At 47.2% G+C, this 123,290-nt stretch overlaps 2 protein-coding genes across 4 annotated transcripts; one reads left to right on the top strand and one right to left on the bottom strand.

Moving 5' to 3' along the window:
* Positions 1 to 24,533: 24,533 nt before the first annotated feature.
* Positions 24,534 to 118,902, top strand: ADAM33 (ADAM metallopeptidase domain 33). Of its 3 annotated transcripts, none has more exons than XM_083571122.1 (24): positions 24,534 to 25,030; positions 35,010 to 35,092; positions 49,043 to 49,119; positions 70,255 to 70,333; positions 73,577 to 73,653; positions 79,443 to 79,632; positions 80,884 to 80,949; positions 82,617 to 82,688; positions 85,397 to 85,563; positions 86,474 to 86,558; positions 88,991 to 89,133; positions 91,367 to 91,544; positions 92,099 to 92,188; positions 92,739 to 92,934; positions 97,138 to 97,246; positions 100,769 to 100,973; positions 101,596 to 101,673; positions 102,228 to 102,336; positions 106,059 to 106,206; positions 108,135 to 108,252; positions 109,590 to 109,841; positions 112,659 to 112,822; positions 113,835 to 113,852; positions 115,033 to 118,902. In XM_083571122.1, exons 1-24 carry the CDS (start codon positions 24,898 to 24,900, stop codon positions 115,082 to 115,084), a joined length of 2,889 nt encoding a protein of 962 aa, XP_083427248.1. In that variant the 5' UTR covers positions 24,534 to 24,897; the 3' UTR covers positions 115,085 to 118,902. The 3 variants fall into 3 exon arrangements, 2 of the variants coding, with proteins under 2 accessions (XP_083427248.1, XP_083427249.1); XR_014538424.1 differs by having other exon boundaries at positions 24,650 to 25,030; positions 108,135 to 108,532; XM_083571123.1 differs by having other exon boundaries at positions 24,654 to 25,030; positions 70,258 to 70,333.
* LOC310742740 (small nuclear ribonucleoprotein E-like) lies at positions 38,186 to 38,769 on the bottom strand (the record flags this gene model as incomplete). Its single annotated transcript, XM_083572159.1, has 1 exon — positions 38,186 to 38,769. One exon carries the CDS (start codon positions 38,767 to 38,769, stop codon positions 38,461 to 38,463), a length of 309 nt encoding a protein of 102 aa, XP_083428285.1. The 3' UTR covers positions 38,186 to 38,460.
* Positions 118,903 to 123,290: the final 4,388 nt, after the last annotated feature.

Genomic DNA, 123,290 nt, shown 5'->3' with positions numbered 1-123,290 from the left:
GGGTTAAGAACTTAATTCGTTCCGGAGGTCCATTCTTAACCTGAAACTGTTCTTAACCTGAAGCACCACTTTAGCTAATGGGGCCTCCCGCTACCGCTGCGCAATTTCTGTTCTCATCCTGAAGCAAAGTCCTTAACCTGAGGTACTATTTCTGGGTTAGCGGAATCTGTAACCTGAAGCGTCTGTAACCCGAGGTACCACTGTAATAATGTTGAATATACCCATGCAAAAAGCTTTGTTTCACTGCTCCTTACTAAAGATATGTCTGTGGTTCCTCACAGCCGCTTCCCTTTTCTTCTTGATTGCATCTTACACTTCCTTCCCTCCGAACTGCGTGGGCTCTCCTTTGGGCAAAGTATCCTCTTTTTTTATAGGGTTGAATCCTGGCCAAAGGCAGCTGTGCATTGTTCCGTGAGTTGCCTGTGCGCACACCGAGGACATTGCAAAAAGCAGGGTGGGGTTCAGCTTGATGGGGATTGGAAGTAGCTGGAGCTATGCAGGGTCAACAGAGAAATGGGCCCTTTTGGGATTGGTTTGAACAAGGGAAAGCAAATTTCCATGGCAGACTGAAGAGAGGTCTGTGCTAGTACACATCAGATTCATCGTGCAAAACTAAGTACATGTTTGATCCACACAGGAAATTTCTATATTCCTGCAAACTATAGGCAGAACTGCATATAAATCTTAATTTAATTGTAAATGCTGACCTTTTATTAGGTTGGCTAAACCAGGTGAGGGTAGCCGATGGGTCTTAAATCCTCAGCGAGTTAGGGACTTGTCTGTCCCCTGCATACAAAGACAGGCTCTGGCAGATTGAGCGGACGAGACTAATAGTGGGTCAAGAAGGCGGTTTCTGCACCTGCTGTAGAAGGAAATGGAGGGGATAAACCCTGAGGAACAATCCATACCCCCCTAAGGCTAAGGAGTTAACCCTGTACAAATCTGGAGTCCCTAAGACGGTTGGATGACGTCTTCTGTTCCTCCTTCCGGCAACTTCTGCAGCCAAACTGGTTCCAAATGTATTTTTTTGTTTTCATTGGGACAACACCAGCAGGGCCCAAAAGGGGGGGGGGAGGATCTTGCTGTCCGGACAGCCCAGGACCTCCAGACACACTGCTCAGGTTTGCACCCTGCAGAAGTCACTTGGGTGCTGCATCCCAAGTCTGCATTTCCAGCATGTTCACACTGTGGGATGTGAAACATAGGAGCAGTCAATTACAACATTCCTAGAGTGTACATGTTTAGACATGGGGGGGGGGATGTTTGTCCAGCCAGCAGGTAAAACTTCCTGGGACAGACTTCCTCCGCATGTGATTAGAGGTGGGTGTGGCCTCACCTGTGCAGGTAATGATAAAAGCACAGGGCAGGGGCAGCCATCTCTCTCTTGCCTCTCTCTCTTCTCTTCCTTTGAAGAAGCAACATCTGCTAAGCTAAAGATGCCCTCTTGGCTCCCAGCCAAGAGAGGAGAAACGGACTATCTTCTTATAAGATAGAATCCAAATGTATATTACTTCACTAAGTTTAAGTCTGCCTTCTGGGATCTGATGTGAACAGAATGTGAGTAAACTCTTTTTATACTTTTGTAAAGGACTGTGTCGTGTCTTCTATTTTAAGAGGGAATAAAGGAGAAATTACCAGAGTGTTTATTACAGAGGCTTAAGCGAGCCTGAGCACACGCTGCCGTTGCAAACTTAAATAAAGGGAAATGTTTTACTCTGCTGATATTGGGAACTTGTTAACACAAGTTGGATAAGGATATAATCAGTCAATATATCCTCTCCTGCATCCCTGAACATTCCCACACACACTCCTCTCTCGGCAATGTCTACACTGGCTTGGTTATGTCCGCAGCATGGAACATGGCAGGATCCCCAAGGAGCGCTCTCTGTGAGGAGCTGGCTTCAGGCACCAAGCCCACTGGCAGATCAACTCTGCATTACAAAGATGTCTGCAAATGTTACATGAAGGCCGGTAACACCAACTCTGCCGTGCGAGAATCCCTTGCCGGTGACCGCAGTGCCTGGAGACAGACAGCAGTGACCAGAGGAGCTCAGAGAGAAGAAAGGCCATGGTGCATCTGCAGCAGCACAACCAGGCACCTTCATCTGCCCCAGCTGCAACAAAACATGTCTCTCCTGTATCAGTCTCTACTCTCCAACAGTTTAGCTTCACCTCCAGAGGCACACTGCATTGTCTCTTGAGAGATGGATGCCAACAGAATCATAAGTCATCCAGACTGTGATATTTTCAGTTCATCCCCTTTTACAGCACAAGTGATCTAGTCTCCTTTTTAAAAAAATGCATTTTATGACTTTAACATAAATCAAACAAACAAAACAAATACAGTAAAGTTCCATAATCTTATACCCACTTGTTTTTTCATCGCTCTGCCAAGCATGGACTTCCCTCCCTCCCTCCAACAGGTTTTCATTTTCCACTTTTCTTTCCGCAGTTTCTTAATAACATCCTATCCACATCATAAGATTTATTTTAATCCTGCTACAGTCTTTAAACTTCTACAATTATTATATACTCCACAAATTTACTCCACTCTCTTCTGAACTTTGTTTCCTCTTGGTTACGAATCCTGTAAGTCAATTTTGCTAATTCCACATATTCTACCATTTTTGTCTGCCACTCCTCCAATGTTGGTAATTTCTGTGTCTTCCATTTTTGGGCTACCAAGATTCTAGCGGCAGTCGTGGCATACATGAATAATCTCTGGTCTACTTTTCCTATTTCTTCACCTATCAAGCAGCAAAAAAGCTTCCAGTTTTTTTTTGGAATGTATATTTAAATAACTTTTTCAGCTCATTATAAATCATATCCCAAAATTGTTTCATTTTCTCACATGTCCACCACATGTGATCTAGTCTTCTAACTGCTTTGCTCTTTCGCAGCAGGAAACTACTGACCTGATTAAACATGACAAAAGTGGAAAGCAAGATACTTGTAGAAAGGCAGGCATTTGCCTTTAACTGAGAAGTCTTTCTGTTTTCTGAACTCAGATATCTGACTCTTATCTAAAGACATCTTGAAAGAGGGAGGAGGATGGAGAAATTGCAATAGGGCTCTCTTTACACCCATATGAAGTTGGAATGCTCGCTTACCCGCAGAGAACGCAGCCTGAATCTGTAAACAGGAAAAACATCCGAAGGCATGTCAGCTGAATTAGCACATGCAACCCGTGAGCGCTCTAGCCTGCCAGATACTTCTGGCCTAAACTCCCTTGAGTTTGCAAGTTGTACTTGTGAGTAATCTTTTAGAGGGGATTTCATCTGTCACACTGAAACCCCTGTTCTCTCGCCCCGGCGATAGGATTTTATGCTGCAAAAGCGGAATTGCATAAAAGAGCGTTGGGAGTTCACCAGCGGTTCAGTAGCACGATCCATGAAGTTTGCTGCCTGCAAAGTCTTCAAAGATGGCAATGCGGTAGTACAGTGGTACCTCGGGTTACAGACGCTTCAGGTTACAGACTCCGCTAACCCAGAAATAGTACCTCGGGTTAAGAACTTTGCTTCAGGAGAGAACAGAAATCGCGTGGCAGCAGCGGGAGGCTCCATTAGCTAAAGTGGTGCTTCAGGTTAAGAACAGTTTCAGGTTAAGAACGGACCTCCGGAACGAATTAAGTTCTTAACCCGAGGTACCACTGTATTAGTTTGAGACACCAGCTTTGAACGATAAAGGCCATCCTCATCTGGTGCAACTGATGTGAGATCTTTCTGCGCTGTCGTTTGGTGGTTTAATTCTAAACCAGAAATTATGTGAACTGTACACTCTTAAGAGCCTTCCAGAGAGGAGGAAGGGGGGGAGAGTATGGACCTAGGATTGTGGTGGTTTGAGACAGGACACACCCCAGAAGAGGAAAGAAACTGGGAAATAATGGATGATGAAGAACCAGGAGCAAGATAGCAGTGAACAGAGGCAGGAGTCAGATGTGTTAGAAACAGCAGCCAAGTGACCTAGTGTCTCTGGAGAGCCCCCTCCTTCCTCTCGTACCAGACGTGCCCTTCGCATCTCGGAGCAGAAAGCCAAATAGAGAAGAAAGATTCTCTTAGCAGCCACCATAGGCCGCAGGAGGCATTTGAGCCCTAGGAAGTAACTGCCAGGGGGGTGGAGCGGCAATCTGAGCAACATCGACTAAAGCATGAGGCTGTAATTCCACATCTTCCTGTGTTTCTGTATAACAACAACAATTTATTTATACCCTGTCCAACTGGCTGGGTTTCCCCAGCCACTCTGGGCGGCTTCCAACAAAAGATTAAAATACAGTGGTCTGTTAAACATTAAAAGCTTCCCTAAACAGGGCTGCCTTCAGATGTCTTCTAAAAGTCAGATAGTTGTTTATCTCTTTGACATCTGGCGGGAGGGTGTTCCACAGGGCGGGTGCCACCACCGAGAAGGCCCTCTGCCTGGTTCCCTGTAACTTGGCTTCTCGCAGGGAGGGAACCGCCAGAAGGCCCTCGGCGCTGGACCTCAGTGTCCTGGTAGAACGAGGGGGGTGGAGACGCTCCTTCAGGTATACTGGACCGAGGCCGTTTAGGGCTTTAAAGGTCAGCACCAATTAACAGTAAACTTATATCAATATCAAGATAAATTTACAGGACAAAAATTTGAAAAGAGGGAAAGGATTTGCTGAAATGGATAACTGAAATGGATAACTGACTTAGAATACAAAAAAGGGAGGTGTGAGGAGGTCAGGGAAATACGCTAATGAAAGAAAACAAATGAGAAGACTTGTATTTTTTCTTGATTTTTCTTTTTGTTTAATGGATTTTAATTCTTTGTTTTTTCTTTTTGATCTTTCTTTTTTTTGTATTTCATCTTTTTTTGTTTAAAAGGATGTTTTTCTTGATGTTTCTTTTTGTACTTTTAAAAACTTTAATAAATATCTTATAAAAAAATAAAATAAAGGTCAGCACCAACACTGTAGATTAAGAGGAGTGAAAAAGCTCTCCCCGAGTCTCTTATTTCACTAGGCAGATAGCCAGTGAGCTCTTGACATCACCTCCTGACATCCTATCAAAGCCCACAATTCTGTTTAAGGGATTCTTCTAATCTAATGATGGGGAACCGGTGGCCCTTCCGGTATTGGACTACAATATTCATCATCCCTGAAACTTCCTGGCTGGGGCAGATGGGAGTTGTAATCCAACAGCGTCTTGAGGGCCACAGAGCCCAACCTGTGCAAAGCACAGCCTGCTCCCAGAATTTCAGGAGAGATTTGCACCTTCCTTCTAAGTGATGCAGTCTTTCAGCTGGGCATGGAATAGATCAAGGGGACAGCAAGCCTGGACTTAATTTTAAGTGATGCCCAGGACCCGGTGCAAGGTGTTAAGTGTTGTCGAATCCGTTGGCAACTGTGACCATAGTGCTATTAAATTACCGTATTTTTTGCTCTATAAGACTCACTTTTTCCCTCCTAAAAAGTAAGGGGAAATGTGTGTGCGTCTTATGGAGCGAATGCAGGCTGTGCAGCTATCCCAGAAGCCAGAACAGCAAGGGGGATTGCTGCTTTCACTGCGCAGCGATCCCTTTTGCTGTTCTGGCTTCTGAGATGCAGAATATTTTTTCTTGTTTTCCTCCTTCAAAAACTAGGTGCGTCTTGTGGTCTGGTGCATCTTATAGAGCGAAAAATACGGTAAATTAAATGGCCAACTGTTGAGAAAATCTAGCATGGTCACGTTTGATTTCAAAACAGGAAACTTCCTCAAAATGGGGATTGGCAGAAAACGGAAGTTGCAAAAGCAAAACCAAGAGAGTCACTCACTCCAAAAATGCTTGAATATTGTTTGAAGCTGCAATATGAGGAGCTCAGTTGGGGGTTTGTACCACAGATCATGGCAGGTACCACCAGGGCCAAGACAATGCTGACATGGTTCAGAAGTGGAATCAAAGGAGCTATTAGATGCAAGAAGGTTTCCTGGGGGAAAAAATGGAAGTCTTGTCCAAATGAGGAATGTAAACATTGGCCAAAGAAATGCAAGCTGACAAAAAGGGATGTAAAAAAAGAATTTGAGGAGCATGTTGCTAAAAACATAAGCACCAACCAGTTCTTTAAATGCGTTAGTAGCAGGAGACTGGCTAGGGACGTGCTTGGACCCTTGGATGACAAGGGAATCAAAGTAGATTTGGAGATTGTGGAGAAGCTGAATGAATTATTTGCATCTGTCTCCACAGCAGAAGATCACGTCAGTGACTGAGCTGGGCTCAGGTGTTCAAGGCTTTGTAAATAATAATAATAATAATAATAATAATAATAATAATAATAATAATAATAATAATAATAATATATTATTCATACCCCGCCCATCTGGCTGGGTTTCCCCAGCCACTCTGGGCGGCTTCCAACAGAACACTAAAATACAATAACCTATTAAACATTAAAAGCTTCCCTAAACAGGGCTGCCTTCAGGTGTCTTCTAAAAGTTTGGTAGTTATTTTTCTCTTTGACATCTGATCGGAGGGCATTCCACAGGGCAGGCGCCACCACCGAGAAGGCCCTCTGCCTGGTTCCCTGTAACTTGGCTTCTCACAGTGAGGGAACCGCCAGAAGGCCCTCGGAGTTGGACCTCAGTGTCCGGGCAGAACGATGGGGGTGGAGACGCTCCTTCAGATATACTGGACCGAGGCCATTTAGGGCTTTAAAGGTCAGCACCAACACTTTGAATTGTGCTCGGAAACGTACAAGGGCCTTGAACCTGTCTCAGGAGTAAGTGGGCACACATTCTCAGCTAACCGCTGAATTCTGCCCCAGCGGGAACGTCCAAACCAGACTTCTCTTTGCATTAGCTCTGCTTGCAGGCATCTGCTACCTGGGGTCCTTCTGTGAATTGCCTGCACCCTAAATGAGTATATAAGGGACAAGGGTGGCGCTGTGGGTTAAACCACAGAGCCTAGGACTTGCTGATCAGAAGGTCGGTGATTCGAATCCCCATGACGGGGTGAGCTCCCGTTGCTCAGTCCCAGCTCCTGCCAACCTAGCAGTTCAAAAGCACGTTAAAGTGCAAGTAGATAAATAGGTACTGCTCCAGCGGGAAGGTAAACAGCATTTCCGTGTGCTGCTCTGGTTCACCAGAAGCGGCTTAGTCCTGCTGGCCACGTGACCCAGAAGCTGTACGCCACCTCCCTCGGCCAGTAAAGCAAGATGAGCGCCGCAACCCCAGAGTCGGCCACGACTGGACCTAATGGTCAGGGGTCCCCTTACCTTACTAAATGAGTCTATAGTTTGCGGTCCTTAATTTATTATAGCATTCCTGGGCCTGCCCAGCAGCATGGAGGAAACCCACCTGTATCATCAAAAGCTTATGCAGCTATTTCAAAACTCAGCCTGCAGATGAAATTGACCTCTTTTCTGGAGATAACCACTTCCCTTCCGGTGGTGATGAGCCACTGACTCACCAATTTCTGAAAATATGTCAGTGTTTCTTCCTTTCATCTGCATCATCCCTCTTTCCGTTCTCTAGCTGCTGCTGTTTTTCATCATACTTGCAGGATGTCCACTTCCGAGGGTGGGGTTGAGAGAAAGCGTGAAAGGGTAACTTCTGCCCTGAGAAGCAACAAAAAATAATTGAATTTTCCATCAGACCTTTCTGTGACCCTTAAAGTGGTGATATAGGAGACTGCACATATCCATCTCTGCTGCTCTTCCCACCTCCTAAAGGTAAAGGTAAAGGTACCCCTGCCCGTACGGGCCAGTCGTGTCCGACTCTAGGGTTGTGTGCCCATCTCACTTAAGAGGCCGGGGGCCAGCGCTGTCCGGAGACACTTCCGGGTCACGTGGCCAGCGTGACGAAGCTGCTCTGGCGAGCCAGCACCAGCACAGCACACGGAAACGCCGTTTACCTTTCTGCTATAAAGCGGTACCTATTTATCTACTTGCACTTAGGGGTGCTTTCGAACTGCTAGGTGGGCAGGAGCTGGGACCGAAAGACGGGAGCTCACCCCGCCGCGGGGATTCGAACCGCCACCCATGCAATCAGCAAGTCCTAGGTTGTGGGTGACACCTGGCTTGAGAGCACTACATGTGAAAAGGATCTAGGAGTCTTGGTTGACCACAAACTTGACATGAGCCAACAGTGTGATGCGGCAGCTAAAAAAGCCAATGCAATTCTGGGCTGCATCAATAGGAGTATAGCATCTAGATCAAGGGAAGTAATAGTGCCACTGTATTCTGCTCTGGTCAGACCTCACCTGGAGTACTGTGTCCAGTTCTGGGCACCACAGTTCAAGAAGGACACTGACAAACTGGAACGTGTCCAGAGGAGGGCAACCAAAATGGTCAAAGGCCTGGAAACGATGCCTTATGAGGAACGGCTAAGGGAGCTGGGCATGTTTATCCTGGAGAAGAGGAGGTTAAGGAGTGATATGATAGCCATGTTCAAATATATAAAAGGATGTCACATAGAGGAGGGAGAAAGGTTGTTTTCTGCTGCTCCAGAGAAGCGGACACGGAGCAATGGATCCAAACTACAAGAAAGAAGATTCCACCTAAACATTAGGAAGAACTTCCTGACAGTAAGAGCTGTTCGACAGTGGAATTTGCTGCCAAGGAGTGTGGTGGAGTCTCCTTCTTTGGAGGTCTTTAAGCAGAGGCTTGACAACCATATGTCAGGAGTGCTCTGATGGTGTTTCCTGCTTGGCAGGGGGTTGGACTCGATGACCCTTGTGGTCTCTTCCAACTCTATGATCCTATGATTCTAGGCACTGAGGTTTTACCCACAGCACCACCCGCGTCCCTTCCCACCTCCTAAATCTCCCCAAATGGCTTATGTGCTACAAAACACATGCATGGGGCTTGGCTTCAGCAAAATTTAGCACCTTGCAGAATCTTTTAAATATTCCTTTTATTCTATTTTTTAAAATATCTGATTTCTAGCTCTTATGGGCAGGGGCCAGGAGATATCTAAGACTGCATCTTAAGTTATCTCCCGCTTGGACTACTGCAATGCGCTCTACGTGGGGCTACCTTTGAAGGTGACTTGGAAACTGCAACTAATCCAGAATGCAGCAGCTAGACTGGTGACTGGGAGTGGCTGCCGAGACCACATAACACCGGTCTTGAAAGACCTACACTGGCTTCCAGTACATTTCCGAGCACAATTCAAAGTGCTGGTGTTGACCTTTAAAGCCCTAAATGGCCTCGGTCCAGTATACCTGAAGGAGCGTCTCCACCCCATCCTTCAACCTGGACCCTAAGGTCCACTGCCGAGGGCCTTCTGGCAGTTCCCTCCTTGCAATAAATGAGGTTACAGGGAACCAGACAGAGGGCCTTCTCGGTAGTGGCGCCTGCCCTGTGGAACGCCCTCCCATCAGATGTCAAGGAAATAAACAACTATCTGACTTTTAGAAGACATCTGAAGGCAGCCCTGTTTAGATAGATAGATAGATAGATAGATAGATAGATAGATTCTTTATTGTCATTACACACGTGCAACATTGCACAAGTGCAACGAAATTGGATGCCATCCCTTAAAAACAACAGAAGCAAAACAACAACAACAACCCACAAACCACATTCCAGCCACACCCACACCCCCACCCATCAATCTCCCAAGTCACACTATCGAGTTACAGCATTCAAAAGGGCCACAGCTCTCGGGTAGAAACTGTTTTTCAGTCTATTTGTCCTTGACTTGATGTTTCTATATCTCCTGCCAGACGGCAGTAGTGCAAACAGACTGTATCCCGGGTGAGATGAATCCTGCAGGATGTTGTTTGCTTTCCTAAGACAACGGGAACCGTACAATTCTTCCAAGGATGGGAGAGGTTGACCAATAATCCTTTGTGCTGTGGTTATGACCTTCTGGAGCACCTTCCTCTCCCTAGCTGTACAACTGGAGAACCAAGCACAAATACAGTATGTAAGAATGCTCTCTATGGAGCCTCGGTAGAAGGACACCAGCAGTCTCTCACTCAGATTGTTCTTCTTTAAAAGTCTGAGGAAATAAATTCTCTGCTGGGCCTTCTTCACCAGAGCAGTGGTATTTGCGCTCCAAGTCATGCCCTGATCGATAGTTACTCCCAAAAACCTGAATTCCGCCACCCTCTCCACCCGTTCCCCATTGATATACAAGGGCTGAATGTCCGCCTTTTTTTTCCTGTAATCCACCACTAATTCCTTGGTCTTAGCCGTATTAAGAGCCAGATTGTTCTCTCCACACCAAACACAGAGCCGCTCCACCTCGTCCCGATAGGCGGACTCATCCCCTCCTGAAATGAGCCCTACCACCGTAGTGTCATCAGCAAACTTGATGATTTTGTTGCTGGAATAGATGGCTGTACAGTCATACGTATAGAGAGCATAGAGCAGGGGACTCAACACACAACCCTGTGGTGAGCCGGTGTTAAGGCTAAGGGCTGTGGACATATGTGACCCTACTCTAACCCTCTGAGAACGTTCTGACAAAAAATCCAAGACCCAGAGACAGGTGGAGTTGGAGAGTCCAATCGCCTCTAGCTTGGACACCAGTCTATGGGGGAGAATAGTGTTAAAAGCTGAGCTAAAATCCACAAACAGCAGCCTCACATAACTCCCCGGCTGCTCCAGATGGGACAGAGCAGCATGGAGAGTGGTGGTGATAGCGTCCTCTGTGGATCTATTTGCCCTGTATGCAAACTGGTAGTTGTCAAAAGTTGATGGAAGACAGGAAATAATATGACGGCGCACCAGTTTCTCAAAACACTTCATGATGATTGGAGTCAGTGCAACTGGTCTGTAGTCGTTCAAACTACTGATTGTGGATTTTTTGGGCAGAGGGACAATAGTTGACGACTTCAGGCAGGGTGGGACAATAGACTGGTGTAAGGACTTGTTGAAGATCTTAGTAAAGACCCTCGCCAGCTGATCCGCACAGCCCTTCAACACCTTTCCAGTGATGCCATCAGGTCCAGCCGCCTTCCTCGGATTCACCATCCTCAATACCTTTCTCACCTCATGCTCCTCTACCGTGAATGAGGGGCCCCTAAGGGCTGGTGGCTGTAATACCGGCGTCTCAGGTGGCTCCTTCTCGAAGCGAGCAAAGAAGAGGTTAAGCTCCTCCGCCAGCAAAGGGTCACCGTCGACAGCACCAAGGTTAGGTTTGTAGTTGGTAATGTGCTGAATCCCCTGCCACATCTGTCTTGTGTTGTTGCTCCTTAAATTATCCTCAATCCTCAGCCTATAATCCCGTTTTGCCTGTCGAATGCCCCTCTTCAAGTTTGCTCTTGCCACACTGTAAAGCTGCACCTCGCCTGACCTGAAAGCCCTGTTCCTTTCCCGCAACAGGCCCTGGACCTCTCTATTCATCCAGGGTTTCTGATTGGGATAAAACCGGATGGATTTGTTTACTGTGACAGTGTCTGTGCAGTGATTGATATAGCACAGAACTGCCGCCGTGTGCTCCTCCAGGTCTGAACGATCGAAAATATCCCAATTAGTTCTCTCAAAACAGTCCTGCAGCTGGTGAATAGCACCTTCAGGCCAGATTTTAACAGATTTTAATATTGTGGGAGCCCGTTTCCTGAGTGGGATATATGCTGGTACCAGGAACAAAGACATATGGTCGGACTGGCCCAAGTGTGGCAGCTGTAAAGCCCTATAGCCGTGATTTACATTCGAATAAACTTTATCTAGTGTCTTGTCCCCTCTTGTGGGACATTTCACATGCTGATAGAGCGTTGGGAGCACTGTTTTAAGTTCTACATGGTTGAAGTCTCCCGCAATGATGTGCACAGCTTCAGGATACTTGTCTTGCTGGCTGCTGATAAGGCTCTGCAGGCGTCCCAAAGCCAAGTTGGCATTGGCATCTGGTGGCACGTACACACCAGTTAACATAACAGCTGTAAACTCCCTAGGGAGATAGGCTGGTCTACATTTAACAGCCACATATTCCAAATCCGGTGAACAGTGACTGCCCACAGTCTTAGAATTATTGGACCAGCATTTGTTCACATATACGCACAGCCCCCCTCCTCTAGTTTTTCCGAAGTCCATGCCTCGGTCATGACGATGTACCACCCAGCCTTCCAACTGAATAGCTGTGTCTGGTATGGACGGTTGAAGCCATGTCTCAATGACAAATAAAACGCAGCAATCTTTTACAAGGCTGTTCTTTGCTGCCTGCAACCTCAATTCATCCATCTTGTTGGCAAGAGATCTCACATTGGCAAGAAATATGCTGGGGAGTGGTGGTTTAGATGGACTCCTCTGTAATCTTACCAGGACGCCAGCTTTAGGGAAGCTTTTAATGTTTAATGCTGTATCATGTTTTTAATATTTGGTTGGAAGCCAACCAGAGTAGCTGGGGAAACCCAGCCAGATGGGTGGGGTATAAATAATAAAGTATTATTATTATTATTATTATTATTATTATTATTATTATTATTATTATTATTTATTAACTTCTTTTCCGTCAGAAAAATCGGGTGGATCGCTTAATGATTTTTCTGTCTCTGGTGGCAATCGTAATGCACGACACTAGATGCTGTGTGCTTTTTAATTGAACAAAGATTAAGCATCTTAATTCTTTAAACTGAAGCCCACGGAGGGACTTTGGGCCAGTTGTTCACTCTCAACCTATCGTACCTCACAAAGTTGTTGTGGGAATGAAAGGAGGAGGGGGGAAACAATGTATGCCATCTTGGAGAAAGAGGGTGAGATACAAATGCCATTATTATTATTATTATTATTATTATTATTATTATTATTACTTAGCCACCCATCTGATGGAGTTACCCCAGCCACTCTGGGCAGCTCCCAGGAAATTAAAACACAGTGCGGCATCGAAAACTTCCCTGTACAGCACTGCCTTCAGGTGTATTTTGAAAGTCAGATAGTTATTTCCTTGACATCTGGCGGGAGGGCGTTCCACAGGGCAGGCACCACTACCGAAAAGGCCCTCTGCCTGGTTCCCTGTAGCTTCACTTCTCGCAGGGAAGGAACTGCCTGAAGGCCTCTGTGAAAATCAAAACAAGGGAGCGACACCAAGAAATGTGCAGATCGATGCAGATGTGAGGCTTGCAAATGGGGCTCTTTCCCAGGTAAACGTGCCTAGGAAACCACTTGGGCTTTGAAGGAGAACCTTCCCACCGGCGGTGTGAAATATCACAGCGGAAACGCCAAACAGAAGAATGTGAGGTTTTGGCGGCTTTCGGGCCTTTGTGAATATTGGCTGGAACTGCACCTGAGAAAAATGAATTGAGCGGAAAACTGGGAGCGTGCGAATGCGCAAGCCCAGCAAATAAATAGATCTGGGAAGGCACACTGTGCAATTCCGTACATCTTGACATTTCTCGCTCTTGGCGAAGCTGCTGGACTTGCTGCCTGCTAATCTCCATTCTCTCCTTGGCAAGGCAAACATGGCTTGATTCCCCCACCAGGAATCACAAGTCTCTCCATCCTTCGGTCCATCAGCTCAGTTAACGGGAAACAAAAATTAGTACAGTTGTACCTCGGAAGTCGAACGGAATCCGTTCCTGAAGTCCATTTGACTTCTGAAACGTTCGGAAACCAAAGCGCGGCTTCTGATTGGCTGCAGGAAGCTCCTGCAGCCAATTGGAAGCCCCGTCAGACATTCGGCTTCCAAAAGAACGTTCGACCGTCCGGTTTTCGATCGTTCAGGAGCTGGAACATTCGACTCCCAAGGTGTTCAGGAGCCAAGGTACAACTGTACATGATTTACCCAGTGCTTTTTTCTGGGGGTACACATACCCCTAAACATTTTGTGAATCTTTGTTGTTGTTGTTTAGTCATTTAGTCGTGTCCGACTCTTCGTGACCCCATGGACCAGAGCACGCCAGGCACTTCTGTCTTCCACTGCCTCCCGCAGTTTGGTCAGACTCATGTTTGTAGCTTCGAGAACACTGTCCCACCATCTTGTCCTCTGTCGTCCCCTTCTCCTTGTGCCCTCCATCTTTCCCAACATCAGGGTCTTTTCCAGGGAGTCTTCTCTTCTCATGAGGTGGCCAAAGTCTTGGAGTCTCAACTTCAGGATCTGTCCTTCCAGTGAGCACTCAGGGCTGATTTCCTTCAGAATGGATTGGTTTGATTTTCTTGCAGTCCATGGGACTCTCAAGAGTCTCCTCCAGCACCATAATTCAAAAGCATCAATTCTTCGGCGATCAGCCTTATTTATGGTCCAGCTCTCACTTCCATACATCACTACTGGGAAAACCATAGCTTTAACTATACGGACCTTTGTTGGCAAGGTGATGTCTCTGCTTTTTAAGATGCTGTCTAGGTTTGTCATTGCTTTTCTCCCAAGAAAAGCAATGATAAACCTAGACAGCATACTTTTGTCCATTTACTGTATTTATTTTTCCCAATATGAACTATAAAATGGTGATTTTTCTCGAATCAAATTGAGAGTACCCTCAAACATTTCTAAAAGAAAAATAGCACTGGATTTACCCATACATGCTGGGGGCAATTTTCCTGCCCTTTCACAATGGGTGGGTGCTTCTGAAGAGCTCTGAGCCAATGGTTGCGGCCTCTTCTCGGCCAGTTAACCAGAGCAGTGTGGTGTTCTTGTTCCTTGTGGCTTTTTTTGTGTGTGCACAAAGGTCTGTTTCTTTGTGCTGATCCCAGATCTGGTGCAGAGAAAGCCGCACGTGTGATGAGCTTCCCAGAGGCATCTGACCCACTGGGTTGGAAACAGGATACTGGGTGGGCCGGGCAGACCAACTGTTTGGGTCTGATCCTGCCCAGTGCTCCATACACTTTTTTTTTTGTACAGTGAGATGAGATCATTGTAACAGCCGCTGAATCACTCTTCTGACCATCAGTGTATCGGCTCAGGAAATGGGTGGGGCTGCGTGGTACGAACTGCCTTTCCATTCTCCATCTCTCAGCAAAAAACGGTAGATAATAACTCAGGCTGCTTGTTTCTACATTAGCACTTTTCCCTTTTTTTGCATTTAAGTTTTTGTGGTGGTGTGTCCGTTTATTTCTGGTCCACTGACTGCAATAAAGAGATGATGATAATGATGGTTTGCGAGGAAGGAAGAATTGCAACCCCGCCTGAGAGGTCGGCTTGCTTGTGGCAAGAAAGGAGCTGGCAAGGGCGATGTGTGTTTTTTGGACGGCACACTTGGAAAGGAAAATAGGGCACTGGTTTAAATGCTTCCTGAAACCTCTTCTAGACGTACACACCCCCTGGCACCAGCTGGGAGAGACACGAAGCAGGACTTTGACCCAGGGTGCAGGAACCACATATTGGGGGGGGGGGTGGAGATGGAGGGGAGTGGCCAGGATGTATTTTAAGCTTCCCTTCCCCTTCTGCAGAAGTACAGCAGCTCTGGCCGCCCCCAGAAATTCTTGCAACTGAAAGAACACAAAGAAGGGAAGAGAATCACAGAGAAAGAGGCAGGCAGGAAGTGATGAAAAAATAGCAGCGAAAGAAGGAAATTCAGGAGATTTTAGGAAAGGAGAAAGACAGCGAAGAAGCAAGAAATAGAGGTGGCTTGAAAAGAATGGGAGAGTAAAGGGTATTCCCTCCCCCCTCCCCAATATTTGTGGGAATAAATTATGTTCTTTCTTTAAAAGAGGATTGGAGATATTGATGGAGGAGAGGGTTTTTGATAGCTACTAGCACTTGGGAGTGGGGGTTAGTCCAAGTGTGGGGAATCTTTGACCCTCCAGATGTTGCTGAACATAGGCAGGGATGAAGGGAGTTGGAGTTTAGCAACATCTGGAGGGTCAAATGTTCCCCACAGCTGATTTAGCCAGTCAAACTGCTGTTGCTGGCACCTATGAACATAACCATTTGTCCATAAAGTACTTCAGCTATTAGGAAGAAGTAGAAAGTTTAGACTGCAATCCTTAAGAAAAGTCTGCTACCCAGCATTGTGGACTTAATTAAAATTACAGGCTTTTGATACCAGCCTTTAGGAAAAAACTGTAATACGTTGTTGCTTTCCTCATTTACCCCCAGTGTACCCCAGGTGTAGCACCCTGCTTGTGGTTAACGCTTAGCTGGAATGAAATATTCAACGCAGCAATAGAGAAATTAAAATAATAATTTATTTGTCAGACAAATAAATGAGAGACACAGTGGTATATGGTTACCAAAGCTCTGCCCACTCCAGCCCTGATGGCCAGCACTTATATTTCCTCAGCCCAGCCCCCTTGCTCCTCCTTTGGCTGCCTCTGTCCAATCAGCCTGGTTGAAATTCCTATTGGCTGTTTGCTAGAACCAATCATAAAAGATACACCCATTTCCTATTACCTTTTATGGGAGACAAAGAGCTATATTTCCTTCTATCTATAAATGGCAAACAAGTAGCCATATATCTTACATTTGCCTCAACAAGGCACCTTAATTACCAGATCACCTTTTGCCCTTATTACCCTATTGCCCTATTGCCCTATTCACTCCAAAATAGATGGCTAAAACAGATGGCTCATTCTGTCTTAAACAGATCTTGGGTTCACATTCTCACACACCATCAATGAAATAAGAATCTAACATTTCTTACTTTCTAAATCCTTTGCATAATTACATTTAAGCCAATATATTTCATACATAACATATATAGATTTTTAGAAGCAAAGGCCTTTTCAAAGTAAAAAGAAACTTAGTAAAAACACTTTCCAAAAGCAACCCCTTAAATTTACACCCCCCTTTCAAGCCAGCTGCTGTTTCTATTAGCTCTTGCCCTTTAACCTTAGGAAAGTGTGGCTAAAGCCTAATGGGAGGCACATGGTATTATTTTCTGTTAAACAACAAATCCTACTATTTACTAACTCTTAATTAGTGTTTTTGCAGCTTGATTGTATTCTGTAATATGTGGGGTCAGTGTAACCTTTTTGCTCCCAGCCTATAATTCCCTTTTACAACTTTGAGAATTTTGGCTCCTGCTATAAATCAGGGGGGCCCTTGTCCAGGAGGATAAACATCTGCCAAAGTCCTTAGCCAGCTGGTCTTCTGCCTGGAATAAAAACATTTGCAAATATATCTTTAAGCCTATTTTAAAATACAGGCCTTGATCATATGCCTCACAGGAACTGCTTTTTCTGAGGGCGCTGAAACCTATTGAGGAACCAGAAGTATCATGTTTCCTTCAGAAAGCAAAACCCCTGGAATTTATGTTTTTGCCCCTTCATAAAACTGTGATGGGGACACGGGTGGGGCTGTGGTCTAAACCACTGAGTCTCTTGGGCTTGCCGATCAGAAGGTTGATGGTTCGAATCCCCACGATGGGGTGAACTCCCGTTGCTCAGGCCCTGCTCCTGCCAACCTTGCAGTTCAAAAGCACCTCAAAGTGCAAGTAGATAAATAGGTACTGCTCCGGCGGGAAGGTAAACAGCGTTTCCGTGCGCTGCTCTAGTTCGCCAGAAGCGGCTTAGTCATGAGGGCCACATGACCCGGAAGCTGTATGCCAACTCCCTCGGCCAATAAAGTGAGATGAGCGCCGCAACCCCAGAGTTGGTCACGACTGGACCTAATGGTCAGGGGTCCCTTTACCTTTTTATACATGGCAATAGGCATATGCAGACCCTTTCTAAGGAGAAATGTAATTTTGTGCATCTATGCCCTGGCCTGCTTTGGAGGGGGAAATGGAAGAATACATGTTCATAACTCCCCCCCCAACCCCCCAATCTTGCACATTTTGTGGCCATTGTTTTCCCCAGCCTGTTGCTACTTAAGGGCAGGGAAGAGCAGATGAGTCCCTGTTGCTGGTGAAACTGAGCTAATTCGTTACAGAATTAGAAATAAGAGTTTATGGGTAAAGATCATGTTAGTGATTTCTAACTCTTATTTCTAATTACAGATAGGTAGCCTTGTTGGTCTGCCATAGTCAAAACAAAAAAATTTTTTTTCCTTCCAGTAGCACCTTAAAGACCAACTACCGGTAAGTTAGTTCTTGGTATGAGCTTTCGTGTGTATCTGAAGAAGTGTGCATGCACACGAAAGCTCATACCAAGAACTAACTTAGTTGGTCTTTAAGGTGCTACTGGAAGGAAAAAAAATTTTTTTGTCTTATTTCTAATTCTGCAACAAATTATTGTGTTATACATATTCTTATGAGTTTGAGCTTGTAATCCCTGTTAGAGTTTGTAATCTCTATTTGAGTTTATAATCCTTGTCAGAATACATACGTTTGAATTGATTAGTTTTTGTCATACCAGTAATTGACTCTTGATTTGCAAGTAGGGACCACTACTGAAACCTACATTGGCCTGAGTTCTTGGTGTGCTTTTTTCTTGGTATGTTTAATAACAAGAACGCCAACTTATTTAATGTGTCTGTGTGCAGGCATGTTTGTAGTGCAGCCACACAGCACCATGGGATTTGTAGTCTTAATGACTGTGGCTGGTACCCATAGAGACTACTAGGGCAGAAGGCTTGGAGGCCAGCAATAAGTAGACCAAGAGCCAGTGATGGGCAGTGCCCTACCCTGGCTGATTTTAGGGAGGAAGACGGGCAGGTGGGGACTGGCTGTGGGCAGACGGGGGGTTGGTAAGGCAGTGCCCCCCTTGCCCCCACGGACCAGTCCCTACTATTGGGTCTTCATCGGCCTGAACACTTGATGTCTTATGCTTTCTGTTCAGGGCTGCAGCAGAGAGAGGGTTAAGACAGCATGAGAAGCAAAAAGGTCTTGCCTCCCGAAGGTTAAATGATCGTGGGAAAAGGAGGCGAATCGGCATGGGAAGGTCCAAAGGATCCACGATGCTCGTTCGCGAAAGCTTCGGAGCTGAAGCACATCATCAGAAAACCCAGTGAACGAGAATGAGGGAGTGAGGGAACACCGAATTTCGGTTTAAATTCTGCTCTACATCTTTTCCGGGGGGGGGGGAGGCCAGTGCTGAGTTCAAAGCTCACACAGTCAAACCTTTCCCCACAACAGAGACAGAGCAAAAAGTGAGGCATTGCAATGTTGTTATTTGGATTCTTACACTTAATAACAACATTATTGTCTTAGTAATAATAAGGCATCCTTAGTAATCATATTTTTACTTCACAATAATATTTATTTAGTTGTAATAATAATAAAGCATTATCTGTAATAATATTAGTAATAATATTTACCTTCTAAACCACTGTTTCAAGGTGATTTGTACATGAGATAATTAAAAACTGTTAAGCACACACACATAAACAAACAAGCAATACACCAGAAGCAAAACTGAAATGTTAAGAAGCAGATATTCGTCATGAAGACCCATTTACCCAACTGGGAAAGTCTGAGAGAACAAAAACATCTTCAACTGTTTCTGGAAAGTTTAATGATTTTATTAGGCTGTGTTTTTTAATTTAAAAATCCTATTGTTTTACCAGTAACCCATCAGGGCCACACTCACTCCAAGCATTTAAAGTCACGGCTTTTTTAAAGAGTCATGGCTTCCCTCAAAGCATCATGGGAATTGTAGTTTGCTAAGGAGGCAGAGCCCCTTCATGGATCACTGCCTTGCCTCTGAGTAACTCAAAGAAGCTATGAACTATGCCGAGCAGGGCACCCAAGATGAACAGGTCATAGTGGAGAGTTTTGACCAAACGTGATCCACCTGGAGGAGGAACCGGCAAGCCACTCCAGTATCCCTGCCAAGAAAACTCCATGGACAAAGACAACAGGCATATAAAAGTTATGACGCTGGAAGATGAGCCCCTCAGGTCGGAAGGCGTCCAACATGCTACTGGGGAAGAGCGGAGGACAAGTACAAGTAGATCCAGAGCTGATGAAGCGGCTGGGCTAAAGCTGAAAGGACGTTCAGTTGCAGATATGCCTGGAAGCGAAAGGAAAGTCCAATGCTGTAAAGAAAAATATTGCATAGGAACCTGGAATGTAAGAACCATGAACCTGGGTAAGTTGGATGTGGTCAAAAATGAGATGGCAAGAATAAATATTGACATCCTGGGCATCAGTGAACTAAAATGGACAGGAATGGGCGAATTCAGTTCGGATGACCATCATATCTACTACTGTGGGCAAGAAACCCGGAAAAGAAATGGAGTGGCCCTCATAGTCAACAAAAGAGTGGCGAAAGCTGTACTGGGATGCAATCTCAAAAATGATAGAATGATCTCGATACGAATCCAAGGCAGACCTTTTAACATAACAGTAATCCAAGTTTATGCACCAACTACTGGTGCTGAAGAAACTGAAATTGACCAATTCTATGAAGACTTACAACACCTTATAGAAGCGACACCAAAGAAGGATGTTCTTCTCATTATAGGGGATTGGAATGCTAAAGTAGGGAATCAAGAGATAAAAGGAACAACGGGCAAGTTTGGCCTTGGAGAGCAAAATGAAGCAGGGCAAAGGCTAATAGAGTTCTGTCAAGAAAACAAGCTGGTCATCACAAACACGCTTTTCCAACAACACAAGAGACGACTCTGCACATGGACATCACCAGATGGGCAGCATCGAAATCAGATTGATTATATTCTCTGCAGCCAAAGATGGAGAAGCTCAATACAGTCAGCAAAAACAAGACCTGGAGCTGACTGTGGCTCGGATCATCAGCTTCTTATAGCAAAATTCAAGCTTAAACTGAAGAAAGTAGGAAAAACCACTGGGCCGGTAAGATACAATCTAAATCAAATCCCTTATGAATACACAGTGGAAGTGAGGAACAGGTTTAAGGATTTAGATTTGCTAGACAGAGTGCCTGAAGAACTATGGATGGAGGCTCGCAACATTATACAGGAGGCAGCAACGAAAACCATCCCAATGAAAAGGAAATGCAAGAAAGCAAAGTGGCTGTCCAATGAGGCCTTACAAATAGCGGGGGAGAGAAGGCAAGCAAAATGCGAGGGAGATAGAGAAAGATACAGGAAATTGAATGCAGATTTCCAAAAAATAGCAAGGAGAGACAAGAAGGCCTTCTTAAACGAGCAATGCAAAGAAATAGAGGAAAACAACAGAATGGGAAGAACCAGAGATCTGTTCAAGAAAATTGGAGATATGAAAGGAACATTTCGTTCAAAGATTGCCATAATAAAGGACAAAAGTGGTAAGGACCTAACAGAAGCAGAAGACATCAAGAAGAGGTGGCAAGAATACACAGAGGAATTATACCAGAAAGAAATGGATGCCTCGTACACCCCAGGTAGTGGGGTTGCTGACCTTGAGCCAGACATCCTGGAGAGTGAAGTCAAATGGGCCTTAGAAAGCACTGCAAATAACAAGGCCAGTGGAAGTGATGGTATTCCAGCTGAACTATTTAAAATTTTAAAAGATGATGCTGTTAAGGTGCTACACTCAATATGCCAGCAAGTTTGGAAAACTCAGCAGTGGCCAGAGGATTGGAGAAGATCAGTCTACATCCCAATCCCAAAGAAGGGCAGTGCTAAAGAATGCTCCAACTACCGCACAATTGCACTCATTTCACACGCTAGCAAGGTTATGCTTAAAATTCTACAAGGAAGGCTCAAGCAGTATGTGGACCGAGAACTCCCAGAAGTGCAAGCTGGATTTAGAAGAGGCAGAGGAACCAGAGACCAAATTGCAAACATGCGCTGGATTATGGAGAAAGCCAGAGAGTTCCAGAAAGACATCTACTTCTGCTTCATTGACTATGCAAAAGCCTTTGACTGTGTTGACCACAGCAAACTATGGCAAGTTCTTAAAGAAATGGGAGTGCCTGATCACCTCATCTGTCTCCTGAGAAATCTCTATGTGGGACAAGAAGCTACAGTTAGAACTGGATATGGAACAACTGATTGGTTCAAAATTGGGAAAGGAGTACGACAAGGCTGTATATTGTCTCCCTGGTTATTTAACTTATATGCAGAATTCATCATGCGAAAGGCTGGGCTGGATGAATCCCTAACCGGAATTAAGATTGCTGGAAGAAATATTAACAACCTCAGATATGCAGATGACACAACCTTGATGGCAGAAAGTGAGGAGGAATTAAAGAACCTTTTATTGAGGGTAAAAGAGGAGAGCGCAAAATATGGTCTGAAGCTCAACATCAAAAAAACGAAGATCATGGCCACTGGTCCCATCACCTCCTGGCAAATAGAAGGAGAAGAAATGGAGGCAGTGAGAGATTTTACTTTCTTGGGTTCCATGATCACTGCAGATGGTGACAGCAGCCACGAAATTAAGAGACGCCTGCTTCTTGGGAGAAAAGCAATGACAAACCTAGACAGCATCTTAAAAAGTAGAGACATCACCTTGCCAACAATAGTAAAAGCTATGGTTTTCCCAGTAGTGATGTATGGAAGTGAGAGCTGGACCATCAAGAAGGCTGGTCACCGAAGAATTGATGCTTTTGAATTTTGGTGCCTGAGGAGACTCTTGAGAGTCCCATGGACTGCAAGAAGATCAAACCTATCCATTCTGAAGGAAATCAGCCCTGAGTGCTCACTGGAAGGACAGATCGTGAAGTTGAGGCTCCAATACTTTGGCCACCTCATGAGAAGAGAAGATTCCCTGGAAAAGACCCTGATGTTGGGAAAGATGGAGGGCACAAGGAGAAGGGGACGACAGAGGACGAGATGGTTGGATAGTGTCTTCGAAGCTACAAACATGAGTCTGAACAAACTGCGGGAGGCAGTGGAAGACAGAAGTGCCTGGCGTGCTCTGGTCCAGGGGGTCACGAAGAGTCAGACACGACTAAACGACTAAACAACAACAACAAGGAGGCAGAGTGTTCTTAGGAGGCCCCTCACACGGCTGCACCATAACAAACTACAGTTCCCATGATGCTTTGAGGGAACACACTTGGGTGTTAAAAGTGGTGTTTAAGACCGCTTGAAATTTATGGTGTGGATGTGGCCTCATGTTTATGAAAAGCAGAATCATGGAATTGTAGAGTTGGAAGGGACCCCGAGGGTCATCTAGTCCAACCCTCGGTAATTCAGGAATTTCAACTAAATCATACAGTTGTACCTTGGATCTCAAAACTCGTAAGTGAGTGTTCCGGTTTTCGAACGATTTTTGGAAGCCGAATGTCCGGCATGGCTTCCAATGGGCTGCTGGATGCTCCTGCAGCCAATCGGAAGCCACACCTTGGTTTTCAAATGGTTCCAGGAGTCGAACGGACTCCCGAAACGCATTCTGTTCGAGAACCAAAGTACAACTGCACGTGACAGTTGGCCATCCGGTCTCTGCTTAAATACCTCCATGGAAGAAGAGCCTCTTGTGGGAGTCCGTATTAGCTTATTAGGTTAAATGTATCAGTTTATTACATCTGGTTTTATAAGTGGCAGTATGGTGTAGCGGTTAATGCTCTAACCCAGGCATAGGCAAACGCGGCCCTCCAGATGTTTTGGGACTACAACTCCCATCATCCCCAGCTAACAGGACCAGTGGTCAGGGATGATGGGAGTTGTAGTCTCAAAACATCTGGAGGGCCGAGTTTGCCTATGCCTGCTCTAACCACTGCCTAGGCTATGGGTAGGCAAACTAAGGCCCGGGGGCCGGATCCAGCCCAATCACCTTCTCAATCCAGCCCATGGACGGTCCAGGAATCAGCGTGTTTTTACATGAGTAGAATGTGTCCTTTTATTTAAAATGCATCTCTGGGTTATTTATGGGGCATAGGAATTTGTTCATTTCCGCCCCTCAAAATATAATCGGGCCCCCCACAAGGTCTGAATTTGTTCATTTCCCCCCCTCAAAATAAAGACCGGCCCCCCACAAGGTCTGAAGGACAGTGGACCGGCCCCCTGCTGAAAAAGTTTGCTGACCCTTGGCCTAGGAGAACAGGTTTCAAATCCCTGCTTGACCATTACGGTAAGTTCACTGGGTGACCATGCAACAGTCAATGTCTCTAATCCTACCCTACTTTACAGGGTTGTTCTGTGGATTAAATGAGGGTGAGGGAGAGAAAACCATGCAAGACACCTTGAGATTATTGGGGAAAAGGTGGGATATACATGCAACAAATAGAGCTAAGCTTGATTTTACTTCCCTTCTTTGTTGCTTAGGGTGGCAAGAAAACCAAACTCATTCAATTGTACCAAGTTATCTCAAGTGCAAACTTTAAATACAAAAAGCAGAATTAGGCAGGCTTAAGCCCATTCAGTCCTAGAGATATTGAATGGAGTTTTGCTTTATATTGAACTGTGTCCAAAATGTAAACTTAGGAATGTGGTTTTTTTGCAGGGGGAGGATGACAAATGCTGGCTTAGTTTATTCCTGAAGCCTTGTCCTTCTGCTAGCTAGGGACCAGACGAGAGAAAATAACTCTGTGGGAGCTCAGAGGGTGGGTTTTTATTATGTTTCGGTTGGTGCTGGCGCTGGATCATGGGCTTTGTAGTGGCAGGGCTGCACAAACAGCCACCCTCACGCGGGCCCCTTACGCCACGCTGCACGAAGGATTTCAAAAACAAAACCGAACAGGAGAAACAAACAGCCTATTGATTTGTTAAATATGTCGGGCCTTGGGGCATGTGTGGGTTCGCGCCCTGAGACCCGGCGTTTCGCAGCTGCTTCTGGGGCTGTGCCAGAGCTCTCTGCGCTTTGCAACAGCTGCCTGTCTATATCCCAGAGCTTTGGCCACCTTCGCTTTGAACTTTTGTCCTGCCAAGATCGCCGGGGCGCGTCGGGCTTCGCGGGGACCAGGGTGTTGCCTGCGTGCGCCTGGACATGCGCGCGTTCTTGGAAAGCGCACGGCTGCGTCTGCAAGGGAGAGAAAGGATCCCGGAGCTGAGATCTCCTTGCAGGGTGGGGTTGTTGGGGCAGGCGAGGAGGAGGAGGAGGAGGAGGGCTCCTCTAAGCGAGGTGGGCTCTTCCCAGCCCATGTGGTTCTCATTAGAGTCGGCAGCCAAGGAACTCCGAGCTGGAGAGACCAAACCAGAGAGCGCGCGCGCGCGAGAGAGAGAGGATTCTGCAGGAGGGGAAGAGGGGAGCGAGAGGGCAGCAGAGAGAGGGATGTGATGATTGAGCGGAGGGAAGGAGAGGAAGAGAGTTGAGAGGGCAGGAGAGGCTCGAAGGAGACGGACCGGGGAGCCGTCTGGCATGGAGACGGGAGCGCAGAGACGGAGCTGGGCGCGCGGGGCGCACCGGGGTCTTTTCAGCGGGGAGCGCTTTCTCTCCACGCTCCCTCTGCTGCTGCTTCTCTCCAGCAACGTTGACATCTCCAAAGTGCAAGGTAAAAAGAACAGCTGGTGGCTGGATTGGGGGGTTAGTATGGGGCTTCCCCCTCTTCCTTCCCCACCCCGGTTAAAGAAAGGGGGGATTTCAGCCGGTTGTCTCCGCGGTAGGAGAAGGTTAGCAGGCGCCGGTGGCTTAAAAGGGCAACGTTTAGCCGAGGCTGGAGGAGAAACGAGAGCAGAGAGATTTCTGGTTGTGGGGGAGCGGGTGCCCCTCACCCTGGCATCTGGGAGGGGGCGAAAGAACGAGCTTCCACGCTGCCGTTGCGCGTTGGGATTATGGATCCGTCATATTAAGATATAATTTTGGGCATGTGGGTTTTTTCCGGGGTGTTGGCTGTGAAGAGTGAGTCTTCCTGGCTGGGCATGGAAACAGGTCTTAGCTCTTGTTTTGTTTCGTTTTGTGGCGGGGGTGGGGTGTGAGGTTGAGGGATATGGGATTTGGGATGAATAGGCACCCCTCACCCCGACATCTGAGTTTGGACGGATATGAGCTCTTTGGGGTGAATGTGAGCACAGGAGGAAGGCTTAACAGGTCTGGTTGTTTTTGGAGAGGGGGGGCAGAGAGACCCCTGGCTTCTGTAGGGACAGTGGCGTAGCGTGGGTTGTCAGCACCCGGGGCAAGGCAAGTAGTTTGCGCCCCCTAACCCGTGGATTTGCGCCCCCTAACCCTAACCCCCAGATGTTGCGCCCGGTGCGGCCGGCCCCCCTGCACCCCCCACGCTACGCCACTGTGTAGGGAGAGTGTTCCTGGCTATTGGGGTGGGGGCCACTCACGTTGATACCTGGTGGGCGAAAGGAGAACCCAAGGTGTGACTCTTAGGAGATGCTGGGTGCAGATAATAATAATTAATAATAATAAATTTTATTTATACCCCACCCTCCCCAGCCAAGACCGGGCTCAGGGCGGCTAACAGCAGATATAAAACAATTGATTGAAATACAACTTAAAAAACAAGATTAGAATACAACGTTAAAATGCAGCCTCCTTTCAGCAGAAACTCAAAAACTTTTTTGGGGATGAAAACGTCAAGTCTTCACCAAGGCTAACTATCCAGATGGACTTGGTGAGGAGCTATTTCTGGGTTTGGAGAGAAAACTTCACTTACTGGAGGCCCTCATCTGGAGAGGCCCCCACCTCTGTATCTGGGCACTACGAACAGCTAGCAGGAAGGAATGACACCCCAAATCACCAGTGTGCAGAATCAGTCCCATTCACCACCTGGCTTCAAGTTTGGGTGCCGTGTTTTAAGAGTTTAGACAAAACTTTGGCAATTCTTGCCGGGAGCCTTGAAATGTACCCACACTCCTATGTACTCATGAATTAGGAGTAGCTCCATGGTTTGGTCTGGTAGGGAGGGTGCAATTTAAGTTTGTCTGGGGAGCCCCTCCACTTGGAGGTGCATTGGAGAATTGGTTGCCTCTCTGTGCCCGTTGGCGGATTGGGCGGCTTGAATGATGGCAGAAGGTGGTGCATAAGAACCAGAGAAAAGCTTGGCTGCTGGATGAGGCCAAAGGGGGCCATTAGTCCAGAACTAACAACAACAACAACAACAACAATTTATTACTTATACCCTGCCCATCTGGCCGGGCCTCCCCAGCCATTCTGGGCAGCTCCCAACAGAATATTAAAAACGTGATAAAACATTAAAAACTTCCCTGTACACGGCTGCCTTCAGATGTGTTCTAAAAGTCAGGTAGTAGTTTATTTCCTTGACATCGGATGGGAGGGTGTTCCACAGGCGGGCGCCACCACCGAGAAGGCCCTCTGCCTGGTTCCCTGTAACCTCACGTCTCACAGGGAGGGAACCACCAGAAGGCCCTTGGAGGGTGGACCTCAGTGTCCGGGCAGATACTCCTTCAGATATACTGGGCCGAGGCCATTTAGGGCTTTAAAGATCAGCACTAACACTTTGAATTGTGCCTGGAAATGTACTATGGGCCAATGTAGGTCTTTTAAGACAGGTGTTATATGGTCTTGGCAGCTACACCCAGTCACCAGTCTAGCTGCCGCATTCTGGATTAGTTGCAGTTTCCGGGTCACCTTCAAAGGTAGCCCCATGTAGAGCGCATTGCAGTAGTCCAAGCGGGAGATAACCAGAACATGCACCACTCTGGCGAGACAGTTTGCAGGCAGGGAGGGTCATCCTGCGTACCAGATGGAGCTGGCAGACAGCTGCCCTGGACACAGTGTTCTTACATTGATCAAGGGGGTGCACAATGGGAAGCCCACAAACAGACCCTGAGTCCAATAAAACTCTCCCCTTCCTTGGGATTTTGGATAGTGGTTCTCCATTTTGTATAAGGATTTGTCAGTGGCACAGCTTGGAGGAAGGATTTGCCCAAAGAGGGAAAACACCAGGGGCACATTCAGTATTAGAAATTCACTGGTCGCATTTTGCACCTGGCTATTAACCTCTTGTGACCAAGTGAAGATGCCTGGGTGTCAGGATGGTACCCGACGTCTCCACCATCTGGAAGCGCATGCCTGGGGATCCTTGGATCTTGACTGTTTTCACACACTAGCAACACATCCTGCAGAATTCTATCCATTATATTTTATCTTCACAATCACAATTAATTTTCGGGAAGCCAAAAGTTGTACTGAAAAATACGACTTTTGAGCCGCCTGGCCCCAAACTGGCAACTGGGCATTCTCTTTTCACAGCTGTAATCCTGGTTTAAAGAGCCACTCAGTGCTTAGCTTATATATCTGAGTTTTCTAACACTTGGCACATTCACACGGTTCATCTAAAGTACAACATTATCACTTTAAGCAGAATCTGGAAGATAGCTATTAGCCATGAGGCAGCGATGCTTCTGAACACCTGGAAATCACAGATTTGCAGAGTGCCCTTGTGGTCGAATCCTGCTTGTGGGTTTCCTGCAGGCAGGTAAGGTAAAAGGGTAATGGGGCTCATCTGCCTGGCCACCATGAGAACAGGATACTGGACTAGAACTAGATGGGCAAACTGGCCTGATCCAGCGACTTCTCTTATGTCCCTTTGGGAGCTGTAGTTTGTTAAGGGTGCCGGTGCCCAGAGTGTTTTAACAATCAACCCCCTTTCCCAGGGAGTTCTGGGAACTCTAGTTCTCTGGGGGGGGGGGTCTCTTATCAACTCTTAGCACCCTTAGGAAACCACAGCTCCCAGTATGCAGAAGTGGGAAACACAACTGTTTAAAGTGGTACCATGCCGCTTTAAGCAAGTGGTGCAAATGTGGTTTGGGCCAGTTCTTACGCGAAGAACATTTGGTGTTCTTGGGGGACGACGACAGGCGCCCATGCGCTGGTGTTCCTTGTTGGCTGTGATGCTGTGCAGCTGCTGATGTTTCAGCTTCTGTAGATGTGTTTCTGGGGGAAATTCCTTTCTTCTGGCTTGAGATTGCCAGAGTTTAGTTACGCTCCATTATGACTCTATATGGTCTAGTCTGGGACAGATTCAGAAGTGTCTGTCCAGCCCAGAGTTTTCCTCTCTGTCTTTGTGATGTTGGACAGGGAAGTCGCTTAGATCAGTGGACAGGCAAAACTGGGCAGGGAACTTTGCTAGAGTTTTATTATTGAGATATTTGTACAATAAATTTGGAAGAAACTCTTCCAACTTTTCTTCTCCTTCTTTTTCTTTTTCTTTTTTCTTTTCTTCCTTTTTTCTTTTTTGTTCTTTTATATATATGTGTGCATATCTGAAATATATATGTACGTATGTATTTGCAATATTTTGTAATAATGTTAAATAAAATTTAAAAAATAAAACAACTTTCCTACCTCTCGCACAATGCCAGAACTCCTGGACACTCAATGAAGCTAAATATTGGAAGATTCAGGACACGTAAAACACATAATAATAATAATAATAATAATAATAATAATAATAAATTTATTATTTGTACCCCACCCATCTGGCTAGGTTTCCCCAGCCACTCTGGGCGGCTGCCAACAGATTAAAAACAGAATAAAACATCACAAATTAAAAACTTCCCTAAACAGGGCTGCCTTCAGATGTCTTCTAAAAGTCAGACAGTTGTTTATTTCAGATGTCTTCTAAAAGTCAGATAGTTGTCTTCTAAAAGTCAGATAGTTGGTGGGAGGGTGTTCCACAGGGCAGGTGCCACCACTAAGAAGGCCCTCTGCCTGGTTCCCTGTAACTTTGCTTCTTGCAATGAGGGAACCGCCAGAATGCCCTTGGAACTGAACCTCCGTGTCCGGGCTGAACGATGGGGGTGGAGACGCCCCTTCAGGTACACTGGGCCGATTTATTCTTGCAGTGTACAGTTAAACGGTGGAACTCCCTGCCACAAGAGGCAGTGTGGCCACCAACCTGGAAGGTTTTCAAAATAGGATGAGACAGATTCATGGAGGAGAGGGCTATTGATTGCCACAGTTAGAGGCAGCAATGTGTCTGAATCCCAGGACTCAGCTAGACTGGTAAAGAAAAAGTGATTTACTGTACTGTCTATGTGTTGTATGTGTGATATAACATCGTGCCACCAGATGGCGACATGGAGTCCCGGTTTTCCTCTACCTGTTTTCCCTGTTATATTTACAATGCTTTAAACGGAAATCCTACTCTGATGTTTCAGCCCCAGTTGCTGAAGACCACAGGAGGGCGGAGGGCTCTTGTGTTCAAATCCTGCTCCTACAGGTGTCTGGCTGGTCCCTGTGAGTCCAACAGACTCTCCTTATGATCTTATAATCTTACTATGAAGCGGTGTCAGCACAATGCAAGGAAATCAAGATGACAGCCAAACAGACGCTCATTGTCATATAAACCTCCCTTGCACAGAAATCGGAACAGATGCTCAGTGAAGGCTGGATATAATGGAACAACTGTATCAGCTTTGTGCCAGCAAAGCAGGATGGATGCTGAATGAACAGGTGTTTCAGAAGAGCCTCCTCTCCCTCTTCTCTTACTTTTTGAACGAGATCTGTTTGTTGTCTTACCCGAGCCTTCAGTATGTGCTCCCTGAGGCTGATGGGAGTTGTAGTCCGAAACTTCTGGAAGAGACCAGACTGGCAAAGGCTGGACTGATCTCTTTTCTCTCCTCCTCTTCCCTGCTTCCCCTTTCCTCTTCCAATCAGCGATTTGTGGGGAGCTGCAGGGAGAGCTTGGTGCCGATAATGAAGTGTGTTGCAATTGCATTTCTTTACCTGGAAATGAATCAGACTAAATGAGCCTGGATAGCTTGGTTGTTGAGAGCTGATCACGCCAAGGTTGCAGGTTTGATCCCCGTCCGGGAAAACTGCATTGCAAGGGGTTGAACCAGATAATAATAATAATAATAATAATAATAATAATAATAATAATTTATTATTTGTACCCCGGCCATCTGGCTGGGTCTCCCCAGATGATTGTCAGGGTCCCTTCCAACTCTACAGTGCTATGATTCTATGATTCTAAATTCTTAATCAATACTAGATACAGTGGATGCTCAGGTTGCAAACGTGATCTGTGCGGGATGCACGTTCGCAACCCGCAGCGGCGTGTTCTGCACATGCACGGGTTGCAATTTGGTGCTTCTGCGCATGCACAAAGCGCGATTTAGCGCTTCTGCGCATGCGCGACCGTCGAAACCCAGAAGTAACCCGTACTTCTGGGTTTCAGTGGTCCATAACCTGAAAAAACACAACCTGAAGCGCCTGTAACCCGAGGTATGACTGTATAGTCACCGCAACCTAAGAAAAGCCATGTAACTGGATCAGGCCAATGGCCACTCTAGTCCAGCATCCTGTTCTCACAGTGGCCAACCAGATACCTGTGTGAAACCCACAAGCAGGATCCGAGCCCAAGAGCCCTCTCCCCTCCTGTGGTTTCCAGAAGGTAAGGTAAAAGGTCAAGGACCCCTGGACGGTTAAGTCCAGTCAAAGGCGACTATGGGGTCTGGCGCTCATCTCATTTTTCAGGCCGAGGGATCTGGTGTTTGTCCACAGACAGCTTTCTGTGTCATGTGGCCAGCAGGACTAAACCGCTTCTGGTGCAATGGAACACTGATGGAAACCAGAGCGCACAGAAACGCCATTTTCCTTCCCGCCAGAGCGGTACCTATTTATCTACTTGCACTGGCGTGCTTTCAAACTGCTAGGTTGGCAGGAGCTGGGACAGAGCAACGGGAGCTCACCCCGTCCCGGGGATTCGAACCGCTGACCTTCCGATCAGCAAGCCCAAGAGGCTCAGTGGTTTAGACCTTTTCTTTTTAAAAACACTGATAGGCCCATCTAGTCCAGGGTCCCGTTCTCACTGTGGCCAATCAGATGCCCATTATGGGAAAGCAGCAAACATGGTCCAAGCCCCAAAGCAACTCTCCGCTCCTGTGATTTCCAGTCCCTGGCATTCAGAAGCATTGCTGTCTTCTCATGCGGGCAGAGCTTCATGGACAGCAGTCACTGTGGGATGTGAAACACAAGAGCAGTCAAGTACAACATTCCTAGAGTGAACATGTTTACACATGGGGAGGAATGTTTGTCCAGCCAGCAGGTAAACTTCCTGTTTCCTTCTGGGCTGGGACAGACTTCCTCTGCATGTAACTAGAGGTGGGTGTGGCCTTGACTGTGCAGGTAACGACAAAAACACAGGGATGGACAGCCATCTCTCTCTCTTTGACTACATGCGTCGAAGAAGCAATATCTGCTTAGCCAAAGATGCTCTCTTGGCCAAGAGAGGACAAAGGGACTGTCTCCTTATGAGATAGTTTCCAGGTATATGTTACTTTTCTAAACTAAGTCTGCCTTCTGGGATCCTATTGTAAACAGAATGACGTGTGAGTAAACCTTTTTATACTTTTATAGAAGGCTGTGTCGTGTCTTTTATCTTTTATGAGGGAATAAGGGGAAAATACCAGAACAGTTATTATAGAGACTTTAGCGAGCCTGAGCAAACGCATCCGCTGCAAGTTTAAAAAGGGGGGAATGTTACTCTGCCAAATTGTGAACTTGTTAACACAAGTTGGAAAGGCTATTATCAGACAATATATCCTCTCCTGCATCCCCGAACATTCCCACAGTCATCAGCAGCTTTTTCTCCTCCATCAATATACCGATATAGATACAGATCTAGTCTAACCACTGCAAGAGCTTTGTGCAAGCAAATCAGGACAAATGCTCAGTAAATGAGTTGTCTGAAGGTAGCAAAAATGGGCCACTTTAAACAAACTTTTAGGAAGAGTGTTGTGGCCCTGTGGGCGAAAGCTGCCTTGGTTGTGTGGCAGGCCATTGCGTACAATATTTGTTATTTCACAGAATCGTAGAATTGTAGAGGTGGAAGGGACCCTGAGGGTCATCTAGTCCAACCCCCTGCAATTTGCAGCTGTCCCATATGCAGGGATCGAACCTGCAACCTTGGCGTTATCGACACCACGCTCAAACCAACTGAGCTGTTAAGCATAAAATTTACACAAGGCTTGAATCTCAGGGGAAGCTCAGTTGGTAGAGCAGGAGTCTCTTAATCCCAGGGTTGTGGGTTCGAATCCCGTATTGGGCAAAAGATCCCTGCATTGCAAGGGGTTGTAGGTGACCTTTGTGGTCCCTTCCAACTCTACAAGTCTATGAGTGTAAAAACAAGCAAACCCTCAAAGCAGCTTACGAAGGATAGAGAGTAAAATCGAGAAATAATTACAAGCCTACCTTGCAGCATTCAAATGTTAAAATACTAGAACGGATTAAAATTATAAGATGATACACTGTGGGGTGAGTCCCAGGCATCTCTCTCTTCCCCCGCAAACTTCCTTTCTCTGGTTAAATTAACCAGTGCACGACCTCTTGCAAATCTTACTCATTTAAGTAGAGCTTGCAAAGGAAAATGTCTCCTGTGGGATCCTGAACGAGGTACAGCATAGCCGTTTGAACCGACGTCTGTGCTCTTGTGCTTTGGTGCTTACGATCCTTTGAGATCTACTTATCCTTAATAGGCTTTTTAAGTCACTGAGAGAATGTTTAATTGAGCGGTGGCAGGAAATTGGGGAGGCGGTGGCGGTGGCAAGGGAGATACATTTCTTAAGCCTATTTTTAAAAAGCCCTTTAGCAAGTTATCCCATTGGATTTCACAGAGTGGCTGTGTATTCACTTTCTATCCTCCTGACCACAGCTGTGAGGTTGATGGGCAGGCTGTTCTATTTCGGGGGACCAGTCCCAGACTAATTTCCTTGGCGCTTGGCTTCCTCTAGGATGCTGGGCCAGTCAAGGTTAATGGGGTCTCAAGATTTTGTCTGCCTTTCTGTTCAGGACAGAGCTGGGTTTCTTTGGAAACATGGGATGGCAGAATTGGAAGGGCTCCTGAGGAACATCTAGTCCAGCCCCCTGCAATGCAGGAATTTGCAGCTCTCCCTTGCGGGGAGCGAAACTGCAGCCTTGGCACTATCAACACCACATCATCATCATCATCATCATCATCATCAATTTTATTTATACCCCGCCCTCCCCAGCAGGAGCCGGGCTCAGGGCGGCTAACACCAATAAAATCACAGTAAAACATAATAGGGGAAAAAGAGAGGGAGGAAAAAACCAATTTAAAATACAGGTTAAAATATAATTTAAAATGCAGCCTCATTTTAAAATAGCTGATAAATCAAGACCTTAAGGGGAGGGAAACATAAGGGTCAGACCGAGTCCAAATCAAAGGCCAGACGGAACAGCTCGGTCTTGCAGGCCCTGTGGAAAGATGTAAGTCCCGCAGGGCCCTGGTCTCTTGTGACAGAGCGTTCCACCACGTTGGGGCCAGTGCTGAAAAGGCCCTGGTCCTAGTTGAAACCAATCTAACCTCCTTGACGCTTGGGACCTCCAAAGTGTTGTTAATTGTGGACCTTAAGGTCCTCTGCGGGGCATACCAGGAGAGGCGGTCCCGTAGGTACGAGGGTCCTAGGCCATGAAGGACTTTAAAGGTCAAAAGCAGCACCTTGAACCTGATCCTGTACTCCACCGGGAGCCAGTGCTGCTGGTATAGCACCGGGTGAATGTGATCCTGCGGCGAGGGCCCCGTAAGGAGCCTTGCCACAGCATTCTGCACCTGCTGGAGTTTCTGGGTCAGCTTCCAGGGCAGCCCCATGTAGAGCGAGTTAAAATAATGAAGCCTGGAGGTGACCGTCGTGATCTATCTATATCTATCTATCTATCTATCTATCTATCTATCTATCTATCATCTATCTATCTATCTATCTATCTATCATCATCATCATCTATCTATCTATCTATTTATCATCTATCTATATCTATATATACACAGTCGTACCTTGGAAGTCGAACGGAATCCGTTCTGGAAGTCCGTTCGACTTCCAAAACATTCAGAAACCAAAGCTCGGCTTCCAATTGGCTGCAGGAAACTCCTGCAGCCAATCGGAAGCCCCATTGGACATTTGGGTTCCAAAGAACGTTTGCAAACCGAAACGCTCACTTCCGGGTTTGCGGCATTAAGGAGCCAAAACGTTCGACTCGCAAGGTGTTTGGGATCCAAGGTAAAACTAATTAAGAGTTTTCGTCATGTCTCAAAGCACCCTGCTCTCCCCTCTGCCATCGAGTAATCCAAGTTGTTTTCTGGTTGTTTTGGAGACTTCTCAAGTCGGTGCTTCACGACAGCTTTCCGAGTTCCCTTTAACTGTTTCAGCTTCTGCTATCTGGACGACAGATCTAGATGCTATCGCTCTGCCGCAAGAACAGTTTTCTTTCCTGCTTTCGGTCCCCTTCCCCGGTTTTTCTTGTGGGTTTTCCCCCCCTGCAGGTATTTCGCAGAAAAAACAACCCCAAAGGGGAAGAGAACTGAGTTTTGAGTTTGCCTTTGGTTCACAGATAAATCTCGGTTCCTGCTCTGCTCCCCAAACTACTTTTTTGGGGGGGCCCTTCTTGCTGGTTTTCCTGTAGCTCAGTTTTGCCGTCCCTAAAATGGTCCATTCTCTCTCTGGGCAGGTGCAGAGGTTTAAATGATTCTGGCAAGGGATCGGGATGGAAGAATTTGTTTCACTTAACTGGTCGTTTGAGTTTCTGTTTTCTACCCGCAGGACTGTCACCGCAGGGAGAGTTTGTCCGGCCACGATGGATCTCAGGAGGACGCAACCGGCGAGATGTTGGCGAGGCGGAAAAGGTCTGATCTTGCCTTCCTCTGTTTTGATTCCTGCCGATTCCCTATTTCTTTTCTTCGTTGCCTTGATGGGTGTTTCATTGTTGTGTAATTGTTTCTGCTTTTGGTGTTATGGGGGGTTTATTATGTTTTATTGCACTTTGTGACTGTTGAGTTTATTGTGCGCTGCCCTCAGATCCGTCCGGATGAAGGGAATTTTAGCATTTTTAATAGATGATAATAAATAGCATCTCGGACTTCGGAGGGAGAGCAAGGACGTGCTGTTCCAATGAAGAAGACGTAAGTTCTCTCAGGATATTACGGGCAGGTCTTGATACAGTTGCTAGGGTCACTTCTGCAGCGTACATCACAATTTCTTTCTTTCTTTCTTAAATTTGTATACTGTGCTTCATCCGTAGAACTCAGGGCAGTTCGCAACATCAAAATGCAGTGGTACCTCTGGTTGCGAATGGGATCCGTTCTGGAGGCCTGTTCGCAACATGAAAAGAGCGCAACCCAGAGCAGCGCGTCTGCACATGCGCGGGTTGCGATTCTCCGCTTCTGCGCATGCGCGTGATGTCATTTTGTGCTTCTGCGCATGCGTGAGCGGCGAAACCCGGAAGTAACCCTTTCTGGTACTTCCGGGTCACCGCAGGACGTAACCTGAAAGAACGTAACATGAAGCAAACATAACATGAGGTATGACTGTACAAGATGAAAACACAAAATTCATAATAAAGGCAAGTGGTGGGGGGAAGCAGAAACCAATACCCCCCTCCCACAAGCACATTTAAAAGGCATTCTGTTTATTTATTAAATTAAGCACCCTTGTATCATTTTAAGAGTGGTGCCTTACCTCAAAGGATCATGGGAACTGTAGTTTGTTCAGGGCGGATGACCTTAGCAAACCACGGTTTCTAGGATTCTGCATGACTGTTAAAATGATGTAAGTCAGACTATGGAACTCCCTGCTACAGGAGGCAGCGATGACCAGCAACCTGGAGGGCTTTAAAAGAGGATGGGACAAATTCATGGAGCCATTTCCAGTGGCTTCTAGCAACTGGTAGAAGCATTTCTCTCTCTCCACTCTCTGTATGCAAAGTTTAATTTTATAAACCTCTCTCTAGCTATCTCTTGCTCAAAACAAGAATCGATGTGCAGATATCTAGTCGAAGGGTGCAGCGCCTCTGAAACCAGCTGCTTTGTTCCTGCCGGACAGCAGTGATTTTCTCTAAAACGATGATATTTATGACAGCTATGATGATTCGTCTGGCGCCGGAAAACATCAGGCACTTGCGTAAAACTCATAAGAAGGCAAACGCTGCCCAGTGGGGCTCGCAATCTTATTTAGAAGAGGAACAAGAATAAACGGAACCGATTTCTGTGTGTGTTTGGCATAGGCCAAAAGCAATTAGGCATAAATGAGCCTTTTCCCTTTTCTTTTTTTTAAGAGCGAGGAAAGCAGGGATGAGTATTGGCTGTTGGAGAGTTCCATTAATAAGTCTAAAAGCGCTGTGCAAGAAAGAGGGGTGAGGTGGGCTTGAGAAAAGACACAGAGAAGCAGGCGAATGCAAAAACCGATTTGGAGAAATGTATTTGCTTGTTACACGATGACATGCTTTTGGTATCTCGCGTGCATGTTGGTGCAATGTGAACAATGTGTTAAATTGCACAGCGCTTGGGCTCAGGTCTTGAAGACCACATCCCCGCGCCTGGATGCTCAGAGATAAGGATGCCAGGTGCAGGGGGTTACCATAGCAACACCAGCAACATCATGCATCGCTTGCTGTGTCATCCACCCTGCCATGGGCTCAGGAAATGATTAAACCCGTTTCTGCACTTAGGCGTATTGCTTTCATTATTGCCCTGATTCATGTCCTGTTTGCTGTCAGGGTCTGACTCTGAATCGGTAGTTTGCCAGGTAGCGCCTGGAATTCTGAGGTAGAATTCCCCTGAACATGGAAGCTCTACTTAGGGGTAATCGTCGGTGACAGATGCATGTTTCTTTTTAAAAGTTTTTTATTGACTGTTTTTACATAACAAATTATTCCAACAATTGTATTTTTCCCCATTTCCCCCCTCCCATCTCCCCCACATACCCCTCCCTCCCCCCTACGACTTCCCTCAGTTCCTCTTTCTGATTTATTAACACATATTATTCTCTGCACGTTATAAACATGTAAAAATCTCTAAGTTATCCATCTATTATTATAAACAAATAAATTTGTGTATGTTTATTCAAAACCTGCCAAGGAGTCCAATTCATCTTGTTGTTTCTTTAAATACTTTGTAAAAGGTTCCTATTCTTCTTTAAAGTCACAGTTGTCCTTATCATGCAGTTTGTGTGTCAATTTTGCCAGTTCCGCATAGTCCATCAATTTCTTTTGCCACTGTTCTTTTGTCGGGGTTTCTTCATTCTTCCATCCTTGTGCTATTATGACTCTTTCTGCCGTTGTCGCGTACATAAATATGTTCTTCATTTTCCTTGGCAGGTCTTTTCCTACAATCCCTAACAAAAATGCTTCTGGCTTTTTTTACAAATGTTAATTTGAACATTTTCTTCAACTCATTATATATCATTTCCCAGAATTGTTTTGATTTCTCTACAATCCCACCACATATGATAAAAAGTCCCTTCTTTTTCCTTACATTTCCAACAAATATTTGAGCTGGTTTATGCATGTTTCTAACCCTCTTTTAATACTGCACAGGTAGCTGACAGCCCTGGTGAAACCGTTTTGACCTGGGCAGTTTCTTAAAATGTGTGTCACAAGAACAGAAAGAGTGATTGCTGCCATTTCCAGCAACTGATAAGCATCGCTGCTTCTGACTGTGGCCTAGTAGTCATTGATAGCCCTCCTCTCCCCAAATTCGCCTGGTCCTCTTTCGAAATCATTTTTATTTGATTTTACAAATAGAAGTTTGTAACAGTACCAATTACATATCTGTACAAAGAGATTTCTCTGAATCTTGCGATTCCCCCCTCCATCCCTTCCATGGATTCTATTGTGAACATTTTCAACTACATATTATTTCATAATCTATATTTTGTATCCATCCGTATTATCCACAATACCTGTTACATTACAAGTGATATTAAAATCCTGCTGATTTTTTCATCTGCTTTCAGTGGCCTCCCAAGTAAATTATATATTTTTCCCCATTTATTTTTTTTTTACTAACAAAACGTTTTATTTATAAAGAACTACAATTCAACACCAATGTAGAAAAGTTATTGGAAGTTAGGCAAGCACAAATTAAGTAACTGGCTTCATTCTTCACCCTTCAGACACCAATGGTAGAATTGGGAGCGATACCATTAAACCACTGCACATTTTCTTCTATAGGTTTAAAGATTAAAATAATAAGCAAAAGAGTCTCAACAGCTATTTCTAGTTAGAAACACTCTTTAGAAGAGTAATGTTGTCTTCTTTTAACATGATTCGACCTGGCTGTTTCCTTGATTTTGTCTTGGAGTGAATCTCCTCAGCATCATCCAGAACCAAGTTCATATATTCATCAAATCCCTGTTCATACAGCCACACCTGAATTCTGGACCTCTTCTGTAGGTATCTGAAGATGAGGTGGATGGCCTGCACCATCACTTTCTGCACCTTCTGTCCTTGGCCGGCAGCTGGGCTGGGAATGACCCCCGACAGGATGAGCCGACTTAGGCGGGACGGGGCAGCCCTTTTCCTCATTCTTTTAAAAAGTTTTTTGAAATATACTCAGAGTCGCAAAGTGATTTCATGCTCTTTATTCAGCTCATAGTGGTGAGGAGGAATGAATGAAAGTCCCCTCAAAGTATCTGCTTTATATACATTATTTACACAATGGGCTGCACATGATTGGCTAATTCCGGAATTCTACTGTAAGCCAATCAGGTTGTGGATTCACTTCTATCTGGAGCATGACTGGGTGGTTCCTGCCAACCAATCATACTGCTGCATTGTTCTAGGACCAATCAGACTGCTGCATTCTGAATCCTACTGTTCTAGGACCAATCAGACTGCTGCCTTTTGGATCCTATTGTTCTAGGACCAATCAGACTGCTGCAGTTTGGATCCTATTCAACTCAGTACATAACACTTTTGTTGTCTTGGTTCCTGAGCTTTCCGGTCAGCTTTGTCGTTTCGGCGTAGTCCATCAGCTTAGTTTGCCCTTCCTCTCTGGTAGGGACTCTTTCGTCTTTCGCCTGGTCATCTTTTGAAGCTGGCCAAGCTGGTGGCCCTCGCTGCCTCACTGTGGCAGGGAGTTCCACAGTCCCACAAATTTCTAACAAGTCTGATGTGACTGAGACACACACACACAGAGAGTAGAAAAACCTCAAAACAACCCGTTGGTGTGTCTTTTATTGCCCTGCTCTGTCCTCTGTCCGTTCCAGTCATGACACGGAGAGAGGTTGTCGGTTTCCGCAGCTATATATAGTCCCAAGTGCGGTTGCCAGAGGGGAATGTAGGCCAAGCATCTCCAGGTTTTTTTAAAATTTTATTTTCACCCTCTCCTCCTCCCCTGGGACTTGGCGTTCTTTGGGAAGGCCGCAGCGAGGGTATAATTTTGGGACGAATATTCTTGCGGCCGTGTTGTTCTTACTTGCAGCACCCAAAGGCCGGTTGCAAATCCCTCGAGCGTTCAGAGGAATTACAATGAAGGAGGCTCAGGCCCCTGGTTCCTTTCTAGGAATCTGATCGGCCTCCAGCTGCGCAGGGCAGCCTTTGCCAAGCTGGTGCCCTCCGGAGGCTTTGAACTACAACTCCCAACAATTGGACTACAATTCCCATCGTCCACAGCCTCTGGAGCTGCTGGGTTGGCAAAGGCTGCCCTAAGCTATTTTGTAACCCTAGTATCCTTGCAGCTATTAAATCCCTGTAGGTGAAATTGCATGCGCTGAACATTTAGCACCTGTGAGGGGTGGTTTCAGCAAGCCAAAGAAGGGAGAAGGAGGGCTGAGGCCAGGCCTAGACCTGATTTCTTCTTCCAGATGCTAGAAAGAATTTGATTTCTGCAGAAATTTGTTGGTGCTGCATTGTTTATTCATTTGCAAAAATAATTGCACGCCTCTGCGTCATTCAAGAAATGTACCAAAGTGGCTTACGGCATAAAATATAAGACAATAAATACCACAAGAAAGTTAAAAACAGGCCTCAGTTAACCGTTGCAGATGGATGTACAGGTGAAACTCGGAAAATTAGAATATTGTGGAAAAGTTCATTTATTTCAGTAATTCACCTTAAAAGGTGAAACTAATATATGAGATAGACTCATGACATGCAAAGGGAGATATGTCAAGCCTTTATTTGTTATAATTGCGATGATCATGGTGTACAGCTGATGAAAACCCCAAAGCAACCATCTCAGAAAATTAGAATATTAAATGAAATCAGCAAAACAAGGATTGCAAATAGAGCAATATTGGACCTCTGAGAAGTAGAAGCATGCATATGTACTCAGTGCTTGGTTTGGGCCCTTTTGCATCAATTACTGCCTCAGTGTGGCGTGGCATGGATGCCATCAGCCTGTGGCACTGCCAGTGGCGTAGCGTGGGTTGTCAGCACCCGGGGCAAGGCAAGTAATTTGCGCCCCCTAACCCGTGGATTTGCGCCCCCTAACCCGTGGATTTGCGCCCCCTAACCTGTGGATTTGCCCTAACCCCAGATGTTGCGCCCGGTGCGGCCGGCCCCCACGCTACGCCACTGGGCACTGCTGAGGTGTTATGGAAGACCAGGATGCTTCAATAGCAACCTTCAGCTCTTCTGCATTGCTCAGTCTCATGTCTCTCATCTTTCTCCTGGCAATGCCCCATAGATTCTCTATGGGGTTCAGGTCTGGCGAGTTTGCTGGCCAATCAAGCACAGTAATCCCATGGGCACTGAACCAGGTATTGGTACTTTTGTCAGTGTGGGCAGGTGCCAAAGTCCTGCTGGAAAATGAAGTCAGCATCCCCATAAAGCTCGTCTGCGGACGGAAGCATGAAGTGCTCCAAAATCTCCTGGTAGACGGCTGCATTGACCCTGGACTTAATGAAGCACAGTGGACCAACACCAGCTGATGACATGGCTCCCCAAATCAACACAGACTGTGGAAACTTCACACTGGACTTCAAGTATCTGGCATTGTGTGCCTCCCCATTCTTCCTCCAGACTCTGGGGCCTTGGTTTCCAAATGAGATGCAAAAGCCTGGAAGACTGCATCACAAAATTCAGAGAAGGGCACTTTGTGAGGTTTGGCTGAGTTCCACCCAAAGTGTGTGAATCATGGAGGGCAAATGAGCTTCGCTTGAAAATGTGAACTGAACACATTTCTCCCTGCATCTCTAAGTGCAGCCGTGAGTTTCCATGGCAGGACAGAGAATGCATTGCCCTGAAGGTGGTGATATGTTTGCTGTACAGTTTAGCAAGGCCTTGGGGTTTCCGAGAATAGAGAGTCTTTCTTTCTTTCTTTCTTTCTTTCTTTCTTTCTTTCTTTCTTTCTTTCTTTCTTTCTTTCTCTCTCTCTCTCTCTCCCTCCCTCCCTCCCTCCCTCCTTCCCTCCTTCCCTCCTCCTCCTCCTCCATCATCTTCTTCTTTTCTCTCTCTGTCCCCCCTTGCCCCCTTCTTCCCTTCTTCTTCTTCTTCTTCTTCTTCTTCTTCTTCTTCTTCTTCTTCTTCTTCTTCTTCTCTCTCTCTCTGTTCACGAAACCAGATGAGGAAGTGGTGAGATTGCGGCAGAAGCTGCCACCTCATTTTTCACAGCAGCTGCACAGGCGGCTCAACCACCACACAGGTGTGACAGGAAGGGAAACTGAGTCAGTCCATGGGCAGGATCTGCTGGGCGGGTGAGTCTTTTAAAGCCCCCATAAGCATTTCCTTGCCATTTTTAGCCTTTTCAACAGAAGAGCCTGCGATTCACACTTGTTCACATTTGGCACTACAGTTTTCAGTTGAAAAAGACGTATCAAGACATTAAATTATGCCATTTGCATTTCTCCTCAAAGGAGCTCAAGATGCCATACAAACACTCCTCCACACATCATTCTCACAACAGACCTGTGAGGTAGGCTGGCTCAGATGCTGTCACTCAGGTCACTCAGTGAGCTTCATGGCTTAATGGGAAGATTTGAACCCTGGTCTCTCAGGCTCTAGTTAGATATTCTAAGCCAGGGGTCAGCAAAGTTTTTCAGCAGGGGGCCAGTCCACTGTCCCTCAGACCTTGTGGGGGGCCGGATTATATTTTGGGTGAAAAAAATGAATGAATTCCTATGCCCCACAAATAACCAAGAGATGCATTTTAAATAAAAGGACACATTCTACTCATGTAAAAACACGCTGATTCCTGGACTGTCCATGGGCCAGATTTAGAAGGTGATAAGGACCGGATCCAGCCCCCAGGCCTTAGTTTGCCTACCCCTGTTCCAAGGTCTATCTCTAGATGCGTTGAAAATGAGTCAGTTGTCTTTGAAATGAGTATTTTAGGATAAAGTGCACTTAGAGATACATATGCTGAGATGAAATACATATTTATCATATGATAAATAAGACGTTTGGTGCATATTTTCATAGAACCTTAGAATTGTCGAGAGGCAAGGGACCCCGAGGGTCATCTAGTCCAACCCCCTGCAATGCAGGGATCCAGCATCCTCTTCTCACAGTGGCCAACCAAATGCCCCAGTGGGAAACCTGTGAACAGAATTCTGCCTTCGACTGTGGAGGCAGAACAGAGCCATCATGTCTTGTCGCTAGCTCCGTCCTCCATGAATTTCCTTTTAAAGCCATCCAAGTTGGTGGTCATCACTGCCTCCAGTGGGAGGGAGTTCCATAGTTTAACTCAGGCCTAGGCAACCTTCGGCCCTCCAGATGTTTTGGACTACAATTCCTATCATCCCTGACCCACTGGTCCTGTTAGCTAGGGATCATGGGAGTTGTAGGCCAAAACATCTGGAGCGCTGAAGGTTGCCTAGGCCTGCTTTAACTCACAGTTTAAGTCTCCTGAATATTTCAACAATCAGCTTTACCAAGGATGGATCTACATGCAGGAAAAACACACACACTGCGAATAAGTCAGAAATTAAACCGTTATAACAAAAGAAGAAAAAAAACGATATGGAAAAATTGCACAATTTTTTTTTGCTCTCCAGCGCCATCTGCTGTTGCATGTTTACAACACATTTAAAACACTTTTTGACTAATGTAGCTGAGTCCCGAGGGTCCACAAGTTGTAGCGTTAAGAGAGAAGGAAGAAAACCTTTCGCTCTCTGCTTTTTCCATGCCGTGGAAAACTTTATAAACGTTGACCTTGTCATCTCTTCCTCGCCTTTCCCTCTAAACTAAAAAGTCCTGAACGCTGTTTCCCTAGGCTCTCTGCGATTCATGCCTCAGAGCGCGGGAGCCCAGAGGATTCTGGGAAATCAGTGTGCGCGTGCACAAGTGAGACTGTGCGAGTGTGTGTGTGTGCAAACAACTTCATCCTTCCCTCTCCCTTGCAGTCTCAAGGTCAGCTTGGCTTGGCCTTGAGCTCAGAGCTTAGATAAGTGACCGATAATTGCTTCCTTTTTTGCTTTTCTTTGGCTTGACCCTGCGGCAAAGGGGCCGCCTTCTGCCAGGGACGGATTTAACTCTTGGAGGTGTGAAAAATCCCCAGCGTTGGGGGTGGAGATCTAGGGCGGTTGCAGGACTCGCACTGCCGTAAGGGACAGGAGTGGAACATCTCCAGCAGGGCTAAATGCCAAGTGTGACATGCAGGGCTGTGTTATGCCAGGAATGGGGTGGCGAGAGCGAATTCAGTGTCGTTTTCTCCGGCACATCTGATTCCGATGGGCAGGGCTCAGTGGCTTTCTCCCTGTCTCTCTGTGTGTGTTTGTGCAATGTGTATTTGTGTACGCGCATTTTGAAACCTTGGCAAGCCCATCCTTACCGAGTGGCTGGCATTTTGAGAGGCAGCGCCGTGCAGTGGTTGGAGTTTCCGACTTGGACCTGGGAGCGACCAGGGTCTGGAACATGGGTAGGCAAACTAAGGCCCGGGGGCCGGATCCAGCCCAATCGCCTTCTAAATCCGGCCCGCAGACAGTCCAGGAATCAGCGTGTTTTTACATGAGTAGAATGTGTCCTTTTATTTAAAATGCATCTCTGGGTTATTTGTGGGGTGTAGGAATTCATTTTTATTTTTATTTTCAAAATATAGTCCGGCCCCCCACAAGGTCTGAGAGACAGTGGACCGGCCCCCTGCTGAAAAAGTTTGCTGACCCCTGGTCTGGAACCTCACTCAGCCATGGGGTTGACCTTGAGCTCAGTCACTGCCTCTCAGCCCCTCCTCCTCCTGCTAAGATTTCCAGCAATTGGTAATTGGAATATTGCTGTCTTCGGCTAGGGAGGCAAAGCCGAGCTGTCGTGACTGATAGCCATCAATAACCATCAGTTGATCGAATCCCCTTGTAAAACCATCTAACTTGGTGGCTGTCATTGCCTCCAAAGGAAGTGAGTTTCGTAGTTTAACCGTGCTGCATGAAGAGAGGCTTTCTTCGCAAGGGATGCACAGTATAATAATAATAATAATAATAATAATAATAATAATAATAATAATAATATAAATAAATTTATTTATACCCCGCCCTCCCCAGCCAAGACTGGGCTCAGGGCGGCTAACACCCGATATAAAAACAATTGATTAAAAACAAGATTAAAATACAACATTAAAATGCAGCCTCATTTCAGCAGAAACTCCAATCAAAAACTTTTGGGGGATGAAAACGTCAAATCTTCACCAAGGCCAACTATTCAGACTGGTCCTACATGAGCCAGAAAAAAGCCAGGGAAGTCTCCAAATAGGAGTTCCATCACAGAAGGAGAAAGGAAAGAGGGGGAGGTGATCAAGTTGATTCCAAGCCAAAGGCCAGGTGGAACAACTCGGTCTTACAGGCTCTGCGGAAATAAATCAGATCCTGCAGGGCCCTGGTCTCATGAGACAGAGCGTTCCACCAGGCCGGGGCCAGTGTTGAAAAGGCCCTGCCTCTGTTTGAGGCTAATCTGACTTCCTTAGGGCCCGGGATCACTAGGGTGTTGCTATTTATGGACCTTAAGGTCCTCTGCGGGGCAGACCAGGAGAGGCGGTCCCAGACCTACGAGGGTCCTAGGCCGTGATAAAACCACATCGTCTCTTTCTCCGCACTGCAGAAACCTCGCTCCTGGGCCTTCTCCCTCTCCCCCCCCCTCTCTTTCCTGTGAAAACTCTTCCGCAGGCCAGCTTGGGCTGCCAGACGCTTGGCGTGCCTTGCGAGGCTGACTCAGTCCTTTCTCCTCTCGCGGTTATTTTTTATTTTTAAACACCTGTTTGTCATCTGGTGCCTGGAAGCCGAAGGGCCTGTTTTCAGTTTCAGCTCGGGTGATGCATTTTGCAGTCACCCGGAGGTAGCGCAGGAAGCAGCGAAGGGTTGGGCACCCTTTTCATTAGAGAAGTGTGCGGGTGCGAGAGAGAGAGAGAGAGAGAGAGAGAGACTCGCTTGTTTCTTTCCAACACACTGACCTTGCGCAACCTTTGACGAGTAGCTCCTGTTGATCTTCAGTGAAAAACATAGGAATGCATCATCTCTCCCCAAATTGCAGCACGCTGGATTTGCATGGCGACCTGCTAGGTGCACGACAGCCCCTCTGTCCCAAATCATGGTCTTTTAAAGCAACATGCAATAAACATGCAGGCCACTGAGTTGTTGTACACAGTCATACCTCATGTTATGTTTGCTTCAGGTTGCATGTTTTCAGGTTGCATCCCGCGGCGACCCGGAAGTACCGGAAAAAGTTACTTCTGGGTTTTGCTGCTCGCGCATGTGCAGACGCGCAAAATGATGTCACACGCATGTGCAGAAGCTGTGAATCGCAACCCGCGCAGTCGCGGGTTGCGTTCTTTTCAGTTTGCGAACGGGCCTCCAGAACGGATCCCATTCGCAACCAGAGGTACCACTGTATTGAGAAAGGGAGAAAAAGGCACTCTATCTACACGGAGCATAATTTTCTATACTTCTCCCGTCTGTTACTTGTCTTTCCTCTAAATCAGGGGTCAGCAAGGTTTACCGGCCATGGGCTGGAACACTCCCATGGAGATCATCTGTGGGCCGGACTGGCTCTGGAGGGTAGGATCCAGACCAGTGGCTTCAAAATACAAGAATGGGGATTCTGACTTAGCATTTGGAAAAACCTTCTGACAGTCAGAGCTGTTCAGCAGTGGAACAGTCTCCCATGAGAGGTGGTGGACTCTCCTCCCTTGGAGGTTTTTCAGCAGAGCTTGGATGGTCCTCTGTCATGGATGTAGGGTCGTTTTACCCATAGGTGCTAGGGGTGTGGGGCACCCGGGCGCCAGGCTCTCAGGGGCACCAGGCAGAGACTCCGGGGCCCAAGAGTTGAGTCTAGGGAAGAGCCCGCCCATTGGTTGGAGTGCCGCGGCAGGCTGTTCTGCTGTGGGTGGCTCTGCGCTGTGAGTTTGGGGGTGACCGAGCCAGCGAGACACTGAGGTGGCTGGCCGGCTCCGCCCTCCTGCGCACCTGGGACTGGGCAACTTGGGGGGGGGGTGCTGGTTGGATCTTTGCACCACAGCGCCGCCTAGATGACAGATGTAGGCAAGGAATTATTTTCTTCAAAGTTGAACTAAAATACTGTCAGGCTTATTTTTACTGTTTAAAGATACCGAAAGCAAAGGTATCATAAAGCAAAATGATTTATGAATGATAATTCAATAATCCCATTTCATAGCTTATCTGTTTCTGTAAATGATATCAACCTGTTGTTAAGCACAAACAGCACTGGATGTGTATTAAAACAGGCGAGGCAAAATATGACTTTCCGTTCTTCTGTTCCAACCTACTTCCTCCTCCTCCTCCTCCTGTGATCACTCGTACTGAGTAAGATTGTCTTCCATGAACATGGTCTTAACACTGAGTCCATAAGTGACTGTGGAGGCCAAGTCTGGATCCACACGCCCTTCCACAGTGGGGACATAGGTTGCCAGGCAGAAGTTGATCACGGTGTGGATTTGCCAAGCATGCCTTCCTCTTAGCACGTTTCTCCCTTGCGTCCTGAGTTCAAGTGTCTTCAAAGCCCATGACACCTTTGGTAAAGGCTGTTCTCCAACTGGAGCGCTCACAGGCCAGTGTTTCCCAATTGTTGGTTTTTATACTACATTCTATTAGATTTGCCTTGAGAGAGTCTTTAAACCTCTTTTGTTGACCACCAGCATTACACTTTCCATTTTTAAGTTCGGAATAGAGTAGTTTTCTGACATTAAGAACTGTTCAACTGTGGAACGGTCTCCCGCGCTAGCGGTGTGGGGCACCCGGTCGCCAGGCTCTCAGGGACGCCAGGCTGAGAGTCTGGGGCCTGAGAGTTGAGACCAGGGAAGAGCCCACCCATCGGTCGGAGCACCACAGCAGCCTCTTCTGCAGCGGGCCCTGCGCCACGAGTTCGGGGGCAACCGATCCAGCGAGATGCTGAGGTGGCCGGCCGGCTCCACCCTCCTGCACGCCTGGGACTGGGCAACCTGGGTGTGTGTGTACTGGGCGATCTTTGCACCCTGGCACCACATATGCTTAAGACAGCCCTGCATGGATGCTTTAGCTGAGATTCCTTCATTTATTTGTTTTAATTTATTTAATCGTTTTTTCAATACAGACATCAACCACAAAAAACACATACAACAAAAACCTCAATAACACTAATAATACAATTTAACAATTCAGATTCAGAGTACTGATATACCTATAACGACACCCTTTTAACAATATTTCCCCACCTCTCCTCCCCCACTTCCCACCACTTTCCATCTTATCGCTTAAGTATTCCTTCCAGATTTCTTCATATTTATCCATTCTTATTTTGCGTCGATATGCAATTCGTTCGTATGTAACTAGTCTGTCCATATTGTCAATCCATGTGCTCAATGGGATCTTTTTGCAGCTCTTCCAATTCATCAAAACAAGGTTTTTTTGCTTCTAATATGGCACGGTACATCCATTTTTTTGGACTCCTTGTAATCTCCCATGTTTCTGGTATATAATTTAGAATTAGATTCAAATCCCCTAAATAACAGTTTCTTTTTATTACTCTTGCTATATATATCCTTAAAAGGTAAAGGTAAAGGGACCCCTGACCATTAGGTCCAGTCGTGACCGACTCGGGGTTGCGCGCTCATGTCGCTCTATAGGCCGAGGGAGCCGGCGTTTGTCCACAGACAGCTTCTGGGTCATGTGGCCAGCATGACTAAGCTGCTTCCGGCGAACCAGAGCAGCGCACGGAAACGCCTTTTACCTTCCCGCCGGAGTGGTTCCTATTTATCTACTTGCACTTTGACGTGCTTTCAAATTGCTAGATTGGCAGGAGCAGGGACTGAGCAACGGGAGCTCACCCCGTCGCGGGGATTCGAACTGCCAACCTTCTGATCGGCAAGTCCTAGGCTCTGTGGTTTAACTCACAGCACCACCTGCATCCCATATATATATATCCTTACCTCGCACCAAAATGACCTTATCACCGGGCAGTTAATCATCATATGTACTAAGTTTGCATTTTTACTTCCACATTTCCAGCAGTTGTCTGCATTTATTATACTGAGATTCCTTCATTGCAGAAGGTTTGACTAGATAACTCTGGGGGTCCCTCCCAACTCTACAGTTCTTTGATTCATTGCACCTGGGTGCTAGAGGACTGATTTTTTTTTGCTGCAGAATTGTCCCTTTGGGTACAATGAGATTCTGCCTTACCTCCTGTAACATTTTCCCTCTTGTGTCATTGCTAGGGGAGGTCATCTAGAGATTTGGGGTGCGCTCTCTGTGCTGGGCAGCTGACACCCAAATCTCTTCCTCCTTTCTCACTGTGTCAGGTGTGCTGGCACCAGGGGGCTACCTAGCTGGCAGAGGTTTCCCATCCTTTGCCCAGAATTTGGGAACTTGCTGGAATCTGGCATCAGAAAAGGTGTCCAGTGTGAGCTGATATCTCTCCTCCTCTCTCTCTTCTGCAGACTCCATTTCCTGCCCATGGAGAGGTAGCGGTGACAGTGGAAGGCAAAGATCTCCTTTTGGTGCTGGAAAGAAACCAGTAAGTATTACGTGCCTGTCGAAGAGCCCACTTACTATGAATTCCCAGAGGGTCAAGATCCTGCACCCAAAAATGCCAGAGTTCTGATTACATTGTGCCAACGGGAGAGGAGTTGTGTATCTTGAGGAGTTTGTTCTGCTCCTTGCCGGGGATGAAAGGGGCGAAGGGCAGACTGCTCCTGTGTTCGAATCCTGCTTGCAGACATCAGGGTGGCCACTGTGAGAACAGGATGCTGGACTAGGTGGGCCCTTGGCCTGATCCAGCAAAGGCCCTTCTTACAGTCTTAAAAATGTGCTGTCGAGGGTGTGTTTCGGGGAATGCAAATATTCCTTAAAAGTTGGTAATTTTTTTTTAAAGAGTTCCGGCCCAGGACGTGACACCAGAGCTTCCAGAAATGGCCGGCTCGCCCGACATACCTTGCTGTAACACCCTGTTGCAAAAACACCAGCTCCTTTTGATTTGAGCCACGGCTCAGAGCTCTCAGCAGGAGCGCGCATGTTCCTTGCAGAAAGTTGAGCCCTCAGCTGGAGCAGAGATGAATTCCTGCTGAGTCTGGGCTGGGACGTTGGTGGGCTTTGCCAGGCGAGTTATTCTGGCTTCCTGAAAGGATAAGATCAGACCAAGGGCCCACCTGGTCCCGAATCCTGTTCTCGCAGTGGCCAAAGGGAAACCAACAATCAGGATTCAAGCACAAGACCCCTTTCTCCTCCCGTGGCTTCCAGCAGCTGTTATTCTGAAGCATTGCTGCCTCCTCTCTTCCATGAATCTGTCAAATGCTTTTTCCAGCCCTCCAGCCTGGTGCCCATCACTGCATCCTGAGGCAGGCAGTTCCACAGTTTAACCCCTGACAAATTCACAGGCGGTAAAGGTAAAGGTACCCCTGACCATTAGGTCCAGTCGTGACCGACTCTGGGGTTGCGGCGCTCATCTCGCTTTATGGGCCGAGGGAGCCGGCGTACAGTTTCCGGGTCATGTGGCCAGCATGACTAAGCCGCTTCTGGCGAACCAGAGCAGCGCACGGAAACGCTGTTTACCTTCCCGCCAGAGCGGTACCTATTTATCTACTTGCACTTTGTGCTTTCGAACTGCTAGGTTGGCAGGAGCAGGGACCGAGCAACGGGAGCTCACCCCATCACGGGGATTCGAACCACCAACCTTCTGATCGGCAAGCCCTAGGCTCTGTGGTTTAACCCACAGCACCACCCGCGTCCCCTAACAGGCAGTAGACATGCCCATTTTCCATCAGCAATGTCTAGGCAACATGATGGCCATGTACATACGCAATAAACAATCTTTTATAGAATTCCTTCAGACCCCAACAAGTCCAAAATGAAATCTTTAGTCTCAAAGTCTCTGAAAATCTTTAAATGAAGCGAGGCACCAGACTTTGTACGATGAAAGACAAGCTGTGAAGCTTTGTGTATTCAGCAAATATGACGTCCAACACTGAACGGTGATTCCGGATATTGACTACTGTTTCATAGAATTCTTCGTCAGCGTGGTGGGAGGATATGGAATTGCTTCATAAGCCTATCTTATTTCGAATGAATCTATGTAAATGAAAATATCAAATGCTGTGGAACAGTGTTCATGTAATAATGTAGTCAATGCCCATTTTCCAAACTGAGGTTGGGAGTCCTTTTCACCCCAACGGATCCAATTCCTCATGGACTAACTTCTCAGGGGCTTCCGCCATGGTTTTTAAATTTTTAAAAAACATCTTTATTGAAAGTTCAAAAAGTATATAGCTATATGTGCACTAAACATTTTGCGACGTAAACAAAAAGAGAGAAAAAGAAATAGGAGAAACAGAACCAGTGTAGAAGGGAAAATAAAGGGGGAAAACCCCCCAAAACTGTATATTTTACAAGATTGTTATTGTACTTCACCAGATCTTAACCCATTACAGTATTTGTAAGAATGGATTCCACATATCATTGAATTTGTCCATGGCAAGTCTGCAGAAGGGAGCTGCATTTTTATTTTTCCAGTTCATCAGTATCAGTCTTTTTGCTTTGATAAGGGCACAGAGAGTCCACTCATATTGCCATATTGTCCTTTGCTCCGCCATGTTGGTTTTGGGCGGGGCTAGAGGGAAACGAGGGCGGAGCCACGGGTTGCGTTGCTGCAGCGGTTGGAGTGAATCCCCTTTGAGGAAAACACTGACGCGTTGGGGCCCTTTTAAGTTTAGAGCAGGCGCTGGCAACCTAAGGCCCGTGGGCCACAAGCGGCCCATGGGGGTCGTTTAACCGGCCCACGGACCCCCTCCACCTGCTCGGTCGGCTCCCGTGCACTGCCTTCCGGGACGCTGGCCGGCTTCCCATTGGCTGCAGGAAACTCCTGCAGCCAACGGGAAGTTGCGCACGCCTCCTCCGTGCCGGAAATAGCGTTTGCCAGCGGGACCGTGAACCGGCCCAAGCCACAAAAACTTTGCCGACCCCTGGCTGAGAGAAACGGCAAGTTAAGAGGAGAATCCTAGAATCATCGTGGTGGAAGAGACCCTGAGGGTGATTTCAACTAAAGCGTGATAGAAGCTTGCAAAATTATGGATGTGTTTGCAATGTCTCTCTCTCCAATCCCCCCCCCCCCCCCATGTAACATTTTTACAAATCAGTTTCATTTGTTGAGACATTAGGAAGAAAAGGGGGAAAGAGGTGAAGGGGGGAGGAAAGATGGGTGGGGATGGGGTTGGGTGGCGATGTTTCTATTTTACTTAATATATGTGGGGTTTTGTGTCAGTGTTGCTTGTGCAGGTTCTCTGCTGTTCATTTGTGTTCCTTTGGTGGTGAGAGAGGTTGGGGTTGGCCTCAGGTGTGGTTGTTCATTTGTGGTTGGCTGTGGTAGTTTTTGTTTTCATGTGTGAGTGGGGTGGGTGCGTGTTTTGGATCAGGTTAGCCATATTGATTTGTACGCTGTTGGTGGATTTTTGTCGTTGTCTTGTTGGGCTGTGTATGTGATAAAGGGGAGCCATACCGGGGTGAAGGCGTCTTCTTGTGTTTGTCCCCGTGTCAGTTTTGGTTTATTGGTTAATTTTTCTAGTAGGGCTGTTTCTTGTACTATTTGGTACCATTGGTCCATGCTTCCTCCTGACAGGTCTCTCCAGTGTCTGGCTATGATGATTCTGGCTGTGGAAAGTACCATATTTTTCGCTCTATAGGACGCACTTTCCCCCTCCAAAAATTAAGGGGAAATGTGTGTGCGTCCTATGGAGCGAATGCAGGCTCTTTGGCTTCAGCGATAGCAACGCAAAGCCTCCGAAGTGCAGAGGGAGAGCTCCCCCTGCACTCCGGAGGCTTCACGTTGCTTTTGCTGAAGCCGCCTGAAGCCCCCGGAGCGCAGCCGGAACTCCCGCTGTGCTCCGGGGGCTTCAGACAGCTATCCACAAGCCTTCAGAGCGCAGCAGGAGTTCCCGCTGCGCTCTGAAGGCTTGCGGATAGCCGTCTGAAGCCTGGAGAGTGAGAGGGGTCAGTGCACACCGATCCCTCTTGCTCTCCAGGCTTCTCTTCGCTGGAGAGGTGCTGCACAGTTTTCCCTCTCTGCACAGCACCCCTTCAGCGAAGGGGGGGGGGAAGAAATGGAAGGGGCTCCGTTTCTCCTGCCGCTTCGCTGAAGGGGCACTGAGCAGAGAGGGGGATAATTTTTTTTTCCTGTTCTCCGCCTCCTATGGTCTGGTGCGTCCTATAGAGCAAAAAATACGGTAGGTGGGTTATGAGTTCTTTGTGGTGTAAGTGGGCATTATTGTCTTCCCATAATGCAGCGTTAAACTGCGGGATCTCCTCTCAAAGGAAGCAGAGGTTGGATGGCTTTAGAAGATCAAACAAATTCATGGAGGATGAGTCTCTCGGCGGCTACAAGCCATTGTGGCTCAACTCTGCCTCCACAATCTGAGGCAGGAATGCTTCCGAATGCCAGGGACTGGAAATCACAGGAGCGGAGAGTTGCTTTGGGCTTGGACCATGCTTGCTGCTTTCCCATAATGGGCATCTGATTGGCCACAGTGAGAACAGGACCCTGGACTAGATGGTCCATTTGGGCCTGATCCCTATCAGTGTTTTCAAAAAGAAAATGTCCTCCTCTTATAACTTGTCTTGCCAAGGACACCAGAGCATCGCTCAGCACCTAAAAGACTACTGTCCTTGAAGCTCTGCCTCCATGGTCAGAAGCAGCAATGCTGAGACATACAGATGGCGCTGTGGTCTAAACCACTGAGCTTCTTGGGCTTGCCGATCAGAAGGTTGGCGGTTCGAATCCCTGCGACGGGGTGAGCTCCTGCTGCTCTGTCCTAGCTCCTGCCAACCTAATAATAAATAATAATAATAAAATTTATTTATACCTCACCCTTCCCAGCCAAGACTGGGCTCAGGGTGGCTAACACCAGGTATAAAAACAATTGATTGAAATACAACTTAAAAAACAATATTAAAATACAGCATTAAAATACAGCCTCATTTCAGTAGAAACTTAAATCAAATCAAACCTAGCAGTTCGAAGGCATGTCAGTGCAAGTAGATAAATAGGCACCACTGCGGCGGGAAGGTGGACGGCGTTTCCGTGTGCTCTGGTTTCCGTCATGGTGTCCCTTTGCGCCAGAAGTGGTTTTGCCATGCTGGCCACCTGACCCAGAAAGCTGTCTGTGGACAAACACCAGATCCCTCGGCCTGAAAAATGAGATGAGTGCCGCACCCCATAGTTGCCTTTGACTGGACTTAACCGTCCAGGGGTCCTTGACCGTTTACCTTACCTGCTGGAAACCGCAGGAGCAGAGAGTTGCTTTTGTGCGTGCATCCTGCTTGCTGGTTTCCTTTAGTGGGCATCTGGTTGGCCGCAGAGCAAAACCCTGGACTAGATGGGCCATTTGGTCCTGATGCATATTGGTGTTTTCAAAAAGAAAAAGTCCTCCTCTTATAACTCTCAGGAGTGTCTTGCCAAGGACATCAGAGCATCGCTCGGCACCCAAAAGACACAACAGATTAATCACTAGGGTGTGAAATGAAGAGAGACATTACACTGGCCTCCCCCAACCTGCTGCCCTGCAGAGCTGGAGGGCGCCGGGTTGGCAAAGCCTTGATTTGCAAGATTAACCGTCTGAACTGGAATCTGCCCGGAACCCTCCTTGCCACCCGGATCACCTTCTCTTTTGGCCGCCAACTGCAGCCCCGTCGAAATGCACGGTTGTGAAAACATACAAGAACGGAGCTGGTTTTGATTTGGGGGGAAGTTGAGCTCACAAGGAGAGAGAGAGTTTGACAGGCTCGCTTGAGTTTCTGCCGTCGGGGCACAGCCAAGTCCTGCAAACTGGGGGGAATTTGCAGCTGGGGAAAAGGGGGTTTTCTTGGATGGGAGGGAGACAACCAGGACCAGGTGGAACTTGAAGAAGTGGCAGTATGTGCCATTGGAAAAGAATGTGGTTTTCTCTTCTGAGGAAAGGAAGCAGCAATGAATCAACTTGTTGCTTTTCTGTGGTCAGTCTGCATCTGTGCTTCGACGATATCCATGCTAGCGGGAGCTGACAGGAGCTGTATTGCAAATCAAGGGGACCCCCAGGTTAGGGCTAGAGGTTTTTTTAAGAATGCTCCCTTTCAACACATTTTCGGATGCCGGCTTCTAAGATGAAGAACGGTGGGGCTTGCTATGGAAATCGTAACCACTGCGTGATCAAGCTCAGTTGGATAGATCCTTCGGTTCAAGCATGAGGGTGATAATGCCAAGGTTGCAGGTTCGAACCCTGTAGGCAGTGCCGGATTTAGGTATAAGCTAAACAAGGGACACGGGTGGCGCTGTGGGTTAAACCACAGAGCCTAGGGCTTGCCAATCAGAAGGTCGGCAGTTCGAATCCCCACGACGGGGTGAGCTCCCGTTGCTCGGTCCCTGCTCCTGCCAACCTAGCAGTTCGAAAGTACGTCAAAGTGCAAGTAGAGAAATAGGTACCGCTCCAGTGGGAAGGTAAACGGCGTTTCTATGCACTGCTCTGGTTCGCCAGAAGCGGCTTAGTCATGCTGGCCACATTGTAGCACCCTGCTTGTGGTTAACGCTTAGCTGGAATGAAATATTCAATGCAGCAATAGAGAAATTAAAATAATAATTTATTTGTCAGACAAATAAATGAGAGACACAGTGGTATATGGTTACCAAAGCTCTGCCCACTCCAGCCCTGATGGTCAGCACTTATATTTCCTCAGCCCAGCCCCCTTGCTCCTCCTTTGGCTGCCTCTGTCCAATCAGCCTGGCTGAAATTCCTATTGGCTGTTTGCTAGAACCAATCATAAAAGATACACCCATTTCCTATTACCTTTTATGGGAGACAAAGAGCTATATTTCCTTCTATTTATAAATGGCAAACAAGTAGCCATATATCTTACATTTGCCTCAACAAGGCACCTTAATTATCAGATCACCTCTTGCCCTTCTTGCCCTTTTGCCCTCCAAAACAGATGGCTAATGGTTTTAAATTTTTATCTTAAACAGAGGTCAGAGATCTTGGGTTCACATTCTCACACACCATCAATGAAAGATCTCCTTCTCTGGAGGTCTTTAAGCAGAGGCTTGACAACCATATGTCAGGAGTGCTCTGATGGTGTTTCCTGCTTGGCAGGGGGTTGGACTCGATGGCCCTTGTGGTCTCTTCCAACTCCATGATTCTATGATTCTATGAAATAAGAATCTAACATAAGAATCTAACATTTCTTACTTTCTAAATCCTTTGCATAATTACATTTAAGCCAATATATTTCATACATAACATATATAGATTTTTAGAAGCAAAGGCCTTTTCTAAGTAAAAACTTCTTCAGTTTACAACCCCCTTTCCTGGCCAGTTGGTTTTCCCATTAGCTCTTGCCCTTTAACCTGTGGCTCAAGTCTCTAATGGGAGACACATGGTATTATATTTTGTTAAACAATGAATCCTACTATTTACCAACTCTTAATTAGTGCTTTTGCAGCTTGATTGTATTCTGTAGGGTCAGTAACCTAGTAACCTTTGCTCTCAGCCTGTAATTCCCTTTTTACAACTTTGAGAATTTTGGCTCCTGCTATAAATCAGGGGGCCCTTGTCCAGGAGGATAAACATCTGCCAAAAGTCTTTTAGACAGCTGGTCTTCTGCCTGGCATTAAAAACACACAAGCATCTGCAAATATATATATATATATATATAGCTCATTTTAAAATACAAGTCTTGATCAGATGCCTCAACATGACCCGGAAGCTGTATGCCGGCTCCCTCAGCCAATAAAGCGAGATGAGCGCCCCAACCCCAGAGTCGGCCACAACTGGACCTCATGGTCAGGGGTGCCTTTACCTTTTTAAACAAGCTATAGCTTAGGGCTCCACTCTCTTGGGGGCCCCCAAAAAATTAAAAGGAAAAAGCCTGGATGTACATTTCCAAAATATAAGATAAAAAACAAACAAAACCTACATACAGCAACAGTGTTTTGTATTGTGTAGGCTCCTATGATGTTAGTCATGGGCCTCACCTGCTCCCTAAAATATCACTGGTTTGCTCATTTCTATATATAGGGTGCCTATATTCTACATGGACTGGTTGCATCGCAACGTGTGCAACTTGCTTTAGATACCTCTTAGGTCCATAAATTACCATATAGCATATATTCAACACAGAAAACAGCGACAATTTGTTGTTGACAAAGGACAGCTGGACATAAAAAGGGCCCCATTACCTTCAGGAGCTGAGGGCCTCGTCAAACCTAAATCTGGCCCTGCTCATAGGCAACAGCTGCATTTTCCTGCATTGCGGAGGGTTGGACTAGATGATCCTTAGGGTTCCTTCCAACCCCACAAATCTATGATTTTAAGATATGCAAACATCAGCAGTCTTCGGAAATGTGCATAATTGATCTTCACAGGTGATAGCAAGTCATCTTCCGAGTCTGTTTGAGTAGCCAGAGGTCAGCAAACCTTTTCAGCAGGGGGCCGGTTCACTGTTCCTCAGACCTTGTGGGGGGCCAGACAATATTTTTTTTGGGGGGGGGGGAATGAACGAATTCCTGTGCCCCACAAATAACCCAGAGATGCATTTTAAATAAAAGGACACATTCTACTCATGTAAAAACACACTGATTCCCGGACCGTCCACGGGCCTGATTTAGAAGGTGATTGGGCCGGATCCGGCCCCCAGGCCTTACTTCGCCTACCCATGGAGTAGCCCTTCTATGAAATAGGGATAATTAAGACACAGGGCTCTGGGTGACAAGAGTTAAATAGATGGAAAGGGAGGAACCAAGTTATAAAAGAGTTTTTTTTTTAAGCATAGAGAGCCAGAGAGAAGTGACTAATTACATTACAATGAGGTTTTTTTTCCATTCCTTGGCCCTCCCCAGACTTTTCTGCCTCCAGGGATGAAATTACACCCATCCCCAAATCCAAATCCAGCTGTTTGGCTTGGGCCAGCCCTATGTAGCTGCCATCGTAGCTATTCCTATTGGTATTGATTAATTTCTATGCTGCAAACTCAAATATATATCTGTACGGTGTACGGAATCCTGATTAAAACCAAAAACAGTGTAACAAATAAAATCAAGCAGAAGACTTTTAACGAAACAGAAATGCAAACTCACAAAAGGGGTCATCTGACAAGGTTGTAAAAACGATAAAATCGTAAGATCTAGGTCTTCCCCCCCCAAAAATACCCCTCCCTTCTATTCAGAAAACAACAGCAGTCTTCTAGGAAGTAAGAATTACTGAGTTCAATGGACCTACTCCCAGCTCCAGATGTGTCTAGGATTTCAGCCCAAATCTGTTGCTGATGTCCCAGCCTGACTCTCCCAACCCCCCATTAAATGCATGGCTTCTCTGACTACATGATCAGTTTTTTGGCTTTGAAATGCACCATAAAATGGCTTTTGTCTTCCAAGAACTGCAATATAACTGTTGCTGCATAAATGAAAACCCAGGAGACTTGATGGGTGGAATGAAACGAGGAACCAAAGAAAAGCCTTGCTGGATCAAGCCAACGGCCAATGTAGTCCAGGATCCGGTTCTCACGAGGGCCAATCGGATGCTTCAATGGGAAACCAGCAAGCAGGATTCGAATACAAGAGCCCTCTCCCCCCTCTTGTGGTTTCCAGCAGCTATGTTGTGCCTCCAAAAGTCAGGGGCAGTGATGCTTCTGAAGAGCAGTTTCTGGAAACCACAGGAGGGGTCTTGTGTTCAAATCCTGCTTGCGGGCTTCTCATTGGGGCATCCGATTGGCCACTACAAGAACAGGATCTTGGACCAGATGGGCCATGGGCCTGATCTGAAGTTTCTTCTTACGCCTCCGTGGAAGCAGAGCACAGTTATCCTGGCTACTAGCAATCAATGAATTTGATTCCCTTGCATGAATTTGTCCCGTCCTCTTTTAAAGGTGTCCAAACTTTGCTTTTAAAATAAAAATTTATATATATATATATATATATATATATATATATATATATATATATATATATAAAAAATAAATGTTTATAAATGTACCAACGAAGTGCATACATAGATGTGTGGACCACATGTCTGGAGCAGCACAGGACGACCGCCCTGGAACCATTTTGACTCCCAAACTGACCAAATGTTTTCTCTGCAAGGTTGAAGGAAAATGGAAAAGCCTCCCCATTGTCTTTTCCTTCACAAATCCTGTCTTAAGGGCATGTCTGTGTATGAATAGGGTGAGCCTGTGACTTGGCTCAGGAACTAAGTATTTATCATTACAAAAGACTGGCCAGGCTCCCCAGGGTATCCAATCAAGTCAGCATTAACAGGTCACCTGCCAGACAGGAGGTAAACAACGCACTCAGATTTCTGTTGTAGACCTCCCTTTCTCTGTTGTATGTATGATGTGTCTGGGGGCAATTAAAAATGTCTATATAAGGGCAGGCACACCTTGGTTCGGGGTCCTCCTCCTTTCCTGCGTGTGAGGGGAGCACCCTGTTTCAACAGTTCAATAAAGATCAGGCTTACGATCTGCTTTGCTTCTCAATATTCTCTGGTTGGCCTCTGTTATTTTCTCTGACCGATGGAGAACCTTCAAAGGACTCTATAAGGGCTCTTGTATCCCCCATAAGGGAATAAGGGCAGATTTTTGTTTATTACACTTGGCATGGGGCGTCTCTTATGAGAACTTTTTTCAAAATGGCTGCTGCTGACCGTGGGCGCCAGTTCGCTCCTGGTGTTCCCTCAAATGGCTTCCCTCCGTGCACCCGAGCATTTGGGTTCCTGCTTCCATTACAGAGGGGCTGGCGGGAATTCTTTTCTCAAATCTAAGGGCGGCTTGTGCAACCTCTGCTGTTTGGGTCCTACGGGGCTTAGATGGGACGAAACGTGCCAAGAGTTAAAGTAAACATATTTTCTTGAGCTGGAGTCATAATCAGACTAAACACCAGCAGTTGAGCTGGAAACACCAGCAATGCAGTTCTCGCTTTGCAAACATTGTGGTCAGCCTGTCCGAGGTTTTCTTTGCAAACAGGACAACCACAGCAAACAGCTTTAGCGACACAGCAAATGGCAGGTCTTAAAATCTGCAGCTCGAACGGCACAGCCCTGTAATCACAGCACCATTGCAACACAGACCAGATGAGCAAGAACAGATTTGTCATCCTTCTGCATTATTATTATTATTATTATTATTATTATTATTATTATTATTATTATTAATATCCTGCCCACCTGGCTGGGTTGACCCAGCCACTCTAGGCAGCTTCCAACAAAAGATTAAAAATACAACAAAACAACAAACATTAAAAACTTCCCTAAACAGGGCTGCCTTCAGTTATCTTCTAAAAGTTTGTTACAGTGGTACCTCGGGTTAAGTACTTAATTCATTCCAGAGGTCCGTACTTAACCTGAAACTGTTCTTAACTGAAGCACCACTTTAGCTAATGGGGCCTCCTGCTGCTGCCGCGCCGCCGGAGCACGATTTCTGTTCTCATCCTGAAGCAAAGTTCTTAACCTGAAGCACTATTTCTGGGTTAGCAGAGTCTGTAACCTGAAGCGTATGTAACCTGAAGCGTATGTAACCCGAGGTACCACTGTTTATTTCCTTGGCATTCCACAGGGCGGCATTCCACAGAGCGGGTGCCACTACCAAGAAGGCCCTCTGCCTGGTTCCCTGTAACCTCACTTCTCGCAGTGAGGGAACCACCAGAAGGCCCTCGGAGCTGGACCTCAGTGTCCGGGCTGAACAATGGGGGTGGAGATGCTCCTTCAGGTATACTGGGCTATTATGCATAGCTTCGATCTATCTTGTGCAAAGTGCTAACAGCCCAGGAATACTGTTCAGCTTCCCAATAGAACAATTGCACATCTCCTTCCTTTCCTTTCTCCCTGTTGGATGACTCTGCCCTGCTCGCTGCCCTTTGCAAGACCTTAGCTCCCAGCTATCTGAGAAGGAGCTGCCAAACTCACAGAGTGGTTCATCTCACTGTGTTTTAGTTTTAGGGCTCATCGACACTGATGTTTGTCCTGCCGCTTTCCCTTGGGGGAACCCGCGGTGGAGTGCTGAATCAGAACAAATGGCAGGGGTTTTCCTTGGATTGCTGTTCCGATTTAGTGCTAAAGAGCAGGTTTTCTAGGCGAAAGCGGCAGAGCAAAGGCGAAACCGCTTTGACCCCATGCTTTTCTAGGCACAGGGCAAGCAGGAATGTGGATGAAACCCTTGGTTTCTGGGCTCCATTCAAAGTCCTGGCTTTGACCTCTGAAGCCTTTGGCAGACCAGGCCCCCAATATCTCAAGGACTGCCTTTCCCCCCAGGAATTGACCCGGACCCTGCACTTGTCCCCCAAAGCCCTTCTCTTTGTGCCCAGAGGCTGGCAACACGAGAAAAGGGCCTTTTCAGTGGTAGCTCCCTGCTTATGGAATGCATTCCCCATGGAGGATATCTTTCTCTCTCTTTTTGGTGCAAGGGAAAAGCTCTCCTTTTTACACAGGATTTTGGCTTTTCACTTGAAGGGTTTCAGGTATTTGTGGCCTCTTTTAGAGATCTGTCTTTTGCTTGTACGGGTGTGGGGTTTTTCTCCAGCGGTTTTTATTGGATGAGTTTGTTGCAGTTGCTTGTGGTGTTTCAGTGGTGTGTGTTTTTGATTGCTTTTTGAGAGGACTAATAATCATCATAATTTCTAGCTGAGCTTTCTAGGCCAGTTTCCGGTAACCATCGATAAGAATGTTTAGGAAAAACATTACCAGGGAGGTGAAATTAATAGCAGCAAAATTCTAAACCGAAACTTCTGTTTCCAAACCTAGCACCTTCTGATCCGGGTGAGGTCTTCGCGCAGTCTTCACGTTTGTGATCACTTCTGTCCCTCTGAAACAATTTCTGGAGGTGTTTTGGGTCTTGCCCTGCAGCCAAGAACGCTGCTCTCTCCTGGACCGCAGTGTCTTTTGGTTCCCGACAACCTCCACTCGCTGCACATTCTGGAATGTTATTTCATTTCTTTTATACATAAATGGATTTGTCGAGGGGCTGGGGGGGCGGTTTGTCACGGAGGGAGAGGCGAGGAGGAAAGCAGAGAAAAACAAACAGAGTCGAGACTCTGCTAATGCTCACGGCGGCTGCCAGCACCCCTGCCGAAAAACCTCGCTTAGCTTGGAGAGCAGCCGAGGCAGGAAGTGTTTGGGAGATAGACTTGAGTTTGGAAAGCCCTGCCAAGGTTGGAGAGTTTGTTGCGGCTCTAGCTTGCTCTCTCCGAAGTAGTCAGGAGAAGACGAGAGAGGAAGGAGATCACAGAACCATAGAATCGCAGGACCCCTAGATGACCTCTGTTTCTGAGCTTACCACTCTGTAAGCCGGACGGGGACGGGTGTGGGGTGCAAGCTTGCCGAAGATGCCTCAGAGATTTGGTCCTCCCAGAGCTCCCTCTTCCCATGCAAACTGCCCAGAATAGGAGGCTGGTCCATGAGGGCAGTGCCGCATCGACCTTGACTTAAACCTCTCAGTGGGTGGCTCTACCTGTTGTTGGCTCTGGCGCCCCCTACTGCTGGTCTCCACGCCTTTTGTCCAACCGGTCTCAATGAGCCCCAGGCCCCGCCTATGCGCCAGGATCGCATTGCCCCAGTTCAACTCTAAATGGCGATGTTTAAGCTGCTGGGAAGGTGGGCTTTGAGAGCCCACAACCCTGTGAGGTTGTCCGTTCTGCAGTCAAGCAGTGTCACAGAGGCAACAAGCTAACTCTCTCCCTTCCATCCCACAGACCCGATCTAAATTGCCACAAAGACCCCTCTGGTTTTTGAGAAAGAAAAATAGGATTGGGATCAGTGCACCCGAAGCTCTCCTCCCACCAACACGGCACATCTGATGCCTGCAAACTGAGACCAGGCACCCTTTGGAAACCCCAATCCTACAACACTGTAGATAGATAGATAGATAGATAGACAGACAGACAGACAGACAGACAGACAGACAGACCCCCGTTGGGGTGGGGAAACAGACAAAAATAACCCAGCTTGTGTTTTTGCTAGGAGATAAATCTAAAGCAGTGTTGGCCAAACTTGGGTCTCCTGCTGTTTTGGGACTACAATTCCCATCATCCCTGACCACTGGGTCCTGTTAGCTAGGGACGATGGGAGCTGTAGTCCCAAAACAGCTGGAGGGCCAAGTTTGGCCAAGACTGATCTAAAGAACCTCAGGCGTTTTCTAAACATTTAGAAACAAGAAGGGGCTTGGGGAAATCAGGGAGCTTTGCAACGATTTGCAATGCAGCTAGAGAGAAGCAGCACGGGAGCTGGCTGCAGGTTTCATCCCGGAATGGGACAGCGGAATATTCCTGCAGGGGGTGGGACTAGTTGAATCTCAGGATCCCTTTCCAGGTCTACAATTCTATGATTTTGTGCAGCTAACCTTTCGAGGGAGTCTGTTCCACTGTCACATACTTCTCAACGCCAGAAAGTTCTTCCTTACGCCTAGTCTTTCTGATGTTCTGGGTTGGCATGGTGATGGCTGGGGTTACCTGTTTTTGATCTCTTTCCCTTATCCTTCATTCGTCTATTACAGACCCTCCAAGTGTCCCTATTTTCCAGGGACAACCCTGGATTTACAGAAGCCCTCCTAGTTTCTAATCTGAGCCCGAAATGTTCCTTAGGATGTCCCTATTTTCCCTGGATAAATGTTGGAGGGTACAGAGTTTTGTGACCCCCGAGCCAAGGAGATAAGTAATTATACAACCTTTAGAAGACATCTGATGGCAGCCTTGTATGGGGAAGTTTTTGGTTTTTTAATGTCTAATGTTTTGTTATCTTTTATGTATGTTGGCTGGGCAACCCAGTCAGATGGGTGGAGTACAAGTAAATAATAATAATAATAATAATAATAATAATAATAATAATAATAATAATGTGATTATGATTATGATTATGATGAGAACATGATGCTGGATGAGATGTGCTTGATCCAGCAGAATCTTCTCACCTTCTTATGGTAAACTCTTTGCCTAATTTAAAAAACGGAGATCTGCATTGTTCTCTCTTTCTCCCTGAACATGACTAGTGAGGTCACAGGCAGGCTGGGAGCGGCTGCCGAGACCATATAACACCGGTCCTGAAAGCCCTACACTGGCTCCCAGTACGTTTCCGAGTGCAATTCAAAGTGTTGGTGCTGACCTTGAAAGCCCTAAACGGCCTCGGCCCAGTAGACCTGAAGGAGCATCTCCACCCCCATTGTTCAGCCTGGACACTGAGGTCCAGCGCCGAGGTTCCCTTGCTGTGAGACGTGAGGTTACAGGGAACCAGGCAGAGGGCCTTCTCAGTGGTGGTACCCGCCCTGTGGAACGCCCTCCCATCAGGTGTCAAGGAAATAAACAGCTATCTGACATTTAGAAGACATCTGAAGGCAGCCCTGTTTAGGGAAGTTTTTAATGTTTGATTTTATTTTTAATATTCTGTTGGGAGCCGCCCAGAGTGGCTGGGGAAACCCAGCCAGATGGGTGGGATATGTATGTATGTATGTATGTATGTATGAATAAATAAATAAATTTATTGCTAGCTACTTTCTGAGAAGTCTGTGGCTGTTGAGGTGTAGATGAGGAGACTGGGGTATTTTGGGGGAAGTTTGGTTAGGAGTTTTTGCTGTTGTTACTGATATTAACTGATATTACTGATATTAACTTTTTCTGTCTTTATTTTTATGTGGAAATTGTTCAGTTGGGTTATGCAGTTTTTCATGTGTTTTATTTGTTTTTATGACAGCTTTGCTATATTTGCGATTATGTATATCTTGTCGTATTTTAAGCTTCCTTGAGCATTGTTTTAACTGTGGAAAGGTGGCATACACATAAAATGACGGTGATGATGTTGCCAGCTCAGCGAGGAGACTGGCTCGCTCCTCAGGGGAAAAAGTCACAAGTGCACAATGCGTTTGGGATGGCTTTAAAACGAAATAAAAGGCATTGGGCGCGGGAAGTTTCCTGCCCCTATTGTTCACTGGCTGTCTTGAAGGTACATTCTTTCACCTTTGGTGGACGTGCCCAAAGATTAAGGCTTTCTGGGAAATGATTTATAATGAAATGAAAAAGGTATTTAAGTATACCTTCTTGAAGAAACCAGAGGCTTTTCTCTTGGGCATAGTCGGCCATTTGGTGCCAAAGAAGGACAGAACTTTTTTTATGTATGCTACAACAGCAGCAAGAATACTTATAGCAAAGCACTGGAAGACGCAAGATCTACCCACTCTGGAAGAATGGCAGATGAAGTTGATTGACTGTATGGGACTGGCAGAAATGACCGGCAGAATCCGCGACCAGGGAGAAGAGTCGGCAGAAGAAGATTGGAAGAAATTTAAGGACTATTTACAGAAATATTGCAAAATTAATGAACTTTGAAAGATGCTGGATTGAATTTATGTGGTCTCTAGCTGTTATGATAAAAAGAACTGGGATAAATATTGTTTAAGTTATAAAATTTAAAAAGTTGATTGGAAAATAAGGTGTTAGTTAAAAGGAATGTTAAGAGATTAGGATTTGCTGGATAAACAATTTGAACTAGAAAACAAGAAGGGGAGGTATGAGGAAGTCAAAGAAACATGTTATTGAAAATTGAAAAAAAAATAATATTGTTCACTGGCTGTGAAGTGTGTGGCTTCCTTTTGCAATTCACCCACCCACAGTTTCTCACTCATTCTCTCCCCCTGGCTCAAATCAAAACAGCCCAGAAACTATGGATTCAGATGAGATGCTATTCCTGTTCTGGAACATTCATGAACCTTTATGAACCTTCAGGTGCTGGGAATTTTTACTACACCTAACCGAGAGAAAGCAGACAGAGAAAAGCATTTCTCCTTATCTCTCACAACACTAGGACATCACAGGACATGCCGTGAAGCTGAGGAGGGAGGTTTATTGGTTTGTGTTTTTCTCTTCCAGTTTTTATCCTGGGTCTTGTGTTTTTCTGATGTGTTTTACGTCGTGAACCGCCCTGAGATGTGCGGATGAAGAGTGGCGTACCAATTTAAAAAATAACGATGATAATAAGGTTGGGAGATTTGGGACAGACAAAAGGCAGTCCCTCTGCACACAGGCACGTGATGTAAACTCTGGAACTCACTGCCACAAGATGGTGCCCAATGGTCGCCAACGTGGACGGATTTAAAGGGGGATTAGGCAATTTCATGAGGACAAAGCTATCGCTGGCTGCTAGCTGTGACACTTAGGCACTCTTCTTTCAAGGCTGGAGATAGTAATCACCACTTGCTAGAAACCACAGGTGAAGAGAATGCTCAAATCCTGCTTGCAGACTTCCCCTTGTGGCAACTGGTTGTGCACTGGGAGAGCAAGATGCTGGGCTCCATTGGACCTTTGGCCTCATCCAACAGGGCTTTCATTTGATGCCCAGTATCTCCACATAGGACCAAGAATGACCCGTACCTGAAACCCCCAGGGAAAGGCAGCTTCCTACATTACCAGGATTTCAAAGGCAGAACTGATCAGCTTTGGCTGGTGGCCCAGCTATGCCCCCATCTGGACAGGGATAGCCTAACTACTGTTGTCTGTGCTCAAGTAACCTCAAGGTTAGATTACTGCAATGCGTTATACGTAGGACTGCCTCTGAAGACGGTTCCGAAACTTCAGCTAGTGCAGAATTCAGCAGCCAGGTTGCTCACCAGAGCAAGATAGTTTGAGCATATGACACCGATCATGGTCCGACTGCACTGGCTACCAATGAATTTCTGGGCCCAATTCAAAGTGCTGGTTTTGACCTATAGGGCCTCAGGTCTGCAGTACCTCAAGGATCGCCTCTCTCCATATGAACCTACCCGGACCCTGAGACCGTCTTCTGAGGCCCTCCTTCGTGTGCCTCCTCCTCGAGAGATCTGGAGGGTGGCAACACGAGAACAGGGCCTGCTCTGCAGTGGCTCCCCATCTGTGGAATGCTCTCCCTAGGGAAGTTCGCCTGGTGCTTTCATTATAGACCTCTAGGCGCCCGGCAAACACGTTCCTTTTCAACCACGCCTTTGGTTGATCTTATTGACACCCAACGCTCTTTTAGAATGTGGCTTTCTGGGTGTGGGGGTTATTGCTTTTGGTTTGATTTTGTATGTTGTGGTCTTCTTGTGAACTGCCCTGAGACCTCCGGGTATAGGGCGATGTATAAGTTGAAAGGTTTGTATAGTTAAAGCTATGGTTTTCCCAGTAGTGATGTATGGAAGTGAGACCTGGACCATAAAGAAGGCTGATCGCTGAAGAATTGATGCTTTTCAATTATGGTGCTGGAGGAGACTCTTGAGAGTCCCATGGACTGCAAGAAGATCAAACCTCTCCATTCTGAAGGAAATCAGCCCTGAGTGCTCACTGGAAGGACAGATCGTGAAGCTGAGGTTCCAAGACTTTGGCCCCCTCATGAGAAGAGAAGACTCCCTGGAAAAGACCCTGATGTTGGGAAAGATGGAGGGCACAAGGAGAAGGGGACGACAGAGGACGAGATGGTGGGACAGTGTTCTCGAAGCTACCAGCATGAGTTTGACCAAACTGCGGGAGGCGGTGGAAGACAGGGGTGCCTGGTGTGCTCTGGTCCATGGGGTCACGAAGAGTCGGGCACGACTAAATGACTAAACAACAAAATAAGTTGAATGAATAATAATAATACAGTGGACGCTCGGTTTGCGAACGTGATCTGTGCAGGATGCACGTTCGCAACCCGCAGCGTCCGCAACCCACAGTGGCACATCTGTGCATGCTCAGGTTGCGATTCTGCACTTCTGCGCATGAGCAAAGTGCAATTTAGCACTTCTGCGCATGCTCAACTGCTGAAACCCGGAAGTAACCCGTTCTGGTACTTCCGGGTTTCGGCGTGTCTGTAACCCGAATAAATGCAACCTAAAGGTATGACTGTAATAATAATAGGTGTCTGGGGGAATCCAGGCACTTTGTATTTGACCTTAGGGAAGTCAATTGAAAAATCACTTTTTTTGGCGTCTTTTGGGGGGTCTTCCTAAAAAAGAGCTCAGCAGCTTTTGGAGTGTCCTGGTTTTTTTACTTCTTGAAATTTGGCAGCCCTATAAGGTACTGTATGAAGAAAGACTTCGTTTGGTTTGCCCTGCCGTTATCGGCCCTGGAGAAGAGGAAGAAAAGTAAATTTTCTCTGCTCAGATTTGTAAGGTTCCTTCATGTCTTTTCCCTTGAAAGTCTTTCCTCCGGCTAAGCTGAAAAGCCCCCGAACGCTTTACCCTTTCCTTGCGGAAAAGGCAGCGTCTATCCCACCCCGGTTGTCTAGGGAGCCCTCGTCGGAGAGCAAAGCCATCTTGACTTTTGCGTCTCGAAAGAGCCTGGGAAAAAAGAGCAGGCCTTGCTGTTATCTGCTGGGTCTCCCCCACCCACCGCCCGCCCCATGGCAGCCCCCCACCCCAAAGAAAAAAGCTTGTAGTGAATCCCATCGCTGCCTTTTTCCCACAGCTGTCCGCTGTCTCTCAACAGCCGTGCTGGGAGGCTCAGGGAATGACATCCAGCTCAGCTTTGCCTCTGACAAATCACTTCCCGATGTTGGAGAGGATGATAAAAAGCCAGGAATGGAGACAAGAGCATTAATCAAAAGCAGAGGCCGGCATGAATTCTGAGTCTCTCCCTCCCTTGCCTGGCTCCCCACTTTCCCTTCAGATCATCAATGGTGGGAGAAAACAGGCCCTTTGGAGAGGCGCTCGTGGGATCAACTTTGCTACTTGATCTGATAAAGGGAGGCGCCGAGCCGCTGTGAATTGTCAAAGTGGCTGGAGAAAGGTTTTTTTATCCCTCTCTCATCATTAGAACTCATGGACATTCAGTGAATGTTGAGAGATTGAGGACAGAGTAAAGGAAGTCCTTCACGCAGCATGTAATTAACCTGTGGAACTCCCTGCCACAGGCCAAGAGTCAGGGAGGAACCCCCAAGTTCACCCAGCGAGCTTCACGGCAATTCGAACCCTGGTCTCTCCCAGGTCCTGTTTATTTTTTTCTTTTCTATTTATTTATTACATTTTTATTGTTTATTGTTAATTGTTGCAAAATATTGCAAATACATACATATATATTTCAAATAAGCACATATACCTAAGAAAAGGAACAAAAGAGGAAGAAAAACAAAGAGAAAAAGAGAAAAAGAAAAGTTGGAAGAATTTCTCCCAAGTTTATTCTAGAAATATCTCAATAATAAAATTTCATTGATTGACTTCCATCGCTTACACTGCACTTCCTATATACATTTTAAGCAAGATTGTATCTGTTATTCCGTGTTCTTCCCTATACAATCTCACACAAATATTCTAATCAATAAGTTTTCTAAACCTATTTATTGATTACATTTGTAACCCACTGTTTAGATCTCAGGGTGATTCGCAGAGTAGTCTGACGCTCTAACCACTAAACCCCACTTCCTGCACCCGATCTGCTGCAGACGGACTCTCACAGTGAATCAGACAAATGGTCCCATCCTGCTCACTCTGAGCAACTCTCTTTCTAGGGCTGTGATGTCTGGAATTGCGCCACATCAGCCGACGTTACTCACCTCTCCTTAATCTATGAAAACCACTTAAGTCAGCTTTCCTGGGTAAAGGAATCATGCCTTAGTTATTTGAAACAAAATTAGTACCCAGGATCTACATCAGGGACTGGATGGGAAGGTTTTGCTTCATGAAATCATCCTCCCTCTCCATTCTTGTGCCTCCAGATGGATGGCCCTGAGTCAGGAACCCAGGGGGAAGGGCACGAGGAGTTAATCTCAGTGGTATTTTTTTGGGTGGGGGGGAATTGTGATTCATCAGAGAGAGATCCTCTCCCGGACTCCCCGGGTGCCTGGCTTAGCGAAAAAACTGCCACATCGCTCCATTTAAGGCAGTTCTTCAACTGACCCCTTTGGCTGTGTTTTGTGTTCTGAGTTTTGGGGGGTGGTGGGAAGAATTCCTGGTCTCTCGAATCCAAGGAAAATGGAGCGCCTTCTCTGTTAGTGGCGGCCTCGGTTCAGAAACATGCAAAAATCCTTTACTTAAGGCAGAGCCAAGTGGGATTTTGGGGGGGAATAAATGGCGTTCCAGTGCAACCAAGTGTTCCTGTGTGGACAGCCTATTTGTTGAGCGGCACCTGAATTTGTTTTATACGTGTGAAATATACTCGGAGTCGAGAGCGGATTTCATGCTCTTTATTCAGCTCATAGTGGTGAGGAGGAATGGACGTTCCCCCAGAATGTCTGCTTTATATACATTATTTACACAATGGGCCCCAGGTGATTGGCTAATTCCGGGATTCTCCTGTAGGCCAATCAGGTTGCGGATTCACTTCCACCTGGAGCTGGATTGGGTGGCTCCGGTGGACCAATCAGACTGCTGCATTCTGAATCCTATTGTTCTAGGGCCAATCAGACTGCTGCATTCTGGATCCTATTGTTCTAGGGCCAATCAGACTGCTGCATTCTGGATCCTATTCAACTCAGTACATAGCAATGTGCCATTGTTTTTGCATTTGCCACGGTTTTCTTTTTATATTTTATATTTCTTTTTATATTTTGTACACGGTTTCTGTTGCCTTCTGTTGAAAATGCTTTTAGAAGCTTCCTTATTCCTGCGGGGGCACAGGGTTGGGCTAGATGTCTCTTGGGTTCCCAACTCTACAAATCTGAAACATGAGTAATAATAAAAGGTTATGGATAGGAACATCATGCACATATTTCATCCGAGAACTCACTCTCCCTTTCTTTCCCAGCAGGCTGCTGTCACCAGATTATACGGAGACCCATTATGAAAAGGGGGGGCAGCCCACGACCATCTCACCCAACCTCACGGTAAGTAAGATGCGTCAGGCTGGGGAAATTGGCGATGTTGAGATGTGCAGTGCCAGGGCAGCGCTTAATTCCTTTATCAAGTGCATCAATGTGCCACCCAATGGCAGCCTTCTCTGGATTGCTTACAAAGAATAACACATGAAACGCAGTAACATGAGCTTTGAGGAGGAGGAAACCGCCAAACTGATAGAGAAGATAATAATAATAATAATAATAATAATAATAATAATAATAATAATTTGTTATTTATATCCCACCCTCCCCAGCCAAAGCCGGGCTCAGAGCGTCTAACAACAGTAAAAATAGCATAGTTTACATAAAATCCCAGTCAATTAATTGAAATACATTCTAAAATCAATTCAGAATCAAATTAATGGCAACCAGATAGAGCTGGACAGCAAGGATCAATTCAAAATGTGGGGGTTTTTGGGGTGTGTGTGTTGGTTATTGGGGTGTTGTTTTTATTTTGATTGTGTATTTTGTGGCTTTGTGTTTTGATTTTATTCCGTGAACTGCCCTGAGGCCTCCGGGTATAGGGCGGTATGTAAATTTAACAACAACAACAACAACAACAGAGTGATAAGTAAACAAATTCCAGCATAAAACAGAGAGGCAAAACAAGCTCATGCAGTGGGCACTGAATCCCAAGAGCAGGCGCCGGCAAAAATCACGATGCGGCGAGAACCAAGAAGCCAGCCATTGCCTGTACATCGCTCCATCCTTATTTCAGTTTAGCTGGTGGTATATCGCCGTGTTGGAAACCAGATACCTCGCAGTCCTATTTTCAAGCTGTTGTTCGTCTCAAGTTTCTAGTCCTTGTGGTTGCAGAGAAAAATTCACAAACATTCTTTCAGCTGGGGAAAGCTCATAAATTAGAATGGTCCCTCCATCTCAGTGCTGGGTGAAAAGGGTTTATTTGTGAAGATACAGAAACCCCAGGCTGGAGCAAATTAAGAGATTGCTTTGGAATGACTAATCCTGCAAACCAATCATAATTTTTTCACGACCACTTAACATGGCTTAGTTGGCCCTTAATTGGCTCATTGCGATCATTTATTGATTTTTAAAGCTCTGTAAGAATACACAATGTCCTGAAGTGTGGCCTAATGGCATGATTTTGGGAACTGGGGTTGGTAACGGGCTGGACAAGGGCCAATAGAGCCTGATAAAGACAGTTGTTGGTAAGTGGTGGGAAATATGGATGGGAAAGAGTGTGTGACCTGTTTTGCATGCTCTCTAGATGACAAGTTCACAGTCTAGAGCAGACATTTTCAACCTTGGGTCCTCAGATGTTGTTGGATTCCAGCTCCCATTGTTCCTGTCTGGTAGGACCAGTGGCGTAGCGTGGGGGGTGCAGGGGGGGCCGGCCGCACCGGGCACAACATCTGGGGTTAGGGCAAATCCATGGGTTAGGGGGCGCAAATCCACGGGTTAGGGGGCGCAAATTACTTGCCTTGCCCCGGGTGCTGACAACCCACGCTACGCCACTGAGTAGGACCAGTGCTCAGAGATGATGGGAATTGTAGTCCAACAACATCTGGGGACTGGTTGGGGCTGATGGGAGTTGTAGTCCCAAACATCCGGTGGGCACCAGGTTGGCAAAGGACGGCCTGCAGAAACTAGTATTCATCATCTTCATCAAACCTTTATTGGCATCACTTACAAACATTCAGAATAAATAGGCCAGTGCGATCTCGTCGCCATTCCAACAGTACAGTCATTTGCCAAAGGGAAGAAAAGGAGGCGAGCACTCTATTTCACCTCTATGGGTCTCCAGCAAGGGCAGGATCCTGTAGCGTATTTCGGCGGCGAAAAATCAAATAGAGGAACTTAGCTACTGTCCTGGTGAGCTCCTGAGCTCTCCCCTGTAATAAGAAGCGTATAACCTCTGTCTCTGGTTTCCATATTGGGATACAGAGCTGGTCTAAAAGTTGTTGGCGGAGATCATGATACGTTATACATTTAAGGGCCATATGAGCTAGAGTTTCCACCAGGTGGGCATCACACGGGCAGATCCTATCTCCTTCTGCCATACCCGCAAACCTACCCCAAAGGAGGTTAGAAGGATTAGAATTGAACCTAGCCAGCGAAAAAGCCCTTCTTTCTTGCGGGTTAAACAAAAATGGTAGATAATTTGGGTTAAATCCCTGCACCCAAGAGAGTTGAAAATAAAGAAGGGAACATATTTTTTCCACTACCGAGATTAGTTTGGAAAAGCCACAGCACCCAGGAGATCCTCTGAAAGCCCGAGTTGCCGTATCTTTGTGCAAAACAGTTGTAGCCCTGGGGAAGGGAAGGAGTCAGATGGAACTTCACGAAGTAAAGTATCTTTGTCAGCTGAAAAACAAATGTTTAGCCAACATGAAAGAAAACTCGTCCAGGCAACTGTCTCTAGCTTATGTTGGCCCCTCTCTAGACACAGGGCTGCGTAGGATACGCAGTGTGGGACAGCAAAAATCTTAAATAGAAAGTCTGCCTGCACTTTATTGATTGAAATTCCATAGTGCAGTTGAGCTCTAACTTTAGCATTAAAAACCTTGAGGACAGGAGGGATGTGTTGCTTACCTTTTGTTGCAAAGAAGCACAAGATGGCCTGCATAGACAGCTTGCTGGCGTTTACCGCCATTGCGCAGTGAACTAGTATTCAAAGGTATATTTCTCCTGAACCTGGAAGCTCTATACAGCAAAATCCACATAGCACATGCAGAATAGGGCTGCTGATATTCAGCCTGCAATTAAAAGCCAGGAAGTAGAAACAATAACAAGAATAAATTTCTTTTAACAATCACAATTTGCACTTTCCTAAACGATGCACGGACCAAACCACAGCTTCTCTTCAACATTCTCTGAATTTTGCAATGGGTACTCAAATGTATATTCTAATTAGGTTTGCACTAGAGTAAAGGGGGTTGGGTTGGGTTAAAATTTAGACCAGGGGTCAGCAGACTTTTTCAGCAGGGGGCCTGATTCCTGGACCGTCCGTGGGCCGGATTGAGAAGGTGATTGGGCCGGATCCGGCCCCTGGGCCTTAGTTTGCCTACCCATGATTTAGACTGATAATAATGATTTTTTAAAAAATCCATGATGGAATTTTGCTGCTTTTCAAAATCCAAAATCTCGACACCCTGGCCGATTTCAGTTCATCTGACCACCTCTCAGATTTGCATATAAAATCTGCACAATTTTCCCTGCAGAAAACTACCAGCCTAACCCACAGTTCCCATCTGTTCCCTCTGATTCCAGGAACACTGCTACTACCATGGCCACGTCCGAGGGTACGAGGGCTCCTGGGTGGTCCTCAGTACCTGCTCTGGAATCAGGTAAGAAAAGTGATGTGAGGAGACTGGGTTTTAATAGCCACTGGCCTTCCCTGCGAGGACGGCCATCCTCTCGCTCCTTCTGATATACCTAAATCCTTCTGGGTGACTTAGACAGAGCTTCCTTGCTCTCCCACCATATCAGTCTTGGAATTGACCAGCGATTGTGTCTAGCGTTTATCCGGAATCTTTGACCTGGTTGAAATTTGTTTGTCTGTTGGTGTGAAAATGGCCCCTGAAGATTGTATTCATTTTTTTTGCAGGGGGCGCGATTTAAAGACTTCTTAGTCGTGGTGGTTTTGCCTTAAAATATCATAGAATTGTGGAGTTGGGACCCTGAGGGTCATCCAGTCCAACCCCCTGCAGGAGGAATATGCAGCTGTTCCATGCGGGAATTGAACCTGCAACCTGGCCAGTCTAATCAACAATATTGCCATGTATTTATTAATTACATTTATAGCTCACTTTTTCCTCTGAGGAGCCCAAGGTGGCATGCATGGTTCTCCCTCTCCTTGCTTTAATCTCCACACAACAACCCTGTGAGGTAGGTTAGGCCGAGAGGCAGCGACCAGCCCTTGAGGTCACACCCGGTGAATTTCGTGGCTCTGCAGGGATTCAAACCCTGACCTCTTCCAGGTCTTCATCTGACACATAGAATTCTAGAACTATAAGAGTTGGAAGGGACACCAAGGGTCATCTAGTCCAACCCCCTGCAGTGGACTCTAACCACTACACCAAGCTGCCCATTCCCCGCCTCGCTGCTATGTATAGGAGCGTCTCCACCCCCATCGTTCTACCCGGACACTGAGGTCCAGCTCCGAGGGCCTTCTGGTGGTTCCCTCCCTGCGAGAAGAGAAGTTACAGGGAACCAGGCAGAGGGCCTTCTCGGTGGTGGCGCCCACCCTGTGGAACTCCCTCCCACCCGATGTCAAGGAAATAAACAACTATCTGACTTTTAGAAGACATCTGAAGGCAGCCCTGTTCAGGGAAGTTTTTAATGTGTGACATTTTAATGTATTTTTAATCTTTGTTGGAAGCCCCCCAAGTAGCTGGGGAAACCCAGCCAGATGGGTGGGGTACAAATAATGAATTACTATTACTTACTACTATGTAAAAAATTCACCCCTCACACAGACTTTTTCAAGAGCTAAGTCCCAGCACCAAATTACAAAGGGTGTAAGAATGGGATCTTTTGTTTGGTCATCCGTTTACCTTTGGAATTCCCTTCTGCGACATATCAGGCAGACGCCATCTCTTATCTTTCTAATGATTATTTCAGACCTTCCTTCTTTTCCCAGCAAGCAGACACTTTGAATCTGGTTTGCATCAGCACTGGACGAAACTGTGTTTCTGTATGTTTTCATTGTATCATTAAATCGCTTTGGGGTGTTTTATGGGAAGTGATTTGTGAAATAAGGGCATAAACCATTTCCCTTCCAAACTGGACCCACAGGGTGGGGGTATTTGTTTGGATCCTGGCTGGTTTGGGGGAAATCCCGCTGTGACTTTCCCCCTTGCCCGAACCCCAAACCTTGGGATGGAGGAATGAAATGACCTCAAGTGGCTTTTGATAAGGGTATTTGGAATGTTATCTGGAGAAGAATAGAATTAGGCCCAAGGCCATCAGGCAATTCAACCTTATCTCATGAAAGCCAGTTGAACAGTCTCACGGAGTCATTCTGTCCCAGAAATGGAGATGGGGGATTTTTTGTGTCCTCTTGCTATTTCCTCCACCCTCGGAAGCGGAAGCTCAAAGGGAGCCCCGTGGGAGAGGGCCTTCTCTGTGGTGGCCCCTGACCTGTGGAACTCCTTTCCACAGGCGAAAGGAGGAACTACGTAGCACCTTCATTGCACAGCTTCCGGAGGATGCTGAAGACTCACCCCTTTGCCCTGGCTCTCCTTGTTTTTAGGACTGCAAGTTGTTTTAAATTGCTTCCAATATTGTGCGATAAATAAACAAGCAACCTTTTTCCACACACACCCCGTGGGACACATTCCCATTCCAGGGTGGTGGAAATCCGGTGGTGGGCGTGGCCAGATGCAAAAGTGGGCGGAGCAATCGGTGCGTCTCCTCCTTCCCTCCGTCCGGCAGGCTGTGATTCCATCCATGCAAAAGTACGGGGCCGCATAGAATCGCAGAGCTGGAAGGGACCCCCCTGGGATACCTAGTCTGACCCCCTGCCATTATTTATTTATTTCTTGAATTCGTAAACCGCCCTTCCTCTGAAGATGCCAGGGTGGTTTGCAGCAGAAAATTACAAAAAGGGGGAATACAAAATGCGCACCAAAACACAAAACCACGAAACCACAAAGACCTCTCCGTCTTCCATCCGGGAAAACGTAGTTTGAGGTCTCTGTGGTGCAGTGGGTCAGGGTGTCTGGCTGTTAACCAGAAGGTTGGTGGTTCGAGTCCACCCAGGGACGACTGTGGGCAGGACCCCTGCATTATTATTATTATAATTATTATTATCACTCCCAACCCCACGGTTCCTTTCACAAGAAAGGAGATTCCGACTGAATATCAGGAAGAACGGCGAGAGCTGTTTGACAGGGTAACGGTCCTTCTCGGGAGACTGTGGGCTCTCCTTCCTTAGAGGTTTCGAAGCACAGTTTGGTTGGCCACCCGTCATGGGTGCTCGAGCCGAGATCCCTGCATTCCAAGGGGGTTGGGCTGGATGATCCCTGGGGGTCCCTCGCAGCTCCACAACTCCAGGATTCTGTGACTCAAAATAACTCCTGGGCCTGAGCAGCATCTTGAGGAATGCCGGCGGGTGAGGTCATCTCTCAGCTATGCGCACACGCTCTCTCACACACACACAAAACTCATTCTGGAGTCAGGATGTCAGCGGACACTCAGATGACTTGCGCTAGCTGGAGAGTCGCCCTGTGTCCTGGAGGCTGCGGCTGAACTGGGAGGGGGGTCCAATCTCTTGCAGATCCCATTTCTTGCATCCTGCAAGGGTCCCTCTGTTCCCTCTGGGGAAGGGCTGCAGCTCAGCAGCAGAGACCCTGCTTTTCCTGCAGAAGGTCTCAGGTTCGATTCCTGCTGCTAGCGGCTCCAAACATGGCTGGGAGAGGAACAACAAGTCAGTGTAGATGATACTGAGCCAAATGGACCCAATGGTCTGACTCACTATAAGGCACCGTCTTGTGTCCTCTCTGTCTGTCTGTCTGTCTGTCTGTCTGTCTGTCTGTCTGTCTGTCCTTTCTTCAATCATAGAATTGTAGACCTGGAAAGGGATCCTGAGAATCAACTAGTCCCACCCCCTGCAGGAATATTCCGCCGTCCCATTCCGGGATGAAACCTGCAACCAGCTCCCATGCTGCTTCTCTCTAGCTGCATAGCAAATCATTGCAAAGCTCCCTGATTTCCCCAAGCCCCTTCTTGTTTCTAAATGTTTAGAAAACGCCTGAGGTTCTTTAGATCAGTCTTGGCCAAACTTGGCCCTCCAGCTGTTTTGGGACTACAGCTCCCATCATCCCTAGCTAACAGGACCCAGTGGTCAGGGATGATGGGTATTGTAGTCCCAAAACAGCAGGAGACCCAAGTTTGGCCAGCACTGCTTTAGATTTATCTCCTTGCAAAAACAGAAGCTGGGTTATTTTTGTCTGTTTCCCCACCCCAACAGGGGTCTGTCTGTCTGTCTGTCTATCTATCTATCTACAGTGTTGTAGGATTGGGGTTTCCAAAGGGTGCCTAGTCTCAATTTGCAGGCATCAGATGTGCCATGTAGGTGGGAGGAGAGCTTTGGGTGCAGCGCTCCCAATCCGATTTTTCTTTCTCAAAAACCAGAAAGGTGTTTGTGGCAATTTAAATCGGGTCCGTGGGATGGAAGGGAGTGGGTTAGCTTGTTGCCTCTGTGACACTGCTTGGAATGGACAACCTCACAGGGTTGTGGGCTCTCCAAAGCCCACCTTCCCAGCAGCTTAAACATCGCCATCTAGAGTTGAACTGGGGCAATGCGATCCTGGCACATAGGCGGGGCCTGGGGCTCATTGAGACCAGTTGGGCAAGAGGCGTGGAGACCAGCAGTAGGGGGCGCCAGAGCCAACGACAGGTAGAGCCACCCACTGAGAGGTTTAAGTCAAGGTCGATGCGGCACTGCCCTCATGGACCAGCCTCCTATTCTGGGCTGTTTGCGTGGGAAGAGGGAGCTCTGGGGAGGAAGTTACTGAGGCAACTTCAGTAAGCTTGCACCCCTCACCCTTCCCCGTCCGTCTTACAGAGTGGTAAGCTCAGGCCAGCCACAACAGAAGCACAGACATTCCTTTCGCCTGGAGTAATTGTGGAAAGCCAGAAGAACGTAGTTCGGGGAAAAACAAAGCTTTTAGGACTGGAATGTGCAGGCTGGGTGAATTTATTCATCGTTTGCTTTGTCTTGACCGATCTCCCTGCTTCCCTGCTTCCCTGAAACACCAGCCCTGGCTCTGTGTAGCTCACAACAGCCCTGCAATGCGGGCTGGGCTGAGATGTGGCGATTGGGCGGCATCTTTTTGCATTCAGCTTAATGCCTGAGTGGAGCGTTTGGTCCTGAGCCTCCCCGTGTTTGAGTCCCATTCTTTAGTCTTGTCTCCTGTCACCTTGCCCACCAAAATTTCGAGCCACGCAGGGTTTGCTTTGCAATGGTGAAAGTTCCAGGTTCATGGGCATCTGGGGCTTAAAAATGCAGGTGAGCTTGCAGGCGGTGGAGAAACGATTGCTTGTGGAGTGTCTGGAGGCGGTTGGAGGATGGAAGGCAGCTAACAGATTGAGGTTGAATCCTGACAAGACAGAAGTGCTGTTTTTGGGGGACAGGGTAGATGGGTGTGGGGGACTCCCTGGTCCTGAATGGGGTAATTGTGCCCCTGAAGGACCAGGTGCGACCCTGTCGCGGGGATTCGAACCGCCAACCTTCTGATCAGCAAGTCCTAGGCTCTGTGGTTTAACCCACAGCGCCACCCGCGTCCCTTATATACAGTGGTACCTTGGGTTAAGAACTTAATTCGTTCTGGAGGTCTATTCTTAACCTGAAACTGTTCTTAACCTGAAGCACCACTTTAGCTAATGGGGCCTCCAGCTGCTGCCGCGCCGCCGGAGCACAATTTCTGTTCTCATCCTGAAGCAAAGTTCTTAACCCGAGGTACTATTTCTGGGTTAGCGGAGTCTGTAACCTGAAGTGTCTGTAACCCAAAGTACCACGGTATAAAGTCCTTAGCAACTTTGGACCTGTTTATCTACGAGATCACTTTGCTCCATATGCACCTAGATATGCACAACCGGCACTGTTTATAGGAGCTGCATAACACCTGCACACGTCACCTTGTGACGTTTCTTTCCTGATCACGGCTGTTGTTCTTTTCTTTAAATGGTTTTTAATATTGTGTTTTAATATTGTAACCTGCCCAGAGGCCTTAGGGTGAGGGGTGGGTGAAGAAGAAGAGGAAGAGGAAGAGGAAGAGGAAGAGGAAGAGGAAGAGGAAGAAGAAGAAGAAGAAGAAGAAGAAGAAGAAGAAGAAGAAGAAGAAGAAGAAGAATTTATACCCCACCCATCTGGCTGGGTTTCCCCAGCCATTCTGGGCGGCTCCCAACAGAATATTAAAAACACGATAAAACATCAAACATTAAAAACTTTAATAATAATAATAATAATAGTAATAATAATAATAGCAGCTGCAGGAGGTTTCATGTCATTGTAAGATGATGATGATGATTTTGAATTGAAATAATTGAAAAGATGAATTATAAATTCCCCAGACTCTTTGTTAAAGATGGCGGCTGTTGTTCCAATCGTGCTCTTTTGTTCTTCCGCCAGTGGCCTGATCACGCTCAACCACAACGATAGCTACTACCTGAAACCCCCAGCCAGCCCGGACTCTGAGCCTCACGTCGTCTATAGGGCAGAACACCTGCCAATCAAAGGCGGGACCTGTGGGCATGGTGACCAGATGCAAAGCAGCGTAGCCGATATCGCCCGGTCCTTCAAACCGTCTGCACATCAGCGGGTAAGCCTTTGCGCGCGATAAGTGGACAGGGCAGCATCCCAGATTTGAAAGCTAACAGGTTTTTGTTCATCTCACCTTTCCGGCAAGGATAAGGGAATTGAATTGAATTCTAAATTATATTCCGGAAACGTGGGAGATTACAAGTGGTCAAAAATAAATAAATGGATGTACCGTGCTATATTAGAAGCAAAAAAACTTGTTTTGATGAATTGGAAGAGCTGCAAAAAGATTCCATTGAGCACATGGATTGATAATATGGACAGATTAGCTACATACGAACGAATTGCATGCTGACGCAAATTAAGAACGGATAAATATGAAGAAATCTGGAAGGAATATTTAAGTGATAAGAGGCGGATAGTGGTGGGAAGTAGGGGGAGGGGAGGTGGGGAAATATTGTTAAAAAGGTGTAGTCATAGGTATATCAGTGTACTCAAATCTGAATTGTCAAATTGTGTTATTAGTCTTGTTATGGTTTTTGTTGTATGTGTCTTTTGCGGTTGTTGTTTGTATTGAAAAAATGATTAAATAAATAAATAAACCTTTCCAGAGCTCAAGGTGGCGTTCCCTGGCTCTCACCCACCCCACAACAACGAGATCCAGTGTGGTGTAGTGGTTAAGGGCGGTAGACTCCTAATCTGGTGAACCGGGTTCGATTCCCCGCTCCTCCACATGCAGCTGCTGGGTGACCTTGGGCTAGTCACACTTCTCTGAAGTCTCTCAGCCCCACTCACCTCACAGAGTGTTTGTTGTGGGGGAGGAAGGGAAAGGAGAATGTTAGCCGCTTTGAGACTCCTTCAGGTAGTGATAAAGCAGGATATCAAATCCAAACTCTTGAGGTAGGTCAGACTGAGGGGCAATGGCTGGCCAAGGTTGCCCACCGAGTTTTGTGGCTGAGTGGGGATTTGAACCCTGGTGTGGCTCCCGAGTCGCGAGTCGCGTCCAGGCTGTGCCAGTAATTCATGGAAATGATTCAACCATATGCCAGAAATTTAGGTTAGCACCACCGAAATCCACCAATACCAAAATGAACATTATTTTCCATTGTACTGTAGGTTTTGAAAAATAAAATTTTATTTTACGGTATATTGTTTGTATTTTGAATGTGACATATCTGAGGACACCAAAATCTTTTCAGTGCTTAGGGCCTCTAAAGGTCTTAATCCGGCCCTGGCGAGGATCACCACAATAGTTGCTTTTCCTTCCTTAATACCTTCCTTCCTGGTGACACTGAGTAAATTTATCTTTCAGAAAAGGAGAGATGCCTGGAGAACCCTGAAATACATGGAGCTCTTCATTGTTGCAGACTACACCCTGGTGAGAATTTTTGCTGTCAGGTTGTTGTTGTTTAGTCGTTTAGTTATGTCCGACTCTTCGTGACCCCATGGACCAGAGCACGCCAGGCACTCCTGTCTTCCACTGCCACCCGCAGTTTGGTCAAACTCATGTTGGTAGCTTCGAGAACACTGTCCAACCATCTCGTCCTCTGTCGTCCCCTTCTCCTTGTGCCCTCCATCTTTCCCCACATCAGGGTCTTTTCCAGGGAGTCTTCTCTTCTCATGAGGTGGCCAAAGTCTTGGAGCCTCAGCTTCAGGATCTGTCCTTCCAGTGAGCACTCAGGGCTGATTTCCTTCAGAATGGATAGGTTAGATCTTCTTGCAGTCCATGGGACTCTCAAGAGTCTCCTCCAGCACCAGAATTCAAAAGCATCAATTCTTCGGCAATCAGCTTTCTTTATGGTCCAGCCCTCACTTCCATACATCACATTGCTGTCAGGTAGCATGGGTAGAAATAGGGTTTTGTACAATTCCTCTGTGAACTGAGTGGTCCAGTCATGCAGAGACTCCAAAGCCCACCTTCCCAGCAGCCCAGATCTTGCCAGCCTTTGTGCTCTTAGCCTGGTCTTGTGGCGCACAATGCTTAATGAGAAGTGACAAGATATGAGGGTCCACAAATGCATTTTCCAGCTTTCTGCTGGGGAGTGTGTTTTTCCCCCAAGAGATGGCCCAGGATCGAGCAGGAGCCCTGCTCTCCTTCTGTGCTTGGAGAAGCCAGGGGCTTCATGAAGCTTCCTGAATGCCCAAAGCTCATGTCAGGTCCCCGACCAGATGTCCCTGGCAAGACCACAAGCAGGACAAGTCTTCTGCTGTTGTTGACGTCCACCTGTTCCAACCTGGTTCCTGCCAGATGTTTTGGGCTACCAGCTCCCATCAGCGATGGCTGGGGATGATGGGAGTTGTAGTCCAGAACTACACCAGGAAAGCACCAGGCAGATGAAGGATGGTCTGGAACGGTCGTTCCCAAAAGTGGGCGGTACTTCCCCCCCAATGGGGCAGTGAGATTGGATCGAATTTGTTGAATGAGTTAAAATGATTGGTGTCAATTAGATTCTGAATAAGTGTGAATCAGTTGTGACTGCTTTGAATTTCAAAAGTGTGTTTTGAATTTTAAAAGTGTATTTTGAATTTTATTGTATCCAGGATTCTTGGGGGAATGCTTTGAATGTGTTGTTGTTGTTGTAACTTTTATTATCTATATACTTCCCTTTATCCAAGGACTGGGGGGTTATTGTATTGTATTGTTCTTGTTTTCATTATGTATTTTGTGTTTTTACCTTGTATTTTTATCTGTAGACCATGTTGAGGTCTACAGATGAAAGGTGGTATAGAAATATAATAATATTTCTTACCGGGACATGCAAACTGCTATTCTGAATAATGCTTCTTCTAGGGTAGGGGGAACTGGGGGTAAGTTTAAGGAACCAAAGGCTTGATAAAGTTTGGGACCTGCTGGTTGGATGAAGACAGATCCTTCTGAATTTAAGCGCAGTCATTCTCACATATTCCATGCATCGTGGGGGAAGTAATTCTTCAAAGAGCATCCAGCAGTGTGTGTTAGTTTCGGCTGAAGAACTGTCCCTAAATTTGTTCCTTTGCCTCTCTTTTTTTCCCTTTCCCCTTTCTCTTCCACCGTCTCTTTCCCAGTTTGCATCTCAAAAGCAAAATCTGGGGCACACCAAGCAACGGATCTTGGAGATCGCGAATTACGTAGACAAGGTAATAGAGACAATCAGCAAAACTTGGGTTATCCAGCTACCTATTCTGAACATCAAGGACATAAGCCCATGAAAAGAGCCCTGGAGCTGGATAGCTCGGTGGGTTAAAGCATGATGCTGACAACGCCAAGGTTGCAGGTTCGATCCCGGAAGGGACAGCTGCATATTCCAGCATTGCAGCATCCTATGATTTGATCAGGATCAGGCCATAACCTTGGCGTTATCAGCACTGCACTCTTACCAGCCGAGCTAATTGAGGACCGCTCCATTCTGAAACCTGAAGAGGTGCTATAAGTCAGCGCAGACCAAGCTGCCCCCAACCTGGTGCCCTCCGGGTGTTTTGCACTATGACTCCCATCAGCCCCACCAATGATCAGGGAGCGGTGGTCAGGTCTGCTGGGAGTGGTTGTCCACAACAGTGGTGGCTGGTGCAAATCAGACCTGGTAGGGCAGGAGGCAGGGAGTCCGACACTAGGTGGCGCCAGAGGCAACGAGAGCCCGAGCCAAATAATTCTGGTTTTGTCCTCTTCCTCCGGGCTGAGTTCTACAAGGCCAGTGCAGAGACTAAGGAAGGGGAAGTTGGCCATCTGGGCTGGATGTAAAGGAAAAGTTAAGCAGGTGGGGCTGGCGCACTGAGATTAGTGGGGCAGGGCCCCACCTGCCCTAATGGACCAGCCGCCAGTCCCAGGGGGTTGTGGAGGACCATAGGCTTAGGGCCCTCGTATTTACGGGACCGCCTCTACTGGTCTGCCCCGCAGAGGACCTTCAGGTCCATGAATAACCATAGTTTAGAGGTCCCGGGCCCTAAGGAAGTCAGACTATCCTCCACCAGGGTCGGGGCCTTCTCAGTGGTGGCTCTGACCTGGTGGGATGCTCTGTCCCATGAGACTAGGGCCCTGCAGGATTTAACCTCCTTCCGTTGGGCCTGTAAGACAGAGCTATTCTGCCTGGCCTTTAATTTGATTTCAGCCTTCTCTTTTATTTCCCTTCTCTTCCCTCCCCCTCCCCTTTTATGAAGATCACCCGCTCTGAGACCCCACAGCTAATTCTCCCCTGGCCTCCTCGCTGGCCCAAGTAGGACTAATTCAGCCAGCTAGCCCTGGTGACTATCTAATGCTTATTAGATGGATTTCCCCCAAATTGATTTCTGAACTTTGAACTTTATTGTTATTCACATTTTTATACTGTATTTTCTGCTGCTTCTGTAATTAAGTGTTTAAATTTGTTGTTAGCCGCCCTGAGCCCAGTTTTCTGAACCGGGAAGGGCGGGGTATAAATAAAAATTTATTATTATTAATTATTATTATTATGCCTGACTTAACAGTGTTGGGGGGCTAACAGCACGCTTATTTATTTCGTATAGTAAAGTTATACACGGCTTGATTTCAAAAAGCAAAACCCTCCAAGCAGCTTACAAAGAGAACAAGCCAATAAAACTATCAGTAAAAACAACTGGAAGCCAGGATATCTGTCAGTTAGAGCACGAGGCTCTTAACCTCAAGGTTATGGGTTCGAGTTCCACACTGGACAAAAGACTCTTGCCTTGCAGGGGGTTGGACTAGATGACCCCAGTGGTCCCTTCAAACTCTTATGAACTCTTTAAAATTTGCAAAAGACAAAATCCGCAATAAACTAAGAGCAGATTAAAACATACGCCAACATTCTAAATGTGTTTTTTTTTGGGGGGGGGGAGGTTATTGGTTTTAAAATACATATTGCATTTTTACGTGGTGAACCGCCCTGCGATCTTCGAACGAAGGGTGGTATACAAATTTAATACAAAGCAATGCTAATAATGTCCAGGGAGGCTTGCCTGAGAAACAAAGAGGCCTTTAGCAGGTGCCAGAAAGTGTACAGTGAAATTGCCTCAATAGGCGGTGAGTTCCAGAGGTGCTGCCACACTGAAAGATTGATTTCTTACAAATGCAGAGCGGGGTATTATCTGGCACCTGTAACAGGGCCAGCTCTACAGATTGAAGTACAGTGGACGCTTGGGTTGCAAACGTGATCCGTGCGGGATGCACGTTCGCAGCCTGCAGCGTTCGCAACTGACATCTGCGCATCTGCACACACGTGGGTTGCGATGTGTGCCCAATGGTCACAGAAAATCATAAAAATGCAGGGGAAAAAAACAAGCTTCCAGATTCTTGCAAACCCCTCCCCAACTGTTCCCCCAGCCACCCAGCACACAGAAATTCAAATCCAGAATTTTTTTTAAAAAACAGCAGAGTGCCCCAATGGTCACAAAAAATCATAAAAATGCAGAAAAAACACACACAAGCTTCCAGATTCTTGCAAACCCCTCCCCAACACCAAGTCCTTGAATTCCAAACACCCCAACCCAAAATCCAACCCCCCCCCAAAAAGTTTTAAAAGCTTAACTTACCAAATGGCTGCAAAAGAAGTTTTGGAAAAGCTTCAAAAATCACCAAAGTCTTTAAAAACCTCAAAAAAGGCTACTATGCACACTGCGTTCTATGAGTTGCTCCTCGAAGTCAAGTTGCAACTGTATTAACGGTGTTAAGAAAAAGGAAACAAACTTGCGAGACGTTTTCGTCTTGCGAAGCAAGCCCATAGGGAAATTCGTCTTGCGAAGCAGCTCAAAAAACGGAAAACCCTTTCGTCTAGCGAGTTTTCCGTCTTGCGAGGCATTCGTCTTGTGGGGCACCACTGTAACCCTCTTCCTCTCTTCCTGCTCCTCTTCCCCAGTTTTACAGGTCCCTGAATATCAAAGTGGCCTTGATCGGCCTGGAGGTCTGGACCGAGAGGGACCAGTGCAGCTTGAGCAGCGATGCTCACGCCTCACTCATGTCCTTCCTGCAGTGGAAAAAGTCTCTGAAGGCTCGGAAGAAGCACGACAATGCCCAGCTGCTGACGTGAGTCATCGTTTCAGAAGCAGCCATCGATAAGCTGGCTCATGCTAGGGGGCGGGTTGTGTGTGTGTGTGTGTGTGTGTGTAGGGCACTTGCCCTGCATTTTAATGAAATGATCCACCCATTATTATTATTTTTTCCAAACCGGTACGTGAACCAAAACGCAGCTATCCTCCAGAATTTGCGCTTCTCTGAATTTTGCAATGCAGTTTTCCAGCCGCAGTGTGTGTTGTTATCGATTGCGTTTTCCCATTTATCCTGGGAACTGTAGCTTAACCCTCGTGGATCTACAAATCCCTAGCGCCCTTAGCAAACTACAGTTCCCAGTATTCACTGAGGTGGCAAATGGGCTCAGAGGCACACCCACACCACAGATTCAAACCATCCCTTCCCAGGGAATACTGACATTTAAAGTGGAAGAGGTAAGGTTAGGTAAAGGTGAAGGACCCCTGGATGGTTAAGTCCAGTCAAAGGCAACTATGGGGTTGCAGCGCTCATCTTGCTTTCAGGCCGAGGGAGCCGGCGTTTGTCCACAGACAGCTTTCCGGGTCATGTGGCCAGCAGGACTATACCACTTCCGTCACAACGGGACACCATGACAGAAACCAGAGTGCATGGAAACGCCGTTTACCTTCCCACCGCAGTGGCGGGAGTCAGCAATGACTGGACCTAATGGTCAGGGGTCCCTTTACCTTTACCTTTCTACGCATGAACTATAATGCCAATTCAATATAAAATCAAAAGTACATACTCCATCTATATGGTGAATGGAATTGTATAGCAACAATAGCTATGGAGCAGTGGTCAGAAAGTTATGTAACCACTGCTACTGACTGCATGTTGCAAGAAACCTAAAAAATCGACCTCAGGTTTCTTCCCTCTGTTTTCCCCCTTCCCTTTCCGGTCTCCACAGCGGGATGACCTTTGTCGGGACGACCATTGGGATGGCGCCGCTGGAGGGCATGTGCAGTGCGGAAAACTCTGGCGGGGTCAGCATGGTAAGGACAAGATCGCGGCTCCTCGATCCTCCTCTTGCTGTCTAGAGCCACCTTCCAGAACCTGGTTGCTGTTTTGGACTACAACTCCCATCAGCTGGCTGGGGCTGATGGGAGTTGTTATGTATTGAGTTGAATAGGATCCAAAATGCAGCAGTCTGATTGGCCCTAGAACAATAGGATTCAGAATGGAGCAGTCTGATTGGCCCTAGAACAATAGGATTCAGAATGCAGCAGTCTGATTGGCCCTAGAACAATAGGATCCAGAATGCAGCAGTCTGATTGGCCCTAGAACAATAGGATCCAGAATGCAGCAGTCTGATTGGTCCTAGAACAATAGGATCCAGAATGCAGCAATCTGATTGGTCCTAGAACAATAGGATCCAGAATGCAGCAGTCTGATTGGCCCTAGAACAATAGGATCCAGAATGCAGCAGTCTGATTGGCCCTAGAACAATAGGATCCAAAATGCAGCAGTCTGATTGGTCCTAGAACAATAGGATTCAGAATGCAGCAGTCTGATTGGTCCTAGAACAATAGGATTCAGAATGCAGCAGTCTGATTGGCCCTAGAACAATAGGATTCAGAATGCAGCAGTCTGATCGGTCCTAGAACAATAGGATTCGGAATGCAGCAGTCTGATTGGTCCTAGAACAATAGGATTCAAAATGCAGCAGTCTGATTGGCCCTAGAACAATAGGATCCAGAATGCAGCAGTCTGATTGGTCCTAGAACAATAGGATTCAGAATGCAGCAGTCTGATTGGTCCTAGAACAATAGGATCCAAAATGCAGCAGTCTGATTGGTCCACCAGAGCCACCCAATCCAGCTCCAGGTGGAAGTGAATCCGCAACCTGATTGGCCTACAGGAGAATCCCAGAATTAGCCAATCACATGGGGCCCATTGTGTAAATAATGTATATAAAGCAGACATTCTGGGGGAACTTCCATTCCTCCTCACCACTATGAGCTGAATAAAGAGCATGAAATCCACTCTCAACTCCAAGTATATTTCAGGAGTTGTAGTTTCAAGGGACAGGATGGCAATCTGGTTGGTGAAAGCTTCTCAACAGCATCTCCTTCGACTGCGCAAAATTATCCTCTTTGTTCATGGGAGCAAGAGGCACTTTGCTTTGGGGGAAGGAAGAGTCGGGTTCTGCCGGGTGCAACCTCAGTTAGCCGCCGGTCTCAGTGTCTTTGGGGTTCCCATCCCATATCTGCAGGGAAAAGGCCCCAGATATTGGAGAATCTTTGAATTGTAGGGTTGGAAGGGAACTGCAAAGGTCATCTAGTCCAACCCGCTTCGATGCGAGAATCAAAACTAAAGAACCCCTCCAGTGTCTGCTTAAAAATTGCCAATGGAGGAGAGTCCGCTGAACGTATCGACAAGCATCGTTGGGTTTTAGGGGCAGGAACAGGGTAGATTTGGTTTGGTTTGTCTAAAAGGGGTTCTGCAGCCAAACCTGAGCCCCTGAAATGTGGCCCTGATTTTGCTTGCATTTCAGGGGGTTGGACTGGATGACCTTTGGGGGCCCCAATCTATGATTCTATGATGTTCTCCTCTCCTTTAGCCTGAAGAGGTTTCCCCTGCATGTGTGTCCCGTCCCCCCTTCTCCTTCACTGTACAGCTTCTGGCAAATGCTGAAGACCAGTGCCAGATTTACGTAAAAGTTAAACAAGCTATAGCTTAGGGCCCCACTCTCTTGCCCCCCCATTTTTTAAAGGAAATAAAACCTGGATGTACATCTCCAAAATATAAGATAAAAAACAAATAAACTAAAACCTGCATACAGCAACAGTGTTTTGTGTTGTGTAGGCTCCTATTATGCAAGAACAGTGGATGCTCGGGTTGTGAACGTGATCCGTGTGGGAGGCACATTCGCAACCCGCAGCGCCGCGTCTGCGCACGCGCGGGTTGCGATTCGGCATTTCTGTGCATGCGCAAAGCACGATTTAGTGCTTCTGCGCATGTGCGGCTGCCGAAACCCGGAGGTAACCCGTTCTGGTACTTCCGGGTTTCGGCACGTCCGTAATCCAAAAAAACGCAGCCTGAAGCATCTGTAACCAAAGGTATGACTGTAATGGGCCCCGCCTGCTAGCCTGCTCCCTAAGATATCACTAGTTTGCTCATTTCTATATATAGGGTGCCTACATTCTGCATGGACTGGTTTCATGGCAAAGGACAGCTGGACGTATAAAGGGCCCCATTACCTTCAGTAGCTTAGGGCCTCATCAAACCTAAATCCGGCCCTGCTGAAGACCTACCTCTTTCCCCTCGCTGTGTGTTTTCAGGGACCCCACCAAAAAATTCCTGGGATTGTAACCTGTTTTAGTTTTGATTGAATTGTCGCAGCCCTGGGACCTCCTGGCAGAGGGCAGGGGATGAATTAGGCGATGATGATAATGAAAATGATGACCACAGTCCTCTGTCCCAGGACCATTCAGAGCTGCCCATTGGAGCGGCCGCCACCATGGCCCACGAAATCGGCCACAACTTCGGCATGAGCCACGACCCTGAGGGATGCTGCGTTGAGGCCACGGCGTCCCAGGGTGGCTGCGTCATGGCTGCTGCTACTGGGTAAGAAGGTTTGGGGGCAGGGAAACCAAAGACGAGCTTGTCAAACCTCAGTGACACACTGGGCAGTGTTGTTGTTGCTTAGTCGTTTAGTCGTGTCCGACTCTTCGTGACCCAAGGACCAGAGCATGCCAGGCACTCCTGTCTTCCACTGCCTCCCGCAGTTTGGTCAAACTCATGCTGGTAGCTTCGAGAACACTATCCAACCATCTCGTCCTCTGTCATCCCCTTCTCCTTGTGCCCTCCATCTTTCCCAAAATCAGGGTCTTTTCCAGGGAGTCTTCTCTTCTCATGATGTGGCCAAAGTATCGGAGCCTCAGCTTCAGGATCTGTCCTTCCAGTGAGCACTCAGGGCTGATTTCCTTCAGAATGGATAGGTTTGATCTTCTTGCAGTCCATGGGACTCTCAAGAGTCTCCTCCAGCACCATAATTCAAAAGCATCAATTCTTTGGCGATCAGCCTTCTTTATGGTCCAGGTCTCACTTCCATACATCACTACTGGGAAAACCATAGCTTTAACTATACGGACCTTTGTTGGCAAGGTGATGTCTCTGCTTTTTAAGATGCTGTCTAGGTTTGTCATTGCTTTTCTGCCAAGAAGCAGGCGTCTTTTAATTAGATGCCCACTTTAAACAGCCATTGCTTCCGCCCCACTGGGAACTATAATTTGTTAAGAGTGCTGAGAGATGTTAGGAGACCCCCCTATTCCCCTCTCAGAGCTACAATTCCCAGAGTTCCCTATGGAGAGCGATTGATTGTTAACCCACCCTGGGAACTGTGTTTCCCTTTCTTTATTTTCCCTGCTGCCATCCAGAACCCCAGGAGCCAGGGGCATGGCACTACCAGCCCCAGAAATTAAATCCGGTTTTCTTGCAGCCAGCAAGGATGCAAAAATGGAGACAGATGTACAATGGCGAGAGAAGGGGGGGCGAATCGAGTGCAGTTGTCTTTCGGAAGCAAGCCACATGTTGGGAAACAAGGGTCTTGTTCCGTGTCTGTCGGACGTGTTGAGAGGAGCCGGCACAAAACAGTGAAGCCTTTCTCCTCTCCGGAAAGCGCCCTGCACGAGGCTGTTTATAGACTTAAAGACACGGAGGGTTTGGGGGCCCCAGTGCTTGTGTCCGTGCCGCCGACGTTGGCGGCGGGATCGGCTGTCGCACAAAAGAGCCGTTGTCGAGGGGGAAGGAGAAATGTCAAGGAGACCACGGGGCTCGGATTTCAAGGCGATTCAGGGCACCAAAATAAATCACACGGAGGAAGTCGGTTTTGGAGAGAGGGTTCTGGGCTGGATGGGTGCAGTGGGACAAGGCTTCTCTAGGGACAAGCCACACATTTGGGCAGAAGCCCTGGCTCCGTGGTAGAGCGCCATCCCAGGAGACTGAGGGCGAGGCAGTGGGGTGTAGTGGTTAGAGCAGTGGGTCCCAAACTTTACGGTTCCACAGACTCATCCCCTGTGCCCTCCCTACCTTATTTAAAGCATTATTCATTTTTTAAAATAAATTTTATTAAGGTTTTTAGAGACAAAAACTTAACATCACCACCCTGTTTTTAAGAAAACCAAACCAAGACTTTTCTCTAGATACAATAAAAACACAAAAAAAGGGTGAGGGAGATAAATAGAGTAGAAAGAGGTTAAAAGAGAAAGATCGAAAAATCAGATTCAGAAAATAAAGAACTTCCGATTCTTTACGTGTCTGCTTTAAAAAAACTATCCGCTTTGTCCAATCAAATCTAACCCCCAACAAAGCCACTTTCTGTAAACAAACATTATCTTCAATCCTCAAATCCAGATATCATTATTTCTTTTTCTTTCTCATGCAAAAAAATCTATGAGGAATTTCCAATCTTTAACCAATTTAAAATAAAATAAACAATATATATAGTTTGCACGTCCCACCACGAAAATTAGTAACACAATAAAATAGTGACAATTTACGGCACAGTTAAAACTGCACAGTTTAACTAATTCAACAAAATGCATGAACTTGATCCAATGATGCCAGCTTTTTGCAATCTGAAAGTCCGTTACGCCTCAAGCGCCCCACTGGTTGTTGTTGTTGTTGTTATTATTATTATTATTATTATTATTATTATTATTATTATTATGTTATTATTATTTGTTTTCATCTTGTGTTTTTAAGTTGTGAACCTTTCTGAGATCTATAGAAGAAAGGCGGTGTGCAAATTCACTTAATCAATATTGACAGTCGCCCCTCTTTGCCTGTGTCTCTGCAGCCACCCCTTTCCGAAAGTCTTCAGCTCCTGCAGTCGGAAGCAACTGGAGAGCTACTTCCACCGAGGGGGTGGCATGTGTCTTTTCAACATGCCCGACACCAAGGACCTGGTGGTGGGCAAGAAATGCGGCAACGGATTCCTGGAGGACGGCGAGGAATGCGACTGCGGGGAGGTGGAGGTATGTCTTTGCGGCATCAGAATTTCTGTACTGAGAGGTGCTGGGGCCAAATAATAATAATAATTTGTTATTTATTTCCCCAGCCACTCTGGGCAGCTTCCAACAAAATATAAAAATACAGTAGTCTATTAAACATTAATAGCTTCCCTAAACAGGGCTGCCTTCAGGTGTCTTCTAAAAGTCTGGTAGTTGTTTTTCTCTTTGACATCTGGTGGGAGGGCGTTCCACAGGGCGGGTGCCACTACCAAGAAGGCCCTCTGCCTGGTTCCCTGTAACTTGGCTTCCCGCAGCAAGGGAACCGCCAGAAGGCCCTCGGCGCTGGACCTCAGTGTCCGGGCAGAACGATGGGGGTGGAGACGCTCCTTCAATATACTGGACCCGGGCTGTTTAGGGCTTTAAATGCTCCTTTGATTGTCCTTGAATTTTCCTTTCAAGCTTGCCACCCTCTGCTGCCACAACTGTGTGGCATGCCACACCCTCGGAGAGCCTCAGCTTTAAGAGGGCTACTCCAGGTGATCATCGTGGTGATCATTCTTTTCCCTCCCTCTTTCCAGGAATGCACAAACCCTTGCTGCAACCCGCAAAACTGCACCCTGAAAGCCGGGAGCGAGTGTGCGCACGGTGACTGCTGCGAAGGCTGCAAGGTATTCCAAACCATCTTGCTGTGATTCCCCCATTTCCAGGACCAGATGGGGTCCCTTCCAATTCCCCAATTCTGTGATTCTTTATCAGGCTAACGAGGGGAGAGAGAGAAGAAAGAAAGAAACACACCTGTAGAAAAACCACAACACAACCCATTGCTTTTCAACTGGGTGGTGCTGTGGTCTAAACCACTGAGCCTCTTGTGCTTGCCGATCAGAAGGTTGGCGGTTCGAATCCCCGCGACGGGGTGAGCTCCCATTGCTCCTGCCAACCTAGCAGTTCAAATGCACACCAGTGCAAGTAGATAAATAGGTACCGCTCCGGCAGGATGGTAAACGGCATTTTTGTGCGCTCTGGTTTCTGTCACGGTGTCCCATTGCGCCAGAAGTGGTTTAGTCCTGCTGGCCACATGACCCGGAAAGCTGTCTGTGGACAAACGCCAGCTCCCTCGGCCTGAACGCAAGATGGTCTTGGATGCTAAATACGTCAACTTAAAAGCCATCCAGCTTAACTGCTCAATAACTCTCTCTCTTGTCTTCATCTGTTCTGTAGCTCAAGACAGCTGGGACCATGTGCCGAGAGCCGGCCGGATCCTGCGACCTGCCTGAATACTGCACAGGGGCTTCCCCCTATTGCCCCAGCAACGTCTACCTCCTAGATGGCTCAATGTGCTCCTATGGGGAGGCTTACTGCAACAACGGCATGTGCTTGACCCACGAACAGCAATGCATCCAGCTGTGGGGTCCAGGTGAGCGCCTTCCCTGCCCCACACATATCCTTCCCTCTCTGCACCTTTTCTACACAGGGGTGGAATCTTCTGAGAATCGTGAAGCCAAGCTCACTGGCACCGATTCCTTTTCTAATGCCCTCCTTGATATTGAGAAGCAAGATTATTATTATTTATAAAATAAACCCCAGTTCTGCTACAAATACAATGATCTCTTTTTTAAATGCACGGGTAATAATAATAATAATAATAATAATAATAATAATAATAATTTATACCCCACCCATCTGGCTGGGTTTCCCCAGCCACTCTGGGAGGCTCCCAACAAAATATAAAAAACACTATAAAACATCAAACATTAATAATAATAATAATAATAATAATAATACATTTTATTTATACCCCCCAGTCAAGACTCAGGGCAGCTAACACCTATTAAATAGCTAACACCTATTAAAATAGAACTTAAAAACAAGATTAAAATACAACATTAAAATGCAGCCTCAATTCAGTAGAAACTCAAATCATGTTCACTTCCCTAAACTTCCCTAAACAGGGCTGCCTTCAGATATCTTCCTAAAGTCAGATAGCTGTTTATTTCCTTGACATCTGGTGGGAGGGCATTCCACAGTGCGGGCGCCACTACCAAGAAGGCCCTCTGCCTGGTTCCCTGAAACCTTTCTTCTCACAGGGAGGGAACCACCAGAAGGCTCTGGGAGCTGGACTTCAGGATCCTGGCTGAACGATGGGGGTAGAGACGCTTCTTCAGGGATGTTAAGGGAGGGGTAGTACCTCTGTTGGGGGGCATGTCACGCTACCTCTGGGGTCTTTTATTCACCTTTGGTCCCCATCCTGCACTCAGCTCTCACCTGTGGCTTTTAGAAGCTGTCAGCATGCAATAGGGGCCACACCCTGGGAATGGCTTCGACTGGCCGGTTAAACCAGGTGAGGTTGCAAACCCTTTTGAGTTAGGAACCCTGCATGCAAAGACAGGCTCTGGCACGTTGAGCGGACGAGACCAAGAGTGGGGCCAATGGTCAAGAAGGCGGTGTCTGCACGTGATGTAGGGGGAAGTGATTCCCAGGTGGGGCTCGTCCACCTGAGAAAGAAGCCTATCTAGGAGAAGGAAAGCTCTGGCCCTAAATTTGCGGGATATCTTCAGAAGAAGAAAAAGTAAGGAGCAAACTCTAAACAAATCCACTCTGTCCCTAAGACAGTTGGATGGCGCCTTGTATATCTCTTTCCGGCAGCTCCTGCACCAATTGCCTTCTCTGCTTTCCTTTGGGCCATACTTCCCAGGCTTGCTCTTGGGACACAGGTGGTGCTGTGATCTAAACCACTGAGCCTCTTGGGCTTGCTGATCAGAAGGTCAGCAGTTCGAATCCCCGCGATGGGGTGAGCTCCCGTTGCTCTGTCCCAGCTCCTGCCAACCTAGCAGTTTGAAAGCACGCCAGCGGAAGTAGATAAATAGGTACCATTGCAGCAGGAAGGTAAACGGCATTACCATCCATGCGCTGCTCTGGTTTGCCAGAAGCGGCTTAGTCATGCTGGCCACATGACCCAGAAGCTGTCTGCGGACAAATATTAATCTTTGCATACCTTCTTTTAAGCTTTAATAAAACCTACTGAAAAAGACGCGGGTGGCGCTGTGGTCTAAACCACTGAGCCTCTTGGGCTGGCCGATCAGAAGATTGGCGGTTCGAATCCCTGCAATGGGGTGAACTCCCGTTGCTCTGTCCCAACTCCTGCCAACCTAGCAGTTCGAAAGCATGCCAGTGCAGGTAGATAAATAGGTACCACTGTGGCGGGAAGGTAAACGGCGTTTCTGTGCGCTTTGGTTTCCATCACAGTGTTCCATTGCACCAGAAGTGGTTTAGTCCTGCTGTCCACATGACCCAGAAAGCTGTCTGTGGACAAATGCCGGCTCCCTTGCCCTGAAAGCGAGATGAGTGCTGCAACCCCATAGTTGCCTTTGACTGGACTTAATTGTCCAGAGGTCCTTTACCCTTACCTTTTTACTACCCAGGCTTGTTCACAGAGAGGTCACTTTGGCACTGCTAACACAGCAGTTTGATGTCACCCTCAGAGGCGCACTCCATTGCTTCTTGAAACACACGGGTGCCAACAACGGATGTTATTACGTGTACAGTCATACCTCATGTTATGTTTGCTTTATGTTATGCTTTTTCAGGTTGCGACCCGGAAGTACTGGAAAGGGTTACTTCCGGGTTTCGCTGCTCGCGCATGTGCAGAAGCACTAAATCACGCTTCGCGCATGCGCACAAAGGCCAAATCACGCTGCGCACCTGCCCAGATATGGCACTTCAGGTTGTGCGCTTTTCATGTTGCAAACAGGCCTTTGGAACAGATCCCGTTCACAGCCACTGTATATGCACGTTATACAGATAGACACCTATTCCACAGCTTGAGGTACAAGGAGCAGAATCTCCCCTGATAGTAATCTTAAGTGATTTTGCAGATTATACTGCGGTGGTTAGTCTTTCAGCTAAGCACCTTCCGAGTAGTTCAGCACTTCAACAACATCTTGAACACACCACAGTATTTATGGGCACCAGATTGTGCATTTTGGTTGGAACTGACCGTCCACATATTTTATTTTAGCTAAGGAAAAAGCACCATCTTCTGGAGAGTTTGGGAGTTGCAGTTTGGGTGTTGTCATGCTGGCTTTGTGAGAAAAGATAATGTATGTGATTACAGGGTTTGATAATTTGTTATGTGGAAATTGAGCAATAAAAATATTTTAAAAAAAACAAAACGAGTAAGTTAAGCGAATCTGGATATGCAGAAGATATTCAATAAATTTAAGAAACTGCAGAAAGGGGGAAGGAAGTCAAGATTTGAAATGTCAAAATGATTGCAGAATCAGTGAAATGCATATATTTGAAAAGTATAAAAAATAAATAAATTAGAAAGCATTCCAGAGACACACACCCTCTCCCAGAACCCGGAGGGCCTTGAAAGTAGAAGAGCAAAGAAATCAAAGACAGAGGGCATGTAGATGATGTTGATGATGAATGAGGAAATGGGAGAGACTGGGGAGTTGAGAGTCACTTGGGACAACGCCATTATTCAACATCTTATTCAACATCTTTATCAACGACTTGGATGATGGACTCAAGGGCATCCTGATCAAATTTGCAGATGACACCAAACTGGGTGGGGTGGCTAACACCCCAGAGGACAGGATCACACTTCAAAACGACCTTGACAGATTAGAGAACTGGGCCAAAACAAACAAGATGAATTTTAACAGGGAGAAATGTAAAGTATTGCACTTGGGCAAAAAAAATGAGAGGCACAAATACAAGATGGGTGACACCTGGCTTGAGAGCATTATATGTGAAAAGGATCTAGGAGTCTTGGTTGACCACAAACTTGACATGAGCCAACAGTGTGATGCAGCAGCTAAAAAAGCCAATGCAATTCTGGGCTGCATCAATAGGAGTATAGCATCTAGATCAAGGGAAGTAATAGTGCCACTGTATTCTGCTCTGGTCAGACCTCACCTGGAGTACTGTGTCCAGTTCTGGGCACCACAGTTCAAGAAGGACGCTGACAAACTGGAACGTGTCCAGAGGAGGGCAACCAAAATGGTCAAAGGCCTGGAAACGATGCCTTATGAGGAACGGCTAAGGGAGCTGGGCATGTTTAGCCTGGAGAAGAGGAGGTTAAGGGGTGATATGATAGCCATGTTCAAATATATAAAAGGATGTCACATAGAGGAGGGAGAAAGGTTGTTTTCTGCTGCTCCAGAGAAGCGGACACGGAGCAATGGATCCAAACTACAAGAAAGAAGATTCCACCTAAACATTAGGAAGAACTTCCTGACAGTAAGAGCTGTTCGACAGTGGAATTTGCTGCCAAGGAGTGTGGTGGAGTCTCCTTCTTTGGAGGTCTTTAAGCAGAGGCTTGACAACCATATGTCAGGAGTGCTCTGATGGTGTTTCCTGCTTGGCAGGGGGTTGGACTCGATGGCCCTTGTGGTCTCTTCCAACTCTATGATTCTATGATTCTATGATTATCCAAGAGGCTGGGTTCCAAAGTCTCTATCTAAATACTGAACAAAAAGCGGGTGGTAATAAACTTTCCTTGTCTTTGTACGTTCCTGGGCATCCAGCTGTGGGAGTTGCTTGCGAATGGAGAGATGTGCCTTTTGGTGGCCCCATCTCCTTGAGCTCACTTCAACTCTGCTTCCACCTACAGGTGCCTGGCCGGCTCCCGACGCTTGCTTCCGGGACGTCAACCGGGCAGGCGACATGTACGGCAACTGCGGCAAGGACCGCCACGGCAACTACGTCAAGTGTGCGTGGAGGTGGGTGCTGGTCTGGAGGCACCACGATGTGCAGACTCTGGGCTTGTCTAGTTGACCAAAGCTGAACTCTGGCGACCTCCAGTTCTTGTTGGTCTCCCTTAAAACCACCCAACATGGCCAGCAATCAGGGATGATGGGATTGTGGTCTGGCAACGTCAAGATTGGCCACCCCAGGTGTTGAGATGCTACCCTAAATCCCCATGGAAAGGGCAGTTCTCAGCATCCCACGCCTGTCAGTCTAATCCCAGAAGAAGCCAGATATTGTTGAACAGCAACTTCTATCATCATCCCTGAGCACTGGCCATTTTGGATGGAGCTGATGGGAACTGGAGACCAAGCTCGCCTGGAAGGAGCTAACATGGCTATCCCTGATCTACCGTATTTTTCGCTCTATAAGACGCACTTTTCCCCCTTCAAAAATTAAGGGGAAATGTGTGTGCGTCTTATGGAGTGAATGCAGGCTCCTTGGCTTCAGCAATAGCAATGCGAAGCCTCCGAAGTGCAGAGGGAGAGCTCCCCCCGCGCTCCAGAGGCTTCGCGTTGCTTTCGCTGAAGCTGCCTGAAGCCCCCGGAGCGCAGCGGGAAGTCCCGCTGCGCTCCGGGGGCTTCAGGCAGCTATCCGCAAGCCTTCAAAGTGCAGCAGGAGTTCTCGCTGCGCTCCGAAGGCTTGCAGATAGCCGCCTGAAGCCTGGAGAGCAAGAGGGGTTGGTGCACACCGATCCCTCTTGCTCTCCAGGCTTCACTTCGCTGGAGAGACGCTGCACAGTTTTCCCTCTCTGCGCAGCACCCCTTCAGCGAAGCGGGAGGAGAAATGGAAGGGGCTCTGTTTCTCCTGCCGCTTTGCTGAAGGGGCGCTGAGCAGAGAGGGGGAGAATTTTTGTTCCCTGTTCTCCCCCTCCTATGGTCTGGTGCATCCTATGGTCCGCTGCGTCCTATAGAACGAAAAATACGGTAATCTAAGCCAAAATAGCTGTACCCCACACTTCAGATGAAGTTACCAGGGCAGTTTATACAATCAAGGGGATGGTGTGACCAGGATTTATGTTAAGGGGGCTACAGGACCCCAACCTGTCCTCCTCATCTGTCTGGCACTGTCTATCGCTCAGCCGGCTTGTCATTTGTGTCGCGAGAATGTGCCCCAACATCATCCTAGCCACTTCAGCAAGCATTTCCGTTTCAAATATTCTGATTATTTCTACTTTTAGTTAAGTATTTTTATTTATTTGCTTGATTTTTTTGGGGGGGGGGAACAGCTGTCCCCCTCACCGCTGGCTGCACCCATGGGAGTGATTCCCCCCATGAAGAAAGGTTGTAGCATTTGGGACTTCTGAGTTTAGAGAAAAGGCGAGGAAGAGGCGACAAAGTTCATGAAATTTTACACGGGGTGAAGAAAGTGGGCACGGAAATTTTTTTCCCTCTTTCTCATAGCACCAGAAGTCATGGGCATTCAGTGAAGCTGAATGGTGGATAATTCAGAGCAGATAAAAGAATGCAGCACAATAGTTAAACTATGGAACTCCCTGCCACAAGAGACAGGGATGGCCACCAATTGGGCAAATTCACGGAGAGGAGGGCTGTGAGTGGCTACTAGCCAAGGTAGTTCTGCTCTGTCTCCACAGTTGGAGGCAGCAATGCTTCTGAATACCCGTTGCTGGAAACCACAAGATGGGAGAGGTGGTCCTGTGTTCGAATCCTGCTTGTGGGTTTCCCACAGGCATCTGGTTGGGCACTGTGAGAGGAGGATGCTGGACCTAATGCTCCCTTGGCCTGATCCAGCAACTCTGCTCTTATCTTCTTACTTCCTGAATGGGGTAACTGTGCCCCTGAAGGACCAGGTGCGCAGCCTGGGAGTCATTCTGGACTCACAGCTGTCCATGGAGGTGCAGGTCAATTCTGTGTCCAGGGCAGCTGTCTCCCAGCTCTATTTGGTATGCAGGATGAGACCCTCCTTGCCCACAGACTGTCTCACCAGAGTGGTGCATGCTCTGGTTATCTCCCGCTTGGACTACTGCAATGCGCTCTATGTGGGCTACCTTTGAAGGTGACCCGGAAACTACAACTAATCCAGAATGCGGCAGCTAGACCGGTGACTGGGAGTGGCCGCCGAGACCATATAACACTGGTCTTGAAAGACCTACATTGGTTCCCAGTACGTTTCCGAGCACAATTCAAAGTGTTGGTGCTGACCTTGAAAGCCCTAAACAGCCTCGGCCCAGTATACCTGAAGGAGTTTGGATTTGATATCCCGCTTTATCACTACCCGAAGGAGTCTCAAAGTGGCTAACATTCTCCTTTCCCTTCCTCCCCCACAACAAACACTCTGTGAGGTGAGTGGGGCTGAGAGACTTCAGAGAAGTGTGACTGGCCCAAGGTCACCCAGCAGCTGCATGTGGAGGAGCGGGGAAGCAAACCCGGTTCCCCAGATTACGAGACTACCGCTCTTAACCACTACACCACACTAGCTCTCATCATTCTGCCCAGGCACTGAGGTCCAGCGCCAAGGGCCTTCTGGCGGTTCCCTCGCTGCAAGAAGTGAGATTACAGGGAATCAGGCAGAGGGCCTTCTCGGTAGTGGCGCCTGTCCTGTGGAATGCCCTCCCATCAGATGTCAAAGACATTAACAACTATCCGACTTTTAGAAGACATCTGAAGGCAGCCCTGTTTAGGAAAGCTTTTACTATCTGATGAATTATTGTACAGTGGTACCTCGGGTTACATACCCTTCAGGTTATAGACGCTTCAGGTTACAGACTCAGCTAACCCAGAAATAGTACCTTGTGTTAAGAACTTTGCAGCAGCAGGAGGCCCCATTAGCTAAAGTGGTGCTTCAGGTTAAGAACAGTTTCAGGTTAAGAACAGACCTCCAGAACGAATTAAGTACTTAACCAGAGGTACCACTGTATTTTAATGTTTTGTTGGAAGCAAGCAAGTTCAAGTTTTATTGCGGCAAAAGCCAGTAACACTAAACACCACAAGATCAAACAAAAAGAGATCAACAACAACATCAGAAAGGGGAAAAAAAAAAGATTACACAAGGGAACTTTGCAGTGTGCCATTCAACAGAAGAGGTTTACGCTTCCTGATTGCTAAAGTGCAAAATTTGGCCACCTCATATGATATTGAGCTTGAGGAATCTTCCAGAAGGTATTTTCGTAGAATTTCGGGGGAGGATTCCAAATAATGTTGTAGGGGTATAAATTTTGATAAAAGCGGCAAAATAAGTTGAACTCGTTCTTCACTATAAAATTCGCAAAATAGAAGGATGTGTGTGACAGATTCTACCTTATTAGACATACAGGGGCAGAGACGCGCATGCATTGGTACCCGCGTGAATTTGCCGTACAGCACTGCTGAGGGCATTGTCTCAAAGCGGGCTCTAGAGAAAGCCCATCTATAAGCCGCCCAGGGGAAGCCCAGCCAGATTAGCTGGGTATAAATAATAAATTATTATTATTATTATTATTATTTGGAGCGGCTAGCCTTCAGATCCTCTCCGAGCTCCGATGTTCTCGTTCTTTCTAGAGATGCCAAGTGCGGGAAGATCCAGTGCCAGAGCTCGGCTGCCAAGCCCAAAGGGACCAACACCGTTTCCATGGACACCACCATTCGCTTTAACGGGCAGGAGATCAAGTGTCGGGGGGCGCTGGTTTACGCCACCAAAGATGACGAGGGAGACATGTCCGACCCGGGGCTGGTGATGACGGGGACCAAGTGCGGAGATGGAATGGTGAGGGTTTCCCTGGAGAAACGGCAGAGGCACCCAAACCCAGAGGGTGCGCTTTATAACGCAATATCAAAAGGCCGCTGCATAAAGTTTGATGTTTTATTATGGTTTTTTTAATGTGTTAGGAGCCGCCCAGAGTGGCTGGGGCAACCCAGCCAGATGGGAGGGGTCTAAATAATTAAATTAAATTAAATTGATCAGGAAGACCAAGACTTTAATAGGAATGGGGATTTTTTAAAAAATATAATTTATCTTAAAAACCATTGTAAACAGTTAAAATCGTTAGTGGAATTGGAATAACACTTGTAATGTAACGAAGAACTGTGGACGTAATGGCGTTTTGGATTAATATAAAAGATGCAGAAGGAAAGGATTAACAAATCCTTATATTTGGATTGATATAAAAGATGCAGAAGGAAAGGATTAACAAAAGGACCCACAACCAGGAGGGAGGATATCCAAGGGATTCTTTGGAATCTTGTTTTTACATTTTACGTTATTATGTGAATGTAAATATTAATTTGGAAAATTAAATAAATAGATTTAAAATAAAATAATAAAATGGCGGTGTTGAACTATTGGGGCATTGCAAGCCTGTCTGACTCAGAGGCCATTCTGATTGCAGGTGTGCAAGGACCAGCGCTGCCTCAATGCCTCTTTTTATGACCTGGACAAGTGCACCTCGAAATGCCACGGCCATGGGGTGAGTCACCAGCTGCCATCTTAGCTTCTGTTCTGGGAAAGGGCTCTAGCTAAGGAGTGTTGAAGAAAAACAACAACAATACATCAGTGGGAACTAGGCATCCCCTCCAAGGCATCATTTATTCATTTTTGGCTGGCTCAGGAAATCATTCTGCCTGAACATTAAGGGCTCGCAATTGCACCTTGAGCAGAATTCGAATACTGTACCAGTTTCTGGAAACCGCACGGGCGCGGAGGGGCGATTTCCCAGAGGAATCTTCTTGACTGCTGTGAGGACATGATGCTAGTCCACTGATGGCCAAACTTGTCCCTCCAGCTGTTTTGGGACTACAACTCCCATCATCCCTAGCTAACAGGACCAGTGGTCAGGGATGATGGGAATTGTAGTCCCAAAACAGCTGGAAGGCCAAGTTTGACCCAGCATAGACTTGTCCTGACTGATACAATCTCTTCATTTTAAGTTGAGCGCATATTGGTGTGTTTTTTTATGGGGGGGGGTGTGCCTGCAAACAGTGCTTTGGCAAGCTTGAGCCTCACTCCGCAAATCTCTTCCAGGTCTGCAACAGCAACCGGAACTGCCACTGTGACGCAGGGTGGGCTCCTCCGTTCTGCGAGAAGGCGGGTCTGGGAGGCAGCGTTGACAGTGGCCCCGTGCAACACGATAGTGAGTCCCGGGAGGCACTGTGTGTGTGTGTGTGTGTGTGTCGTCCCTTCCACTCCCTGCTATTGCAAATCCAAAGTGTGCAATGCTCTGGAGGCCAGAGAGACTGAGAGGCCCAGGAGTGGAGAACCACAGGCAACGAGGACTGCATGTGGACCTCCAGTCCTCTTTACGTGGCCCTCAGGTCTCTTCCAGGCCACACCCCCCCCTCCCCAGTCACACCCTTCTGGAGTGTGTTTTCCTGGCTGGGATGTGTCCTTGATATCTGTCAATGCCTCTCCTAAGACGAGAACAAGTGGATTCATAGAATCATAGAATCATAGAGTTGGAAGAGACCACAAGGGCCATCGAGTCCAACCCCCTGCCAAGCAGGAAACACCATCAGAGCACTCCTGACATATGGTTGTCAAGTCTCTGCTTAAAGACCTCCAAAGAAGGAGACTCCACCACACTCCTTGGCAGCAAATTCCACTGTCGAACAGCTCTTACTGTCAGGAAGTTCTTCCTAATGTTTAGGTGGAATCTTCTTTCTTGTAGTTTGGATCCACTGCTCCGTGTCCGCTTCTCTGGAGCAGCAGAAAACAACCTTTCTCCCTCCTCTATGTGACATCCTTTTATATATTTGAACATGGCTATCATATCAGCCCTTAACCTCCTCTTCTCCAGGCTAAACATGCCCAGCTCCCTTAGCCGTTCCTCATAAGGCATCGTTTCCAGGCCTTTGACCATTTTGGTTGCCCTCCTCTGGACACGTTCCAGTTTGTCAGTGTCCTTCTTGAACTGTGGTGCCCAGAACTGGACACAGTACTCCAGGTGAGGTCTGACCAGAGCAGAATACAGTGGCACTATTACTTCCCTTGATCTAGATGCTATACTCCTATTGATGCAGCCCAGAATTGCATTGGCTTTTTTAGCTGCCGCGTCACACTGTTGGCTCATGTCAAGTTTGTGGTCAACCAAGACTCCTAGATCCTTTTCACATGTACTGCTCTCAAGCCAGGTGTCACCCATCTTGTATTTGTGCCTCTCATTTCTTTTGCCCAAGTGCAATACTTTACATTTCTCCCTGTTAAAATTCATCTTGTTTGTTTTCAAATGGCAAGGAAGGAGAATCTGACTAAACATCAGGAAAAACTCTCTTCTTTGGCGATCCCTCGTAGCCGAGTAAGATTGTCTTCCATAAACACAGTTTTAAAAGTGAGTCTGTAAGTGACTGTGGAGGCCAATTCTGGATCCACACGTCCTTCCACAGTGGGGACATAGCTTTCCGGGTGGGAGTTGATCACGGTGTGGATTTGCCAAGCATGCCTTCCTCTTAGCACGTTTCTCCCTTGCGTCCTGAGTTTGAGTGTCTTCAAAGCCCATGACAGCTTTGGTAAAGGCTGTTCTCCAACTGGAGCGCTCGCAGGCCACTGTTTCCCAATTGTTGGTGTTTATACATGTGCAGATGCGCCTCTGCGGGTTGCGAACGCTGCGGTTTGTGAACGTGCTTCCTGCACGGATCACATTCGCAGCCCAAGCGTCCACTGTATTATTATTATTATTAGGTTTATATACCGTCCTATACCCGGAGCTCTCGGGACGGTTCACAGAAAAGATCACAACATATATAATCAGAATAAAAACAACAACCCAAATAACACCCCCCCCAAAAGAGCCACATTTTAAAAGGGTCTAGGATGTCAATTAGGTCAAGGGCTGGTTAGAAAAGGGTGTTTTTGCCTGGCGCCTAAAGGTGTGTAATAAAGGCACCCGGCGAACTTCCCTGCGGAGAGCATTCCACAGACAGGGGGCCACTGCAGAGAAGGCCCATTTAGTTCTGATTAAACATCAGGAAAAACTTTGACAGTGCCGGAGGTTGTGGACTCTCCTTCCTTGAAGGTTTTTAGCAGAGGTGGGATGGCCATCTGTCTCGGATGCTTTAGTTGAGATTCTTGCATGATGACTCTCAGGATTCCTTCCAACTCTGCAATTCTATGATTCTCGCTTGCCTGAATGGAGAATAGGGAGGGCTCTGTTCGTGAGAGTGAAAACCAGCCTACTTGGCAAAGCCCAAATGTAAAGGAGTTGCTCCACCTACTTTTGCTTCTGGCCCCTGGAAGGCTCCCCAGAAGGTAATCTGGCCCTGTGGCTGCAAAAGTCTCCTCCTCTTCATGCCACGCCACAGTCATTGGGAAGAATCGCCCTGTGTTCCTGTTTCTTGGAGATCTTCTTTGACAAAAAAATAGTGAAATATTGACATATAATATAACGATAGCTTGTGATGCCTGGCTATAGAGAGGGAAGGAATTGGTAAATTAATTTTGGCCAGTGCAATGTGGCTATAAATTGTAATTTGCCTGTTAGAGTGATGGAGCACAGATTTTTTAAAAATATATTTCTGCTGTGTTTTATGGCCTATTTATAAAAATGAACACCAGCCGCTTCAATATATCCCATGCTGTTGCAAAGCGATGGGCTTCTGTAATTCCAACCCCCTTGTTTTCTGTAAGGGCAAAAAGCCCCGAGGTGGGGGTTTTCCTCCACATGCCTCTCCTTTAAGCGTGAACCTGAGAATCCAGGGTGTCCTTGTTTAATTTTATTAGGCTGATGTTTTTTATGGGAAAAGGAAAACCCTTCTAACCACAAGTGGTTATTAAATGGTTATTTTGCATTCTTTCCAGTAATGAAACACCCCCCCCACACCCCTGGATCAATGTTTTGATAAAAAAAAAGCCAGATTATTAAAATTTGGCCCAAATGAGCTATATCAGTTTGTGAATCAGTTGACAAGTGAAACCAACAAATTTAGTTTTGAGCTGGTGGGCGCCACTAGTTTTAGATGTCGTGTTATGCTGCTAAACCAGCCTTTACCAACTGGGGGGCTCTCCAGATGTTTTGAACTACAACTCCCACCAGCTCAGTCCAAAACACCTGGAGGGCACCTGGAGGGCAAAGGGTGAAATCACCTTCTTCTTCTTCTTCAAATTAGAATTAGTATTAGAATTCATATACCGCCCTATACCCGGGGGTCTCAGGGCGGTTCACAGAATAAAATCAAGATATAAAACCATGAAATACTTAACAAAAATAAAAACAACCCAATAAGTGAAGTTCCTCTGACGATAGCAGAATAGAGCCTCCATAAATAGGAGCAGTGGTTTACTGAGTACCCAGTGATACACTGTGTGGGCAGCCGCAACAAGATTCCTGTGCTCCTGAGCCTGCAGTTGTTTTACATAAAGGTAAAGGTACCCCTGACCGTTAGGTCCAGTCATGACCAACTCTGGGGTTGTGGCGTTCATCTCGCTTTATTGGCTGAGGGAGCTGGTGTACAGCTTCCGGGTCATGTGGCCAGCAGGACTAAGCCGCTTCTGGCGAACCAGAGCAGCGCACGGAAACGCCGTTTACCTTCCCGCCGGAGCGGTACCTATTTATCTACTTGCACTTTGATGTGCTTTTGAACTGCTAGGTTGGCAGGAGCTGGGACCGAGCAACGGGAGCTCACCCCGTCGCGGGGATTCGAACCGCCGACCTTCTGATTGGCAAGCCCAAGAGGCTCAGTGGTTTAGACCACAGCGCGACATAGAATCCTATAATTGTAGCCTTGGAAGGGACCCGAGCATCATTAGCCCAGCCCCCTGCGATGCATGGCTTAGATTGACAACCTGTGTCATAAACCAAGCCCATCCCTTTATGCGCCTTGGTTTCATGACCGTTTCCTATCCCTGTCCCTCTTCCTACAGATCACGAAGCCGTCCTGATTGTCCTGCTGCTCTTTTTCTTCTTGTTCCTGCCGGCTTTGTCCCTCGGACTCTATTGGTACTACCGGAGGGAAAGCTCATTGCTCAACAAGTGGTTCAAAGGCTTAAGAAAGAGCCACGAGACCTACAGGTGAGCAGAGACCCAGGAGGCTGCCTCCCCTCTTTCTCGGGATTTCCTAGGCCTTGCGCTAGATCAGAGTTTCCCAAACTTAGGTCTCCAGCTGTTTTTCTGGACTACAACTCCCATCGCCACTAGCTAGCAGGAGCAGTGGTCAGGGATGATGGGAACGGTAGCCCCAAAACAGTTTGGGAAACCCTGTTCTAGAGTGGACGTCCACTTTCGTCCTCTCGGCTGCCCCTTCCTTTGAAGGAAAACTATTCTGTAATAGAAATAAGCCTCTCATTGCACAGAGACCAAGACATCTGGGAAAGGTCCATACAGTCATACCTTGGGTTACAGACGCTTCAGGTTGTGTTTTTTCGGATTACGGGTGTGCCGAAACCCGGAAGTACTGGAATGGGTTACTTCCGGGTTTCGGCTGTCACACATGTGCAGAAGCGCTAAATCGCACTTTGTGCATGCACAGAAGTCCCGAATCACAACCCGTGCATGCGCAGAAGCGGCGCTGCAGGTTGCGAACGCTGCGGGTTGTGAACGTGCCTCCTGCACGGACCACGTTCGCAACACGAGCGTCCACTGTACTCTGCTTTACCTTCAGAATAATAATAATAATAATAATAATAATAATAATAATAATAATAATTTATTATTTGTACCCCGCCCATCTGGCTGGGTTTCCCCAGACACTCTGGGCGGCTTCCAACAAAGATGAAAGATACACTAAAATGTCACATATTAAAAACTTCCCTGAACAGGGCTGCCTTCAGATGTCTTCTGAATGTCAGGTAGATGTTTATCGCTTTGACATCTGATGGGAGGGCGTTCCACAGGGCGGGCACCACTACCGAGAAGGCCCTCTGCCTGGTTCCCTGTAACTTGGCCTCTCGCAGTGAGGGAACCGCCAGGAGGCCCTCAGAGCTGGACCTCAGTGTCCGGGCAGAACGATGGGGGAGGAGACGCTCCTTCAGATATACTGGGCTGAGGCCGTTTAGGGCTTTAAAGGTCAGCACCAACATTTTGAATTGTGCTCAGAAACGTACTGGGAGCCAATGTAGGTCTTTCAAGACCGGTGTTATATGGTCTCGGCGGCCGCTCCCAGTCACCAGTCTAGCTGCCGCATTCTGGATTAGTTGTAGTTTCCGAGTCACCTTCAAAGGTAGCCCCACGTAGAGTGCATTGCAGTAGTCCAAGCGGGAGATAACCAGAGCATGCACCACTCTGGCAAGACAGTCTGCAGGCAGATAGGGTCTCAGCCTACGTACCAGATGGAGCTGGTAAACAGCTGCCCTGGATACAGATTTGACCTGTGCCTCCATGGACAGCTGTGAGTCCAAAATGACTCCCAGGCTGCGCACCTGGTCCTTCAGGGGCACAGTTACCCCATTCAGGACCAGGGAGTCCCCCACACCCACCCGCCTCCTGTCCCCCCAAAACAGTACTTCTGTCTTGTCAGGATTCAACTTCAATCCATTAGCCGCCATCCATCCTCCAACCGCTTCCAGACACTCACACAGGACCTTCACCGCCCTCACTGGTTCTGATTTAAAAGAGAGGTAGAGGGTCTTGGGTTCGATTTCTGCATCTCCAGGCAGGGCTGGGCATGTCCCCTGCTTGAAAACACGGAGGGCTGCTGGGAGTCAGTGTATAGACCGGGGGTTGTCAACCCAGTGCCCACGAAAGCTTTCACTGGTGCCTCCGGGGAGGTCCTGCACAACTCCCGGGTGCAAATTCCTCCAGTGCGAATCGGCCATAGGTGGGCACTCTAGAGCTCAGAGTTTGCATTTGGCCCAGTTTCAGGTGGGCCTTGTTAGAAAGTTCCTTTGTCCTTCTCCCACCTCTCTCTTTTCTCCCTTCCTCCTCCGTACAGATCTGAAGGGAGGCCCCCCCCCCCCATTTGCCAGAAGTTAACTTCCATTCCCTTTGGTATTTCCCGGCAGGAATGGAGCTGTCAATCGGAAGGCAAATCAGGGACACTCAAACTCAGCCTTCACTTTGCAAGACATTTCCTCCTCTTCTTCCTTCTCCAATAAAACTGCGGCCAGCAGTTCCAGCCAAGTGAGTATGCTCCTGAAATGTTTGATATGCAGCCATACCTCGTGTTACGTTTGCTTCAGGTTGAGCGTTTTCAGGTTGCGTCCTGCGGTGACCCGGAAGTACCAGAAAGGGTTACTTCTGGGTTTCGCCACTTGCGCATGCACAGAAGCACAAAATGACATCACGCACATGCGCAGAAGTGGCGAATCGCAACCCGCGTGTGCGCAGACGCATCGCTGTGGGTTGCATTCTTTTCATGTTGCGAACGGGCCTCCGGAATGGATCCTGTTTGCAACCAGAGGTACCACTCTGTGTGTGTGTGTGTGTGTGTGTGTGTGTGTGTGTACTTTTCAGATTAATACATTTCATCAAATTTACGATCATCTTAACATTTCAAAACTTGACTTCCTTCCCCCTCTTTCTGCGGTTCCTTAAATTTATTTTTAATATCTTCTGCATATCCAAATCAACTCGATTTGCTCATTTATTCATCCACTTTAAATATATGCTCTTATGAGACTGCAGGTTATTACAATAATCCTGCCAATGTTCTTATCTGTTACAATTTATCTGCATATATTCAACAAACCATTTCCATTCTTTTATTAAAAGTTTGTTACCTTATTCTTCCGGTGAGTTTTGCCATTTCCGTATATTCCATAAGTTTTTGTATTCCATTCTTCCTTTACTGGGACTTCTTCTTCTTTCCATTTTGGGGCAAGTAACATTCTTGCCACTTTAGTAGTGTACATAAATAGAATTCTATACAGTTTAGGTAGTTCCGTCTCTATACAGTCATACCTCGGGTTACAGACGCTTCAGGTTGCGTGTTTTCAGGTTATGGATGCACCAAAACCCAGAAGTACCAGAACGGGTTACTTCTGGGTTTCGGCACTTGCGCATGCGCATAGGTATTAAATCGCGCTTTGCGCAGAAGTGCCGAATCGCAACCCGTGGCGCTGCGAGTTGTGGACACTGCGCGTTCGAACGTGCCTCCCGCACGGATCATGTTCACAACCTGAGCGTCCACTGTAATTCCCAAAAGAAAAGCTTTTGGGTTGTTTTTTAACAAACGTTTGTATGCTCCTCAAATCTTGATGCAAGCAAGCTCGAAAGTGTGCAGCAAATTGGGGATTGGTTATCAGACTCTCGACTCAGGTGGTCTTCCTCCAGCGTGCCGAACCCTAATTTAGAAACCGCTAGAAATGTGCAGATTTTAAAATAAATGCTCGTAAGGGGAGGGGACAGGATCGTGTCCGCTCATTTGCACCTTCGCTCTGTGGAACTGCGGAAACTGCCTCCGCCTTAAACGAGGGGGAAATTCACCTTTGCCTTCTCTCTCTCTCCTCTCTCTACAGGCAACAAGGGGTGTTTGCCCTCCCAAACCAAACCCTCCCCAAGGCGCTTCCCACCCGGTCAACGTGGTCCGCCCTCTCCGCCCTGCCCCTGCCCCGGTTGCTGCTCTCCCGAAAGACCTCAAGCCTTCCAGGCCGCCTCCGCTGCCTTTCAACAAATCCCCCGCCGCGGCCGCTGGTGCGAAATTCGGCGTGCAAAACAAACTCCCTCCGCCGAAGAAGCCGCTTCCCACCAGCCCCGTCAGGACCGCGTTGGTGAGTCCGGAACAGGCCTCAGGGCAGTCCACCCTTTCAAGATCCAGCTGTTTCAAGATCCAGCTGTTTTTGAACTACAGTTCCCTTCGTCCTGCTAGCTAGGGGTGGGAATGTTGTGGATACTAGGAGAGAATATATTGATTAAATATTATCCTTCCTCACTCACACTAGTGAATCAGTAGCAGAGTACATTCACCTGTATATAGCAGGAAGCTAGTTGGTAAAATCTCTTTACTTAAGCAATCCAGTCTAGCTTGTCCAGATTGGATTTTTTCCTGGTAAATCCCCTTTGTCCCCGCTTAAAAAGAATAAAGACACAACAGTCTTTTAAAAGTACAGGCATATCTCGGGTTACAGACGCTTCAGGTTGCGCGTTTTTGGGTTGCGCACCACGATGAACCCGGCAGTACCAGAACGGGTTACTTCCAGGTTTCGGCGCTTGCGAATGCGCAAAACACTAAATTGTGCTTTCTGCATGTGCAGAAGCGCTGAATCGCGACCCACACTTGCACAGATGTGGCGCTGCAGGTTGTGAATGCTGCGGGTTCCGAACGTGCCTCCCGCTCGGATCATGTTCGCAACCTGAGCGTCCACTCTAATAAGATGTTTACTTACATTCAGTTCACAGTAGGTTCCCTGAAGGCAGGCTTTAGCTTGTAGCTACAGAAGAGAAAAGCTCTGGTTTTCCCAGTAGTGATATATGGAAGTGAAAGCTGGACCATAAAGAAGGCTGATCGCCGAAGAATTGATGCTTTTGAATTATGGTGCTGGAGGAGACTCTTGAGAGTCCCATGGACTGCAAGAAGATCAAACCGATCCATTCTGAAGGAAATCAGCCCTGAGTGCTCACTGGAAGGACAGATCCTGAAGCTGAGGCTCCAAGACTTTGGCCAACTCATGAGAAGACTCGACTCCCTGGAAAAGACCCTGATGTTGGGAAAGATGGAGGGCACAAGGAGAAGGGGATGACAGAGGACGAGATGGTGGGACAGTGTTCTTGAAGCTACGAACATGAGTTTGACCAAACTGCGGGAGGCAGTGGAAGACAGGAGTGCCTGGCGTGCTCTGGTCCATGGGGTCACGAAGAGTCGGACACGACTAAATGACTAAACAACAAACAACAACAACAGAAGAGAGTTTGAGTTCATCCCATATGGGGATGAGCCCATGTGCTGCTGGCCAAGAGCCAGCAGACAGCAAAATACACCAAGAAAGAAATGGTGAAGAAGAAGAGCAACAAGAGGAAGATGGCTGCATGACCGGCCCTTTTATGGGGTCTCCCAGGATCACGCCCATCTACCTGTCACACGCAGGGGGAAGATGCTCCAGACAGGTGTGGCAGGAAGTCCTCTTGGCTGGAGTAACATTCCCCTGTATGTCCACTCTGGGCAAACAGGAAGTGTCGTTCTTGACTGCTACAGTGATGTTACATCCCAAACTAGGGATGATGGGCGTTGTAACAGCTGGGGACCCAATTTTGGGAAACCGTGACCTAAAGGATTTAGGTGGTTTCTTCTCACCAGGAGCTGGGGCGGTTTCCTGCTCAGACTGAAGAGCAACCTCTCAGTTCAGTGCTTTTATAGGACCTGGTGGGCAGGGATTGGTCCTCAAAGTCAGCTGATGGGATGTTTGGTTCACTGCTTGGATTACTTTCCATGTTAAATAAGTTGGAGTTCTTGTTATTAAATATACCAAGAAAAAAGCACACCAAGAACTCAGGCCAATGTAAGTTTCAATAGTTTCAAATGTTATATAATACTGTTTTATAAATTATAATTTATGATAATTTAGAATTTAAATGTATTTTCATGTAATATTTGATACTTCCAGATGATGAAGGTGAATACATCAAAACAGGGCCCTGTCCTGGTTTCTAATCCATAATTGACTTCTGACTTCTGCTCAATGATTGAAACTAAGACTTCCATGACGAATCTGGACTAACATGAACTTATCTCTACTCATAAACTCTTATCACTAATTCTGTAATGAATTATTGTGTTATACATATTTTTATGAGTTTGAGTTTGTGATCTCTGTTGGAGTCTGTAATCTCTATTTGAGTTTATAATCCTTGTCAGAATACATACTTTTGAATGGATTAGTTTTTGTTACTATTGATTTGCGAGTAGGGACCACTCCCACTATTGAAACTTACATTGGCCTGAGTTCTTGGTGTGCTTTTTTCTTGGATTACTTTTCACGACACGATGGAAGTTTATAAAATTTGCATCGCCCAGAGAAGGCGGATAGAGATTCTCCGTATTGCACTACACGAGACAGCTAATGAAGCTGACAGTTGGAAGACTCAGGACAGATAAAACGCACAGCGTCATAGTAATAGAAGGGCCGCGTAGGAAGGGACCACGAGGCTCATCTAGTCCAACCCCTTGAAATGCAGAAATCTTTTTGTCCAACGTGGGATTCGAACCCACGAACCTGAGGTTAAGCGTCTCATGCTCTACCGACTGAGCTATTCCAGCAGTGCAAGGTCACTGCAGGAGGCAGTGATGGTCACCAACTTGGATGGCTTTAAAAAAGGGTTAGATATATTTATGGAGGAGAAGAGGGCTACTGATGGCTATTGGCCAGGCTGGCTATTCTTGACTTCCTAATCAGAAGCAACAATGCTTTTGAATACTCATTGCTGGGAACCACAGGAAGGGAGAGTTGCTCTTGTGGTCGAATCCTGCTTGCTGGTTTCCCACAGGCCTCTGGTTGGCCACTGTGAAAATAGGATTCTGAACTAGGTGGGGCATTGGCCTGATCCTGTCCTCTTCATTTGGCAGTCTCTGACCATGTTTCCTTCCCTGCCAGGTCGATCCAAAGCAGAGGCCACCACGCCGGCCGCTCCCGGGGAACCCCCTCCTGGCTAAAGAACTGCCGCCAGCTCAGGGTCAGGCCTTGCTGGTCATGGTGCCTCCAGCCAATGCCAAGCCGGCAGGTCTCAATGCCACAAGCCCCCTCTCCAGACCGCTGAAGTAAGTTTGTTTATCTATTAATTTGCTTAACACATTTATCTACCGCTTGATCATTAGCACCTCTAAGTTACCAAGGAAGCCAGACAACAAGGATTGGAGTTACCACAGAAGTGGGGTGGTGGAAGCAAGGAGGGGGCTGCTGTTGGACGAATATAAGGTAAAGGTAAAGGGACCCCTGACCATTAGGTCCAGTCGTGGCCGACTCTGGGGTTGTGGCGCTCATCTCGCTTTATTGGCCAAGGGAGCCGGCATACAGCTTCCGGGTCTGGCGAACCAGAGCAGCGCACAGAAACGCCGTTTACCTTCCCGCCGGAGCGGTACCTATTTATCTACTTGCACTTTGATGTGCTTTCGAACTGCTAAGTTGGCAGGAGCAGGGACCGAGCAACGGGAGCTCACCCTGTCGTGGGGCTTCGAACCGCCGACCTTCTGATCGGCAAGCCCTAGGCTCAGTGGTTTAACCCACAGCGCCACCCGCGTCCCATTGGAAGAATATAGATGGGCAGAAACTGCAGTATCAAGCAATCGTTGTGGGGTTCTGGCCAACTGTTTCCCCTGGAACCATGTCCGGGCTTAAGAGTTCTCGTATCATTTTTAGGAATTCTGAAAGAAAGCGTCTTGTGGGCTTTTCGCCTTGGCAGTTTGTGTTTATGTGGTCTGTTGGAGACTCTGTTGGGGTTAAGCTCTGCACAGAAAACAGCTGTTTAGCAGAGTTGCCTTTTCTAGGCAAATACCAACATAGACCACTATCCATGCACACACTATTTGCAGGTGTTACAAGTCATCTCCTCTCTCTGAGCCCGGAGAGGGTCTTTTGCTTCCAAGTCCTTGGTTCAGTTGCTTGCAAAGTCTTGCAACCGAGAGAGTTTTCTTGAGTTACTAAGTACAGCAATTTTCCAACTCGAGACCAGGAAAAGTTGGAAGAATGTCTACTCCTGATATGGGTATAGCAGCAACAGAATCTGTTTCCAAACCATTAACAAAGACTCTTTGTTTTTCCCCCTCCACACAGGCCAGTGCCACCTCAGAGGTGAGTAGGACCTTGCCCCTGCTGCTGTTGGAGGGAAACCCCATTTCCTGCTCTCCTGATGTTTGCTTCTGCTGCTTTTATTGTGCATTACAGAAGTCTTTTCCGTACGAGGGTCGATTTCCCTCATGTGAAGCCTTCCAGGGGTCGTTTGCCCTGTGGTGGGTGGGGACCCTGGGAAAAGTGGATGAGGCCTTCACCGCCGTTGGACTACAACCCTGATAATTTATTTTATTTATTTGTTCATTAACTTTCAATACCACCCTTCCTTTGAGGACTGTAGGGCAGTTTGCAGGATAAACACACAAAAAGACATAACAATATAATAATAATAATACCTTTATTAACATAATAACAAACAAAACAATACTTCCCCAGCAGTTTAAAAAGCTCTGGCTCAGGGGTCAGCAAACTTTTTGAGCAGGGGGCTGGTCCACTGTCCCTAAGACCTTGTGGGGGGCCGGACTATTTTTTTTGGGGGGGGGGAGGGGTGAACAAATTCCTATGCCCCACCAAGAACCCAGAGATGCATTTTAAATAAAAGGACACATTCTACTCAGGTAAAAACACACTAATTCCCGGACCGTCCGCGGGCCGGATTTAGAAGGCGATTGAGCCGGATCCGACCCCCAAGCTTTAGTTTGCCTACCCATGCTCTAGCTTATTCAGTTAGCCAAAGGCCTGGGAGAAGAAGAATGTTTTCACCTGACGTCTTAAGTACATGTATTAAAGATGCCAGGGAAGCCTCTCACATACATATACGCTCTGCCAACATGAAAAGGTTTTCATACCTTTTTTGTAAACTCGAGGAAGCATTTTCAGCCCTGCTCTTGAGCTTGTTTGAGATCACTTAAAATCTTATAATTTCTTTATTTCCTTCTGAGGAAACTGATTAGTTCAGTGAAACGAGTTTTATAGCCGGCATCTCATAAAGTCTTCGTTTAATTCTAGTTTATTTTTTTTATTTTTGTTATTCTATAGTCGATTACTTCTCGTTTCAGGGATTTTCACGGTAATTTTTTTGTTTTGTGTAATTTCTTGGTTCCGTGACTGTCTTTTTTTCACTGGTTTCCTCACCCTGTAGCTTATCTGCTAACACGGCTTACTTGGGACTCTGCAGTTCATCTTTGTTCTCCTGGTGTCCTCCTGACTTGTTGTTGACCATCTTCTTCTGTTTCTTTAGACCCGTTCCAGGCCTGAAAGTCCAGACAGCCTCCTTCCCTTTTAAGAAATGACAACTGTGGAAACGAGAGTCCCGGCTGACGCTCGTCAGGCTCCTCCTTCCTCATTTGCACTACTCCGGCCAACGCGGGGAATTTTTGCTACCAAAGACTGTTTGTTTTTGTTTTTTTTAAAAGAGAGAAAATAGGAACTGTTTTCATCGATAACGAAGAAGGGAAAGGGGTGGAGGCTGGGCCTGGGGGAAAAACGGTACTTTTGTGTGATGGCTGGCTTTGGGGATTTGGGACAAAATAAGTGATTGGGGGAGAAGTTTCATTTTGACGTGCTCGCAGACCGCTGCCCATCAAGGACTTAACGTCTGCCTACCTCCGGAAGCAGGTTTTTGCACTGAGCCTAGTTCTGATCCACACCAACTGCCCGCAAGCTGTGGACTGCTGTTAGCTACCTCTGTGTTTTGCACAACCTCACGGGATGCACAACCTCTCTCTCTCTCTCACCGCTGGGATCTGAGTGCTGGACATCGTCCCCCTTATAGCTGGCATTACAAAACTTTGGTGGGACTGTTTTCTAAAAAATGGATGGTGCCCTTGGGGCAAAGCAGCTGGGGCTGATGGGAGGTGTAGTCCGAAACATCTGGGTGGGGGCACCAGGTTGGGAAAAGCTGGTGAAATGCTCTCGCATTAAAAATAATAAGAAGCCAGCTTCATGAGCTGGGTTTGAGTTTCGGCTGGCGCACGGTGCCAACGCCTGCCATTTTGTTCCACAGCTGGCTGCCAGGGCGGCCACTTACGAAGCAGAAAGTCCCAAATTCAGTCCTGGACATCTCCGGGTTTTAAAAGGGAACAAGGCAAAATGTGACTCTCCTCTACCTGAGCCGCTGGAGAATTGCTGCTGGCAGTCAGAACTGGTAATACTAAGCCAGACAGATTTATAATCTGACCTGGTATAGGCAGTGGTGAGACTTGTGACGCTTATGGCAATGGTGAGTTGTGTGTCTCCCGTCGCAGAAGAGACAACACATGCAATCTCACAACCCACTAAGTGCAAATGCTAAGACCCAGAGCAGACCATGTGTTTGCCCATCCTGAAATAGCTGCTAAAGGAATGTCAAGAGTCACCTGGGGAAGTGGCATTTAAGGATGCTCTTGGCTCGCATCCCAGCTCCAAGCTCAGGAGAAGGGCAGGCGGTCTTCCATCTGGCTGTCCTGCACCCAAAGCCTGCCCACGCTGTCAAGGGTGACCCCCAGTTTGGAGGGAGTTGTGTGCGCACCATGCTCAGAGAGATGACCCTCTGCCCTCTTGCCTGCTCAGGAAGTGTTGGGGGGGGTCATTGTGCTCCCCAGAAAGGAGAGGTTCATTTCCCCCACCCCTGGTCGTTTCTCACATTGGTTTCCTGAGCTGGAGGCAACCTCTGTTTAGGTGCCTTTCAGTTAACAAGACAGAAAAAAAGGAAAAGATGGAAAAGAGAAGAGAAGCGCAAGATGGGTGATACGTTTTTTTGGTGCTCAAGTAGTTGATCCCAGGTCATCTTCATCCATGAAGCATCCTTTGTCTCTCTGGGGTCTCCTCCGTCCCTGGAAGAGATGAACTGATCCCTGAGTCTCAGGGCTTCACTGAGCCTGTCTCCAGCCCTAGGACTCCTCTCATAACAAAAATAGGAAAGACGACTCACTGGGACCGTGACGAGTGCCTTTCCCCTTCCAGTCAACAACCAATGTCCAACATCCTAGGGTCGGGGCCTGAGAATGTGACTTTTGGAGAAATATGAAACCATCTCTGTGTTCAGAAGCATCAATAAGCTCTTGGTGGGAGCTGCAGTGCCTTCTCCAGGGACTGACATTTTTTTCCTGTGAAACCGTAGTGGGCGGGTGGTTTTCCTTTTCTTTTTGGGAATGACTCCACGGCATTGCGAAGAGGTTATTCCCCCTTGGAGTTTGCGTCTGGACCACTCATTTGGTCGAAGCTTGACATTGCCCTCTTCTTTGCTAAGCCAAGGTCTGCATTTCTGCTTTCAGTGCACAAGGGGGGAACTCAGAAAACTTAACCCTCTAAGAGCTTCGGTTTTTTAAAATTAAAAAAAATGAAAGTTTCTGGATCTCAGGATGCCGTAGGAGGAGATTGCAATTCAAGGCCAATTCCACTCATGACTCGTGTATTTTCTTTTGTTGTTGTTTAGTCGTTTAGTCGTGTCCGACTCTTCGTGACCCCCTGGACCAGAGCACGCCAGGCACTCCTGTCTTCCACTGCCTCCCGCAGTTTGGCCAAACTCATGCTGGTAGCTTCGAGAACACTGTCCAACCATCTCGTCCTCTGTCGTCCCCTTCTCCTTGTGCCCTCCATCTTTCCCAACATCAGGGTCTTTTCCAGGGAGTCTTCTCTTCTCATGAGGTGGCCAAAGTCTTGGAGCCTCAGCTTCAGGATCTGTCCTTCCAGTGAGCACTCAGGGCTGATTTCCTTCAGAATGGATAGGCTTGATCTTCTTGCAGTCCATGGGACTCTCAAGAGTCTCCTCCAGCACCAGAATTCAAAAGCATCAATTCTTCGGCGATCAGCCTTCTTTATGGTCCAGCTCTCACTTCCATACATCACTACTGGGAAAACCATAGCTTTAACTATACGGACCTTTGTTGGCAAGGTGATGTCTCTGCTTTTTAAGATGCTATCTAGGTTTGTCATTGCTTTTCTCCCAAGAAGCATCAATAATCAAGGTCTGCATATGTACTGGTGAAACTCTGCAGTCAGCACATCCCAGTCCAAAGGCTGCACCACAGCATCTTCTGCAGTATTTTTAGGGAAACCCAAGGCAAGCATCTCAGATTGTGCAGTGAACTTGCTTCAAGTGCAGAAGACAATGAATGGGGTTAGGGAGCATAGCTGTCAACTTTTCCCTTTTCTTGTGAGGAATCCTATTCGGAATAAGGGAATTTCCCTTAAAAAAAGGGAAACGTTGACATCTATGTCAGGGAGGGTGTTGCAAATGGTTGCGGGGGTGAGATTTCAGTGCCTCGCACAGTTCCTGATTCCTCTCCCTGACCTCACAGTCCTTCCCTCGTCCCTCCCACTGCCTTGCATATTGCTGGAAATCTCCAAAGGCTTTCTTCTTCTTTAATAATGGCCTTGCAGGTGTGCATCGTCGGCATCAATGCTCCTCCCCGGGTGTGGGTTTCCCTCGTGTTCCTGTTGTAGTGCCTTCGCCACAAGAGGTTCTCCTCCATGGGCATAGAGGGGGCTGCAGGAGGCCCTGCCAATTTTGCACCCAGCTGGTGCACAATGGGAGCGGGAGGGCAGAGAGCAAGAAACCAACAGCTCTGGAAGGATAAGATAAGCTGGACACAAATGCCACCAAAACGCCTTTTGACGTTCAGTGAGCTAGCCAAAGAATGAAGACATTGGGACAGTTCTGAGACGTGAAAGATTGGAATGCTCACAAGCACTGTGGTTGGAGAAGGTTGGGTGAGATTCTACCCCTGGATTCGAGGTGTCAGAGCAAATGACAGGCAGAGCGACTGTTGGTTTGCATTAAGGCAGGAAGGTAGGTGGGGGCTGGCTGAGGGCGGACTGAACGTGGTGGGGCAGGGCCCCATTCACCCCCCAACGGACCACCAGCCTTCTGTTGCAACTTCTGGTGGTCTCTAGCCACAGTTGGCGTTTCAGATGAGCAAGCAGGATCTTGCCTTTGACGTGTGGTTCAAAGATGGCGAGTGGTCCTTCTCCTCTGTGTGTACGGAGCTCCTGTAGGTCCGAAGCCGCAGTGTTTCTGCTATGCACCTTTCTGCAAAATGTTTGTGCCTTCGACATGAGGACTTTAGAAACCCCATTTCCCTTCTGAAGGGTAACAAGGAAATAAAGGGCTTTTTCTTATTTAAATCTAGATGGGTGCGTGTGTGCCTCTTTTTTTATTTAAAGTTTTAAAACCACAGTTATTACACCACCATCAAATTGCTAAGTGCCATGAGTCATAATGTCAGGTTCCAATACATTAAATCCTACCGCTATATATTAGAAAGATTAATTTAAAGCAAAATGCATTTTCTGGTGCTTGTTTTTTTTTGGATATGGAGCAATAAGCCAAGCTTTCTGTAATCTTCTGCGGAGATATTTAGGATGGCTTGGAGGTCATCATCTACAACAGGGGTTGGCAAACTACGGTCTGAGGGCCAGATCCGGCTCAATTGCCCTCAGGATCCGGCTGATGGATGGTCCATGGATCGTGTGGATTCCTTCGTTATTATTTTTTTGTTAATTTTCCCCCCTGCACCACCATTTTTTTGGGGGGGGGCACCATTTCCCCCCCTCCCTCTTACACACCACAGCGTCTCCTCCCTCCCTCCTCCTGGCTTCTCCCTGCCCTGCGTAGAGGAGGAAGGGGGCTGGGCTGAGCTGAGCTGCCTGAGTGCCATTTTGAGCAGCCAATCTCTGGAGCCAGACAGCCCATGCGCTGGCAGCACCATAGGGAGGCACGGGGGAGGTGAGGGGCTGGGGGAAAGGGGGGGGAGAGAAAGAAACCCCCTCCACTGTGTGTGTGTGTGTGTGTGTGTGTGTGTGTATGTGTGTATGCACATGTGCGGTCCGATCCGCCACAAATTCTGGGGGACAGTGAACCGGCCCCCTCCCAAAAAAGTTAGCTGACCCCTGATAAAGGGACTCCTGACCATTAGGTCCAGTTGCAGACGACTCTGGGGTTGCAGCGCTCATCTCGCTTTATTGGCCGAGGGAGCCGGCGTACAGCTTCCGGGTCATGTGGCGAACCAGAGCAGCGCACAGAAACGCCGTTTACCTTCCCGCCGGAGTGGTACCTATTTATCTACTTGCACTTTGACATGCTTTTGAACTGCTAGGTTGGCAGGAGCTGGGACTGAGCAATGGGAGCTCACCCCGTCGCGGGGATTCGAACCGCCGACCTTCTGATTGGCAAGTCCTAGGGTCTGTGGTTTAACCCACAGCGACACCCACTTCCCATACCCCTGATCTACAAGTCTACAATTCTATGATTCTATCCTGGCCGGCCAGTTCGCTGTCCACTTGCTTATCTTAATGTGCAGCTGGCACCAGATGGCAGCAGAGTGCCATTGTCCTAGCCAAGCGCTTAAACCTGTGGCTGGGTCTCAAAGCGTTTGCCAGCCTTCCTCAGGGACTCGGTTCCCTTTGTGTGCAGATTTCCACCCGTCTCATCTCCAAATCCTATTTAGACGGTCTTTGTCATGAAACAAATCGAACATCTCTGGCGAGTTCTGGAGACCGTCTCCGTCTCCGGAGTCAATTTTCTTCAAAGCCTGCAGGGAGACAAAGAAGCCATGGTTGGAGCTGCAGCTGAAAGACTCCCTGTGGGTCGTCCGCTTCCTTGTCTGCCCCAAAGTGGACAAAGGAGGAGACCACATCCCAACCAGAGTCAACCTATACAGGGGGCAAAGGGCCCTAATGCCAATGCATGAAAAGTAATAATAATAATTTTAAAAATTATTTATACCCCGCCCTCCCCAGCCAAGACCGAGCTCAGAGCGGCTAACACCAGGTAAAAACAATTGATTAAAATACAACTTAAAACAAGATTTAGTACATTAAAATGCAGCCTCATTTCAGAAGGAACTCAAATCAAAAACGTCAAATCTTCACCAAGGCCAACTATCTAGAGTGGTCCTACATGGGCCAGAAGAAAGCCAGGGAAGTCCCCAAACAGGAGTTCCATCACAGAAGGAGAAAGGAAAGAGGAAAGAGGGGAAGAGGATCAAGTTGATTCCAAGTCAAAGGCCCGGTGGAACAACTCTGTCTTACAGGCCCTGCAGAAAGAAATCAGATCCCGCAGGGCCCTGGTCTCATGAGACAGAGCGTTCCACCAGGCCGGGGCCAGTGCTGAAAAGGCCCTGCCTCTGTTTGAGGCTAATCTGACTTCCTTAGGGCCCGGGACCTCTAGGGTGTTGCTATTTATGGACCTTAAGGTCCTCTGTGGGGCATACTGGGAGAGGAGGTCCCGTAAGTACGCGGGTCCTAGGCCGTGATGTAGGTGCTGATCTTGAACTGTCTAGCACTAGGGGACAGCACAATGAGCCAGATCAGAGGTTTCCAACCTTTTTGGGTCCCCGGCTCCCTTGCCCAACTACATTCTGCAGCAGCCCTGTGGGGCTTAGGAGCCCGGTTAGGTCATTCCTTGCCTGCAGAGCTGGCAGCATCTCACGCTTCTTTGAATACCCTCCCTTGTGGGGTGTTCCCTCCCCTCTCCTTGGGATTCCTCTGGGCAGCCATTGCTGCTGCCCCTGGTCTCCGAGCTGCCCCACCTACCCCAAACAGAGGTGCCTCTTCACACTGTCCCACAGGGGCCTGGGAAGTACCCCCTGGCCAGCACCAGGGGCGCCATTCACCTGGAGAGCTTGTGGCCAGGGCTGCTGCAACAAACAGCTGTGCAAGCCTTGGGGAGGCAGAGATGCGAGAGAAAATCAGAGGAGGCAGGGAAGAAAAGAAGGGACAGTGTTGCCCACAGCACGACTGACCAGCATTCAAGGCTTACTTGCCATTAGAATGTTCTATTAATGCCAACGCTTATACGATTGGTTAGAACGCGCGTTGTAACATAAAATGTGTTAAACCCAATACTCCTCCCCCCCCCAACTTCCTAACGAAAGGAACGAACATAGTCATCAAGGTGTGCCAGCCTTTTCTGCTCCCGCTGGCCCCGCTGTGGTTCCTGCGCCCGAGTGTGTCACCCAAGAGGTTCCTCCGGTACCCGCTGTCTGAGTGGGGCTTTCAGCGAGGCCGGCTCCGAAGGGGTCACTGCCGATGGAGCCACTGAGGATTCTGACCTGAAGTCACCCTGGTGGGGTAACTCAGTCACCGGCAACCCATCTGGTTCCCACCCTGGCCTGAGCACAGTATCTCCTTAAATACCCATTTCTCTGTCCTCTGGTTCTGCTTGCAATTCTGTGTTCGGAGGTGCCCTGGCTCTGATCTGGTCGAAGTGTCTCTTCCAAACCAGTTCCCCCTCCAATCCTACCTCATAGGAAACCACGGCACACTGGTTGAAAACCACTGCACTATTATTTCCACTATATGAGATGGCATTTTGATGAGGGCAACGCCGTCTGGATGCTGCATTATTTGTTTGCTTGTTTAATTTGTATTCCGCCCTGTATCTGCAGCTCACAGGGAGGTCCACAACATAAAATCGCAATATAAAAACACACAATGAAAACAAAAACAAGAAGAGCCCGATAATCCCCCCCCAACACAGTTTAAAAGGGTATTAAGCCCAAGGCCTGCTTTCTCTTGCTCAGGAGGGTAAGACTCAAACCCAAGGCTTCAAGTTACAAGAAAGGAGATTCTGACTAAACATCAGGAAGATGTTCCCTGTAACCTCACTTCTTGCAGGGAGGGAACTGCCAGAAGGCCCTCTGAGCTGGACTCAGTGTCTGGGCAGAACGATGGAGGTGGAGACACTCCTTCAGGTATACTGGACCGAGGGTTTTCAAGGTCAGCACCAACACTTTGAATTGTGCTCGGAAATGTACTGGGAGCCAATGCAGATCTCTCAGGACCGGTGTTATATAGTCTTGGCGGCCAGTCCCAGTCACTAGTCTAGCTGCCGCATTCTGGATTAGTTGTAGTTTCTGGGTCACCTTCAAAGGTAGCCCCACATAGAGCACATTGCAGTAGTCCAAGAGATAACCAGAGCATGCACCACTCTGGTCAGACAGTCTGCGGGCAGGGAGGGTCTCAGCCTGCGTACCAGGTGGAGCTGGTAGACAGCTGCCCTGGATGCAGAACTGACCTGCACCTCCATGGACAGCTGTGAGTCCAAAATGCCCCCCAGGCTGCACACCTGGTCCTTCAGGGGCACAGTTACCCCATTCAGGACCAGGGAGTCCCCCACACCTGCCCGCCCCCTGTCCCCTAAAAACAGTACTTCTGTCTTGTCAGGATTCAACCTCAATCTGCCAATAATAATAATAATAATAATAATAATAATAATAATAATAATAATAATTTATTTAAACCCCGCCCATCTGGCCAGGTTTCCCCAACTACTCTGGGCAGCTCCCAACAGAATTAACAACAACAACAACAACAACAACAACAACAACAACAACTCATGTGTAGAGTAGACTGGAATGGGTCAGGATGAGACAGTGTAGCCCCATTCCTCTTTTCTCCTTTGACTTGTCTCCCAATGTCCTGCAGCGGGTTAGACTAGATGACTCCTGGATGTCCCTTCCCACTCTACAATTCTATGCCTTCCGCTCTTTTGGTTCCTCCTCCTCTGCCTGTCCT

This window comes from Podarcis filfolensis (assembly GCF_964270895.1).
Source record: "Podarcis filfolensis genome assembly, chromosome: 9".
NCBI lineage: Eukaryota > Metazoa > Chordata > Lepidosauria > Squamata > Lacertidae > Podarcis > Podarcis filfolensis.
This window is presented reverse-complemented; position numbering and strand designations above follow the sequence as displayed.

Excerpts from the sequence above, each read along its gene's own strand:
- ADAM33 (XM_083571122.1), top strand. The coding sequence starts at position 24,898 with ATGGAGACGGGAGCGCAGAGACGGAGCTGGGCGCGCGGGGCGCACCGG. Across the intron at positions 89,134-91,366 it reads GTCATGGCTGCTGCTACTGG|CCACCCCTTTCCGAAAGTCT; the intron begins GTAAGAAGGTTT and ends GTGTCTCTGCAG. Across the intron at positions 100,974-101,595 it reads CCAAGTGCGGAGATGGAATG|GTGTGCAAGGACCAGCGCTG; the intron begins GTGAGGGTTTCC and ends TTCTGATTGCAG.